Genomic DNA, 110,800 nt, shown 5'->3' with positions numbered 1-110,800 from the left:
TGTAAATGAATAGATTAAATATGTAATCCTGTTTTTCCATAAGCACTCTTCCACCTTTGTTCTTCCCCCTGCTCTTTCTTTCTTTCTTTCTTTCTTTCTTTCTTTCTTTCTTTCTTTCTTTCTTTCTTCTCTTTCTTTCTTTCTTTCTTTCCTTCTTTCTTTCTTTCTTTCTTTCTCCCATCTCACTCTCTCACTCTCTGTAGTGAACCAGAGGACCATCACATCTGACCTGAACGACCTTCACACCACTATCCAGGACATCCGATCTGCCTGCCAGAAAATGCCTGCTACAGCAGATGACCGCTTCGCTGCAGTCATGAGTGTATCTTTCACAACTAACCTGAGAGAGAGAGATTCATTACATCATTCATTACAGGCTTCTATATTCACAGGTGAGAGAGAGAGAGAGAGAGAGAGAGAGAGAGAGAGAGAGAGAGAGAGAGAGAGAGAGAGAGAGAGAGAGAGAGAGAGAGAGAGAGAGAGAGAGAGAGAGAGAGAGAGAGAGAGAGAGAGAGAGAGAGAGAGAGAGAGAGAGAGAGAGAGAGAGAGAGAGAGAGAGAGAGAGAGAGAGATTCATTACATAATTCATTATAGGTTTCTATATTCACAGGTGTGAGAGTATGCATACTGTAAAATAGCCCTTTACATGGGTGTCTCTCACCCCATCCACCACCAATATGTACTGTAGCTCCTACCTCTGGCTGTTGTATCCTTGACTTCCCTATGAGCAGGGCTTCCTGGAGAACATCCACCCAGCACTACAGTCTCTGGAGTCCCTGCAGCAGAGGGCCATGGAGGAGTGGTCCAAGACAGCCTCCTTCTTCGGAGAGGACAGCCAAGCCACCAACACAGAGTCGTTCTTTGGGATATTCACTGAGTTCCTCGCCAAGTTTGAGGTGAACCGCCTAGAGTTTGAAAGAGACCTCTGAAATAGACAAGTATGTAGTGCTATCAAGAAGTGCTATCAAGACGGTAGTAGTAATGGTACTGCATGTTTTTGTCTTGTCTGACAATGTTTTATTGTTGTTTTTCAGAGAGCTCTTAGTGAGAACCAGGCCAATGAGAACCCTCCTAGGAGTCCCAGGAGCCCAAGAATGGCCTCACCCCTGGCCTGGTGATCAGAGAGACAGGAAGAAGGGTTGGCAGGCAGACAGGCAGGCAGGCAGACAGACAGGCAGGCATACACACACTCTCTATCTCTCTCTCACACACACACGGACAGGAGTGCATGCGAAAATCCGCATACATGTACAAACACACACACACAAACACACATACACACAAACGCACTCATAGTATTTCAATTTTTGTAATTCAAGAAATGTATATTGTGGGAATTAGGTTGTCTGCAGAGTTGAGCATACAGGGCTTTAATACGTGACAGTGTAGTTTGAATGTCCAGCTAGTTTAACACCTCAAACTTTGTATATTTCATGGCTATAGAGTGTTCCTCTGGAACAGACACATTAAGCTATACTGGATCAATGGTTTTGCTTTTTATATATTTGTAAATAAAAATGTTATACCATTTATAGAAATGCAAAGATTCATGAAATGGAATAGGAAAGAGACTGACATCAGTAACTATTTGAACCCAGCTGTCTGATATACTGTAAATGAATGTATGATACAATTATAGGCTAGAAAGATGAAGTCTACAGAACATGATCAGCAATGGTAAACAGAATACTGGATCGTTTTGAGAGACATACAGATCTAAACTATTATTGCTAAAACATGTATTTGATACTTCAGCAGTTAAAAGAGATGACTGAATGTCTGTGTCAATGTGTCTGATTTGAGAATGAAATGTGTATTATATATTGTACCACTAAAATATAACTGTAATGATATATGTAATACAGGATATACATATTTAAGTAATCAATTATGAAATGCTTTACAATAATTAACATTTTTTAAATGATTTACCTGTTCCATATTTTTGTAAGCCACCCACCACACTGAATGTATTTACAAGTTATTCATTTTGAATGAAGTGTGTCTTGTATGATATCCAGTGGATACTCATTACTACTAAAGAAAGGAATGTTATGAAAACACATTTGTGCTGTTAACTTTCTGTTCCTCTCCGTCTCTGATTGTGTTGATACTGACCTGCTGTAAACGGGCAGTGTTCTATTATGAACAGTAGGAGGATTTGTTACGTTTTCATGATCATTTCTGCATACTGCACCTTCACTTTAACCTCTAGGATTCAATGAGGGGACACACTAATTTCTTGAAGCACATTACTTAAAGGGATAGTTCACACAAATGTAAAAAATTTTGGTTTCCTTACCCTGTAAGCAGTCTATGGCCAAGGTACGACGGCAATCCAAGCTTTGGTTACGTTTCCCTGGCACTGTTCCCTGGCACTGTTCCCTGGCACTGTTCCCTGGCACACATTCTAATGTTTTAGCATTTGTGGCTCAAATCCCATTCAAGTCATGCGACCGATATTAGCATTTTTCATGCATCATGTCCAAATATCCAAGTATCTTAAATTGATTGTGAAGCTCAACAAAGTCACTTATACAGTAGATGATATGAACATGATGCGTGAAAATTATAACATCAGTCCTGTGACTTGAATGGGATTTGTGCCACAAATGCTAAAATGTTAGTAGTGTCATGGAAACTAAACTAAAGCATGGATTGCTGTCATACCTTGCCCATAGACTGCTTGTAGGGTAAGGAAACCAATATGTCATTTTGTAATATGGCTGAACTATCCCTTAAACAGTAACTCTATGGACTTTAATGTCAGAGGATGTTAATACTTAACTTCATCAAACCTTGTTTTAACATATCTTTGTCATCTGATACGGACTACTTATGGACTGATTGTGTAACTGACACATGGATGTTTTCAACCCAAACATGGAGGACATTTTACACATTCAATTAAAGCTACACTCCAGCTTTTCAGACATTCGTTACATGAGAGAAATAGGACATTCTTTAGAATACAACTAATGTGGATCATTTTAAATGAATAAGATAAGGCAGATGTAAGAAGACGAGCTTATAATGTTATTCAGAACATGTCGATAAGTTATTGCTATCATTTGTTTTCTAACGGTATGATCTTCATTTCTGACTTTGTCGTCTTGGTAGCTATACATATTCTGCAATGCGTTCTGGAAGTTGTTGCTCTCGGATAAGTCTATGTTTTGTATTGTAACAGCCAACGCTGACAAATAAAAAGCCTGGTATAAGAACATTACCCTGAATTACTGTCTTTTTCCTAAATACAGTGATGGGTTCTGATTTCTTGACTGAAATATAATTATTCATGTCACTGAGGGAGAGAGGGTAATGTAAACCGTTTACATTATGTCAGGATATGTCACTGAGGGAGAGAGGGTAATGTATATTGTTTACATTATGTCAGGATATGTCACTGAGGGAGAGAGGGTAATGTATATTGTTTACATTATGTCAGGATATGTCACTGAGGGAGAGAGGGTAATGTATAATGTTTACATTATGTCAGGATATGTCACTGAGGGAGAGAGGGTAATGTATAATGTTTAAATTATGTCCGGATATGTTATTGTTAGACATCAGGGTTTCCAATGGGAGGAGAAGAGACACTGTCTGGTACCAGTCACCATGACAGCTGTGAGTTGGGGAGGAGTGAGCACTTTGGGGCAGAGGTCAGGTCAGATGAAGTGAGGAAGAACAGATATCACTAAGGTTCTGTCTAGCAACAGAGATGCACTGGCTGTTTGGATGTGTAGGAGGAGACTCAGCATAGGAGAAAGGGTTAAATATCAGTGCTTGTGTGAATATGTTTTTGTCTGTGCAGCTGTTCGATCCTTTGGGAAGAATGAACCTGGTTTAAGCTTTCATTGTGTCCATCAAGTTCTTATTCTGATAATTAGAACCCAACAACAGTTTTTAACAACCTGAGATATGCAAGTGATTTAGTAGTGGAAATGTCTGTGTGATCAATCTGTGAGATTGTTGTCTCTTTTGCATTGATAAGAGTGCTATGAAAAATTGATAAGAGTGCTATGAGGAATTGATAAGAGTGCTATGAGGAATTGTGAGCAAAAGGCTAGTACTGTAGAGTCTGAAGAGCTGTGGTCAGTGTAGTGACAGATCTAACTAAACTTATACTGTCACGCACACACACACACGCACACACACGCACACACACACACACACACACACATACACACACACACACACACACACACACACACACACACACACACACACACACACACACACACACACACACACTCTTACTTCACTGGTAATAAAACGTTAACATTTTAACCAGCTAGTGTTGTCTTATATAAGTAGGCAGTGGAGTTTGATCCCCTGGTCAGAAAGGAGACCAACATACACCATGAGAACTGCTATAGGACCGGCCAACTGGAATTAAACCCTGAGTCTGACTACAAGCTGACAGGTAAGTACTGTAGGGTCCAGTACACTTAAATGCAAGGTGACTATTGTCCTTGAGTTAATGTTTGGTGTGAGGATATTATATGAATGGTGTGAGGGAATTAAAACATGGACTGTAGTTAGTTGGTCTTTGGATAACACTTTACACCGTGGAGCTTCTCAGCATACACTGACTATACAAAATATGAACCAAATCTAAATACAAAAATCTCATGTTATTGGTCACATACACATGGTTAGCAGATGTTAATGGTCACATACACATGGTTAGCAGATGTTAATGGTCACATACACATGGTTAGCAGATGTTAATGGTCACATACACATGGTTAGCAGATGTTAATGGTCACATACACATGGTTAGCAGATGTTAATGGTCACATACACATGGTTAGCAGATGTTAATGGTCACATACACATGGTTAGCAGATGTTAATGGTCACATACACATGGTTAGCAGATGTTAATGGTCACATACACATGGTTAGCAGATGTTAATGGTCACATACACATGGTTAGCAGATGTTATTGGTTAGCAGATGTTAATGGTCACATACACATGGTTAGCAGATGTTAATGGTCACATACACATGGTTAGCAGATGTTAATGGTCACATACACATGGTTAGCAGATGTTATTGGTTAGCAGATGTTAATGGTCACATACACATGGTTAGCAGATGTTAATGGTCACATACACATGGTTAGCAGATGTTAATGGTCACATACACATGGTTAGCAGATGTTAATGGTCACATACACATGGTTAGCAGATGTTAATGGTCACATACACATGGTTAGCAGATGTTATTGGTTAGCAGATGTTAATGGTCACATACACATGGTTAGCAGATGTTAATGGTCACATACACATTGTTAGCAGATGTTAATGGTCACATACACATGGTTAGCAGATGTTAATGGTCACATACACATGGTTAGCAGATGTTAATGGTCACATACACATGGTTAGCAGATGTTAATGGTCACATACACATGGTTAGCAGATGTTAATGGTCACATACACATGGTTAGCAGATGTTAATGGTCACATACACATGGTTAGCAGATGTTAATGGTCACATACACATGGTTAGCAGATGTTAATGGTCACATACACATGGTTAGCAGATGTTAATGGTCACATACACATGGTTAGCAGATGTTATTGGTTAGCAGATGTTAATGGTCACATACACATGGTTAGCAGATGTTAATGGTCACATACACATGGTTAGCAGATGTTAATGGTCACATACACATGGTTAGCAGATGTTAATGGTCACATACACATGGTTAGCAGATGTTAATGGTCACATACACATGGTTAGCAGATGTTATTGGTTAGCAGATGTTAATGGTCACATACACATGGTTAGCAGATGTTAATGGTCACATACACATTGTTAGCAGATGTTAATGGTCACATACACATGGTTAGCAGATGTTAATGGTCACATACACATGGTTAGCAGATGTTAATGGTCACATACACATGGTTAGCAGATGTTAATGGTCACATACACATGGTTAGCAGATGTTAATGGTCACATACACATGGTTAGCAGATGTTAATGGTCACATACACATGGTTAGCAGATGTTAATGGTCACATACACATGGTTAGCAGATGTTATTGGTTAGCAGATGTTAATGGTCACATACACATGGTTAGCAGATGTTAATGGTCACATACACATGGTTAGCAGATGTTAATGGTCACATACACATGGTTAGCAGATGTTAATGGTCACATACACATGGTTAGCAGATGTTAATGGTCACATACACATGGTTAGCAGATGTTAATGGTCACATACACATGGTTAGCAGATGTTAATGGTCACATACACATGGTTAGCAGATGTTATTGGTTAGCAGATGTTAATGGTCACATACACATGGTTAGCAGATGTTAATGGTCACATACACATGGTTAGCAGATGTTAATGGTCACATACACATGGTTAGCAGATGTTAATGGTCACATACACATGGTTAGCAGATGTTAATGGTCACATACACATGGTTAGCAGATGTTATTGGTTAGCAGATGTTAATGGTCACATACACATGGTTAGCAGATGTTAATGGTCACATACACATTGTTAGCAGATGTTAATGGTCACATACACATGGTTAGCAGATGTTAATGGTCACATACACATGGTTAGCAGATGTTAATGGTCACATACACATGGTTAGCAGATGTTAATGGTCACATACACATGGTTAGCAGATGTTAATGGTCACATACACATGGTTAGCAGATGTTAATGGTCACATACACATGGTTAGCAGATGTTAATGGTCACATACACATGGTTAGCAGATGTTATTGGTTAGCAGATGTTAATGGTCACATACACATGGTTAGCAGATGTTAATGGTCACATACACATGGTTAGCAGATGTTAATGGTCACATACACATGGTTAGCAGATGTTAAGCAGATGTTAATGGTCACATACACATGGTTAGCAGATGTTAATGGTCACATACACATGGTTAGCAGATGTTAATGGTCACATACACATGGTTAGCAGATGTTAATGGTCACATACACATGGTTAGCAGATGTTAATGGTCACATACACATGGTTAGCAGATGTTATTGGTTAGCAGATGTTAATGGTCACATACACATGGTTAGCAGATGTTAATGGTCACATACACATGGTTAGCAGATGTTAATGGTCACATACACATGGTTAGCAGATGTTAATGGTCACATACACATGGTTAGCAGATGTTAATGGTCACATACACATGGTTAGCAGATGTTAATGGTCACATACACATGGTTAGCAGATGTTAATTGGTTAGCAGATGTTAATGGTCACATACACATGGTTAGCAGATGTTAATGGTCACATACACATGGTTAGCAGATGTTAATGGTCACATACACATGGTTAGCAGATGTTAATGGTCACATACACATGGTTAGCAAATGTTAATGGTCACATACACATGGTTAGCAGATGTTAATGGTCACATACACATGGTTAGCAGATGTTAATGGTCACATACACATGGTTAGCAGATGTTAATGGTCACATACACATGGTTAGCAGATGTTAATGGTCACATACACATGGTTAGCAGATGTTAATGAGTGTAGCAAAATGCTTGTGCTTCTAGTTCCGACAGTGCAATAATATCTAACAAGCAATCTAACTGTTCCCCAACAACTACCTAATATACACAAATCTAAAAGGGGTGAATGAGAATATGACCATATAAATATATGGATGAGCGATGGCTAAGCGGCATAGGCAAGGTGCAATAGATGGTATAAAATACAGTATATACATATGAGTAATGTAGGATATGTAAACATGATTAATGTGGCATTATTTAAAGGGGCATTGTTTAAAGTGACTAGTGATCCATTTGTTCATGTGGCCAGGGATCGGGTCTCCATGTAGGCAGCAGCCTCTCTGAGTCAGTGTTTGCTGTTTAACAGTCTGATGGCCTTGAGCTAGAAGCTGTTCTTCAGTCTCTCGGTCCCAGCTTTGATGCACCTGTACTGACCTGCTCTTTCCATGACATAGACTGACCAGGTGAATCCAGATGAAAGATATGATCCCTTATTGATGTCACTTGTTAAATACACTTCAATCAATGTAGATGAAGGGGAGGAGAGGTTAAATAAGGATTCAAGCCTTGGGACAACTGAGACATGGATTGTGTATGTCTGTCACTCAGAGGGTGAATGGGCAAGACAAAATATTGAAGTGCCATTGAACAGGATATGGTAATAGGTGCCAGGCACACCGGTTTGTGTCAAGAACTGCAACACTGCTGGGTTTCTCACATTCAACAGTTTCCCGTGTGTATCAAGAATGGTCCACCACCATAAGGACATCCAGACAACTTGAAACAACTGTGGGAAGCATTGGAGTCAACATGGGCCAGCATCCCTGTGGAACGCTTTCAACACCGTGTAGAGTCCACGCCCCGACAAATTGAGACTATGAATGAGGATAATGTATAAAATCCGGTCAGGGTCCAGTGAGTATAGCGTAAAATCTGGATAATGTATAAACTCCGATCAGGGTCCAGTGAGTATAGCGTAAAACCTGGATAATGTATAAACTCCAGTAAGGGTCCAGTGAGTATAGCGTAAAACCTGTATATGTATAAACTCCAATCAGGGTCCAGTGAGTATAGCGTAAAACCTGGATAATGTATAAACTCCAGTAAGGGTCCAGTGAGTATAGCGTCAAACCTGTATATGTATAAACTCCGGTCAGGGTCCAGTGAGTATAGCGTAAAATCTGGATAATGTATAAACTCCGATCAGGGTCCAGTGAGTATAGCGTAAAACCTGGATAATGTATAAACTCCAGTAAGGGTCCAGTGAGTATAGCGTAAAACCTGTATATGTATAAACTCCGGTCAGGGTCCAGTGAGTATAGCGTAAAATCTGGATAATGTATAAACTCTGGTCAGGGTCCAGTGAGTATAGCGTAAAATCTGGATAATGTATAAACTCCAATCAGGGTCCAGTGAGTATAGCGTAAAACCTGGATAATGTATAAACTCCGGTCAGGGTCCAGTGAGTATAGCGTAAAATCTGGATAATGTATAAACTCCGGTCAGGGTCCAGTGAGTATAGCGTAAAACCTGGATAATGTATAAACTCCAGTGTGGGAAGCATTGGAGTCAACATGGGCCAGCATCCCTGTGGAACGCTTTCAACACCTTGTAGAGTCCATGGTCCAGTGAGTATAGCGTAAAACCTGTATATGTATAAACTCCGGTCAGGATCCAGTGAGTATAGCGTAAAACCTAGATAATGTATAAACTCCGGTCAGGGTCCAGTGAGTATAGCGTAAAACCTGGATAATGTATAAACTCCGGTCAGGGTCCAGTGAGTATAGCGTAAAACCTGTATATGTATGTGTACAATGCTTTCGGAAAGTATTCAGACCCCTTGACTTACTCTAAAATGTTTTTTCTCACCAATGTACACACAATACCCCATAATGACAAAGCAAAAAAAGGTTTTACTTTTTTTTTGCAACATAAAATAAACTGAAATATTACATTTACATAAGTATTCAGACCCTTTACACAGTATTTTGTTGAAGCACTTTTGGCAGCGATTACAGCAACGAGTCTTCTCAGGTATGAAGCTACAATCTTCGTACACCTGTATTTGGGCAGTTCCTCCCAATCCTCTCACGCTTTATCAGATTGGATGGGGAGTGTCCCTGCACAGCTATTTTCAGGTCTCCCCAGAGATGTTTGAACTGATTCAAGTCCAAGCTCTGGCTGGGCCACTCAAGGACATTCAGAAACTTGTCCTGTAGCCAGTCCTGTGTTGTCTTGGCTCTGTGCTTAGGGTTGTCCTGTTGGAAGGTGAACCTTTACCCCAGGCTGAGGTCCTGAGAGCTCTGGAGCAGGTTTTCATCAAGGATATCTCTATACTTTGCTCCGTTCATCTTTCCCTCGATCCTGACTAGTCTCCCAGTCCCTGCCACTGAAAAACATCACCACAGCATGATGTTGCCATCCCCATGCTTCACCGTAGGGATGGTGCCAGGTTTCATCCAGATGTGACGCTTGGCATTCAGGCCAAAGAGTTCAATCTTGGTTTCATCAGACCAGAGAATCTTGTTTCTCATGGTCTGAGAGTCCTTCAGGTGCCTTTTGGCAAACTCTACTGAGGAGTGGCTTCCGCCTGGCCACTCTACCATAAAGGCCTGATTGGTGGAGTGCTGCAGAGATGGTTGTCCTTTTTGGTGAATCAAGGTGAAAGCTATGATTCTTGGTCACCTGACCAAGGCCCTTCTCCCCCGATTGCTCAGTTTGACCGGGCGGTCAGCTCTAGGAAGAGTCTTGGTGGTTCCAAACTTCTTTCATTTAAGAATGATGGAGGCCACTGTGTTCTTGGGGACCTTCAATGCTGCAGAAATGTTTTTTTACCCTTCCCCAGATCTGTGCCTCGACACAATCCTGCCTCAGAGCTCTAAGGACAATTCCTTCCACCTTATGGCTTGGTTTTTGCTCTGACATGCACTGTCAACTGTGGGACCTTTTATAGACAGGTGTGTGTCTTTCCAAATCATGTCCAATCAATTGAATTGACCACAGGTGTACTCCAATCAAGTTGTAGAAACATCTCAAAGATGATCGATGGATGCAGGATGCACCTGAGCTCAATTTCGAGTCTCATAGCAAAGGGTCTGTATACTTATGTAAATAAGGTAATTCTGTGAATCTAGTGAATCGAGTGTTTGGAGGCTCTATTGTGATTAGAATCAACAATGACTACATTTCCCTCACCAGCAGAATACGCAATCACTCCCTGAGAATTCCAGTGACCTTTGACCCAAGTATGGCTACCACTCAGGGGACCACCGTGCCCCCCTCCCAATCCCCAGGTTTAGGTGTACCCACCCTGGTCACCATAGACATTGTGGTGCTCGTTGTCTACTTCCTCCTTGTACTGGCTGTGGGCCTCTGGGTAAGTAGGAGCAAATTTGGGAAAAGGCACCCTAATGGCATCCAAAATGAAACCCTATTCCTATGTAGCTGGCCAAAAGTAGTGCACTATATAGGGATTAGGATTCCATTTCTAAATGATTTGATTTATTCCAGACACATCAGTAGCTCTGGTGAGATTGACTGAAACATGTCATGTGCTCTATTGGGATTTGTTTGGTTGTTGCTCTACAGTATATTCTTGCATCTCAATCTCAAAGTAGAGTTGTTCTACTTCAGTACACTTCTTCAGCACTCTCCTTTACTCCTTCAGCACACTAATTCAGCACACTCCTTCAGTACACTAATTCAGCACACTCCTTCAGTACACTAATTCAGCACACTCCTTCAGCACACTAATTCAGTACACTACTTCAGCACACTAATTCAGTACACTACTTCAGTACACTAATTCAGTACACACCTTCAGCACACTAATTCAGCACACTCCTTCAGTACACTAATTCAGCACACTCCTTCAGCACACTAATTCAGTACACTACTTCAGTACACTAATTCAGTACACTCCTTCAGTACACTAATTCAGCACACTCCTTCAGCACACTAATTCAGTACACTACTTCAGCACACTAATTCAGTACACTACTTCAGTACACTAATTCAGTACACACCTTCAGCACACTAACTCAGCACACTCCTTCAGTACACTAATTCAGCACACTCCTTCAGCACACTAATTCAGTACACTACTTCAGTACACTAATTCAGTACACACCTTCAGCACACTAATTCAGCACACTACTTCAGCACACTAATTCAGTACACTCCTTCAGTACACTAATTCAGCACACTCCTTCAGTACACTAATTCAGCACACTCCTTCAGTACACTAATTCAGCACACTCCTTCAGTACACTAATTCAGTACACTCCTTCAGTACACTAATTCAGCACTCTCCTTCAGCACACATTAAAGTCTGAATAGAGAATGTGTGTAACAGTCAGTCCTTCCCTTCCAGTCCATGTGGAAAACCAAGCGGAGCACGGTGGATGGATACTTCCTGGCAGGAAAGAGCATGACCTGGTGGCCGGTGAGTGAAAAGAAACAGAGATGTTGCTATGGAAACGACACACAAATGACATCCACTCAGTATGTTGAATGGATTCCAGATGTTTGATGCCAAGAGGAACCAGTGTTGATTTATTCCTCTTGTTCTGAATAGTCAAGGACCAAACCAGATGGAGAAACAAAGCAGTCCTTGTAATGTTATTGGGGGGGAACTGAGATTTTATATGGGGAGATATGAATACTTTACAATGGGGTTGGCTTAAGGTCAGACATTGTTGTATTGTCACTCACACATTCTCTCTCTCTTTATCTCTCTGACACTCTCTCTCTGCAGGTGGGCACCTCTCTGTTTGCCAGTAATGTGGGTAGCGGCCACTTCATGGGCCTGGCAGGCTCAGGAGCTGCAGCGGGCATCAGTGCTGTGGCATATGAGTGGAACGTAAGACTATACATTTGGACATTATAATTAATTATAAACTGGATGTGCATCTCTATTACAGATGCAGGATCTTAATTTGCTCACCCTGTTGCTGGAGAACGTTCCTGCAATGCAGGCAATTTAGGTTTAAAAGGCTTCTGAAGTTTGGAATTTCCACTTAGAAATTTCAGACTTGATTTTTCCATCACGACAAATGTATCAACCTCTACATAAATGTTTATTAATTACATACAATCCACACAATAATTCACATTTCCTGTTGCTACAGGAATAATTAAGACCCTACATCTGCACATGATTTTTGATAGGGCATATGGTTTAATGCAAACTTAAAAATATTACTTTTTTCATACTAAGCTTTGCATAAATCACAAGTATCGATGTCTCTGGTTGGCAGGGGATGCTGATGGTGCTGCTCTTGGGTTGGCTTTTCCTGCCCATCTATATCGCTTCCGGGGTGAGAGGTCAACACACACCTTTCTATCAGTCCACTGTCTGTACTGCTGAAATATCACAAACCCACAAGTAGGCCTACTGAAATTATATGCAACATCGAGCCAAGTATTTCAGCGCTCAAATTACACCATTACAGGTGAGAAGATTTTATTGAATATTCCTCTCTGTTTAATGAGACACGACACTTTCCTCTCTGTGTACTGAGACACAACACTTCCCTCTCTGTGTACTGAGACACAACACTTCCCTCTCTGTGTACTCACACAACACTTCCCTCTCTGTGTACTGAGACACAACACTTCCCTCTCTGTTTACTGAGACACAACACTTCCCTCTCTGTGTACTGAGACACGACACTTTCCTCTCTGTGTACTGAGACACAACACTTCCCTCGCTGTGTACTGACACAACACTTTCCTCTCTGTGTACTGAGACACAACACTTCCCTCTCTGTGTACTGACACAACACTCCCCTCTCTGTGTACTGACACAACAATTTCCTCTCTTGTGTACTGAGACACAACACTTTCCTCTCTGTGTACTGACACAACACTTCCCTCTCTGTGTACTGAGACACAACACTTCCCTCTCTGTGTACTGACACAACACTTCCCTCTCTGTGTACTGAGACACAACACTTTCCTCTCTGTGTACTGAGACACAACACTTCCCTCTCTGTTTACTGAGACACAACACTTCCCTCTCTGTGTACTGAGACAACACTTCCCTCTCTGTGTACTGAGACACAACACTTCCCTCTCTGTGTACTGAGACACAACACTTCCCTCTCTGTGTACTGAGACACAACACTTCCCTCTCTGTGTACTGAGATACTTTAGATCACAGTGGTGATAACTTGTTCAATCATTCATGTTCTGTCTGTTTCCCTGTATCCCTAACATGCAGGTGACAACCATGCCTGAATACTTGCAGAAGCGATTCGGGGGGAAGCGAATACAATTATTCATAGCTATTTTGTATTTATTCATTTACATCTTCACAAAGATATCGGTAAGTAAAGTCAAAACACTTCTATGTATCTCATCAGCTATTTACTTTCTCAATACAACATTGTTTTGGACGTGAATCTATTGAATGAATTGAGACCGCTTGCTCCGCTGCTGTGTGTGCGTCATGCGTGCATGCGTGCGTGTGTGCGTGTGTGTGTGTGTGTGTGTGCAGGTGGATATGTATGCTGGGGCAGTGTTTATTCAACAGGCCCTGCAATGGAACATCTATGTAGCTGTGGTGGTGCTTCTGCTCATCACTGCTCTCTACACTGTAACAGGTACCCTGCTATTCTCTCTCTCTGTCTCTCTCTCTCACTGTCTCTCACTCTGTCTCTCTCTCTCTCTCTCTCTTTCTCTCTCAATTCAATTCAATTCAATTCAAGGGGCTTTATTGGCATGGGAAACATGTGTTAACATTGCCAAAGCAAGTGAGGTAGATAATATACAAAAGTGAAATAAACAATACAAATTAACAGTAAACATTACACATACAGAAGTTTCAAAACGATAAAGACATTACAAATGTCATATTATATACATATATATACAGTGTTGTAACAATGTACAAATAGTTAAAGTCTCTCTCTCTGTCTCTCTCACTCACTCTCTCACTCTTTCTCTCTCTCTCTGTCTCTCTCTCTCTCACTCTGTCTCTCTCTGTGTCTCTCTTTCTGTCTCTCTATCTCACTCTCTCACTCATTTTCTCTCTCTATGTCCCTTTCTCTCTTTCACTCTCTTCCAAAACAATCATATTTTTCCTAAAGTCTACCAGTTCAAACATACAGCCTGGTTCAGTGTTGTGCTGTGTTGTTTCAGGTGGTCTGGCTGCTGTCATGTACACAGACGCTGCCCAGACTGGCATCATGTTGATAGGAGCACTCACCCTCATGGGCTTCAGTAAGTCTCTGCTTTGGTGCTGTGTTGATCGGTGGGTACTGTATACACTGAGTTTACAAAACATTAGGAACACCTCCCTAATATTGAGTTGCCTTAGAACAGCCTCAATTCGTTGGGGTATGGACTCTACAAGGTGTTGAAAGCTTTCCACAGGGATGCTGGCCCATGTTGACTCCAATGCTGCACACAGTTGTGTCAAGTTGTCTGGATGTCCTTTGGGTAGTGGACCATTCTTGATACACACGGGAAACTGTTGAGCGTGAAAAACCCAGCAGCGTTGCAGTTCTTGACACAAAGCAGTGTGCCTGACACCTACTACCATCTACACTGATTGAGGTGGATTTAAGTGCCATCAATAATGGATCATAGCTGTCACGTGGTTAGACTATGTCATGGAAAGAGCAGGTGTCCCTAATGTTTTTTATACTCAGTGTATGATTCAAAGATAAATACTTTGTCTTTAATCAGAAAAACGTTCCAACTAGATTTTAGATTTCCTCAGTTATAGATTTTCATGTTTTTCACTCTCTGTATAGTTTACACTCTGTATAGTACAGTACAGGGCAGTACAGTACAGGGCAGTACAGTACAGGGCAGTACAGTACAGGGCAGTACAGGGCAGTACAGTACAGTACAGGGCAGTACAGTACAGTACAGGGCAGTACAGGGCAGTACAGTACAGTACAGGGCAGTACAGTACAGTACAGGGCAGTACAGGGCAGTACAAGGCAGTACAGTACAGGGCAGTACCGGGCATTACAGTACAGTACAGGGCAGTACAGGGCATTACAGTACAGTACAGGGCAGTACAGGGCAGTACAGGGCAGTACAGTACAGTACAGGGTAGTACAGGGCATTACAGTACAGTACAGTACAGGGCATTACAGTACAGGGCAGTACAGGGCATTACAGTACAGTACAGGGCAGTACAGTACAGTACAGGGCAGTACAGGGTATGACAGTACAGTACAGGGCATTACAGTACAGTACAGGTCAGTACAGTACAGTACAGTGCAGGGCAGTACAGTACAGTACAGGGCAGTACAGGGCAGTACAGTACAGGGCAGTATTCATTGATTTAAATTATTTTTAAATCTATATTTATATTATATATATATTTATATTTCTACAGTACATTACAGGGCAGTACAGGGGAGTACAGTACAGGGCAGTACAGTACAGTACAGAGCAGTACAGGGGAGTACAGTACAGGGCAGTACAGTACAGGGGAGTACAGTACAGGGCAGTACAGTACAGGGCAGTACAGTGCAGTACAGTACAGTACAGTACAGTTAAGTACAGTACAGTACAGGGCAGTACAGTACAGGGCAGTATAGGGCAGTACAGTACAGTACAGGGGAGTACAGTACAGTACAGGGCAGTACAGTACAGTACAGGGCAGTGCAGTACAGTTTGCCTAACTGTCTAACTCTGCCCTACTCCTGTGGAGGTTTCGCTGAGGTGGGGGGCTGGAACGCCCTCCTAGAGGGGTATGCTACGGCCATCCCCTCTGTCCGTGTCCCTAACACCACATGTGGCATCCCCCGGGACGACGCCTTCCACCTGTTCCGTGACCCTGTGACCTCTGACCTGCCCTGGCCGGGCATCCTCCTGGGCATGTCCATACCCTCCATGTGGTACTGGTGCTCAGATCAGGTAACAGTGACACTGCTTAGGGACAGTCACTAGATGGCCAAGAGGAGAAGATCTGAGGTATCAGAATTGATACACCTTAAAGGGGAATGGAAACACTAGGCTTTAGAACACCATCTAACTTGAACTGTAAATCACCGTATTGGCATTGTTGCATCACTGACAGGAGAGTTTTGATTCACCTTAATAATAAAACAGATGGATTGGTTAAGTGCTCTATACACTTGGGAGCCACATTCAGCTGCTCTGTCAACAGTTCCAGTCACTGATTCTGTGTTGTGTTGTATCCAGGTGATAGTGCAGCGCTCCCTGTCTGCTAAGAACCTGCTCCATGCTAAAGGAGGCTCCCTGCTGGCTGCCTACCTCAAGATCCTGCCCTTCTTCATGATGGTCCTGCCCGGCATGATCAGCAGAATACTCTACCCAGGTACAATGTCCTAAGTGCAAGGCTTTGGCAGTAACTCTAGAGAGGATACTGTACCTAGGTAAAACCTGCTGATACCACTATCAAACAAAGGAGAGACAGTATATTTACAGCAGCGTTGTTGTTGCGTCTAGACGAGGTGGCGTGTGGTGACCCTGAGGTGTGTACTGAGGTGTGTGGGAACCCAGTGGGCTGTTCAGACATCGCCTACGCCAAACTGGTCATGAAGCTACTGCCCTCAGGTGAGGAACTTTTCTTCTCTCTGTAACATGTTGTATATCTCCATCTGTCTTTGTCACTTCCTGTACACACAAACACCTTGTGGTATCCCAGGAGGTCTACCCCGGGGGATGGTAATAGAGGGGAGGTGGTGAGACGACGTTGGCTCCCTCTGCTGGGGATAAGGGAGCTGTGCACCCCGACACAGACAGCTCAAAGTGGAGGTAATTAGAGGAAAGTGCCAACCAGCCGTGGAGGCCAAATAAAAGGAGCCCGGGGGCACACCGCGGGGGAGAAGGGGGAGAGACCGACACCAAGCCACAGTAGAGAAGAAGGAACAAGCCAAACCGAAGTGATTTTCTTTGTTCTATTTATTTTCTGTCTTAGTAAAGTTGTTTTTGTGGACTAAAGTCTCCCCGTCTCTCTGTCACTCTCTGCACGCTCAACCCAACACCCCGCGGTTTACCTGCTGTGTGTTTCTTCCACTCTCTAGACCTGCTTCTGTGTTTTTTGTATTTTATCCCCCTTTTCATCTTATCCAATTACGATCTTGTCTCATCGCTGCAGCTCCCCTTGGGGCTCCGGAGAGGCGAAGGTCGAGTCATGTGTCCTCCTAAACATGACCCGCCAAACCACGCATCTTAACACCTGCCAGCTTAACCCAGAAGCCAGCCGCACCAATGTGTCGGAGGAGATACTGTTCAACTGAAGACCGAGGTCAGCCTGCAGGCGCCCGGCCCGCCACAAGGAGTCGCTAGAGCGCGATGAACTAAGTAAAGCCCCCCACCCAAACCCTCCCCTAACGACGCTGGACAATCGTGCACCGCCCTATGGGACTCCCGGTCACGGCCGGTTGTGACACAGCCTGATTAAAAGTTACATTGAGATCTGATTGTAGTCAGATCTTATAAGTGTAAACAAACAATATAAGGACACATGTTAGAGGCAGGTATAAACAGGGCTTCTGTCTCTTTCAAATATACACATATACACTTCATGCGATGCGTACTGCAGAGAACAATGGAAGAGAACAATTATCAGTGAATTATCACAGTGAATTATCACAGTGAATTATCAGTGAATTATCACAGTGAATTATCAGTGAATTATCACAGTGAATTATCACAGTGAATTATCACAGTGAATTATTGTAATATTTGTTTGTGTCAATTAATCCCATAAGGGATGTGTTGCCAACTGATGATTTGACAGGAAAATAAAATGTAACAATGTCATACACACATGTACATTCTCCCTCTTTCACTCTCTCTCCCATTTTCTCTCTCTCTGTGTACTCTTCATACTCCTGTCTCGCTCTGTACTCTCCATACTTCTGTCTTTCTCTCTGTACTCTCCATACTCCTGTCTCTCTCTGTACTCTCCATACTCCTGTCTCTCTCTGTACTCTCCGTACTTCTGTCTTTCTCTCTGTACTCTCCATACTCCTCTCTCTCTCTCTCTCTCTCCCCCATTTTCTCTTACTGTGTACTCTTCATACTCCTGTCTCGCTCTGTACTCTTCATACTCCTGTCTCGCTCTGTACTCTCCATACTTCTGTCTTTCTCTCTGTACTCTCCATACTCCATACTTCTGTCTTTCTCTCTGTACTCTCCATACTCCTGTCTCTCTCTCTCTCTCTCTCTCTCTGTGTACTCTCCATACTCCTGTCTCTCTCTGTACTCTCCATACTCCTCTCTCTCTCTCTCTCTCTCTGTGTACTCTCCATACTCCTGTCTCTCTGTACTCTCCATACTTCTGTCTCTCTCTCTCTCTCTCTCTGTGTACTCTCCATACTCCTGTCTCTCTCTCTGTACTCTCCATACTTCTGTCTCTCTGTACTCTCCATACTCCTCTCTCTCTCTCTCTGTGTACTCTCCATACTCCTGTCTCTCTCTCTCTCTGTACTCCCCATACTCCTGTCTCTCTCTGTGTACTCTCCATACTCCTGTCTCTCTCTCCCTCTGTGTAATCTCCATACTCCTGTCTCTCTCCCTCTGTGTACTCTCCATACTCCTGTCTCTCTCTCCCTCTCTCTCTGTGTACTCTCCATACTCCTGTCTCTCTCTGTGTGTACTCTCCATACTCCTGTATCTCTCTCTCCCTCAGTGTACGCCCCATACTCCTGTCTCTCTCCCTCAGTGTAGTCTCCATACTCCTCTCTCTCCCTCTCTCTCTGTGTACTCTCCATACTCCTGTCTCTCTCTGTGTGTACTCTCCATACTCTTGTCTCTCTCTCTCTCTGTACTCTCCATACTCCTGTCTCTCTCTCTCCCTCAGTGTACTCTCCATACTCCTGTCTCTCTCCCTCTGTGTACTCTCCATACTCCTGTCTCTCTCTCTCCCTCAGTGTACTCTCCATACTCCTGTCTCTCTCCCTCTATGTACTCTCCATACTCCTGTCTCTCTCTCTCCCTCAGTGTACTCTCCATACTCCTGTCTCTCTCTGTGTGTACTCTCCATACTCTTGTCTCTCTCTCTCTCTGTACTCTCTCTCCTGTCTCTCTCTGTGTGCACTCTCCATACTCCTGTCTCTCTCTCTCTCTCTCTCTCTCTCTGTACTCTCCATACTCCTGTTTCTCTTTCTGTGTACTCTCCATACTCCTGTCTCTCTCTTTCTGTGCACTCTCCATACTCCTGTCTCTCTCTCTCTCTCTCTCTCTCTCTCTCAGTGTACTCTCCATACTCCTGTCTCTCTCCCTCTGTGTACTCTCCATACTCCTGTCTCTCTCCCTTCGTGTACTCTCCATACTCCTCTCTCTCTCTCCCTCTCTCTCTGTGTACTCTCCATACTCCTGTCTCTCTCTGTGTGTACTCTCCATACTCCTGTCTCTCTCTCTCTCTGTACTCTCCATACTCCTGTCTCTCTCTGTGTGCACTCTCCATACTCCTGTCTCTCTCTCTCTCTCTCTCTCTCTCTCTGTACTCTCCATACTCCTGTCTCTCTCTGTGTGCACTCTCCATACTCCTGTCTCTCTCTGTGTGCACTCTCCATACTCCTGTCTCTCTCCCTCTCTCTCTCTGTACTCTCCATACTCCTGTCTCTCTCTGTGTGCACTCTCCATACTCCTGTCTCTCTCTCTCTCTCTCTCTCTCTCTGTGTACTCTCCATACTCCTGTTTCTCTTTCTGTGTACTCTCCATACTCCTGTCTCTCTCTTTCTGTGCACTCTCCATACTCCTGTCTCTCTCTCTCTCTCTCTCTCTCTCTCTCTCTCTCTCAGTGTACTCTCCATACTCCTGTCTCTCTCCCTCTGTGTACTCTCCATACTCCTGTCTCTCTCCCTCAGTGTACTCTCCATACTCCTCTCTCTCTCTCCCTCTCTCTCTGTGTACTCTCCATACTCCTGTCTCTCTCTGTGTGTACTCTCCATACTCCTGTCTCTCTCTCTCTCTGTACTCTCCATACTCCTGTCTCTCTCTGTGTGCACTCTCCATACTCCTGTCTCTCTCTCTCTCTCTCTCTGTACTCTCCATACTCCTGTCTCTCTCTGTGTGCACTCTCCATACTCCTGTCTCTCTCTGTGTGCACTCTCCATACTCCTGTCTCTCTCCCTCTCTCTCTGTGTACTCTCCATACTCCTGTCTCTCTCTGTGTGCACTCTCCATACTCCTGTCTCTCTCTCTCTTGCTCTCCAGGTCTGCGTGGTCTGATGATGGCGGTGATGATTGCTGCTCTCATGTCCTCCCTCACCTCCATCTTCAACAGCTCCAGCACCATCTTCACCATGGACCTGTGGAGGCATGTCCGGCCCCGAGCAACCGAGTGGGAACTCATGCTCGTGGGAAGGTATACATACACATGCACTCATACTCATGCATACACATACTCATGCATACACATACTCATGCTCGTGGGAAGGTACACATACACTATCCTCCTCAGGATGTTTGTGCTGGTTCTGGTGGTGGTGTCAGTGCTCTGGATCCCTGTGGTCCAGGCCAGTCAGGGAGGACAGCTGTTCATCTACATCCAGTCCATCAGTACCTATCTCCAGCCCCCTGTTTCCATCGTCTTCCTGACTGGATGCTTCTGGAAGAGGACCAATGAGAAGGTGTGCTTGTGTGTGTGTTGGGGGGGAGAATACAGAGTACAGTATGTGAGGTAGTGAAGGTGTCTGTAGTGAAGGTGTCTGTAGTGAAATGATCTATAGTAAAGGTTTGTAGTGAAGGTGTCTGGTGAAAATGTGTGTAGTGAAGGTATTTGTAGTGGAAGTATGTGCAGTGAAAGTATGTGCAGTGAAGGTATATGCAGTGTGTAGTGAATTTGTGTAGTGAAAGTGTGTGTAGTGAAAATGTGTGTAGTGAAATTATTTGTAGTGGAGGTTTGTATAGTGAAAGTATGTGGAGTGAAGCTGTCTGTAGTGAAGTTTTGTGTAGTGAAATAGTGTGTAGTGAAGGTGTCTGTAGTGAAGTTTTGTGTAGTGAAATTGTGTGTAGTGAACATGTCTGTAGTGAAGGTACAGTACTAGTCAAAGGTTTGGACACAAACTACTCATTCAAGGGGTTTTCTTTCTTTATTTCAATATTGTAGAATGATAGTGAAGACATCAAAACTATGAAATAACACATACGGAATCATGTCGTAACCAAAAAAGTGTTAAACAAATCCAAATCTATTTTATATTTGAGATTCCCACATATGCTAAGCACTTGTTGGCTGCTTGGGTCCAAATCTTCCCAAACAATCTCAATTGGGGTGAGGTCGGGTGATTGTGGAGGCCAGGTCATATGATGCCGCACTCCATCACTCTCCTTCTCGGTCAAATAGCCTTTACAAAGCCGGGAGGTGTGTTGGGTCATTGTCCTGTTGAAAAACAAATTATGGTAGCCATGCTGGTTAAGTGTGCCTTGAATTCTAAATAAATCACTGACAGTGTCACCAGCAAAGCACCCCCACACCATCACACCTCCTCCTCCATGCTTCACAATGGGAACCACACATGCGGAGAGCATCCGTTCACTAATCTGCCTCTCACAAAGACACCAAAAATGGAACCAAAAATCTAACATTTGGACTCAAACCAAAGGACACATTTCCATGGTCGAATGTTTCTTTGCCCAAGCAAGTCTCTTCTTATTATTGGTGTACTTTAGTACTGGTTTCTTTGCAGCAATTCGACCATGAAGGCCTGATTCACACAGTCTCCTCTGAACAGTTGATGTTGAGATGTGTCTGTTATTTGAACTCTTGAAAGCATTTATTTGGGCTGCAATTTCTGAGGCTGGTAACTCTTATGAACTTATCCTCTGCAGCAGAGTTAATTCTGGGTCTTCCTTTCCTTTGTCGGTCCTCATGAGAGACAGTTTCATCTTAGAGCTGGATGGTTTTTGCGACTGCAGAGTTCCGTATTGACTGACCTTCATGCCTTAATGTAATGATGGACTGTCGTTTCTCTTTGCTTATTTGAGCTGTTCTTGCCATAATATGGACTTGGTCTTTTACCAAATAGGGCTATCTTCTGTATACCACCCCTACCTTGTCACAACACAACTGATTGGCTCAAACGCATTAAGGAAAGAAATTCCACAAATTAACTTAACAAGGCACACCTGTTAATTGAAATGCATTCCAGGTGACTACCTCATGAAGCTGATTGAGAGAATGCCAAGAGTGTGCAAAGCTGTCATCAAGGCAAAGGGTGGCTACTTTGAAGAATCTAAAATATAAAATATATTTTGACTTGTTTAACTTTTTTGGTTACTACACGATTCCATGTGTTATTTCATAGTTTATGTCTTCACTATTATTCTACAATGTAAAAAATAGTACAAAGGAAGAAAAACCCTTGAATGAGTAGGTGTGTCCAAACTTTTGGTACTGTATGTGTAGTGAAGGTGTGTCTAGTGAAGGTGTGTCTAGTGAAGGTGTGTGTAGTGAAGGTGTGTGAAGTGAAGGTGTCTAGTGAAGGTGTATGAAGTGAAGGTGTCTGTAGTGAAAGTGTCTGTAGTGAAGGTGTGTGAAGTGAAAGTGTGTGTAGTGAAAGTGTCTGTAGTGAAGGTGTGTGAAGTGAAGGTGTGTGTAGTGAAGGTGTCTGTAGTGAAGGTGTGTGTAGTGAAGGTGTCTGTAGTGAAGGTGTGTGAAGTGAAGGTGTGTGTAGTGAAAGTGTCTGTAGTGAAGGTGTGTGTAGTGAAGGTGTCTGTAGTGAAGGTAAGTGTTTGCATCTGAAAATAGGCTGTACTTGGTTTTTCACCTACAGGAATTAAATGCTACTCAATTTGCAATCAGATTGCAGTAAAAGTCAGATGTATTGAAAGATGATGTAGAGATGAAATGTCCCTCCTTTGTGTTCTGCAGGGGGCTTTCTGGGGCCTGTTCCTGGGCCTACTGGTGGGCGGTGTGAGGATGGCCCTAGACTTTATCTATCCCTCACCACTGTGTTACCAGGAGGACAGCAGGCCTGATGTGGTGAAACATGTCCACTACCTCTACTTCTCCACCATGCTGTCTCTGCTCACCCTGGTGGTGGTGGTGGGAGTCAGCCTGGCCACGGAGAAACCCAGCCCAGAGCAGGTGAGGGGAGGCTGGGGAGTGCTACTAAACCAGAGCTCAAATACAGTATCTTGATAGTGATTATGATGGCAATTGTGTATTTGAACAAATCAACCTATTGATTTCAACGACACTGTGATAAATTAAGAATTTGCATCTACAGTACTGTCTAAATCAAATATAAACTTGAGATAGACAGTGTAATAAATGTATGGCCTATCACTAACCGTTGCTGTGTCTGTGTTGTTGTTGCTACGGAACAGATCAGCCGCCTCACCTGGTTCACCAGATTTGATAAGGTGGAGAAGAGCAGTGGAGCTTTAGAGACAGTAGAGACTGTGACTAGTGCTACAGAGACCGAGGAGAGTGCAGAGCAGGAGATAGAAGACAGAGAGCAGGAGAAGGCTAACGGAGAGACACACCTTCAGAGGAAAGGTGGGTAGTGTTGTCCCTTTTTAAGTAGCAGTAGGTTAAAACTGGTAAGTTGCTTCAACAATACTAAGGACCATGATTCATACAATACTCACAATCCCAGTGCTTGAAGTGGACTGAAATAGGTGCCAGCACTCATTTTGGGTGCCAGTACTGTTTATATTTAGGTGCAGGAATATTTTTAAAACAGCAATATTCTATAAGATGCCGGTACTCATAACTGAGGCGCCAGTACAGGTGTGTTCCAGTCCAAGTCAAACACTGCTCATACGCATATACCCACACTTCTCTCACCCCAGTCTCTTCAGAAGCCAGTGTGAGGAGCCAGTCCAGGCTGAAGGCCGCCCTCTACTGGCTTTGTGGGATGGAGAGGCAAAAGGAGGGTGACAGCGCCCCACAACCCCCTCTTCTTCTCGACCCCGCTAGCTCTCTGGAAGAGGACCCATGCCTTAGCCAGGTGGTCGACGCCAACCTCATCATCTGCCTCTCCATCGCCGTCTTTATCATTGGCTACTGGGCCTAGTGAGGAATTCTCAACAGCCAATGATATTGGAAGGGACAGGTGGTGCTTGGCCATTGCTGCAGCATCATCGGAGAGCTGCTGAAGTGTCACAGCACAGGCTGTTATTTATTATTGTACAATAGCAATGTATAGGTTTTTTTAACCCCTCCACCCCCCCCTCTTCAGAGGACAAATATCTTCATTTAGTTTTTACAGAATTTTTTGTTACATACACATACATTTGACATTTTATATAAAGCAGTCACAAAACAATAATACATTACCACACACTCTTTAATCTCAGCCACTCTCAGCCCAACCCTCAGCCACTCTCAGCCCAACCCTCAGCCACTCTCAGCCCATCCCACCCCTCAGCCCATCCCAACCCTCAGCCACTCTCAGCCCATCCACCCCTCAGCCCATCCCAACCCTCAGCCACTCTCAGCCCAACCCTCAGCCACTCTCAGCCCCTCTCAGCCCAACCCTCAGCCACTCTCAGCCCAACCCTCAGCCACTCTCAGCCCAACCCTCAGCCACTCTCAGCCCATCCCACCCCTCAGCCCATCCCAACCCTCAGCTACTCTCAGCCCATCCCAACCCTCAGCCCATCCCAACCCTCAGCCCATCCCACCCCTCAGCCCATCCCACCCCTCAGCCCATCCCCACCCTCAGCCACTCTCAGCCCATCCCCACCCTCAGCCACTCTCAGCCCATCCCACCCCTCAGCCACTCTCAGCCCATCCCACCCCTCAGCCACTCTCAGCCCATCCCACCCCTCAGCCACTCTCAGCCCATCCCACCCCTCAGCCACTCTCAGCCCATCCCACCCCTCAGCCACTCTCAGCCCATCCCACCACTCAGCCACTCTCAGCCCATCCCACCACTCAGCCACTCTCAGCCCATCCCACCCCTCAGCCACTCTCAGCCCATCCCACCACTCAGCCTCTCTCAGCCCATCCCACCCCTCAGCCACTCTCAGCCCATCCCACCCCTCAGCCACTCTCAGCCACTCTCAGCCCATCCCACCACTCAGCCACTCTCAGCCCATCCCACCCCTCAGCCACTCTCAGCCCATCCCACCACTCAGCCTCTCTCAGCCCATCCCACCACTCAGCCACTCTCAGCCCATCCCACCACTCAGCCACTCTCAGCCCATCCCACCACTCAGCCTCTCTCAGCCCATCCCACCACTCAGCCTCTCTCAGCCCATCCCACCCCTCAGCCACTCTCAGCCCATCCCACCCCTCAGCCACTCTCAGCCACTCTCAGCCCATCCCACCACTCAGCCACTCTCAGCCCATCCCACCACTCAGCCACTCTCAGCCCATCCCACCCCTCAGCCACTCTCAGCCCATCCCAACTATCACCATAGACCACCCTCATTTGGTTTCCATGTGCCATATATTTTATGCTGTGATTTTTTTTCTAATCGTATAGTCTCCACAGATTGTGAGCTAACGATGAAAACCTTTCCTACGAGTATTATATTATTTATTGACTGACTAAGGCTTTCCAAATTACCCAACACTGCTATTTGTAAGGTTCATTTTAAGTGCATGTTGTGATTTTTAACCGTTCCTGAACCTGTGACCAGAAACAAGCTACATAGGGGCAATACCAGAATAAATGATCTATCGATTCTGTCTTTTCGCAACAAAATCTACAGAGTTGAGATTGTTGTATGCCCCATATATATGGTATTCTGTTGGTGGCAAGAATTTTATATAATAATTTAAATTGAAAAACTAAGTGTTGAATCAAGTGTAGTTTTTTGTACCAGTTCATAAACCCTATTCCGTGGAATTGGTACATCGAAAACCTCTATCCATGTTGCACCCTGTATGGCACAGCTGTCAACATTTGTCCTCAGATGAAACTGGTATATTATTCTATTTATGCCAGTTCCTTTCAGCCAATTTGTATCTTTACTATATGGCAGCAATGTATAGTTTTGATTGGCAGTGTTTAAATGGGCATGATGCCTCTCAATATGCTACATTTATTATAGTTCTTACTAAGAGTAGACATTCCATTAGATTAGAATATACAGTATAAATTCGGTATTCAGCTGACATGAATAAACATGGAATATTACTGTTTTAATTCATGTTTTGTTTATTTAGAGTAATAATACCCAAAACAATTTTCCTTTAATATGAACAAACAGTGGAGAATCCATTCACTCATTATCGAAAATCTTTGTTCATTTTCAGGTTGAAAAGACACGGGCAGAAAACAAGCAATGCAAATCACATTCAAAACATGAAATGTAGTGAAAAAAAAGGCAATAATCACAAGCAGAGTGAGAAGCCAGGTTACCCACTAAAGATTGTCAACATAACATCCTAAATTTGAATAGTAATCATAAAATAAAATAAAACCTGGGATGTTGTTCTGTTGCTTGTCCATTTCCTGAGCTAAATTAAATCAAAACGGATATCAAAACAAATCAGTTCTAAAAATACAAATCTGTGGCAGGGAATATCCAATCACTTTTCTTATATAACTTTTCTTTTAAAGGGGAAATCTGTGGCAGGGAATATCCAATCACTTTTCTTATATAACTTTTCTTTTAAAGGGGAAATCTGTGGCAGGGAATATCCAATCACTTTTCTTATATAACTTTTCTTTTAAAGGGGAAATCTGTGGCAGGGAATATCCAATCACTTTTCTTATATAACTTTTCTTTTAAAGGGGAAATCTGTGGCAGGGAATATCCAATCACTTTTCTTATATAACTTTTCTTTTAAAGGGGAAATCTGTGGCAGGGAATATCCAATCACTTTTCTTATATAACTTTTCTTTTAAAGGGGAAATCTGTGGCAGGGAATATCCAATCACTTTTCTTATATAACTTTTCTTTTAAAGGGGAAATCTGTGGCAGGGAATATCCAATCACTTTTCTTATATAACTTTTCTTTTAAAGGGGAAATCTGTGGCAGGGAATATCCAATCACTTTTCTTATATAACTTTTCTTTTAAAGGGGAAATCTGTGGCAGGGAATATCCAATCACTTTTCTTATATAACTTTTCTTTTAAAGGGGAAATCTGTGGCAGGGAATATCCAATCACTTTTCTTATATAACTTTTCTTTTAAAGGGGAAATCTGTGGCAGGGAATATCCAATCACTTTTCTTATATAACTTTTCTTTTAAAGGGGAAATCTGTGGCAGGGAATATCCAATCACTTTTCTTATATAACTTTTCTTTTAAAGGGGAAATCTGTGGCAGGGAATATCCAATCACTTTTCTTATATAACTTTTCTTTTAAAGGGGAAATCTGTGGCAGGGAATATCCAATCACTTTTCTTATATAACTTTTCTTTTAAAGGGGAAATCTGTGGCAGGGAATATCCAATCACTTTTCTTATATAACTTTTCTTTTAAAGGGGAAATCTGTGGCAGGGAATATCCAATCTCTTTTCTTATATAACTTTTCTTTTAAAGGGGAAATCTGTGGCAGGGAATATCCAATCACTTTTCTTATATAACTTTTCTTTTAAAGGGGAAATCTGTGGCAGGGAATATCCAATCACTTTTCTTATATAACTTTTCTTTTAAAGGGGAAATCTGTGGCAGGGAATATCCAATCTCTTTTCTTATATAACTTTTCTTTTAAAGGGGAAATCTGTGGCAGGGAATATCCAATCACTTTTCTTATATAACTTTTCTTTTAAAGGGGAAATCTGTGGCAGGGAATATCCAATCACTTTTCTTATATAACTTTTCTTTTAAAGGGGAAATCTGTGGCAGGGAATATCCAATCACTTTTCTTATATAACTTTTCTTTTAAAGGGGAAATCTGTGGCAGGGAATATCCAATCACTTTTCTTATATAACTTTTCTTTTAAAGGGGAAATCTGTGGCAGGGAATATCCAATCACTTTTCTTATATAACTTTTCTTTTAAAGGGGAAATCTGTGGCAGGGAATATCCAATCACTTTTCTTATATAACTTTTCTTTTAAAGGGGAAATCTGTGGCAGGGAATATCCAATCACTTTTCTTATATAACTTTTCTTTTAAAGGGGAAATCTGTGGCAGGGAATATCCAATCACTTTTCTTATATAACTTTTCTTTTAAAGGGGAAATCTGTGGCAGGGAATATCCAATCTCTTTTCTTATATAACTTTTCTTTTAAAGGGGAAATCTGTGGCAGGGAATATCCAATCACTTTTCTTATATAACTTTTCTTTTAAAGGGGAAATCTGTGGCAGGGAATATCCAATCACTTTTCTTATATAACTTTTCTTTTAAAGGGGAAATCTGTGGCAGGGAATATCCAATCTCTTTTCTTATATAACTTTTCTTTTAAAGGGGAAATCTGTGATTGGTATACACATTTTTGGCAGGGGTGACTGTTTTGTTTGAATTCAGCTCTGTTGAATAAAACACAGTCCTATAGTATATTGCGGTAAGAAAGGTTAAAAACAACAACAAATGAAACAGGGTGAATATTGGGAGTGGAGAAGACACAGTGTGAAACGAATGCAGTTAATTAAATTGCACTCCTCATTGATACTTATTTGGTCCTTGGCAACTATTAAAACATTTATATTACAAACACAAAGCAGCACACTCACCAAATGTACTTATTCATCAACTGGCATCTTTGGTCCTTGAGAGCTCTCATCAAATCAAGTATGGCAATGTATAGGATTCTTTGGGCTCACCATGTGTATTTGCTCATCAATAGCACTTTCTGCATTACATTTGTATTACTTGGACCATTAAAAACCATTAAAGAAAGTTCTCAAATGGGGCAAAATTGCAGTTTTGTAGACCATCTTAGGTAATGCATTGAGGACATACAAATGAGCAATTTCCATTCAAAGAATATTCCTACAACCACCATACAATGTACCACAGGGAGGAAAGTTACATCATACAAGTTCTGAGCTTTTAGGTTTACAAGCTTAGCCTCCCACCCAGCCCCAAATCAATGTCAACATTGTACAATGGGTCCAAAGATGAAACAGTATATTCAGATTTGCATCAGATGCTTCCAGGTACTGGGTCATAACATTACAGCTTCACCAGCATTGGAGTTCAGTGGTTATATATATATATATTGTCCAGTCCCAGTACAGGCTTGGTTGATTTAATAGAAAGCTACAGTGGCATCTCTAGCTGCAGGCCAACTTCCTATCATGTTTAGCAGAACGAAGGTTCAATGAACATGGGGTGATCCTGTGGTCCAGTTCCAATACTGTTGATGGTTTATGGATGGAAGGGTGTTGGTGTTGAGGGTGTTGGGTGGTGGGTGCCAACAGTGTTGAGTTTGGATTATGGAGTAACTACGGCGACTACGGCGATTGGATGAATGGCTAGCATATTGACCAATTGGGCAGAGGCAGAATGTTTTTTGGTGATGTCAGTTGGAGTGATCCCTCCCGCTTTCACAGACTGGTGCTCTCTGATTGGATCTCAGGGTCCAAGGGTGGGGTTGGATAGGGGGAGGGCTCATGACCAGCAGAGCTCTCCCCTTGTATGTCCACCATAATTTCAGGGATAAGGGCTCGGCCAATCCCCTTCAAGTTCAGGCTGGCATCTACAGAAGACATTTAGATTGACAGGTAAGTGATCAATCAGGCAAAACACAGCCTACTAGGGTTAGGATTAATTCCATTTTAATTCAGGCAATTCAGGGGATAAATTTAAATTCCAGTTTAAGAATTGAGAAGTGGTATTTATTAGCCACTTCAGGAGATACATTTAAATCCCAGTTTAAGAACTGAGAAGTGCTATTTATCGTTTTCAATTATGATTTTTCGATTTCAGATCACTTCCCGAATTGATGCAATTGACCTTAACCCTGTAGTACACCACTATCAGTCTGCAGCAAGCTCTCTGGAAGAGGACCCATGCCTTAGCCAGGTGGTCGACGCCAACCTCATCATCTGCCTCTCCATCGCCGTCTTTATCATTGGCTACTGGGCCTAGTGAGGAATTCTCAACAGCCAATGATATTGGAAGGGACAGGTGGTGCTTGGCCATTGCTGCAGCATCATCGGAGAGCTGCTGAAGTGTCACAGCACAGGCTGTTATTTATTATTGTACAATAGCAATGTATAGGTTTTTTTAACCCCTCCACCCCCCCCTCTTCAGAGGACAAATATCTTCATTTAGTTTTTACAGAATTTTTTGTTACATACACATACATTTGACATTTTATATAAAGCAGTCACAAAACAATAATACATTACCACACACTCTTTAATCTCAGCCACTCTCAGCCCAACCCTCAGCCACTCTCAGCCCAACCCTCAGCCACTCTCAGCCCATCCCACCCCTCAGCCCATCCCAACCCTCAGCCACTCTCAGCCCATCCACCCCTCAGCCCATCCCAACCCTCAGCCACTCTCAGCCCAACCCTCAGCCACTCTCAGCCCCTCTCAGCCCAACCCTCAGCCACTCTCAGCCCAACCCTCAGCCACTCTCAGCCCAACCCTCAGCCACTCTCAGCCCATCCCACCCCTCAGCCCATCCCAACCCTCAGCTACTCTCAGCCCATCCCAACCCTCAGCCCATCCCAACCCTCAGCCCATCCCACCCCTCAGCCCATCCCACCCCTTAGCCCATCCCCACCCTCAGCCACTCTCAGCCCATCCCCACCCTCAGCCACTCTCAGCCCATCCCACCCCTCAGCCACTCTCAGCCCATCCCACCCCTCAGCCACTCTCAGCCCATCCCACCCCTCAGCCACTCTCAGCCCATCCCACCCCTCAGCCACTCTCAGCCCATCCCACCCCTCAGCCACTCTCAGCCCATCCCACCACTCAGCCACTCTCAGCCCATCCCACCACTCAGCCACTCTCAGCCCATCCCACCCCTCAGCCACTCTCAGCCCATCCCACCACTCAGCCTCTCTCAGCCCATCCCACCCCTCAGCCACTCTCAGCCCATCCCACCCCTCAGCCACTCTCAGCCACTCTCAGCCCATCCCACCACTCAGCCACTCTCAGCCCATCCCACCCCTCAGCCACTCTCAGCCCATCCCACCACTCAGCCTCTCTCAGCCCATCCCACCACTCAGCCACTCTCAGCCCATCCCACCACTCAGCCACTCTCAGCCCATCCCACCACTCAGCCTCTCTCAGCCCATCCCACCACTCAGCCTCTCTCAGCCCATCCCACCCCTCAGCCACTCTCAGCCCATCCCACCCCTCAGCCACTCTCAGCCACTCTCAGCCCATCCCACCACTCAGCCACTCTCAGCCCATCCCACCACTCAGCCACTCTCAGCCCATCCCACCCCTCAGCCACTCTCAGCCCATCCCAACTATCACCATAGACCACCCTCATTTGGTTTCCATGTGCCATATATTTTATGCTGTGATTTTTTTTCTAATCGTATAGTCTCCACAGATTGTGAGCTAACGATGAAAACCTTTCCTACGAGTATTATATTATTTATTGACTGACTAAGGCTTTCCAAATTACCCAACACTGCTATTTGTAAGGTTCATTTTAAGTGCATGTTGTGATTTTTAACCGTTCCTGAACCTGTGACCAGAAACAAGCTACATAGGGGCAATACCAGAATAAATGATCTATCGATTCTGTCTTTTCGCAACAAAATCTACAGAGTTGAGATTGTTGTATGCCCCATATATATGGTATTCTGTTGGTGGCAAGAATTTGATATAATAATTTAAATTGAAAAACTAAGTGTTGAATCAAGTGTAGTTTTTTGTACCAGTTCATAAACCCTATTCCGTGGAATTGGTACATCGAAAACCTCTATCCATGTTGCACCCTGTATGGCACAGCTGTCAACATTTGTCCTCAGATGAAACTGGTATATTATTCTATTTATGCCAGTTCCTTTCAGCCAATTTGTATCTTTACTATATGGCAGCAATGTATAGTTTTGATTGGCAGTGTTTAAATGGGCATGATGCCTCTCAATATGCTACATTTATTATAGTTCTTACTAAGAGTAGACATTCCATTAGATTAGAATATACAGTATAAATTCGGTATTCAGCTGACATGAATAAACATGGAATATTACTGTTTTAATTCATGTTTTGTTTATTTAGAGTAATAATACCCAAAACAATTTTCCTTTAATATGAACAAACAGTGGAGAATCCATTCACTCATTATCGAAAATCTTTGTTCATTTTCAGGTTGAAAAGACACGGGCAGAAAACAAGCAATGCAAATCACATTCAAAACATGGAATGTTGTGAAAAAAAAGGCAATAATCACAAGCAGAGTGAGAAGCCAGGTTACCCACTAAAGATTGTCAACATAACATCCTAAATTTGAATAGTAATCATAAAATAAAATAAAACCTGGGATGTTGTTCTGTTGCTTGTCCATTTCCTGAGCTAAATTAAATCAAAACGGATATCAAAACAAATCAGTTCTAAAAATACAAATCTGTGGCAGGGAATATCCAATCACTTTTCTTATATAACTTTTCTTTTAAAGGGGAAATCTGTGGCAGGGAATATCCAATCACTTTTCTTATATAACTTTTCTTTTAAAGGGGAAATCTGTGGCAGGGAATATCCAATCACTTTTCTTATATAACTTTTCTTTTAAAGGGGAAATCTGTGGCAGGGAATATCCAATCACTTTTCTTATATAACTTTTCTTTTAAAGGGGAAATCTGTGGCAGGGAATATCCAATCACTTTTCTTATATAACTTTTCTTTTAAAGGGGAAATCTGTGGCAGGGAATATCCAATCACTTTTCTTATATAACTTTTCTTTTAAAGGGGAAATCTGTGGCAGGGAATATCCAATCACTTTTCTTATATAACTTTTCTTTTAAAGGGGAAATCTGTGGCAGGGAATATCCAATCACTTTTCTTATATAACTTTTCTTTTAAAGGGGAAATCTGTGGCAGGGAATATCCAATCACTTTTCTTATATAACTTTTCTTTTAAAGGGGAAATCTGTGGCAGGGAATATCCAATCACTTTTCTTATATAACTTTTCTTTTAAAGGGGAAATCTGTGGCAGGGAATATCCAATCACTTTTCTTATATAACTTTTCTTTTAAAGGGGAAATCTGTGGCAGGGAATATCCAATCACTTTTCTTATATAACTTTTCTTTTAAAGGGGAAATCTGTGGCAGGGAATATCCAATCACTTTTCTTATATAACTTTTCTTTTAAAGGGGAAATCTGTGGCAGGGAATATCCAATCACTTTTCTTATATAACTTTTCTTTTAAAGGGGAAATCTGTGGCAGGGAATATCCAATCACTTTTCTTATATAACTTTTCTTTTAAAGGGGAAATCTGTGGCAGGGAATATCCAATCTCTTTTCTTATATAACTTTTCTTTTAAAGGGGAAATCTGTGGCAGGGAATATCCAATCACTTTTCTTATATAACTTTTCTTTTAAAGGGGAAATCTGTGGCAGGGAATATCCAATCACTTTTCTTATATAACTTTTCTTTTAAAGGGGAAATCTGTGGCAGGGAATATCCAATCTCTTTTCTTATATAACTTTTCTTTTAAAGGGGAAATCTGTGGCAGGGAATATCCAATCACTTTTCTTATATAACTTTTCTTTTAAAGGGGAAATCTGTGGCAGGGAATATCCAATCACTTTTCTTATATAACTTTTCTTTTAAAGGGGAAATCTGTGGCAGGGAATATCCAATCACTTTTCTTATATAACTTTTCTTTTAAAGGGGAAATCTGTGGCAGGGAATATCCAATCACTTTTCTTATATAACTTTTCTTTTAAAGGGGAAATCTGTGGCAGGGAATATCCAATCACTTTTCTTATATAACTTTTCTTTTAAAGGGGAAATCTGTGGCAGGGAATATCCAATCACTTTTCTTATATAACTTTTCTTTTAAAGGGGAAATCTGTGGCAGGGAATATCCAATCACTTTTCTTATATAACTTTTCTTTTAAAGGGGAAATCTGTGGCAGGGAATATCCAATCACTTTTCTTATATAACTTTTCTTTTAAAGGGGAAATCTGTGGCAGGGAATATCCAATCTCTTTTCTTATATAACTTTTCTTTTAAAGGGGAAATCTGTGATTGGTATACACATTTTTGGCAGGGGTGACTGTTTTGTTTGAATTCAGCTCTGTTGAATAAAACACAGTCCTATAGTATATTGCGGTAAGAAAGGTTAAAAACAACAACAAATGAAACAGGGTGAATATTGGGAGTGGAGAAGACACAGTGTGAAACGAATGCAGTTAATTAAATTGCACTCCTCATTGATACTTATTTGGTCCTTGGCAACTATTAAAACATTTATATTACAAACACAAAGCAGCACACTCACCAAATGTACTTATTCATCAACTGGCATCTTTGGTCCTTGAGAGCTCTCATCAAATCAAGTATGGCAATGTATAGGATTCTTTGGGCTCACCATGTGTATTTGCTCATCAATAGCACTTTCTGCATTACATTTGTATTACTTGGACCATTAAAAACCATTAAAGAAAGTTCTCAAATGGGGCAAAATTGCAGTTTTGTAGACCATCTTAGGTAATGCATTGAGGACATACAAATGAGCAATTTCCATTCAAAGAATATTCCTACAACCACCATACAATGTACCACAGGGAGGAAAGTTACATCATACAAGTTCTGAGCTTTTAGGTTTACAAGCTTAGCCTCCCACCCAGCCCCAAATCAATGTCAACATTGTACAATGGGTCCAAAGATGAAACAGTATATTCAGATTTGCATCAGATGCTTCCAGGTACTGGGTCATAACATTACAGCTTCACCAGCATTGGAGTTCAGTGGTTATATATATATATATTGTCCAGTCCCAGTACAGGCTTGGTTGATTTAATAGAAAGCTACAGTGGCATCTCTAGCTGCAGGCCAACTTCCTATCATGTTTAGCAGAACGAAGGTTCAATGAACATGGGGTGATCCTGTGGTCCAGTTCCAATACTGTTGATGGTTTATGGATGGAAGGGTGTTGGTGTTGAGGGTGTTGGGTGGTGGGTGCCAACAGTGTTGAGTTTGGATTATGGAGTAACTACGGCGACTACGGCGATTGGATGAATGGCTAGCATATTGACCAATTGGGCAGAGGCAGAATGTTTTTTGGTGATGTCAGTTGGAGTGATCCCTCCCGCTTTCACAGACTGGTGCTCTCTGATTGGATCTCAGGGTCCAAGGGTGGGGTTGGATAGGGGGAGGGCTCATGACCAGCAGAGCTCTCCCCTTGTATGTCCACCATAATTTCAGGGATAAGGGCTCGGCCAATCCCCTTCAAGTTCAGGCTGGCATCTACAGAAGACATTTAGATTGACAGGTAAGTGATCAATCAGGCAAAACACAGCCTACTAGGGTTAGGATTAATTCCATTTTAATTCAGGCAATTCAGGGGATAAATTTAAATTCCAGTTTAAGAATTGAGAAGTGGTATTTATTAGCCACTTCAGGAGATACATTTAAATCCCAGTTTAAGAACTGAGAAGTGCTATTTATCGTTTTCAATTATGATTTTTCGATTTCAGATCACTTCCCGAATTGATGCAATTGACCTTAACCCTGTAGTACACCACTATCAGTCTGCAGCAAGAAGCCCTACAGAACAGACAGAGGCTCACACATCAGTCCCCGAACAGACCATATCCACACCTCAAACCTAAGGAAAGCACACAAACTCTGCATACTGGAGAAAAGACACCAAGGATTTGTCATATTGTAAAATATATATATAATAAAAAAGGAAATACATGTGACTATGACGGGGAAGTTGAATGCCACGTTCTAGTCACAGTTCGTACATTTTCCCATGTGGGAAATGTGATTTCAATAACAGAGTGACTTGGAGAGTATTGTTGATATGTTACTCTGAAATGCTAGAAGTGCATCACCTGGGTTCTGGAGTGCTTCAAAGAAATGAAGCCAAATACAGTCATTTAGATGGTCTGGACATGAATTTTCAAATATCCCACAACTCTTTGCTTTTATGCAGATTCATTCTAAAGTTAATGTCCAGGCCTTCTATTACACTGCTCAAAAAAATAAAGGGAACACTTAAACAACACAATGTAACTCCAAGTCAATCACACTTCTGTGAAATCAAACTGTCCACTTCAGAAGTAACACTGATTGACAATAAATTTCACATGCTGTTGTGCAAATGGAATAGACAACAGGTGGAAATTATAGGCAATTAGCAAGACCCCCCAATAAAGGAGTGGTTCTGCAGGTGGTGACCACAGACCACTTCTCAGTTCCTATGCTTCCTGGCTGGTGTTTTGGTCACTTTTGAATGCTGGCGGTGCTTTCACTCTAGTGGTAGAATGAGACGGAGTCTACAACCCACACAAGTGGCTCAGGTAGTGCAGCTCATCCAGGATGGCACATCAATGCGAGCTGTGGCAAGAAGGTTTGCTGTGTCTGTCAGGGTAGTGTCCAGAGCATGGAGGCGCTACCAGGAGACAGGCCAGTACATCAGGAGACGTGGAGGAGGCCGTAGGAGGGCAACAACCCAGCAGCAGGACCGCTACCTCCGCCTTTGTGCAAGGAGGAGCAGGAGGAGCACTGCCAGAGCCCTGCAAAATGACCTCCAGCAGGCCACAAATGTGCATGTGTCTGCTCAAATGGTCAGAAACAGACTCCATGAGGGTGGTATGAGGGCCCGATGTCCACAGGTGGGGGTTGTGCTTACAGCCCAACACCGTGCAGGACGTTTGGCATTTGCCAGAGAACACCAAGATTGGTGTCAGTCATGGTGTGGGGTGGCATTTCTTTGGGGGGCCGCACAGCCCTCCATGTGCTCACCAGAGGTAGCCTGACTGCCATTAGGTACCGAGATGAGATCCTCAGACCCCTTGTGAGACCATATGCTGGTGCGGTTGATCCTGGGTTCCTCCTAATGCAAGACAATGCTAGACCTCATGTGGCTGGAGTGTGTCAGCAGTTCCTGCAAGAGGAAGGCATTGATGCTATGGACTGGCCCGCCCGTTCCCCAGACCTGAATCCAATTGAGCACATCTGGGACATCATGTCTCGCTCCATCCACCAACGCCACGTTGCACCACAGACTGTCCAGGAGTTGGCGGATGCTTTAGTCCAGGTCTGGGAGGAGATCCCTCAGGAGACCATCCGCCACCTCATCAGGAGCATGCCCAGGCGTTGTAGGGAGGTCATACAAGCACGTGGAGGCCACACACACTACTGAGCCTCATTTTGACTTGTTTTAAGGACATTACATCAAAGTTGGATCAGCCTGTAGTGTGGTTTTCCACTTTAATTTTGAGTGTGACTCCAAATCCAGACCTCCATGGGTTGATACATTTGATTTCCATTGATCATTTTTGTGTGATTTTGTTGTCAGCACATTCAACTATGTAAATAAAAAAGTATTTAATAAGAATATTTCATTCATTCTGATCTAGGATGTGTTATTTTAGTGTTCCCTTTATTTTTTTGAGCAGTGTATTTGACTTAGATAAGAAATAGGAAGTAGAGTACCGACTGCACCGTCAGTATCAGACTGGACCATCTCTTGGACTATCCCAGGGGTGTTAAGAGTGGTTAGTTAACAAGGGTAGCTGTAAGTAGCCTTCAACCACAGCCATGGCACAACGGGGTGGGAATCACACGCATGTTATTTACTATTGGCAGGCAGGGTTAATGCATTGGGCTCAACCACACACACACAACACACAGGCAGACACGCACACACATGCAGACAAACACACGAGCACGTTCGCACACACACGGAGAGCAAGGGGCTGCAACTCAGAGCGTCAGCCAATCATATCCTTACCATTACCTGCCTCTCAATCTCAGCTCACAGGCAGGGCGGCAGCTCACACATCTGCAATATTCCAATATTTACCCATCATGCATTTTAAATTAAATCACCACAATTACAGTGTATGGTGTGCGTGAGGCAATACTAAAGGCAGTGAGACCAGAATCCAAGTGAACAAACACCTTTCATGGTTACATTTCTCTCTCTGTGAGAGTCCTGATGAAATCACACAATGCTCGATTAGCTAGCATTGTCAGCAGCATATGATTTCATTGGCAGTTGGACAGTTAACTGTGTTAATACAGTGGGAAGACTTCCTGTTGTGTTTGCTTTGTGTCACTGTTTAATATCTAATACATTTGTTCATACACTTTTTATGTAGTGCTTTTTATGTGTAACTATGTCTGAAACAGACTTAGCCAGAGCTTGGAAAAAAAAGATTCTCAAAATGTCCTTCGACTAAAGAAAGAATGCCAGAGACAGTATCGTACACCGAGACAAATTCCTGGCTACATTGCTGTTCAACAAAGTTTTTTTCTGATTTAGATTCTGAGCATATAATGGAACGTTTGGCAAACAAGGAAATTTCCATTAGTTTTGTGTGTGTGTTTGTGTTTGTGTTTGTGTGTGTGTGTGTGTGGAAATAGGGCCAACAATACATCAGTATGTGCTACTGCAATACCGTGTCTGAGTCAGCCAGGGAGCCTCCTGCTCTGCTTGAAACCTTGAGAGTTCCTACCAGGAAAACTGCCACCCCCACCCACACACACCCACACACTCCTCTGTTGAGATTAGTTTCCAGCTCTGAGTATTATGTGAAGCTAATGAAGGAGCTGATTGGTGAATAATAGACTGAAACTCTATCCTTCTTTTAGTCATCCCTCCATCCTTCCTTTCTCTGGCTGCATTTTAGACTGTGTGTCATACCTTCTAGAGACGTCCTTTCTCACCAGAGTATGTTTCCTTCTTTACCACACGATGTATCATATCTCTGATAAGTAATAGAGTCACAGCCCATATCCTATGACTCACACAGCACATATTGAGAGCTGGATGGAGTCCTCTGTTGTATGGTATACTGGCCAACTAGCGTACCCAAGTAGGTTTGTGTCATGACAGTTTAATATCCGTTATAGTCATGAGTAGTTTGGATTGGGAAAGGATGGACTGTAACTTTACCGGTGATGACCTTGGAGGCAGAGCCGCTGGGCCCGTTGCTGTCGTCATTGGTGGGCGGCTGACGGGGCGGGGGAACTGTAGGTCGGGAGCGTGGCTTCGGAGCCGGCCTGGTGGGGCGAGGGAGGGAGCCAGAGTGGAAGGAGGATAGAGGGGTGAAGGGGGTGGAGGTTGGACCATCGTGAGGAGGGGTGCTAGGGGGTGTGGGGGTGTGGGGCGGAGAGGGGTCTGACTCCCCCTGAGACTGAGGGGGCTGTGGGGGCGGGTGGCTGGGGGCGTGGATGGGGGTTTCTTTACCAGAGTGGCGTCGTGGAGCGATGAGGGGGTAGGGGTTATTAGGCGCGGGACTGTGGCCAAGGGTAGAGACATTAGCTACAAAGGGGTTGGCCTGTTTGGGTGGGGCAGGGGCTTGCTTCTTAGTACCTGGGGAAGACCAAATAAAACCATGGCTTTAAACTATGAAATCACACTGATCAAAGCACTGATAAGTACGTGAGTTAAAAAGGTCTGAGCTTTCTGTCTGATTTGATTGATGCTATTGTGGTCCTCTGTAGCTCACTTGGTGCTTGCAACGCCAGGAAAGTTGGTTCGATTCCCGGCACCACCCATGTATGCATGCATGACTGGGTAAGTCGTTGTGGATGAACGTGTCTGCTAAATGGGATATACTATTTGTAGTACGTTGTGTCAGTCTCTTAAGTGTAAACTACCAGAGGGTGTAGAGAGGTGTGGTTGGGTGGTCAGAGTGTGTTCTTTCACCTCTGCGTCCAATGTGGGGGCTAGGACCCCTGCATCCCGCCTGGGAGTGGGGCGTCCCCACGGTGAGCTGGGAGCCCCCGTTCCTCAGGGGAGCGGGGGTGGTGGTGGGGTCATGGCCAGGGCTGTAGAGATAGAGGACAAACCCACTGTCACCTGTCAGTCTACAAGCCAGGTCTCAATGCAAAGTGATGACATGCAAAAACTGCATCACAGGTCAGGGTTAGTCACTTCCTTGGCAATCATGTATAAAGAACAATTACAGTGACAATTAGCCAGTTACATGAGTCAAATCATAACATGGAAAGATTAAAGACAATTACGTCTCTCAAATCACAGTGTGTTTCCAACTGGCACAAAACAGATGCAAAAACACTACAGGAAACACAGGAAGTTCATTCAAGGAAGGTAATTACAGTTGCACATGCATTGAGGATAACCAGAGCAGGAGTACCAAGCCTGCTTGGGATGATACCAGCATGGTAAACCCTAGGGCTGTGAGTCAAGAGTTTGGGACAATCACAAAGCAAACATTAGACAACTACATGAAATGCCAAAGCAGACAGGTATGCATGCTTGGGGGGAGGGCTGACCAACAGACAGCCACATGAACGGTCCGGACAGACAAATATTTAGAAAGACTGGTAGGAAGGCAGACACTTGAGGGAGCAGGACCAGCACCCTGTCTGGGAAGGGATAGGACAATAGACAAGCACCAATCACAAAGCTGCTTCCTGGATCACTAGGAGATGCCTTTCAACAAACAGCTAAATCATTGGCTTTGGGACATCGGTTTGATTTACAGCATACTTGGGACAAGCAAACACAAAGGTCAATGACAGAGTGAGTAGCTGTAGGTTGATCAATCAGGATCGACAGCAGGGCGGCGCGTAACCTTCTGGTTTCTGTTTGGCTGATTGGTGACGGGAGGGAAGGGACTCAGTTTCTGCTTCCTCCTTACCTATTCTCCTCAGCGCTGTGCTGGGTAAGAGGCAGAGGCTGCTGCCCTGTGGCCACCTGGACCTCTGGTGCCACACCCTGACCCCCACCCCCACCACCCCCAGCCAGGCCAGGCTGGCCAGCCTCCGTACTCCCACACAGAGTTTGCTCCTGGGTCTGGGGCTCAGCCACAGGCTGGGTCTGGGTGACTCCTCCAGCCTCTGGCGGTGGTAGAGGGGGCTGGAAGGCGGGCGAAGAAGCATGATGGTGCTGTTTTCTATTTAGAGTGGCAGTTCTACGTGGGGTGGGGGTGGGGTCGCCCAGTTTGTTAGGAGCGGGGCTATACAGAGGGGAGAGGGGAGAGAGTGAGGGGTGAAGACACACCGATGACAACATCAGAGAGGTGAGAGACAGAGACAGAGAGAAAGAGGAGAGAGACACACACAGAGACAGAGAGGAGAGACAGAGAGAGACAGAGAGGAGAGACAGACACAGAGACAGATACAGAGAGAGACAGAATGACAGAGACAGACAAAGAGACAGGGACTGACAGAAAGACAGTTAAAAGAGAGACCACTCCAGAGAGAGAGAGAGAGAGAGAGAGAGAGAGAAGAATGAGGTATTAACCAAAGGCCTTTACCGAAGCAGAGATCACATGATTCTAGTTCAAGTGAGCTTTGAACTAGTGAACTTTGAGCTCCTTCCATTTCTTACAGCTTGACAACAGAATAGAGTGACAAAACACACAACCAGTAACCTAAAACCTAGGCTTTAATAGAGGTGGCATATAAGGGGTTCAAAGTGTTAAACATTGTTTCCTATTTCAGAATGGTGACACGGCTTGATAAAAGTGTGATTCAATTCAAGACAAGTGAGGGTTAATCCTTATATCTCCTGAAACAATGTGTTAAATTTAAGAACAATTCTTAGGTGAATTAAAGTGTGCTTATTCATCACGTTCACCGCTGGCCTCGGTTTAAAGACACATTTTATTGGTTTGTTTCTACAATCATCTTACATATCGGTAATACTGTAGTGTTAAAACACACACAAACACATTGGAATGGACTTTCACAAACTGGGATTCTGGATTCACAAACTGTCTCCTAGGGTATAGCTTGGATTTTATTAAGAAGGCAGTGGCATTGGCTGTTCCTGCTCCCCAGCGGGCGTTTCCTTGACTGTGATGGACTCGTCAGCCACTACATAGAGGGCTGAGACGGCCGCTGCCCCCCTGGACTCCTGCCTGGTCAGTGTCCGGGCATGGATGCTGAAACCTGGGCTGGGACGGGGGCTGCTACGGGGGTAGGACAGGTACCTGTCTTTGCGGGGAGTGTCACCGTCCACCAGGCTTCCGGGGCGTCGCCTCTCGAAAGGGCCTGGGTCAGGTTCAGGGGTCATGGCCACGAACATGCCCGACACGTTAAAGTCCACGTCTGGTGAGAAGTGAAACACAGAGGTCAGCAAACAAGACAACGGGCATTTCCTGTTCTATGTCGAGTGAGGAGTAACTTAGGAGTAACATAGTCACTTAGATAAAGACTTTCTGTAACACAATCCCTCCCAGGTTCAAGTAGAGGTCTCTTACCATCTGGGAAGAACCAGTCAGCGTGCTGGATGATGGGTTCTATGATGGCCACCACATGGACCGAGGTAGCAGCAGCCATCTCTGCCAGAGTCCTGAGGACAGAGGGGGAGAGACAGACATCAAGATCAATGAAACATCAAGCTAAATTAACTACTGTACAACACTACCAATGCTAATTGTTTATGTCAAATGAAGGGATGGATTTGTAGAAACAAGAAGACAGGGAAGCACAGCTAAGGTACACAATGGTTGTTTTTTGTAGACAGAAGGTACTCTTTGGTAAAAGGGGTAAATGGGTCCTCAAAAAGAAAGGAGGACCAAGACACTTGGAAACAAAGATTTGAAATGTGTTATCTTTGTTTCCATTGAACATGCCATACAAATAAAGGAAGTGTTATGAATGATATGAAGAGTGCCTTGGTCCTTCCTTTTTGATGCATGGGATGGATGTGTATTGCTCACCCCTCAGTCTTGGACCAGAGCAGGTTGGGTCCCAGCACTATGGCGATGTTACTGGGAGTCATCTTATTCACCTCACTGTCCTGGGCCAGCTTGGCTAGGAACTTTACCAGATACCTGCAAACAAAATCCCAATGGGATATTGAACCATAGACCTTGTGTGCATCTCATAAATAAATCACTTTTGGGAGCATATAATTCCAATGGTGGACGATTATGTTTCCAACATTGACACTCACCTGAAGTTGGCCTTGTGGTTCTTTGGCAAACCGTCACATGCCACCCACAAAGCCTGAAGCCTCCTGTCTGGGTCAGACACACTGTACAACACAACATTACATACCCAAATAAGACGGTACAATGTTTCACAGTCTCTATAATAAACACTTGTTGGGTTTGGGTCGTATTCATTAGGGCACACCATAGCAAAACACTTTGCAACGGAAAACGCAAAAAATGATTTATTATTTGCCAAATCCGCGTTTCGGTTTGTTTTCTTCTGTTTTGTGCCTAGTGAATGGTCTTGAAAAGTGTTTCACTGCAGAGTGTGATGAGTATATTCTCCAGTGTATTTGTGGACAGTGAATCATTGCGTACAGGTGGATATGTAGTATTCTTACTTGGAGGCTTGTGTCCACTCATCATACAGTGAGAAGGTCAAAAGGGGTTCAGGCAGCTCTCTGAGGTAGGACTTCAGGGCTCCTGGACAGAGACAACACAACCACAAATATGGTTCATTGTAGTACATGAACTGAATGGGGTTCAGGCAGCTCTCTGAGGTAGGACTTCAGGGCTCCTAGACAGAGACAACACAACCACAAATATGGTTCATTATAGTACATGAACTGAATGGGGTTCAATTGTGCTTTTGGAAGTAGTGGGACTGTCCTCCTAAAATCAAATCAAAGTGTATTTGTCACGTGCGCCAAATACAACAGGAGAGTAGACCTTACAGTGAAATGCTTACAGGCCCTAACCAACAGTACAATTTTAAAGTAAACAAGAGGAAATAATTGAACAATAGATAAGGAAATAAAAACCAACAGTAAAAAGACAGTGAATAATAACAGTAGTGAGGCTATATACAGACACTGGTTAGTCGGGCTAATTGAGGTAGCATGTACATGTAGGTATGATTAAAGTGACTATGCATATATGATAAACAGAGTAGCAGCAGTGTAAAGAGGGGTTGGGACACACACACACACAATGCAAATAGTCCGGGTAGCCATTTGAATACCTGTTCAGGAGTCTTATGGCTTGGGAGTAAAAGCTGTTGATAAGGCTTTTTGTCCTAGACTTGGCAGTACGGTACCGCTTGCCTTGCTGTAGTAGAGAGAACAGTCTATGACTGGGCTGGGGTCTTTGACAATTTTTAGGGCCTTCCTCTGACACTGCCTGCTATAGAGATCCTGGATGGCAGGAAGCTTGGCCCCAGTGATGTACTGGGTCGTACCCTCTTTACGACTGTCTTGGTGTGCTTGGACAACTCTATAGTTTGTTGGTGAAGTGGACACCAAGGAATTTGAAGCTTTCAACCTGCTCCACTACAGCCCCGTCGATGAGAATGGGGGCGTGCTCGGTCCTCCTATTCCTGTAGTCCACAATCATCTCCTTAGTCTTGGTTACGTTGAGGGATAGGTTATTATTCTGGCACCACCCAGTCAGGTCTCTAACCTCCTTCCTATAGGCTGTCTCATCGTTGTCGGTGATCAGGCCTACCACTGTTGTGTCGTCTGCAAACTTAATGATGGTGTTGGAGTCGTACCTGGCCACGCAGTCGTGGGTGAACAGGGAGTACAGGAGGGGACTGAGCACGCACCCCTGAGGGACTCCATTGTTGAGGATCAGCGTGGCAGATGTGTTGCTACCTACCCTCACCACCTGTGGGCGGCCCGTGAGGAAGTCCAGGATCCAGTTGCAGAGGGAGGTGTTTAGTCCCAGGATCCTTAGCTTAGTGATGAGCTTTGAGAGTACTATGGTGTTGAATCCTGAGCTGTAGTCAATGAATAGCATTCTCACGTAAGTATTCCTTTTGTCCAGGTGGGAAAGGGCAGTGTGGAGTGCAATAGAGATTGCATCATCTGTGGATCTGTTTGGGTGGTATGCAAATTGGAGTGGGTCTAGGGTTTCTGGGATAATGGTGTTGATGTGAGCCATTACCAGCCTTTCATGGCTACAGACGTGAGTGCTACGGGTCTGTAGTCATTTAGGCAGGTTGCCTTTGTTTTCTTGGGCACAGAGACTATGGTGGTCTGCTTGAAACATGTTGGTATTACAGACTCAATCAGGGGCATGTTGAAAATGACACCTGCCAGTTGGTCAGCACATGCCCGGAGTACACATCCTGGTAATCCGTCTGGCCCTGCAGCCTTGTGAATGTTGACCTGTTTAAGGGTCTTACTCATGTCGGCTACGGATAGCGTGATCACACAGTTGTCCGGAACAGCTGATGCTCTCATGCATGCCTCAGTATTGCTTGCCTCGAAGCGAGAATAGAAGTGATTTCGCTCGTCTGGTAGGCTCATGTCACTGGGCAGCTAGCGGCTGTGCTTCCCTTTGTAGTCTGTAATAGTTTGCAAGCCCTGCCACATAAGACGAGTGTCGGAGCCGGTGTAGTATGATTCAATCTTAGCCCGATGTTGGCACTTTGCCTGTTTGATGGCTCGTCGGAGGGCATAGCAGGATACATGATCATTTTCAACTCAAATATACACCATTCCCACTGGACTGAATACGGTCTCAAATCCAAAGATTGCCGTTTGTATTGTCTTCTACTCTGCACCCCCAAATTCAACCCTTGCATAGACTATTGAGAGTAAAGGGGAACGAAAACAACTTTAATGAGTTATGTAAGGGAAATGGGTCATACCAGCTACAGCATGGGGGTCGGAGTAAAACTCCTCTAACTGGGAGGTGGAACAGTCCAGCGCTGCCTTCAGCTTCTTTAGTTTGGAGGCCCCAGCAGCGATTCGGAACAGACCCTGAGAAGAGAGAGATACAGTTTTAAAGTCTTAAAGTTTACAAATGTTTTTTTCTTCATAGAAAATTAGAACTGGTTCAACAAACTAACCACGGTTAGATACAAATATAAATGAGGAAAAATGCCAACTCAAGCTCTTTGAGGGGGAAATGGATGTCTACTTTCTGTTCTAAAATTAGAGAAGGCTGTCTGGTTTGGGTATGACTGAGACAAGGAAGGAGGGAGAAAATAGATACCATCATATCACATCTAGAGATACGAGTCTTTGAGGTTGAGCGAAAGATATTTGCAACTTCAGTTCTGACTGTATAAAAAGAAACGAAAGCGTTACAGTTGAAAACTTCCCTCCAAGGCACGAGGCTGGTTAACCAACCAAAGAACCAGACCACAGATGTCATCAGTACCAGACCGTAGGCTCTTACTCAGCATGTGTGTGAAATGGCAATTGCCTAGTCTTCTGTCTGTAACAAGTTGGTCTTGATCATAAAGGAGTGGGTAGTTTGCTACACATTAGATATGGATAGGGTGGCTTACCCTCAATAACTAGTAGTGAAATGAGACCTAGTGAGAAGCACTATAAAAACACTAGCCCTGGGTTACCCAACTGGCGGCCCGCGGTCCAAATGATTTGAATTGTCCCCCCAAGTTTTTTGTTGGACCTGAAAGACTGTAGAAACACCAGCAAATCAGCTCCAAGTGTTTTTCATTTTGGAAATCTGTTCGAAAGTATTCCCACACATAATGTAGAGATATACTACCATTGATCCTATACAAATGTAAGCAAGGTTTGAAATTATTATGTTTTAGTCCAATATTATATATGTTTGGGCTTCTTGCAGTCAATTTGCAGTCTACAAATGATTTGTAATTCTATTCTGGCCCCCTGACCATCCACTCAAGAAAATATCTAGTTGATCCCTGCGCTAGTCCATTCTTTTCCTCATCATCGTCATGGTGATGGTTACCTCCTCCTTCATGCCAGTCTCCAGCAGCATCATGACACAGGCCTCTAAGGGCAGGGCGATCTCACGGTTACTCCTCTTCAGGTGCTCTTCCAGAGCCGTGCCGTACGCAGGCTTCTCCATCCATGAGTCTGTACACAGGGCACAACATGGCCGCCAGCGTAGGTCAGTTTCATTATCATGAACCGTATGTGAGGAAACAAAGATTCTGTTCTGACTGCTAGGTTATTCCTGTCATTTTAGAGCACGACTAACAGATTAACCGATTGCTCACTAATAACCAACTGCATCTTAGCACATGTCATTAATTGATCTGTTCCAGAGTGAGACCAGGGCCTCTATTCAAAAAGCGCTCAGAGTAGGACTGCTGATCTAGGATCAGTTTAGCCTTTCAGTTCATAATGAAACAGCTTTATACAGACAGGGGGATACCGGCCCAGATGTGACTGTAGATGTTTTTAAGACAATAGAGCCATTTTCACTCAAATCTAATTTAACCTGATTCAATCTAAGTCCTATTTCATTAAGTCAGAGAAAAACTGCTCATTAGCACCTCTTTGTTTTATTGCTAAGGAAATGAAGAGCCAAGACTTAACAAACCGACACCAGTAAAGTCACTTGAGATTTTCTCTTTTTATAACAAACCTTTATCAGACTCGGTATCCTACTTAACATGACATGAACAGTTGGCTGTGCTTTGTGAATAGTGGCTTTGAAATTAAAGAGACTACTGGTTAGAGGTAACACATATCTGACCAAGGTGATGCAGTCAGAACATTCATTGCATGAAGTGAGAAAGCATTTTGAATCAACATTCAGCTAAATTTAGTCTTGCAGGTGAAAAACATGAATGTTTTGTATTTTATCAAGAAAATTGTTAACAGGTTTTGATTCATTAAGGTTTCCTTTACCGTTCTGTGCCTGTATGGTCGGCAGGACTCCTTCCAGAGCAGCCAGAGACCTCCTGTGGTAGTCAGCCTGGGCCTCTACCAACTGATACACGTTCACATGACATCACACACATTCACATGGCATCACACACATTCACATGACATCACACACATTCACATGGCATCGCACACATTCACATGACATCACACACATTCACATGACATCGCACACATTCACATGGCATCACACACATTCACATGGCATCACACACATTCACATTGCATCACACACATTCACATGGCATCACACATGGCATCACACACATTCACATGGCATCACACACATTCACATGACATCACACACATTCACATGGCATCACACACATTCACATGGCATCAAACACATTCACATGACATCGAACACATTCACATGGCATCACACACATTCACATGACATCACACATGGCATCACACATTCACATGGCATCACACACATTCACATGACATCGCACACATTCACATGACATCACACACATTCACATGGCATCAAACACATTCACATGACATCGCACACATTCACATGACATCACACATTCACATGACATCACACACATTCACATGGCATCACACACATTCACATGGCATCACACACATTCACATGGCATCACACACATTCACATGGCATCACACACATTCACATGGCATCACACACATTCACATGGCATCACACACACATTCACATGGCATCACACACATTCACATGGCATCACACACACATTCACATGGCATCACACACATTCACATGACATCACACACATTCACATGACATCACACACATTCACATGGCATCACACACATTCACATGGCATCACACACATTTATATTGTATCGCATTCAATTTATTCCAAATGCCACACCTTAAATTCCCTGGGGGTCAAGAAAGTTTTCAATCCAATACTACCCTACTGTAAATGAACATTTCAAATGATGAGCTAATGTGGGTCAAATGTGACCTGAAGGAAATGATGATGTTGTGATATAGTCAGGATGAAGGATACTCACAATAACATAGTATCGGGCGTAGTCGCCCTCCTTGGAGGAGAAGTTATACATGTCAGCAGACAGCTGGTCCTGAGGAAGGAAGACGTGAACATCAGCATCTTGTCCCTCCAAATGTGGTGTAAACCCACTTCTGATTGGGTCTACACCACAGAGATTGGTTGTTCATCCTAGACACAGAAGGGGGGAGTCTGTTTGGGAAAGGGGGCCTAGAAGGAGGTTATAGATATATGTACTTGTGACGTTGTATCTTGTCTTGAAGCTGCAACACCCATTGTGGTTAATAAATCTAGCCTTTCTTTGATATCCCTCTGGATCATTGAACCTGAACATTGATCCTGACAATGTGAATAGCATGTATAGGTAACTGACAGCACAGTCACGGCCCTTTAATAACATAGCCCTAATAACATGTATGTCAGGTTCTGTTCATACCTGTCACAATAAACTTCTGGTCATACCCCTGTCACAATAACCTTCTTTTCAAACCCGTCACAATAACCTTCTGTTCATACCCCTGTCACAATAACCCCCTGTTCATACCCCCGTCACAATAACCCCCCGTTCATACCCCTGTCACAATAACCTTCTGTTCATACCCCTGTCACAATAACCCCCTGTTCATACCCCTGTCACAATAACCTTCTGTTCATACCCCTGTCACAATAACCCCCTGTTCATACCCCTGTCACAATAACCCCCTGTTCATACCCCTGTCACAATAACCCCCTGTTCATACCCGTCACAATAACCCTCTGTTCATACCCGTCACAATAACCTTCTGTCCATACCCCTGTCACAATAACCTTCTGTTCATACCCCTGTCACAATAACCCTCTGTTCATACCCCTCACAATAACCCCCTGTTCATACCCCCGTCACAATAACCCCCTGTTCATACCCCTGTCACAATAACCTTCTGTTCATACCCCTGTCACAATAACCCTCTGTTCATACCCCTGTCACAATAACCCCCTGTTCATACCCCTGTCACAATAACCCCCTGTTCATACCCGTCACAATAACCCTCTGTTCATACCCCTGTCACAATAACCTTCTGTTCATACCCCTGTCACAATAACCCCCTGTTCATACCCCTGTCACAATAACCCCCTGTTCATACCCCTGTCACAATAACCCCCTGTTCATACCCCTGTCACAATAACCTTCTGTTCATACCCCTGTCACAATAACCCTCTGTTCATAACCCTGTCACAATAACCCTCTGTTCATTCCCCTGTCACAATAACCTTCTGTTCATACCCCTGTCACAATAACCCCCTGTTCATACCCCTGTCACAATAACCTTCTGTTCATACCCCTGTCACAATAACCCCCTGTTCATACCCCTGTCACAATAACCCCCTGTTCATACCCCTGTCACAATAACCCTCTGTTCATACCCCCGTCACAATAACCCTCTGTTCATACCCCTGTCACAATAACCCCCTGTTCATACCCCTGTCACAATAACCCCCTGTTCATACCCCTGTCACAATAACCCTCTGTTCATACCCCTGTCACAATAACCCTCTGTTCATACCCCTGTCACAATAACCTTCTGTTCATACCCCCGTCACAATAACCCCCTGTTCATACCCCTGTCACAATAACCCCCTGTTCATACCCCTGTCACAATAACCCCCTGTTCATACCCCTGTCACAATAACCCCCTGTTCATACCCCTGTCACAATAACCTTCTGTTCATACCCCTGTCACAATAACCTTCTGTTCATACCCCTGTCACAATAACGTTCTGTTCATGCCCCTGTCACAATAACCCCCTGTTCATACCCCCGTCACAATAACCCCCTGTTCATACCCATCACAATAACCCCCTGTTCATACCCCCGTCACAATAACCCTCTGTTCATACCCCTGTCACAATAACCCTCTGTTCATACCCCTGTCACAATAACCCCCTGTTCATACCCCCGTCACAATAACCCCCTGTTCATACCCGTCACAATAACCCCCTGTTCATACCCGTCACAATAACCCCCTGTTCATACCCCTGTCACAATAACCCTCTGTTCATACCCAACTCACAATAACCCCCTGTTCATACCCGTCACAATAACCCCCTGTTCATACCCCTGTCACAATAACCTTCTGGTCATACCCCTGTCACAATAACCCCCTGTTCATACCCCTGTCACAATAACCCCCTGTTCATACCCCTGTCACAATAACCCCCTGTTCATACCCCCGTCACAATAACCCCCTGTTCATACCCGTCACAATAACCCCCTGTTCATACCCCCGTCACAATAACCCTCTGTTCATACCCAACTCACAATAACCCCCTGTTCATACCCGTCACAATAACCCCCTGTTCATACCCCTGTCACAATAACCTTCTGGTCATACCCCTGTCACAATAACCCCCTGTTCATACCCCTGTCACAATAACCCCCTGTTCATACCCCTGTCACAATAACCCCCTGTTCATACCCCTGTCACAATAACCCTCTGTTCATACCCCTGTCACAATAACCCCCTGTTCATACCCCTGTCACAATAACCTTCTGTTCATACCCCTGTCACAATAACCTTCTGTTCATACCCCTGTCACAATAACCCTCTGTTCATACCCCTGTCACAATAACCCCCTGTTCATACCCCTGTCACAATAACCCCCTGTTCATACCTGTCACAATAACCTTCTGTTCATACCCCTGTCACAATAACCCCCTGTTCATACCCCCGTCACAATAACCCCATGTTCATACCCCTGTCACAATAACCCCCTGTTCATACCCCTGTCACAATAAACTTCTGTTCATACCCCCGTCACAATAACCCCCTGTTCATACCTGCCACAATAACCCCCTGTTCATACCCCTGTCACAATAACCCCCTGTTCATACCCGTCACAATAACCCCCTGTTCATACCCCTGTCACAATAACCCTCTGTTCAGCCAGGTCATCAGATATGATCCTGTCATGATTAAGAAGCCTTAGCTGGAATATGCCGCCATCTTTTCAACTTTACCTCCAGTCATTAGAGCAGGAAGGTATTCCCAATTTCCCAAGGTCATCTAGGAATACTGGGAATATCAGGAGTGTGTGCTCTCATGCTGCCCTGTATTGTCCCTAGACTTTCCTTTATACAGAGTTTTTCATAGTGCTGGAAACCTGCAACATTCCCTGGAAACCTACTTCTACCACTTTGTCCTCCCATTACATCCTCTGCTGTATGTGTACCACTTTGTCCACCCATTACATCCTCTGCTGTATGTGTACCACTTTGTCCACCCATTACATCCTCTGCTGTATGTGTACCACTTTGTCCACCCATTACATCCTCTGCTGTATGTGTACCACTTTGTCCACCCATTACATCCTCTGCTGTATGTGTACCACTTTGTCCTCCCATTACATCCTCTGCTGTATGTGTACCACTTTGTCCTCCCATTACATCCTCTGCTGTATGTGTACCACTTTGTCCACCCATTACATCCTCTGCTGTATGTGTACCACTTTGTCCACCCATTACATCCTCTGCTGTATGTGTACCACTTTGTCCACCCATTACATCCTCTGCTGTATGTGTACCACTTTGTCCACCCATTACATCCTCTGCTGTATGTGTACCACTTTGCCCTCCCATTACATCCTCTGCTGTATTACATCCTCTGCTGTATGTGTACCACTTTGCCCTCCCATTACATTACATCCTCTGCTGTATGTGTACCACTTTGTCCACCCATTACATCCTCTGCTGTATGTGTACCACTTTGTCCACCCATTACATCCTCTGCTGTATGTGTACCACTTTGTCCACCCATTACATCCTCTGCTGTATGTGTACCACTTTGTCCACCCATTACATCCTCTGCTGTATGTGTACCACTTTGTCCTCCCATTACATCCTCTGCTGTATGTGTACCACTTTGTCCATTACATCCTCTGCTGTATGTGTACCACTTTGTCCTCCCATTACATCCTCTGCTGTATGTGTACCACTTTGTCCTCCCATTACATCCTCTGCTGTATGTGTACCACTTTGTCCTCCCATTACATCCTCTGCTGTATGTGTACCACTTTGTCCACCCATTACATCCTCTGCTGTATGTGTACCACTTTGTCCACCCATTACATCCTCTGCTGTATGTATACCACTTTGTCCTCCCATTACATCCTCTGCTGTATGTGTACCACTTTGTCCTCCCATTACATCCTCTGCTGTATGTGTACCACTTTGTCCACCCATTACATCCTCTGCTGTATGTGTACCACTTTGTCCTCCCATTACATCCTCTGCTGTATGTGTACCACTTTGTCCACCACCCATTACATCCTCTGCTGTATGTATACCACTTTGTCCTCCCATTACATCCTCTGCTGTATGTGTACCACTTTGTCCTCCCATTACATCCTCTGCTGTATGTGTACCACTTTGTCCTCCCATTACATCCTCTGCTGTATGTGTACCACTTTGTCCACCCATTACATCCTCTGCTGTATGTGTACCACTTTGTCCTCCCATTACATCCTCTGCTGTATGTGTACCACTTTGTCCTCCCATTACATCCTCTGCTGTATGTGTACCACTTTGTCCACCCATTACATCCTCTGCTGTATGTGTACCACTTTGTCCACCCATTACATCCTCTGCTGTATGTGTACCACCCATTACATCCTCTGCTGTATGTGTACCACTTTGTCCACCCATTACATCCTCTGCTGTATGTGTACCACTTTGTCCACCCATTACATCCTCTGCTGTATGTGTACCACTCCTCTGCTGTATGTGTACCACTTTGTCCACCCATTACATCCTCTGCTGTATGTGTACCACTTTGTCCTCCCATTACATCCTCTGCTGTATGTGTACCACTTTGTCCACCCATTACATCCTCTGCTGTATGTGTACCACTTTGTCCTCCCATTACATCCTCTGCTGTATGTGTACCACTTTGTCCTCCCATTACATCCTCTGCTGTATGTGTACCACTTTGTCCACCCATTACATCCTCTGCTGTATGTGTACCACTTTGTCCACCCATTACATCCTCTGCTGTATGTGTACCACTTTGTCCACCCATTACATCCTCTGCTGTATGTGTACCACTTTGTCCTCCCATTACATCCTCTGCTGTATGTGTACCACTTTGTCCACCCATTACATCCTCTGCTGTATGTGTACCACTTTGTCCACCCATTACATCCTCTGCTGTATGTGTACCACTTTGTCCACCCATTACATCCTCTGCTGTATGTGTACCACTTTGTCCACCCATTACATCCTCTGCTGTATGTGTACCACTTTGTCCACCCATTACATCCTCTGCTGTATGTGTACCACTTTGTCCACCCATTACATCCTCTGCTGTATGTGTACCACTTTGTCCACCCATTACATCCTCTGCTGTATGTGTACCACTTTGTCCACCCATTACATCCTCTGCTGTATGTGTACCACTTTGTCCACCCATTACATCCTCTGCTGTATGTGTACCACTTTGTCCACCCATTACATCCTCTGCTGTATGTGTACCACTTTGTCCACCCATTACATCCTCTGCTGTATGTGTACCACTTTGTCCACCCATTACATCCTCTGCTGTATGTGTACCACTTTGTCCACCCATTACATCCTCTGCTGTATGTGTACCACTTTGTCCACCCATTACATCCTCTGCTGTATGTGTACCACTTTGTCCACCCATTACATCCTCTGCTGTATGTGTACCACTTTGTCCACCCATTACATCCTCTGCTGTATGTGTACCACTTTGTCCTCCCATTACATCCTCTGCTGTATGTGTACCACTTTGTCCTCCCATTACATCCTCTGCTGTATGTGTACCACTTTGTCCACCCATTACATCCTCTGCTGTATGTGTACCACTTTGTCCTCCCATTACATCCTCTGCTGTATGTGTACCACTTTGTCCACCCATTACATCCTCTGCTGTATGTGTACCACTTTGTCCACCCATTACATCCTCTGCTGTATGTGTACCACTTTGTCCACCCATTACATCCTCTGCTGTATGTGTACCACTTTGTCCACCCATTACATCCTCTGCTGTATGTGTACCACTTTGTCCACCCATTACATCCTCTGCTGTATGTGTACCACTTTGTCCACCCATTACATCCTCTGCTGTATGTGTACCACTTTGTCCACCCATTACATCCTCTGCTGTATGTGTACCACTTTGTCCACCCATTACATCCTCTGCTGTATGTGTACCACTTTGTCCACCCATTACATCCTCTGCTGTATGTGTACCACTTTGTCCACCCATTACATCCTCTGCTGTATGTGTACCACTTTGTCCACCCATTACATCCTCTGCTGTATGTGTACCACTTTGTCCTCCCATTACATCCTCTGCTGTATGTGTACCACTTTGTCCACCCATTACATCCTCTGCTGTATGTGTACCACTTTGTCCTCCCATTACATCCTCTGCTGTATGTGTACCACTTTGTCCACCCATTACATCCTCTGCTGTATGTGTACCACTTTGTCCTCCCATTACATCCTCTGCTGTATGTGTACCACTTTGTCCTCCCATTACATCCTCTGCTGTATGTGTACCACTTTGTCCACCCATTACATCCTCTGCTGTATGTGTACCACTTTGTCCTCCCATTACATCCTCTGCTGTATGTGTACCACTTTGTCCACCCATTACATCCTCTGCTGTATGTGTACCACTTTGTCCTCCCATTACATCCTCTGCTGTATGTGTACCACTTTGTCCTCCCATTACATCCTCTGCTGTATGTGTACCACTTTGTCCACCCACCCATTACATCCTCTGCTGTATGTGTACCACTTTGTCCTCCCATTACATCCTCTGCTGTATGTGTACCACTTTGTCCTCCCATTACATCCTCTGCTGTATGTGTACCACTTTGTCCACCCATTACATCCTCTGCTGTATGTGTACCACTTTGTCCTCCCATTACATCCTCTGCTGTATGTGTACCACTTTGTCCACCCATTACATCCTCTGCTGTATGTGTACCACTTTGTCCTCCCATTACATCCTCTGCTGTATGTGTACCACTTTGTCCACCCATTACATCCTCTGCTGTATGTGTACCACTTTGTCCTCCCATTACATCCTCTGCTGTATGTGTACCACTTTGTCCTCCCATTACATCCTCTGCTGTATGTGTACCACTTTGTCCACCCATTACATCCTCTGCTGTATGTGTACCACTTTGTCCACCCATTACATCCTCTGCTGTATGTGTACCACTTTGTCCTCCCATTACATCCTCTGCTGTATGTGTACCACTTTGTCCACCCATTACATCCTCTGCTGTATGTGTACCACTTTGCCCTCCCATTACATCCTCTGCTGTATGTGTACCACTTTGTCCACCCATTACATCCTCTGCTGTATGTGTACCACTTTGTCCTCCCATTACATCCTCTGCTGTATGTGTACCACTTTGTCCACCCATTACATCCTCTGCTGTATGTGTACCACTTTGTCCACCCATTACATCCTCTGCTGTATGTGTACCACTTTGTCCACCCATTACATCCTCTGCTGTATGTGTACCACTTTGTCCACCCATTACATCCTCTGCTGTATGTGTACCACTTTGTCCTCCCATTACATCCTCTGCTGTATGTGTACCACTTTGTCCTCCCATTACATCCTCTGCTGTATGTGTACCACTTTGTCCACCCATTACATCCTCTGCTGTATGTGTACCACTTTGTCCACCCATTACATCCTCTGCTGTATGTGTACCACTTTGTCCACCCATTACATCCTCTGCTGTATGTGTACCACTTTGTCCACCCATTACATCCTCTGCTGTATGTGTACCACTTTGTCCTCCCATTACATCCTCTGCTGTATGTGTACCACTTTGTCCACCCATTACATCCTCTGCTGTATGTGTACCACTTTGTCCACCACCCATTACATCCTCTGCTGTATGTGTACCACTTTGTCCACCCATTACATCCTCTGCTGTATGTGTACCACTTTGTCCTCCCATTACATCCTCTGCTGTATGTGTACCACTTTGTCCACCCATTACATCCTCTGCTGTATGTGTACCACTTTGTCCACCCATTACATCCTCTGCTGTATGTGTACCACTTTGTCCTCCCATTACATCCTCTGCTGTATGTGTACCACTTTGTCCTCCCATTACATCCTCTGCTGTATGTGTACCACTTTGTCCTCCCATTACATCCTCTGCTGTATGTGTACCACTTTGTCCACCCATTACATCCTCTGCTGTATGTGTACCACTTTGTCCTCCCATTACATCCTCTGCTGTATGTGTACCACTTTGTCCTCCCATTACATCCTCTGCTGTATGTGTACCACTTTGTCCACCCATTACATCCTCTGCTGTATGTGTACCACTTTGTCCACCCATTACATCCTCTGCTGTATGTGTACCACTTTGTCCACCCATTACATCCTCTGCTGTATGTGTACCACTTTGTCCACCCATTACATCCTCTGCTGTATGTGTACCACTTTGTCCACCCATTACATCCTCTGCTGTATGTGTACCACTTTGTCCTCCCATTACATCCTCTGCTGTATGTGTACCACTTTGTCCACCCATTACATCCTCTGCTGTATGTGTACCACTTTGTCCACCCATTACATCCTCTGCTGTATGTGTACCACTTTGTCCACCCATTACATCCTCTGCTGTATGTGTACCACTTTGTCCACCCATTACATCCTCTGCTGTATGTGTACCACTTTGTCCACCCATTACATCCTCTGCTGTATGTGTACCACTTTGTCCACCCATTACATCCTCTGCTGTATGTGTACCACTTTGTCCACCCATTACATCCTCTGCTGTATGTGTACCACTTTGTCCACCCATTACATCCTCTGCTGTATGTGTACCACTTTGTCCTCCCATTACATCCTCTGCTGTATGTGTACCACTTTGTCCTCCCATTACATCCTCTGCTGTATGTGTACCACTTTGTCCACCCATTACATCCTCTGCTGTATGTGTACCACTTTGTCCACCCATTACATCCTCTGCTGTATGTGTACCACTTTGTCCACCCATTACATCCTCTGCTGTATGTGTACCACTTTGTCCACCCATTACATCCTCTGCTGTATGTGTACCACTTTGTCCACCCATTACATCCTCTGCTGTATGTGTACCACTTTGTCCACCCATTACATCCTCTGCTGTATGTGTACCACTTTGTCCACCCATTACATCCTCTGCTGTATGTGTACCACTTTGTCCACCCATTACATCCTCTGCTGTATGTGTACCACTTTGTCCACCCATCCTCTGCTGTATGTGTACCACTTTGTCATTACATCCTCTGCTGTATGTGTACCACTTTGTCCACCCATTACATCCTCTGCTGTATGTGTACCACTTTGTCCACCCATTACATCCTCTGCTGTATGTGTACCACTTTGTCCACCCATTACATCCTCTGCTGTATGTGTACCACTTTGTCCACCCATTACATCCTCTGCTGTATGTGTACCACTTTGTCCACCCATTACATCCTCTGCTGTATGTGTACCACTTTGTCCACCCATTACATCCTCTGCTGTATGTGTACCACTTTGTCCACCCATTACATCCTCTGCTGTATGTGTACCACTTTGTCCACCCATTACATCCTCTGCTGTATGTGTACCACTTTGTCCACCCATTACATCCTCTGCTGTATGTGTACCACTTTGTCCACCCATTACATCCTCTGCTGTATGTGTACCACTTTGTCCTCCCATTACATCCTCTGCTGTATGTGTACCACTTTGTCCACCCATTACATCCTCTGCTGTATGTGTACCACTTTGTCCACCCATTACATCCTCTGCTGTATGTGTACCACTTTGTCCACCCATTACATCCTCTGCTGTATGTGTACCACTTTGTCCACCCATTACATCCTCTGCTGTATGTGTACCACTTTGTCCACCCATTACATCCTCTGCTGTATGTGTACCACTTTGTCCACCCATTACATCCTCTGCTGTATGTGTACCACTTTGTCCACCCATTACATCCTCTGCTGTATGTGTACCACTTTGTCCACCCCCATTACATCCTCTGCTGTATGTGTACCACTTTGTCCACCCATTACATCCTCTGCTGTATGTGTACCACTTTGTCCTCCCATTACATCCTCTGCTGTATGTGTACCACTTTGTCCACCCATTACATCCTCTGCTGTATGTGTACCACTTTGTCCTCCCATTACATCCTCTGCTGTATGTGTACCACTTTGTCCTCCCATTACATCCTCTGCTGTATGTGTACCACTTTGTCCACCCATTACATCCTCTGCTGTATGTGTACCACTTTGTCCACCCATTACATCCTCTGCTGTATGTGTACCACTTTGTCCACCCATTACATCCTCTGCTGTATGTGTACCACTTTGTCCTCCCATTACATCCTCTGCTGTATGTGTACCACTTTGTCCTCCCATTACGTCCTCTGCTGTATGTGTACCACTTTGTCCACCACCCATTACATCCTCTGCTGTATGTATACCACTTTGTCCTCCCATTACATCCTCTGCTGTATGTGTACCACTTTGTCCTCCCATTACATCCTCTGCTGTATGTGTACCACTTTGTCCTCCCATTACATCCTCTGCTGTATGTGTACCACTTTGTCCACCCATTACATCCTCTGCTGTATGTGTACCACTTTGTCCTCCCATTACATCCTCTGCTGTATGTGTACCACTTTGTCCTCCCATTACATCCTCTGCTGTATGTGTACCACTTTGTCCACCCATTACATCCTCTGCTGTATGTGTACCACTTTGTCCACCCATTACATCCTCTGCTGTATGTGTACCACTTTGTCCACCCATTACATCCTCTGCTGTATGTGTACCACTTTGTCCACCCATTACATCCTCTGCTGTATGTGTACCACTTTGTCCTCCCATTACATCCTCTGCTGTATGTATACCACTTTGTCCACCCATTACATCCTCTGCTGTATGTGTACCACTTTGTCCACCACCCATTACATCCTCTGCTGTATGTGTACCACTTTGTCCACCCATTACATCCTCTGCTGTATGTGTACCACTTTGTCCTCCCATTACATCCTCTGCTGTATGTGTACCACTTTGTCCACCCATTACATCCTCTGCTGTATGTGTACCACTTTGTCCTCCCATTACATCCTCTGCTGTATGTGTACCACTTTGTCCACCCATTACATCCTCTGCTGTATGTGTACCACTTTGTCCACCCATTACATCCTCTGCTGTATGTGTACCACTTTGTCCACCCATTACATCCTCTGCTGTATGTGTACCACTTTGTCCACCCATTACATCCTCTGCTGTATGTGTACCACTTTGCCCTCCCATTACATCCTCTGCTGTATGTGTACCACTTTGTCCTCCCATTACATCCTCTGCTGTATGTGTACCACTTTGTCCACCCATTACATCCTCTGCTGTATGTGTACCACTTTGTCCACCCATTACATCCTCTGCTGTATGTGTACCACTTTGTCCACCCATTACATCCTCTGCTGTATGTGTACCACTTTGTCCACCACCCATTACATCCTCTGCTGTATGTGTACCACTTTGTCCACCCATTACATCCTCTGCTGTATGTGTACCATCCTCCCATTACATCCTCTGCTGTATGTGTACCACTTTGTCCACCCATTACATCCTCTGCTGTATGTGTACCACTTTGTCCTCCCATTACATCCTCTGCTGTATGTGTACCACTTTGTCCACCCATTACATCCTCTGCTGTATGTGTACCACTTTGTCCACCCATTACATCCTCTGCTGTATGTGTACCACTTTGTCCTCCCATTACATCCTCTGCTGTATGTGTACCACTTTGTCCACCCATTACATCCTCTGCTGTATGTGTACCACTTTGCCCTCCCATTACATCCTCTGCTGTATGTGTACCACTTTGTCCACCCATTACATCCTCTGCTGTATGTGTACCACTTTGTCCTCCCATTACATCCTCTGCTGTATGTGTACCACTTTGTCCACCCATTACATCCTCTGCTGTATGTGTACCACTTTGTCCACCCATTACATCCTCTGCTGTATGTGTACCACTTTGTCCACCCATTACATCCTCTGCTGTATGTGTACCACTTTGTCCACCCATTACATCCTCTGCTGTATGTGTACCACTTTGTCCACCCATTACATCCTCTGCTGTATGTGTACCACTTTGTCCACCCATTACATCCTCTGCTGTATGTGTACCACTTTGTCCTCCCATTACATCCTCTGCTGTATGTATACCACTTTGTCCACCCATTACATCCTCTGCTGTATGTGTACCACTTTGTCCACCACCCATTACATCCTCTGCTGTATGTGTACCACTTTGTCCACCCATTACATCCTCTGCTGTATGTGTACCACTTTGTCCTCCCATTACATCCTCTGCTGTATGTGTACCACTTTGTCCACCCATTACATCCTCTGCTGTATGTGTACCACTTTGTCCACCACCCATTACATCCTCTGCTGTATGTGTACCACTTTGTCCACCCATTACATCCTCTGCTGTATGTGTACCACTTTGTCCTCCCATTACATCCTCTGCTGTATGTGTACCACTTTGTCCACCCATTACATCCTCTGCTGTATGTGTACCACTTTGTCCACCCATTACATCCTCTGCTGTATGTGTACCACTTTGTCCACCCATTACATCCTCTGCTGTATGTGTACCACTTTGTCCACCCATTACATCCTCTGCTGTATGTGTACCACTTTGTCCACCCATTACATCCTCTGCTGTATGTGCACATTTGGTGCCAATAGATCTCCCTTAAATGATAAATGATATCAGTTCAATACACTATGAAAGTAAAAACATGTTGACATGATTTCAGTGGAGACACTTGATATGGTGAATCAATCTGTAAAAAACAGCTGTTCTGTTTTTATCCCAAATCAATCTATAAAACAACAGTGTTTCTCCAGTCTTGTTACTACAGTATGTTGCTAGCGAGTGACCAGTTCCTTTTCATTGAAAAATTCTAACTAGACTTATGAATACTACCTACAGTACCTTACACATCTCCACTTTGTTCAGGGCCTCGTCCATCTCGTCTTTGAGAGTCTCAACCTTGGCGGCCGTGGCCTGGTAGTTGGTGGAAAAGTGAATAGACTTGCTTGCCTGCAACCACCTGGAACAAAAAGAAAATATAATGGAGATGTGGAACTTTGTCTCATCTATGTGTGAACATAGATCTTTACTTGAGAAATGCACATGCAACTTATGCAAAATAAAAACATGTATTTGGCATAGCTTTATTTTGGGGGTTCTAGTCCAGTAGCTGGCTCTGTGGTTCTAGTCCAGTAGCTGGCTTTGGGGTTCTAGTCCAGTAGCTGGCTCTGGGGTTCTAGTCCAGGAGCTGGCTCTGGGGTTCTAGTCCAGGAGCTGGCTCTGGGGTTCTAGTCCAGTAGCTGGCTCTGGGGTTCTAGTCCAGTAGCTGGCTCTGGGGTTCTAGTCCAGGAGCTGGCTCTGGGGTTCTAGTCCAGTAGCTGGCTCTGGGGTTCTAGTCCAGAAGCTGGCTCTGGGGTTCTAATCCAGTAGCTGGCTCTGGGGTTCTAATCCAGTAGCTGGCTCTGGGGTTCTAGTCCAGTAGCTGGCTCTGGGGTTCTAGTCCAGTAGCTGGCTCTGGGGTTCTAGTCCAGTAGCTGGCTAGGGGGTTCTAGTCCAGTAGCTGGCTAGGGGGTTCTAGTCCAGTAGCTGGCTCTGTGGTTCTAGTCCAGTAGCTGGCTTTGGGGTTCTAGTCCAGTAGCTGGCTCTGGGGTTCTAGTCCAGTAGCTGGCTCTGGGGTTCTAGTCCAGTAGCTGGCTCTGGGGTTCTAGTCCAGTAGCTAGCTCTGGGGTTCTAGTCCAGTAGCTGGCTAGGGGGTTCTAGTCCAGTAGCTGGCTAGGGGGTTCTAGTCCAGTAGCTGGCTCTGGGGTTTTAGTCCAGGAGCTGGCTCTGGGGTTCTAGTCCAGAAGCTGGCTCTGGGGTTCTAGTCCAGTAGCTGGCTCTGGGGTTCTAGTCCAGTAGCTGGCTCTGGGGTTCTAGTCCAGTAGCTGGCTCTGAGGTTCTAATCCAGAAGCTGGCTCTGAGGTTCTAATCCAGAAGCTGGCTCTGGGGTTCTAGTCCAGTACCTGGCTCTGGGGTTCTAGTCCAGTACCTGGCTCTGGGGTTCTAGTACAGTACCTAGCTCTGGGGTTCTAATACAGTACCTGGCTCTGGGGTTCTAATACAGTACCTGGCTCAGGGGTTCTAGTCCAGTACCTGGCTCTGGGTTTCTAGTCTAGTAACTGGCTCTGGCGTTCTAGTCCAGTAACTGGCTCTGGGGTTATAGTCCAGTAACTGGCTCCGAGGTTCTAGTCCAGTATCTGGCTCTGGGGGTTCTAATACAGTACCTGGCTCTGGGGTTCTAGTCCAGTAACTGGCTCTGGGGTTCTAGTACAGTACCTGGCTCTGGCTGAGTCATAGTCTAGGACTAGCTTAGCCAGCTGTTTCCTCTGTCTCAGGATGTTGGGAATGTCCACCTGGGTAGGTAAAGGAGAGATCATAAATGGTGTCATTATCATTAGTATGACCATTGGCATGCTCAGTGTTATCAATGCCAGGGTAAGATATGGAGAGTGTTGGTGGTCACCTCTGCTAGCTGGTTGAGAGGTTCCAGGATGTCTCTCTCTAGCTGGACCTCGTGTTGCATCAGCTCAGACGCTAGTCTGCTCTCTGCCTCCCCACACACATCCATCATCTTACTGCCACACACACACACACACACACACGTAAAGACACATATACACAGATAAACAGAGAGAAAGAGGAGAGAGAGAGACTGTTATCAACGTGAAGCTCTGAGTAATAGGTATTGTATGAATACCACAAACATATTTGGGGCCTTTTAAACAACCATATCCATCCCTGTATAACTAACTCTCACTAGTTTAGTCCTGGGATCTCATCATGTTCTGTGCTTATGGACTAACTTCCCTAACTGAATCTTTCTGAATCTGCATGTTGAACATGTAGAAACCATGTTCAAACCATAGATATCATTGTCTGGTTTTCCAAACACAGATGTAGCCTGTTCTTGGAATAAGAAGCATTGAGAATCTCCATTGTACCTGGGAAACCGGCCCCATACATGTCTGCTGTCATTGCTCCACACTCACCCAATCAGTGACTCCTCCCCCAGTTGGCTTCCTCCATCCTGCATGGCCTGGGACAGCGCTGTCAGAGGGAGCTTTTTCTGTGGCAGGAAATACAAGGCATCATGGGATTTGTAGTTATATTGCTCAACACAAGACATGTTACTGTATCATCTTTCATCTCGGACACCCAGAACTAAAATGTTGTATTATGCGTCAGATGCTCTAAGTTCTGGGGGGAGACGTGTTAGAAAATATACTAATGAGACTAGCGAAGTGTCCACCCCTCGAAACACAAACTCTCAGCCAGTTCTGGGCAAGTCTATTCGGAATTATAAAGGTCCATGTATCGAACACGAGATAAGGAGACAATTCTGCAGTGAAAGTAATGACAGTAATGCCAGTCATATCAGTAATGTTGCATCACTGGGGCGGGTCTGGCTAACAGACGATTGGAAAGATAGTGGAGGGTTTGGAGAGGCCTACTCCACATATCTGTCCACTGAGTCTATCCTCTATTTACTGAGACATGCTGTGTAGTGATTGCAGAGGAGAGAGAACATTGAGATGACGGCGAACTTGGGGAACTTCTCTAGCGCTCAAACCCTAACATGAAATAACTAAAAATGACAGTAATTGCACATCTTTCATTGACATTAGTATGTGGTTAATGTGGATGTCTGAGTTCGAGGTAAGAGCTGTTCACAACACTTCTCCCTGAGAAGGAGAGATACAAGAGGAGAGGTAAAGAAGGAAAGATAGAAGAGGAGAGGGTGAGAAGGAGAGGTAGAGAAGGAAAGATAGAAGAGGGGAGGGTGAGAAGGAGAGGTAGAGAAGGAAAGATAGAAGAGGAGAGGCTGAGAAGGAGAGGTAGAGAAGGAGAGATAGAAGAGGAGAGGGTGAGAAGGAGAGAGAAGAGGAGAGGGGGATGAGAGGTAGAGAAGGAGAGAGAAGGGGAGAGGGTGAGAAGGAGAGGTAGAGAAGGAGAGATAGAAGAGGAGAGGGGGAGAAGGAGAGAGAAGAGAAGGAGAGGAAGAGAAGGAGAGATAGAAGAGGAGAGGGTGAGAAGGAGAGGTAGAGAAGGAGAGATAGAAGAGGAGAGGGTGAGAAGGAGAGGTAGAGAAGGAAGAGGAGAGGGTGAGAAGGAGAGAGAAGAGGAGAGGGTGAGAAGGAGAGGTAGAGAAGGAAGAGGAGAGGGTGAGAAGGAGAGAGAAGAGGAGAGGGTGAGAAGGAGAGGTAGAGAAGGAGAGATAGAAGAGGTAGAGAAGGAGAGAAAGAAGAGGAGAGGGTGAGAAGGAGAGGTAGAGAAGGAAAGATAGAAGAGGGGAGGGTGAGAAGGAGAGGTAGAGAAGGAAAGATAGAAGAGGAGAGGGTGAGAAGGAGAGGTAGAGAAGGAAAGATAGAAGAGGGGAGGGTGAGAAGGAGAGGTAGAGAAGGAGAGATATAAGAGGGGAGGGTGAGAAGGAGAGGTAGAGAAGGAGAGATAGAAGAGGAGAGGGTGAGAAGGAGAGGTAGAGAAGGAGAGAGAAGAGGGGAGGGTGAGAAGGAGAGGTAGAGAAGGATAGATAGAAGAGGAGAGGGTGAGAAGGAGAGATATAAAAAGGACAGATAGAAGAGGAGAGGGTGAGAAGGAGAGATAGAAGAGGAGAGGTGTGATAATATTGGATGAGAAGGAGGTAGAGAAGGAGAGATAGAAGAGGAGAGGTGTGATAATATTGGATGAGAAGGAGGTAGAGAAGGAGAGATAGAAGAGGAGAGGTGTGATAATATTGGATGAGAAGGAGGTAGAGAAGGACAGATAGAAGAGGAGAGGTGTGATAATATTGGATGAGAAGGAGGTAGAGAAGGAGAGATAGAAGAGGAGAGGTGTGATAATATTGGATGAGAAGGAGGTAGAGAAGGAGAGATAGAAGAGGAGAGGTGTGATAATATTGGATGAGAAGGAGGTAGCGAAGGAGATTGTCCTTACGTGTCTCTTTTCTGCCTCCGTTCCGATGTGACCCTGTAGACAGGTGACCAGTCTCTTGTGTGCGTTGTGGGACACCAGACGGACCAGCTCCATGCGCCTCTCGATCTGCAATCACACATTCACGCTCATGATCATCAGAAGAAACTAGGTCAGAAGAAACACAAATGATCACAAGCACACACACTGTCACAAAACACACAATAGAATGGTACCGCAATATAGTCTTTCTCTATATCAGTGCTCTCCGACCCTGTTCCTGTAGGGGTACCCTCCTGTAGGTTTTAACTACAACCCTGTTCCTGGAGAGGTACCCTCCTGTAGGTTTTAACACCAACCCTGTTCCTGGAGAGGTACCCTCCTGTAGGTTTTAACTACAACCCTGTTCCTGTAGGGGTACCCTCCTGTAGGTTTTAACTACAACCCTGTTCCTGGAGAGGTACCCTCCTGTAGGTTTTAACACCAACACTGTTCCAGTAGAGGTACCCTCCTGTAGGTTTTATCCAACCCTGTTCGAGGAGAGCTACCCTCCTGTAGGTTTTAACTCCAACCCTGTTCCTGGAGAGGTACCCTCCTGTAGGTTTTAACACCAACCCTGTTCCTGGAGAGGTACCCTCCTGTAGGTTTTAACACCAACACTGTTCCAGTAGAGGTACCCTCCTGTAGGTTTTAACTCCAACCCTGTTCCTAGAGAGCTACCCTCCCGTAGGTTTTAACTACAACCCTGTTCCTGGAGAGCTACCCTCCTGTAGGTTTTAACTCCAACCCTGTTCCTAGAGAGCTACCCTCCCGTAGGTTTTAACTACAACCCTGTTCCTGGAGAGCTACCCTCCTGTAGGTTTTAACTCCAACCCTGTTCCTAGAGAGGTACCCTGCTGACAACCCTGATCTATACCGTTGTTGTACCAATGTTTTGCATTTCTGTTTCATTCAAATAGATACACTGTATGTCCATTGCATAATGGTTATAGACCTAGTTCTGTGAAAGGATTGAGTGGAATAAGCTGTTTTGACTGGCTGGTTCCTCCTGGTTGCTGCCTAGTAACGGTTATTCACATCCCTACATAATGTGTCTTAACAGTCAGCTGACAGACAGATGGGGGGCTGTTGAGGAAGAACCAGCAGGATTGATACAGATAGTGCTCTCTGCAGGGAGCAGAACTAGGCTACATTAGATTATCTTAATATTAATGCAAGACAGGTAGAGAGATATGCGTATGAAGAACAGATGAATCTATGGGAATTTGAGAAGGGATATATTGCTCTCTATGGGTGTTATGATCAGTGAACAGTTAATACAAGGACCCTATCAATGCAAAGCAGAAGAATGATGTATTACATTTACAGCAAACACACCCACTATCACCTTCCATAGCCCACTATCACCTTCCATAGCCCACTATCACCTTCCATAGCCCACTAATAGCCCACTATCTCCTTCCATAGCCCACTATCCCCTTCCATAGCCCACTATCTCCTTCCATAGCCCACTATCCCCTTCAACAGCACAATATCACACCCACAAACTTTAAAAAGGGGAAGTGATCCAATGATGGTGTTGTTGATGGGAAGAATGGAGATATGGATATAGGGTCCACACCCTCACTCCACTGTGCTCTATTTCAGTCTACTTCTGGTATGGGGCTGTGATCAAATAGTCATATCAAACTGTTCCAGTCCACAACCTCGAAAAGGAAACACAATGAGGGGATCTTAGTACAGACTAAAGATGTGCCTGTGTGCTCCATCCCCTATAGCAGGGCTATTTAACTCTCCCTCTACGAGGTCCGGGGCCTGATGCTTTTCACTTGTAGCTGATAATTCATTCCACACACCTGGTGTCCCAGGTCTAAATCACTACATGGTTAGAGGGGAACAATGAAAAGGTGCTGTGGAACTGGCTTCCAGGTCCAGAGTTGACTTTGAATGCCCTAAATTATGTTGTTTTAGTATGAGCCTGTAAATAAATCATCATATTCAACAAACTATTAGAGTCTACAAACTAAACTACTGTATAAAAAGGAAGTGAAGCAGGGGGTTTTAACTTGAACATGTGTTTATGAGGTCCACACACAGTGGCCTTCTTAGTGTACTTCCTGTATGGGACTATGAGCAAAAGTATTACAGTCAGCAAACTATCTTATTCCAAGCAAATGAAATCCCAACGCCATGTGTGTAACTAAAGGAGGGGGTTCTGGAGGATGGTGATTTGCCTATACAGTCCACAGTAGTCTGATAAACTTTCAGTATGAGTGTGTTGTTCTCTGTTGTTAAGTGTCTTCTTCCTCTTCTGTTTCACTGTAACCACCCAGCTGGTTCTGCAGCCACGGTATTGGCTGGGAGAGCTCTCTCACACACTCTCTCTCTCGCTCTCTGTCTCTCTTGATCTCACGATCACGCTCTCTGGCTCTCTCGCTTGCGCACTCTCTCTCTCTCTCTCTCTGGTGCACTCTCTCTCTCTCTGGCACTCTCCACCACACACTCTCAATCCCATGCATTTCCCTCCAGCTGCTTCTCCATGCCAGCTGGGGTGAAGCGCTCTCTCTCTGGATCCAATTGATTCAGTGTAACAGTGATCCTGGGCAGTGATTCATGTCTGCTAGTAATAACTGTAATGTGTATCCAGACCCTCATCACTGGGTGCCAGGGTGCCGGAGTAGGGTTGCGTCCCAAATGGCACCCCCATACCAGTAGTGTACTACTCTGTCCAGGGCCCATAGGGTTCTGGTCAAAATTAGTACACTATACAGAGAATAAGGTGCCATTTGGGACACAGCCTTGAGTTTTGACAGAAGGTGGTGGTCAAAAGAGAAGGAGTTCAATAACAGCAATGGAGAAGTGACTTCTGAAAACAAGCCCTGGTCTCATTCAGCACTACTGATGGGAAAAAATGGACAGACAGATAAACATAATAATATATAGTATTACACCCTGCCCTGGAGACTGGCCTGGAGACTGGCCTGAAGGCTGGCGAGAGATGAAATAAGGAGTACATACACACAGACCCCACCCTCACCTTCCTGCCTCCATTATGTGTAATGATGTTTAAAGGTTTACAGGCCTATTATTGAGGATGTCTTTTTCCAGCAGACAGCCCAGATCAGTAGCCAGTAAAAACAGTCAGTGGAATGAGCAGCCAGTTGACCCCTGACCCTGGCTCAAAGGAAATATGGAACATCCAGTGCAGTGAGTCAGAGCAGTGCTGACGTGGGGTTTAGGCTTTGTCCTCTGAGACAGCTTCTCTCTCTCTCTCCCTTTCTCTTGGTGTCTCTCTCTCCCCTTCCCCCACCCATCTCTCTCAAACAAAATAAAATGTTATTGGTCACATACACATATTTAACAGATGTTATGTTATTGTGGGTGTAATGAAATGCTTGTGTTCCTAGCTCCAACAGTGCAGTAGTATCTAACAATTCACATCAATCTAAAAGTTAAATAATGGCATTAAGAAATATATAAATATTAGGATGAGCAATGTCAGAGTGGCATTGATTAAAATACAGTAGAATAGAATACAGTATATACATATGAGATGAGTAAAGCAGTATGTAAACATTATTACAGTGACTAGTATTCCATTATTACACACACACTGTATATAGATTTGTTTCTATTGTGTTATTGACTGTACGTTTGTTTACTCCATGTGTAACTCTGTGTTGTTTGTATCGCACTGCTGTGCTTTATCTTGGTCGCGTCGCAGTTGTAAATGAGAACTTGTTCTCAACTGGCCTACCTGGTTAAATAAAGGTGAAATCAAAAAGTGAAGTGACCAGTGATTCCATGTCTAGGGCAGCAGCCTCTAAGCTGCAGGGTTGAGTAACCGGGTGATAGCCAGCTAGTGATGGCTATTTAACAGTCTGATGGCCTTGAGATGGAATCTGTTTTTCAGTCCCTCGGTCCCTGCTTTGATGCACCTGTACTGACCTCGCCTCCCCCAACATCTTTTTCCCAGGTGTCAGTCCAGTCCAACAGACACGGGCCGGTCTGACAACGCCAGCTCCTCTCCTGTTACTGATGCAAACATGTCCAAACAACATGACCACTTAGCCATTTAAATACACAGAGGCCCTGCATAACTAAAGTGCCACATTTCAACAGGCTAAACTAACATTCAGTGCATGTTGAGGAAAGTTGCTGATGTATCATGTTATTGAACGTGATCTGCACACTAATATCTACTACCCCTTGGAGATAAATAAAGTGGATTAAACAAAATTGAGCTGTGCCTTGTTAGACCATAATAGAACAAGGAAACTGTGACTGTGTCTATAGACTAAACCCTATGGTGTAGGGAGGGCTATCCTTTCTGGAGTTGGGTAATAAAACACATTGCAAGCAGACACACCTGTCAAGATGGATAAGGATAACATTATGAATGAATCATCTGTGGTAAACTAGAGGTTTACAAGATGTCTGCATGCCATTTGCTACAATACCTAGTCTCTCTTGACACATTGAGCTACAGTACCTGGTCTCTCTTGACACATTGAGCTACAGTACCTGGTCTCTCTTGACATATTGAGCTACAGTACCTGGTCTCTCTTGACATATTGAGCTACAGTACCTGGTCTCTCTTGACACATTGAGCTACAGTACCTGGTCTCTCTTGACACATTGAGCTACAGTACCTGGTCTCTCTTGACATATTGAGCTACAGTACCTGGTCTCTCTTGACACATTGAGCTACAGTACCTGGTCTTTCTTGACACATTGAGCTACAGTACCTGGTCTCTCTTGACACATTGAGTAGTAGTACCTGGTCTCTCTTGACATATTGAGCTACAGTACCTGGTCTCTCTTGACACATTGAGCTACAGTACCTGGCCTCTCTTGACACATTGAGCTACAGTACCAAGTCTCTCTTGACATATTGAGCTACAGTACCTGGTCTCTCTTGACATATTGAGCTACAGTACCTGGTCTCTCTTGACATATTGAGCTACAGTACCTGGTCTCTCTTGACATATTGAGTAGTAGTACCTAGTCTCTCTTGACATATTGAGTTAAAGTACCTGGTCTCTCTTGACATATTGAGATACAGTACCTGGTCTCTCTTGACATATTGAGCTACAGTACCTGGTCTCTCTTGACATATTGAGCTACAGTACCTGGTCTCTCTTGATATATTGAGCTACAGTACCTGGTCTCTCTTGATATATTTAGCTACAGTACCTGGTCTCTCTTGATATATTGAGTTACAGTATCTGGTCTCTCTTGACATATTGAGCTATCCACCCGCAAACAGCAAACTGTGGGTTATATCTGTATATTATAGTGTATCTGTTGACATTAATTGAATGTGTCTGCCATCTGTCTCTGTCTGTTTGTTTACGGTGTCATTGTTTATGTGTATGCCTGTGTTTGTATATGCAGGCATATGTGTATAGACATGCCTGCATACACTGAGTGTACAAAACATTAAGAACACCTGCTCTTCCCATGACACAGACTGACCAGGTGAAATAGAGTAAAAGCTATGATACCTTATTGATGTCACTTGTTAAATTCACTTCAATCAGTGTAGATGAAGAGGAGAAGACGGGTTAAAGAAGGATTTTTAAGCCTTGAGACAATTCGACATGGATTGTGTATGTGTGTCATTCAGAGGGTGAATGGGCAAGACAAAAATCCCCAAAAGTTTCCACAAGGATAGTGAAACGAGGAAAATTCTACCTTGTGGGGACATTTCCCACAACCCCATGAGGACAAAGGTTATTTAAGCTTAGGGGTTAGGTTAAGGGTTCGGAGTTAGGTTTAGGGTTAGGTTAAGGGTTCGGAGTTAGGTTTAGGGTTAGGTTAAGGGTTCGGAGTTAGGTTTAGGGTTAGGTTAAGGGTTCGGAGTTAGGTTTAGGGTTCGGTTAAGGGTTCGGAGTTAGGTTAAGGGTTCGGAGTTAGGTTTAGGGTTAGTGTTACAGATTAGGGTTAGGTTAAGGGTTCGGAGTTAGGTTTAGTGTTACAGGTTAGGGTTAGTGTTACAGGTTAGGGTTAGGTTAAGGGTTCGGAGTTAGGTTTAGGGTTAGTGCTACAGGTTAGGGTTAGTGTTACAGGTTAGGGTTAGGTTAAGGGTTCGGAGTTAGGTTTAGGGTTAGTGTTACAGGTTAGGGTTAGTGTTACAGGTTAGGGTTAGGTTAAGGGTTCGGAGTTAGGTTTAGGGTTAGTGTTACAGGTTAGGGTTAGGTTAAGGGTTCGGAGTTAGGTTTAGGGTTAGTGTTACAGGTTAGGGTTAGGTTAAGGGTTCGGAGTTAGGTTTAGGGTTAGTGCTACAGGTTAGGGTTAGTGTTACAGGTTAGGGTTAGTGTTACAGGTTAGGTTAAGGGTTCGGAGTTAGGTTTAGGGTTAGTGCTACAGGTTAGGGTTAGGTTAAGGGTTCGGAGTTAGGTTTAGGGTTAGGTTAAGGGTTCGGAGTTAGGTTTAGGGTTAGTGTTACAGGTTAGGGTTAGTGTTACAGGTTAGGGTTAGGTTAAGGGTTCGGAGTTAGGTTTAGGGTTAGTGTTACAGGTTAGGGTTAGGTTAAGGGTTCGGAGTTAGGTTTAGGGTTAGTGTTACAGGTTAGGGTTAGGTTAAGGGTTCGGAGTTAGGTTTAGGGTTAGTGTTACAGGTTAGGGTTAGGTTAAGGGTTCGGAGTTAGGTTTAGGGTTAGGTTAAGGGTTCGGAGTTAGGTTTAGGGTTAGTGTTACAGGTTAGGGTTAGTGTTACAGGTTAGGGTTAGGTTAAGGGTTCGGAGTTAGGTTTAGGGTTATGTTAAGGGTTCGGAGTTAGGTTTAGGGTTAGTGCTACAGGTTAGGGTTATGGTAAGGGCTAGGTCCCCACGAGGGTAGAAGAGCATAATGTGTGTGTTTGTGTGTACATGTATGCATACTTGCGTTTGTATATGCAGGCATTACCCTTCAAGGGTGAAAATGCCTGTATAAAACCCGCCAGGCTCCAGAAAGGAACCATAGCCCTGACTTGGACTGCCCTCACACTCAGAGAGACATTAGCATTCAACTAGTGAAGCACATTCCAGTGAGCAGGGGAAATAGATAGTAGGAGTGTCTTGGGCAGCACAAAGCACTTCTGCAGGAGCAAAGTTTAGCTGAGGGAGAAGTTGTGGGAGGGAATCCCTATCTCCTGAATTCTTCCCAGGGGAGAGTCTTGAGGGAGTTAAAGGCTGTGTCTCAATACATGTAAACAGCTTCTTACTGCATTCTCAACAAGGAAGAGTCAGTCAGTATAGCAGGGAGTTAGGATGTGTCTCAATACATGTAAACAGCTTCTTACTGCATTCTCACCAAGGAAGAGTCAGTCAGTATAGCAGGGAGTTAGGATGTGTTTTAATACATGTAAACAGCTTCTTACTGCATTCTCACCAAGGAAGAGTCAGTCAGTATAGCTCAGTATAGCAGGGAGTTAGGATGTGTCTCAATACATGTAAACAGCTTCTTACTGCATTCTCACCAAGGAAGAGTCAGTCAGTATAGCAGGGAGTTAGGATGTGTCTCAATACATGTAAACAGCTTCTTACTGCATTCTCACCAAGGAAGAGTCAGTCAGTATAGCAGGGAGTTAGGATGTGTCTCAATAGATGTAAACAGCTTCTTACTGCATTCTCACCAAGGAAGAGTCAGTCAGTATAGCTCAGTATAGCAGGGAGTTAGGATGTGTCTCAATACATGTAAACAGCTTCTTACTGCATTCTCACCAAGGAAGAGTCAGTCAGTATAGCAGGGAGTTAGGATGTGTCTCAATAGATGTAAACAGCTTCTTACTGCATTCTCACCAAGGAAGAGTCAGTCAGCATAGCAGGGAGTTAGGATGTGTTTCAATATTTGTAATCAGTTTCCTCGGCCTCAATTTACAGTAAGTACCTCCATCATGGTCATTCATATGTGAAAGATTGGATTTCACTTTCCTTTCCATATCACTTTTACCTGTTATGTTATTTCAGTTTGTGATTATGAAGATAAGAGCAGAGGAGTGGAGGAAAGGAAGCCATTCCTGACTATTGAGATGCAGTCTCTTATTTATAGTCAAGACCTTCAACTCAGCCTAAAGTCAGCCTAAAATCCCATAGTGCATTGTGATAATAACCAGTAAGTACAGATTCTATACATTGTTCACTGTCTATGTAGTTTCAGCATCCCTATCCATTCCTGTTCTGTTTGTCTATTCAGTCCTAGAAACTGTCACTGTTAACCAGGTGCTTATGCTGTGTGAATATTAAGACAAGCTTAGGTTCACAGTTCACTAAGGCAGGTCCTAAAAGTGTGACTCAAGTCATTTTTATGAAGAGTTGAGAGAGGTGTCTAGAGTTGTCTGGCACTCACACTCCCACTTTCACTTCCTCTGCTCCACTTTTAACACACTCCTTCTCTCTCTTAAAGACAATATCTATTCAATAGAGCATGGAGACTCACTTTCTTTCACTCTCTCTCCTCCTCTCAGTTAACATTCTCTCTCCTCCTCCTCTCAGTTAACATACTCTCTCTCCTCCTCTCAGTTAACATACTCTCTCTCCTCCTCTCAGTTAACATACACTCTCTCTCCTACTCTCAGTTAACATTCTCTCTCTCCTCCTCTCAGTTAACATACTCTCTCTCCTCCTCTCAGTTAACATACTCTCTCTCCTCCTCCTCTCAGTTAACATACTCTCTCTCCTCCTCTCAGTTAACACACTCTCTCTCCTCCTCTCAATTAACATACACTCTCTCTCCTCCTCTCAGTTAACATACACTCTCTCTCCTCCTCTCAGTTAACATACACTCTCTCTCTCCTCCTCTCAGTTAACATACTCTCTCTCTCCTCCTCTCAGTTAACATACACTCTCTCTCCTCCTCTCAGTTAACATTCTCTCTCTCCTCCTCTCAGTTAACATACTCTCTCTCCTCCTCTCAGTTAACATACTCTCTCTCCTCCTCCTCTCAGTTAACATACTCTCTCTCCTCCTCTCAGTTAACACACTCTCTCTCTCCTCCTCTCAGTTAACATACTCTCTCTCCTCCTCTCAGTTAACATACTCTCTTTCTCCTCCTCTCAGTTAACATACACTCTCTCTCCTCCTCTCAGTTAACATACACTCTCTCTCCTCCTCTCAGTTAACATACACTCTCTCTCTCCTCCTCTCAGTTAACATACTCTCTCTCTCCTCCTCTCAGTTAACATACACTCTCTCTCCTCCTCTCAGTTAACATACACTCTCTCTCCTCCTCTCAGTTAACATACTCTCTCTCTCCTCCTCTCAGTTAACATACACTCTCTCTCTCCTCCTCTCAGTTAACATACACTCTCTCTCTCCTCCTCTCAGTTAACATACACTCAGCCACTTTATTCAGCTGCCATGTTGTTCTCCCTGGCACATCATGGACACAGTATGTGTTCTGGAGTAAAACAAGCTGCCAAGGTCTGTTCTGATTGGAAAAACATGGTAACCGTCTTTCTCACACATCGCACCTGGCAGCGCATCACTGAAAACCAGACACAACAACAAACCCTTGCCAACAGCCTTGTTTCAAGACCAGAGTCAAGATTTCTTACCAAAAATAGACAGGATGTGTTTCTGTGTGTGTACATTGACTAAATCCCTCATCACTAAATGACTCATGTTGCATCTCTCTCTGCTAGGAGGGGTTATGAAGATGGAGGTAGACTGTGAACTTGATAACACGGCTTGAAACAAACGATCTGCTTTAGCCAACTTGTCTTGCCAAGTTTACAAGGCAATGCATTATGTAATTCAGAAACAATCACAGGTTCACTAAATTAAATTACTCCTGTTACTCCCATAACATGTTCCATCTAGTCAACACATGTTCCATCTAGTCACCACAAGTCATCACATGTTCCATCCAGTCAACACAAGTCATCACATGTTCCTTCCAGTCAAAACAAGTCATCACGTTACACCCAGTCAACACAAGTCATCACATGTTCCATCTAGTCAACACAAGTCATCACATGTTCCATCTAGTCAACACAAGTCATCACATGTTCCATCTAGTCAACACAAGTCATCATATGTTCCATCTAGTCAACACAAGTCATCACATGTTCCATCTAGTCAACACAAGTCATCACATGTTCCATCTAGTCAACACAAGTCATCACATGTTCCATCTAGTCAACACAAGTCATAACATGTTCCATCTAGTCAACACAAGTCATCACATGTTCCTTCCAGTCAACACAAGTCATCACGTTATACCCAGTCAACACAAGTCATCACATGTTCCATCTAGTCAACACAAGTCATCACATGTTCCATCTAGTCAACACAAGTCATCACATGTTCCATCCAGTCAACACAAGTCATCACGTTACACCCAGTCAACAAGTCATCACATGTTCCATCCAGTCAACACAAGTCATCACGTTACACCCAGTCAACACAAGTCATCACATGTTCCATCCAGTCAACACAAGTCATCACATGTTCCATCCAGTCAACACAAGTCATCACATGTTCCATCCAGTCAACACAAGTCATCACATGTTCCATCCAGTCAACACAAGTCATCACGTTACACCCAGTCAACACAAGTCATCACATGTTCCATCCAGTCAACACAAGTCATCACGTTACACCCAGTCAACACAAGTCATCACATGTTCCATCTAGTCAACACAAGTCATCACATGTTCCATCCAGTCAACACAAGTCATCACATGTTCCATCCAGTCAACACAAGTCATCACATGTTCCATCCAGTCAACACAAGTCATCACGTTACACCCAGTCAACACAAGTCATCACATGTTCCATCCAGTCAACACAAGTCATCACATGTTCCATCCAGTCAACACAAGTCATCACATGTTCCATCTAGTCAACACAAGTCATCACATGTTCCATCTAGTCAACACAAGTCATCACATGTTCCATCCAGTCAACACAAGTCATCACATGTTCCATCCAGTCAACACAAGTCATCACGTTACACCCAGTCAACACAAGTCATCACATGTTCCATCTAGTCAACACAAGTCATCACATGTTCCATCCAGTCAACACAAGTCATCACATGTTCCATCCAGTCAACACAAGTCATCACGTTACACCCAGTCAACACAAGTCATCACATGTTCCATCTAGTCAACACAAGTCATCACATGTTCCATCCAGTCAACACAAGTCATCACATGTTCCATCCAGTCAACACAAGTCATCACGTTACACCCAGTCAACACAAGTCATCACATGTTCCATCCAGTCAACACAAGTCATCACATGTTCCATCCAGTCAACACAAGTCATCACATGTTCCATCTAGTCAACACAAGTCATCACATGTTCCATCTAGTCAACACAAGTCATCACATGTTCCATCCAGTCAACACAAGTCATCACATGTTCCATCCAGTCAACACAAGTCATCACGTTACACCCAGTCAACACAAGTCATCACGTTACACCCAGTCAACACAAGTCATCACATGTTCCATCCAGTCAACACAAGTCATCACATGTTCCTTCCAGTCAACACAAGTCATCACGTTACACCCAGTCAACACAAGTCATCACGTTACACCCAGTCAACACAAGTCATACTGTATGTTAATGGTTGCATTTGACTTGACAGTGTCTAAGGCTGCTGTGACTGAATATAAAGTGGAAGCAGGAGACAGAATACTAATATTCACCTGTAGAAGGTCATCACTCAGCACTTCAGTCTTCTCGGCTCTGTGGAGGAAAACACATAAGAGGTCAAAGGTCAGATAGGCAGACATAATGGGGCGTATTCATTACAGAGAGTTCCAATATAAGTGCAGTGTGTAGATCAGAAATGCTAGCCTGGTTAAACCTGACTGAACTGTGCGCTCACCAGAAACAATGGTGAGTGCAGCGTTCAGTCTGGTTCAACCAGGCTACAGAAACACTTCTCAGTTGTAAAGAATAGAAAATGGTGTCAGTTCTATACAGTTCTATGTATTTCTACCTGCAACATGGTGGTATTTAAGATATCGTATGGTATGGAAAGGCCAACTGAGCCTAACTGTAGTGCAGGGCCTGTGTCAGAGTTGTGCCAGATCACACTCTCTCACAGTTTATAAGACTTCTCTACTGATTAAAACAACTATGCAATTCCAGGAGTGACTGAAAGACTTAATACGTGAACTATTGTGGTACTGTAGTGGTGCTGTAAGCCTGCAACTCCACTTTATTTCAACTTAGCAAGAGTAAAGTTGCAGTGGAAAGAGAATGAACAGAGATTGGCCGAGTAAATAGTGTCTCTCTCTACTTCTCCATCTCTGAGCCAATACTACGACAGGTAATGAAGACTAGCCTGTCTTACTGATTAGGGGCAAGTCATAGGTAACGTCATAGCTAACATTGCACTTTATTTCTCTAGACAACGCAGCCGGCAGCCCTACAGCAACAAAATACTTTCTGCTATGCTATGAGTGGTCTGGGCCTGGGTCGACGAGAGAAAGAAAGCTTTCAGGAAACTCACCCTGGACTACCCTGCACAACAAACATCACAAGTAGACCTAACTCACTCATACACACCGACACTCCACACCTCTGCCTGTGGCTGTTTCCAGGGAAAGGGCCTGTTAGATCCTACCCCTGTTAGAACACACACTTCCTGTTTCCTGAATTCCAGCCTTTGTTATGGCAACAGCAGGAGGTGAGAGGTCTGTTGATGTCTCAAACATGTAATACCCACCAGTCAACTAGTATGTTGGAGGAGAGAGAGGAGTAGAGAGTTTACTGACATTATTCCAAAACCAAAATGCACTATCCCATACAGCTGTGGTTTCAAGGGTTTTCTTGGCACTGTGACAGACTTAAAGCCATTCAAATGTTCTTGAGACCCAATAAGCGAAAACTGTTCGTCGACGCAATCTAGCATTCAGCAACAACGAATCAGGTGCAAGAGAAACCCATATTGATCTTCCTGATCCACCTTTTGGGAAACACAGCCTACCAATCGTAACACCATCATTCACTGTGGAAAGAAATAACAGCCAATATTCTCCATAGACCTATCCCTACATCTGTAATAACACACAGTTCCCTTAAATCCAGTGGAGTGGTGGTCCCGGCACTAGATTTTCCCAGCACTTAACAAAAGACAGACCTAGAGTGTGTTGGGAAGTGAAGTGATCATTAGCTCACCATTTAGAGGGTTGTGATAGTGAAGTGATCATTAGCTCACCATTTAGAGGGTTGTGATAGTGAAGTGATCATTAGTTCACCATTTAGAGGGTTCTGATAGTGACGTGATCATTAGCTCACCATTTATAGGGTTCTGATAGTGAAGTGATCATTAGCTCACCATTTATAGGGTTCTGATAGTGAAGTGATCATTAGCTCACCAATTATAGGGTTCTGATAGTGAAGTGATCATTAGCTCACCATTTAGAGGGTTGTGATAGTGAAGTGATCATTAGCTCACCATTTAGAGGGATTTGATAGTGACGTGATCATTAGCTCACCATTTAGAGGGTTGTGATAGTGAAGTGATCATTAGCTCACCATTTAGAGGGTTGTGATAGTGAAGTGATTATTAGCTCACCATTTAGAGGGATCTGATAGTGACGTGATCATTAGCTCACCATTTAGAGGGTTGTGATAGTGAAGTGATCATTAGCTCACCATTTAGAGGGTTGTGATAGTGAAGTGATCATTAGCTCACCATTTAGAGGGTTGTGATAGTGAAGTGATCATTAGCTCACCATTTAGAGGGATTTGATAGTGACGTGATCATTAGCTCACCATTTAGAGGGTTGTGATAGTGAAGTGATCATTAGCTCACCATTTAGAGGGTTGTGATAGTGAAGTGATCATTAGCTCACCATTTAGAGGGTTGTGATAGTGAAGTGATCATTAGCTCACCATTTAGAGGGTTCTGATAGTGAAGTGATCATTAGCTCACCATTTAGAGGGTTCTGATACTGCTGAGCCGGCAGGATGGCTACAGAAACTTAGGTCCTCCCCACTCACACGTGTGCACGTACAGGCACACACACACACACACCATCTTCCCCAGAGGGCCCTCTCCTCTTAATGGAGTCTGGGCCAACAACCTACAGTAATGCTCATTGGGATCAATTAACCCCCTCACACACACACAACATCTATTACCTAATACTGTTGTAACCCACTGAAATAATACCTTACTATACCCTGCACATTACTGTACCAAGCCCCTGCTTTACTGTAAATGGTACCGCTGGTATACAGTACACCAAATAGAAACTGTGTCTATGATCTATCCCACTGAAAGTAGCAGAATTGTATAAAATGGATAGTTCAGCGATTTTACGTATTTACATGTTTGCTCCTTTACCTTGAAAGCAGTCTATGGACAAGGAGTGACTGAAATCTACACTTAGTTTTTTGTTAAATCGCTGAACCATCCCTTTAATTGGTGAAGTTTAAAATCAACCAGAGAGACAAGGGATGGATATATCTTAATCTGTAAAGGCCACATAAATCAAGCCCTGATATCATCTAGACCAGACAAATGACAGCTCAAACCAGAATATCCACACAGACCATGCAGTAAAGTATCTCGTTACTGAGAAGACATGGCCATTGGTTGGCCTGGGGAGGTAGGAGGCTAAGAGCGGAGCAAAACAATCTATAATGAATTAGCATTGATTTGAGCTAGAATAACTGCATTGAGCTAGCAGGCATTATTCTAAGAATAGACATCTTGATTGCATTGCTACAGTCAGGACCCTGGGAGAAGAGAGACTATAACACTGAATAAGAAATGAAACATATGTAGAAAGATCAGACCAATCGACTCATCAGAGTCACAACCACCCCATACATCCACTTCTTAGGTCATTCAATTTAGCTTCATATCAGCTTACCATCTTAATATGCTGAGTAATGGTTACATATAGACTTGGGTTAGAAAGACATCTCTTCCTCTTTATTTACCTTATCCACGTATTGAGCCCCACGGCTTTGTTACAGAGACTCTCTGTCAAGCTTCTAAACAGGAACCCCTTGCTCTCTGTCTATCAGGTTGGTTATCTATCTATCCAGTCACTGGAACATGTTAGCCAGTGTCTGCTGAAGAGACTCTGTTCTGGGGGTAAGTTTCAAAGCCTCAGGGCAACATGGTTATGGATAAACTGAGGGGTTGTGGGCTTGGTGGTGCAGCAGTCATGCACCAGCAAAGACCTAATCAAGCCTAGTCATCTCATAGGAGAGACATACCATCCTATTTATCTCTTGTGGTTCAACAACTCTTTACACTGTGGTCTACATATTCAACAACTTTACACTGTGGTCTACATATTCAACAACTGTACACTGTGGTCTACATATAAAACTACTATTTACACTGTGGTCTACATATTCAACAACTTTACACTGTTGTCTACATATTCAACAACTTTTTACACTGTTGTCTACATATTCAACAACTCTACACTGTTGTCTACATATTCAACTACTCTTTACACTGTGGTCTACATATTCAACTACTCTTTACACTGTGGTCTACATATTCAACAACTTTACACTGTTGTCTACATATTCAACAACTTTACACTGTTGTCTACATATTCAACTACTCTTTACACTGTTGTCTACATATTCAACAACTTTACACTGTTGTCTACATATTCAACAACTTTACACTGTTGTCTACATATTCAACAACTTTACACTGTGGTCTACATATTCAACAACTTTACACTGTTGTCTACATATTCAACTACTCTTTACACTGTTGTCTACATATTCAACAACTTTACACTGTGGTCTACATATTCAACAACTTTACACTGTTGTCTACATATTCAACAACTTTACACTGTTGTCTACATATTCAACTACTCTTTACACTGTTGTCTACATATTCAACTACTCTTTACACTGTTGTCTACATATTCAACAACTTTACACTGTGGTCTACATATTCAACAACTTTACACTGTTGTCTACATATTCAACAACTTTTTACACTGTTGTCTACATATTCAACAACTTTACACTGTTGTCTACATATTCAACTACTCTTTACACTGTGGTCTACATATTCAACAACTCTTTACACTGTGGTCTACATATTCAACAACTTTACACTGTTGTCTACATATTCAACTACTCTTTACACTGTGGTCTACATATTCAACAACTTTACACTGTTGTCTACATATTCAACAACTTTACACTGTGGTCTACATATTCAACTACTCTTTACACTGTGGTCTACATATTCAACTACTCTTTACACTGTGGTCTACATATTCAACAACTTTACACTGTGGTCTACATATTCAACAACTTTACACTGTGGTCTACATATTCAACAACTTTACACTGTTGTCTACATATTCAACTACTTTACACTGTTGTCTACATATTCAACAACTTTACACTGTTGTCTACATATTCAACAACTTTACACTGTTGTCTACATATTCAACAACTTTACACTGTTGTCTACATATTCAACAACTTTACACTGTGGTCTACATATTCAACAACTTTACACTGTTGTCTACATATTCAACTACTTTACACTGTTGTCTACATATTCAACAACTTTACACTGTGGTCTACATATTCAACTACTCTTTACACTGTTGTCTACATATTCAACTACTCTTTACACTGTTGTCTACATATTCAACTACTTTACACTGTGGCCTACATATTCAACTACTCTTTACACTGTTGTCTACATATTCAACTACTCTTTACACTGTTGTCTACATATTCAACAACTTTACACTGTGGTCTACATATTCAACAACTTTACACTGTGGTCTACATATTCAACTACTCTTTACACTGTTGTCTACATATTCAACAACTTTACACTGTGGTCTACATATTCAACAACTTTACACTGTTGTCTACATATTCATATTCATGAGCCTATATGTGTTACAGGTTAGCATAGTGATAAGAGCATCAGCAGTTATTTCCTACACTTGTCAAATTGCAGCAGTATGTTACTGGCTAATGTGGTCAGTCTGTTTTGCATTCCTTTCCTCCATATCTTAATTTCTGTTACTAAGCTTAAAGTATGTGTAGTATACTGCAATAATAACACTGTTGCTATGTATTATCTCTGAGGACAAAGCAGCTCTGAGAGACAGTACTGCATCACCAAATATGTAGACCACAGTGTACAGTTGTTGAATATGTAGATCACAGTGTAAAGAGGTCTACATATTGGTATGGTATGTCCCTCCTATGAGATGAATAGGCTTGATTAGGTCTTTGCTGGTGCATGTGTAAAGTTGTTGAATATGTAGACAACAGTGTAAAGTTGTTGAATATGTAGACAACAGTGTAAAGTTGTTGAATATGTAGACCACAGCATAAAGTAGTTGAATATGTAGACCACAGTGTAAAGAGTAGTTGAATATGTAGACCACAGTGTAAAGAGTAGTTGAATATGTAGACAACAGTGTAAAGTTGTTGAATATGTAGACAACAGTGTAAAGTTGTTGAATATGTAGACAACAGTGTAAAGTTGTTGAATATGTAGACAACAGTGTAAACTTGTTGAATATGTAGACCACAGTGTAAAGTTGTTGAATATGTAGACAACAGTGTAAAGTTGTTGAATATGTAGACCACAGTGTAAAGTTGTTGAATATGTAGACCACAGTGTAAAGTTGTTGAATATGTAGACAACAGTGTAAAGTTGTTGAATATGTAGACAACAGTGTAAAGTTGTTGAATATGTAGACCACAGTGTAAAGAGTAGTTGAATATGTAGACAACAGTGTAAAGAGTAGTTGAATATGTAGACAACAGTGTAAAGTTGTTGAATATGTAGACCACAGTGTAAAGTTGTTGAATATGTAGACCACAGTGTAAAGAGTAGTTGAATATGTAGACAACAGTGTAAAGAGTAGTTGAATATGTAGACAACAGTGTAAAGAGTAGTTGAATATGTAGACAACAGTGTAAAGAGTAGTTGAATATGTAGACAACAGTGTAAAGTTGTTGAATATGTAGACAACAGTGTAAAGTTGTTGAATATGTAGACAACAGTGTAAAGAGTAGTTGAATATGTAGACAACAGTGTAAAGTTGTTGAATATGTAGACCACAGTGTAAAGTTGTTGAATATGTAGACAACAGTGTAAAGTTGTTGAATATGTAGACAACAGTGTAAAGTTGTTGAATATGTAGACAACAGTGTAAAGAGTAGTTGAATATGTAGACAACAGTGTAAAGAGTAGTTGAATATGTAGACAACAGTGTAAAGTTGTTGAATATGTAGACAACAGTGTAAAGAGTAGTTGAATATGTAGACAACAGTGTAAAGTTGTTGAATATGTAGACCACAGTGTAAAGTTGTTGAATATGTAGACCACAGTGTAAAGAGTAGTTGAATATGTAGACAACAGTGTAAAGAGTAGTTGAATATGTAGACAACAGTGTAAAGAGTAGTTGAATATGTAGACAACAGTGTAAAGAGTAGTTGAATATGTAGACAACAGTGTAAAGTTGTTGAATATGTAGACAACAGTGTAAAGTTGTTGAATATGTAGACAACAGTGTAAAGAGTAGTTGAATATGTAGACAACAGTGTAAAGTTGTTGAATATGTAGACCACAGTGTAAAGTTGTTGAATATGTAGACAACAGTGTAAAGTTGTTGAATATGTAGACAACAGTGTAAAGTTGTTGAATATGTAGACAACAGTGTAAAGAGTAGTTGAATATGTAGACAACAGTGTAAAAAGTAGTTGAATATGTAGACAACAGTGTAAAGTTGTTGAATATGTAGACAACAGTGTAAAGAGTAGTTGAATATGTAGACAACAGTGTAAAGTTGTTGAATATGTAGACCACAGTGTAAAGTTGTTGAATATGTAGACCACAGTGTAAAGAGTTGTTGAATATGTAGACCACAGTGTAAAGAGTAGTTGAATATGTAGACCACAGTGTAAAGAGTTGTTGAATATGTAGACCACAGTGTAAAGAGTAGTTGAATATGTAGACAACAGTGTAAGGTTGTTGAATATGTAGACAACAGTGTAAAGTTGTTGAATATGTAGACCACAGTGTAAAGTTGTTGAATATGTAGACAACAGTGTAAAGTTGTTGAATATGTAGACAACAGTGTAAAGTTGTTGAATATGTAGACAACAGTGTAAAGTTGTTGAATATGTAGACCACAGTGTAAAGAGTAGTTGAATATGTAGACAACAGTGTAAAGAGTAGTTGAATATGTAGACAACAGTGTAAAGTTGTTGAATATGTAGACCACAGTGTAAAGTTGTTGAATATGTAGACCACAGTGTAAAGAGTAGTTGAATATGTAGACAACAGTGTAAAGAGTAGTTGAATATGTAGACAACAGTGTAAAGAGTAGTTGAATATGTAGACAACAGTGTAAAGAGTAGTTGAATATGTAGACAACAGTGTAAAGTTGTTGAATATGTAGACAACAGTGTAAAGTTGTTGAATATGTAGACAACAGTGTAAAGAGTAGTTGAATATGTAGACAACAGTGTAAAGTTGTTGAATATGTAGACCACAGTGTAAAGTTGTTGAATATGTAGACAACAGTGTAAAGAGTAGTTGAATATGTAGACAACAGTGTAAAGTTGTTGAATATGTAGACCACAGTGTAAAGTTGTTGAATATGTAGAGACAACAGTGTAAAGTTGTTGAATATGTAGACAACAGTGTAAAGTTGTTGAATATGTAGACAACAGTGTAAAGAGTAGTTGAATATGTAGACAACAGTGTAAAGAGTACTTGAATATGTAGACAACAGTGTAAAGTTGTTGAATATGTAGACAACAGTGTAAAGAGTAGTTGAATATGTAGACAACAGTGTAAAGTTGTTGAATATGTAGACCACAGTGTAAAGTTGTTGAATATGTAGACCACAGTGTAAAGAGTTGTTGAATATGTAGACCACAGTGTAAAGAGTAGTTGAATATGTAGACCACAGTGTAAAGAGTTGTTGAATATGTAGACCACAGTGTAAAGAGTAGTTGAATATGTAGACAACAGTGTAAGGTTGTTGAATATGTAGACAACAGTGTAAAGTTGTTGAATATGTAGACAACAGTGTAAAGTTGTTGAATATGTAGACAACAGTGTAAAGTTGTTGAATATGTAGACAACAGTGTAAAGTTGTTGAATATGTAGACCACAGTGTAAAGAGTAGTTGAATATGTAGACAACAGTGTAAAGAGTAGTTGAATATGTAGACAACAGTGTAAAGTTGTTGAATATGTAGACCACAGTGTAAAGTTGTTGAATATGTAGACCACAGTGTAAAGAGTAGTTGAATATGTAGACAACAGTGTAAAGAGTAGTTGAATATGTAGACAACAGTGTAAAGAGTAGTTGAATATGTAGACAACAGTGTAAAGAGTAGTTGAATATGTAGACAACAGTGTAAAGTTGTTGAATATGTAGACAACAGTGTAAAGTTGTTGAATATGTAGACAACAGTGTAAAGAGTAGTTGAATATGTAGACAACAGTGTAAAGTTGTTGAATATGTAGACCACAGTGTAAAGTTGTTGAATATGTAGACAACAGTGTAAAGTTGTTGAATATGTAGACAACAGTGTAAAGTTGTTGAATATGTAGACAACAGTGTAAAGAGTAGTTGAATATGTAGACAACAGTGTAAAGAGTAGTTGAATATGTAGACAACAGTGTAAAGTTGTTGAATATGTAGACAACAGTGTAAAGAGTAGTTGAATATGTAGACAACAGTGTAAAGTTGTTGAATATGTAGACCACAGTGTAAAGTTGTTGAATATGTAGACCACAGTGTAAAGAGTAGTTGAATATGTAGACAACAGTGTAAAGAGTAGTTGAATATGTAGACAACAGTGTAAAGAGTAGTTGAATATGTAGACAACAGTGTAAAGAGTAGTTGAATATGTAGACAACAGTGTAAAGTTGTTGAATATGTAGACAACAGTGTAAAGTTGTTGAATATGTAGACAACAGTGTAAAGAGTAGTTGAATATGTAGACAACAGTGTAAAGTTGTTGAATATGTAGACCACAGTGTAAAGTTGTTGAATATGTAGACAACAGTGTAAAGTTGTTGAATATGTAGACAACAGTGTAAAGTTGTTGAATATGTAGACAACAGTGTAAAGAGTAGTTGAATATGTAGACAACAGTGTAAAAAGTAGTTGAATATGTAGACAACAGTGTAAAGTTGTTGAATATGTAGACAACAGTGTAAAGAGTAGTTGAATATGTAGACAACAGTGTAAAGTTGTTGAATATGTAGACCACAGTGTAAAGTTGTTGAATATGTAGACCACAGTGTAAAGAGTTGTTGAATATGTAGACCACAGTGTAAAGAGTAGTTGAATATGTAGACCACAGTGTAAAGAGTTGTTGAATATGTAGACCACAGTGTAAAGAGTAGTTGAATATGTAGACAACAGTGTAAGGTTGTTGAATATGTAGACAACAGTGTAAAGTTGTTGAATATGTAGACCACAGTGTAAAGTTGTTGAATATGTAGACAACAGTGTAAAGTTGTTGAATATGTAGACAACAGTGTAAAGTTGTTGAATATGTAGACAACAGTGTAAAGTTGTTGAATATGTAGACCACAGTGTAAAGAGTAGTTGAATATGTAGACAACAGTGTAAAGAGTAGTTGAATATGTAGACAACAGTGTAAAGTTGTTGAATATGTAGACCACAGTGTAAAGTTGTTGAATATGTAGACCACAGTGTAAAGAGTAGTTGAATATGTAGACAACAGTGTAAAGAGTAGTTGAATATGTAGACAACAGTGTAAAGAGTAGTTGAATATGTAGACAACAGTGTAAAGAGTAGTTGAATATGTAGACAACAGTGTAAAGTTGTTGAATATGTAGACAACAGTGTAAAGTTGTTGAATATGTAGACAACAGTGTAAAGAGTAGTTGAATATGTAGACAACAGTGTAAAGTTGTTGAATATGTAGACCACAGTGTAAAGTTGTTGAATATGTAGACAACAGTGTAAAGAGTAGTTGAATATGTAGACAACAGTGTAAAGTTGTTGAATATGTAGACCACAGTGTAAAGTTGTTGAATATGTAGAGACAACAGTGTAAAGTTGTTGAATATGTAGACAACAGTGTAAAGTTGTTGAATATGTAGACAACAGTGTAAAGAGTAGTTGAATATGTAGACAACAGTGTAAAGAGTACTTGAATATGTAGACAACAGTGTAAAGTTGTTGAATATGTAGACAACAGTGTAAAGAGTAGTTGAATATGTAGACAACAGTGTAAAGTTGTTGAATATGTAGACCACAGTGTAAAGTTGTTGAATATGTAGACCACAGTGTAAAGAGTTGTTGAATATGTAGACCACAGTGTAAAGAGTAGTTGAATATGTAGACCACAGTGTAAAGAGTTGTTGAATATGTAGACCACAGTGTAAAGAGTAGTTGAATATGTAGACAACAGTGTAAGGTTGTTGAATATGTAGACAACAGTGTAAAGTTGTTGAATATGTAGACAACAGTGTAAAGTTGTTGAATATGTAGACAACAGTGTAAAGTTGTTGAATATGTAGACCACAGTGTAAAGAGTAGTTGAATATGTAGACAACAGTGTAAAGAGTAGTTGAATATGTAGACAACAGTGTAAAGTTGTTGAATATGTAGACCACAGTGTAAAGTTGTTGAATATGTAGACAACAGTGTAAAGAGTAGTTGAATATGTAGACAACAGTGTAAAGTTGTTGAATATGTAGACCACAGTGTAAAGAGTAGTTGAATATGTAGACAACAGTGTAAAGAGTAGTTGAATATGTAGACAACAGTGTAAAGTTGTTGAATATGTAGACAACAGTGTAAAGTTGTTGAATATGTAGACAACAGTGTAAAGAGTAGTTGAATATGTAGACAACAGTGTAAAGTTGTTGAATATGTAGACCACAGTGTAAAGTTGTTGAATATGTAGACAACAGTGTAAAGTTGTTGAATATGTAGACAACAGTGTAAAGTTGTTGAATATGTAGACAACAGTGTAAAGAGTAGTTGAATATGTAGACAACAGTGTAAAGAGTAGTTGAATATGTAGACAACAGTGTAAAGTTGTTGAATATGTAGACAACAGTGTAAAGAGTAGTTGAATATGTAGACAACAGTGTAAAGTTGTTGAATATGTAGACCACAGTGTAAAGTTGTTGAATATGTAGACCACAGTGTAAAGAGTTGTTGAATATGTAGACCACAGTGTAAAGAGTAGTTGAATATGTAGACCACAGTGTAAAGAGTTGTTGAATATGTAGACCACAGTGTAAAGAGTAGTTGAATATGTAGACAACAGTGTAAGGTTGTTGAATATGTAGACAACAGTGTAAAGTTGTTGAATATGTAGACAACAGTGTAAAGTTGTTGAATATGTAGACAACAGTGTAAAGTTGTTGAATATGTAGACAACAGTGTAAAGTTGTTGAATATGTAGACAACAGTGTAAAGTTGTTGAATATGTAGACAACAGTGTAAAGTTGTTGAATATGTAGACAACAGTGTAAAGAGTAGTTGAATATGTAGACAACAGTGTAAAGTTGTTGAATATGTAGACCACAGTGTAAAGTTGTTGAATATGTAGACCACAGTGTAAAGAGTTGTTGAATATGTAGACCACAGTGTAAAGTTGTTCAACAACTTTACACTGTGGTCTACATATTCAACAACTTTACACTGTTGTCTACATATTCAACTACTCTTTACACTGTTGTCTACATATTCAACAACTTTACACTGTTGTCTACATATTCAACAACTTTACACTGTTGTCTACATATTCAACAACTTTACACATGCACCAGCAAAGACCTAATCAAGCCTATTCATCTCATAGGAGGGACATACCATACCAATATGTAGACCTCTTTACACTGTGATCTACATATTCAACAACTGTACACTGTGGTCTACATATTTGGTGATGCAGTACTGTCTCTCAGAGCTGCTTTGTCCTCAGAGATAATACATAGCAACAGTGTTATTATTGCAGTATACTACACATACTTTAAGCTTAGTAACAGAAATTAAGATATGGAGGAAAGGAATGCAAAACAGACTGACCACATTAGCCAGTAACATACTGCTGCAATTTGACAAGTGTAGGAAATAACTGCTGATGCTCTTATCACTATGCTAACCTGTAACACATATAGGCTCACCACATACACAGATACATATAAACAGACATGCACTGGTGTACAAACACACACACAAACATAGGCTACTCACACACATACACAAGTACACCCCCCCCCCCCCCTCCACACACACACACACACGTGTAGGCCAATCCCACGCATACACACAAATATATATTAAATAAACACATGTGTGCTCAAATACACACACAAAATACACACACAAAAACACACACTTGTAAGCTACTCACACGCACACACAAAACACATACACCCCCTTCACACAAGCACACACACACACACACACAGTGACCTCCCATTGACTCAGGTCTGCAAACTACATTACAATCTCTGATTTACTGTATCACAGACATGATGAGTATTCCAGCAGTCTTTCACCAGACCATAGGCACAGTGAGGGAGGTGTTCTACAGCTTTACCACTCTGGTGAAATACAAAGACCCTAATTCATTCACTGGAAACGACACTTTAAAAGTCTTCGTTCAGTGTTCTGTGAACATATCTACAGTAAAACTAATCAAGCCTAAATTAATACTGGTATACTCATCTATGGGACGATTCTTTTAACAATAATTTCATACCTTGAATTACATTGAGACCCAATCACATATGTCTCTTAGGAACTTAATTCCTAAATTAAACTAATATTAAGCTGAATTCTTGGTGGTTTTACAGTCTTTTTATACTCAAAAATAAAATAAAATAAACTGAATCCCTCGCAGGCCAGTTTTGGCCCGCGGGCTACCTGTTGCCGACCCCGACAGCAATGGACTTCTGGTGTGTTGAGTTTTAAACCCATCCTCCAACCCCCCCACCCCAGAATGACTAGCTTTATAACTACAGCACCAGAATGCCTAACTTTATAACTACAGTACCAGAATGACTAGCTTTATAAACTACAGTAGCAGAACAGAATAACTAGCTATATAACTACAGTACCAGAACACAATGACTAGCTATATAACTACAGTACCAGAACAGAATGACTAGCTATATAAACTACAGTACCAGAACAGAATGACTAGCTATATAACTACAGTAGCAGAATGACTAGCTATATAACTACAGTACCAGAATGACTAGCTTTATAAACTACAGTAGCAGAACAGAATGACTAGCTTTATAACTACAGTACCAGAATGACTAGCTTTATAACTACAGTAGCAGAACAGAATGACTAACTTTATAACCACAGTACCAGAATGACTAGCTTTATAACTACAGTACCAGAACAGAATGACTAGCTATATAACTACAGTACCAGGACAGATTGACTAGCTATATAAACTACAGTACCAGAACAGAATGACTAGCTACAGTGGGGCAAAAAAGTATTTAGTCAGCCACCAATTGTGCAAGTTCTCCCACTTATAAAGATGAGAGAGGCCTGTAATTTTCATCATAGGTACCCTTCAACTATGTCAGACAAAATTGTTAAAGAATTCCAGAAAATCACATTGTAGGATTTTTTTATGAATTTATTTGCAAATTATGGTGGAAAATAAGTATTTGGTCAATAACAAAAGTTTATCTCAATACTTTGTTATATACCCTTTGTTGGCAATGACAGAGGTCAAACGGTTTCTGTAAGTCTTCACAAGGTTTTCACACACTGTTGCTGGTATTTTGGCCCATTCCTCCATGCAGATCTCCTCTAGAGCAGTGATGTTTTGGGGCTGTTGCTGGGCAACACAGAACTTGAACAATTGGTGGCTGACTAAATACTTTTTTGCCCCACTGTATATAACTACAGAAGCAGAATGACTAGCTATATAACTACAGTACCAGAATGAGTAGCTTCATAATTACAGTAACAGAACAGAATGGCTAGCTTTATAACTACAGTACCAGAACAGAATGACCAGCTTTATAACTAGAGTACCAGGACAGAATGACTAGCTATATAACTACAATACCAGAACAGAATGACTAGCTATATAACTACAGTACCATAATGACTAGCTTTATAACTACAGTACCAGAACAGAATGAGTAGCTTTATAACTACAGTAGCAGAACAGAATACCTAGCTTTATAACTACAGTACCAGAACAGAATGACTAGCTATATAACTACAGTACCATAATGACTAGCTATATAACTACAGTACCAGAATGAGTAGCTTCATAACTACAGTAACAGAACAGAATGACTAGCTTTATAACTACAGTACCAGAACAGAATGACCAGCTTTATAACTAGAGTACCAGGACAGAATGACTAGCTATATAACTACAATACCAGAACAGAATGACTAGCTATATAACTACAGTAGCAGAACAGAATGACTAGCTTTATAACTACAGTAGCAGAACAGAATGACTAGCTATATAACTACAGTAGCAGAACAGAATGACTAGCTATATAACTACAGTAGCAGAACAGAATGACTAGCTATATAACTACAGTAGCAGAACAGAATGACTAGCTATATACAGTGCCTTGCGAAAGTATTCGGCCCCCTTGAACTTTGCGACATTTTGCCACATTTCAGGCTTCAAACATAAATATATAAAACTGTATTTTTTTGTGAAGAATCAACAACAAGTGGGACACAATCATGAAGTGGAACGACATTTATTGGATAGGTTCAAACTTTTTTAACAAATCAAAAACTGAAAAATTGGGCGTGCAAAATTATTCAGCCCCCTTAAGTTAATACTTTGTAGCGCCACCTTTTGCTGCGATTACAGCTGTAAGTCGCTTGGGGTATGTCTCTATCAGTTTTGCACATCGAGAGACTGAATTTTTTTCCCATTCCTCCTTGCAAAACAGCTCGAGCTCAGTGAGGTTGGATGGAGAGCATTTGTGAACAGCAGTTTTCAGTTCTTTCCACAGATTCTCGATTGGATTCAGGTCTGGACTTTGACTTGGCCATTCTAACACCTGGATATGTTTATTTTTTTAACCATTCCATTGTAGATTTTGCTTTATGTTTTGGATCATTGTCTTGTTGGAAGACAAATCTCCGTCCCAGTCTCAGGTCTTTTGCAGACTCCATCAGGTTTTCTTCCAGAATGGTCCTGTATTTGGCTCCATCCATCTTCCCATCAATTTTAACCATCTTCCCTGTCCCTGCTGAAGAAAAGCAGGCCCAAACCATGATGCTGCCACCACCATGTTTGACAGTGGGGATGGTGTGTTCAGCTTTTACGCCAAACATAACGTTTTGCATTGTTGCCAAAAAGTTCAATTTTGGTTTCATCTGACCAGAGCACCTTCTTCCACATGTTTGGTGTGTCTCCCAGGTGGCTTGTGGCAAACTTTAAACAACACTTTTTATGGATATCTTTAAGAAATGGCTTTCTTCTTGCCACGCTTCCATAAAGGCCAGATTTGTGCAATATACAACTGATTGTTGTCCTATGAACAGAGTCTCCCACCTCAGCTGTAGATCTCTGCAGTTCATCAAGAGTGATCATGGGCCTCTTGGCTGCATCTCTGATCAGTCTTCTCCTTGTATGAGCTGAAAGTTTAGAGGGACGGCCAGGTCTTGGTAGATTTGCAGTGGTCTGATACTCCTTCCATTTCAATATTATCGCTTGCACAGCGCTCCTTGGGATGTTTAAAGCTTGGGAAATCTTTTTGTATCCAAATCCGGCTTTAAACTTCTTCACAACAGTATCTCGGACCTGCCTGGTGTGTTCCTTGTTCTTCATGATGCTCTCTGCGCTTTTAACGGACCTCTGAGACTATCACAGTGCAGGTGCATTTATACGGAGACTTGATTACATACAGGTGGATTGTATTTATCATCATTAGTCATTTAGGTCAACATTGGATCATTCAGAGATCCTCACTGAACTTCTGGAGAGAGTTTGCTGCACTGAAAGTAAAGGGGCTGAATCATTTTGCACGCCCAAGTTTTCAGTTTTTGATTTGTTTAAAAAGTTTGAAATATCCAATAAATGTCGTTCCACTTCATGATTGTGTCCCACTTGTTGTTGATTCTTCACAAAAAAATACAGTTTTATATCTTTATGTTTGAAGACTGAAATGTGGCAAAAGGTCGCAAAGTTCAAGGGGGCTGAATACTTTCGCAAGGCACTGTAACTACAGTACCAGAACAGAATGACTAGCTTCTCTTGTAAGGCTTATAGCACTACTATAAAGACACAGGGTTGGAAGTGAGTCTACAGTATGAATCATTATACAACCGGTGGATCTAATCCGGGATGCTGATTGGAGAAAACCCCATTCCTGCAGGTGTCATTCCTGCAGGTGTCCACAAATTACCATCGGATAAACTATGACGTTGAAATGCTCCTTTACTCTGTTCCATCTCACTGCGCAATCCACTTTCTCATCAGACCATCCAGGCACTTTATAAACTTGATTTCCACTATTAAAAGCATCTAGATATTATCTCACATTTCTTTTAGACTAGCATTTGGTTTTCAACAGCGGAGATTTGTATAAACCTTGTTGTCTCTCTCTCCGACATTTGCAACATTATTTCAATAATGAAATTTGATCTCCAGCTGTCCCATAGTAATGAACGTGTTGGAAGTCGGGACGAGACAGACAGGCAGACAGCTTTCCTCAGCCATTCCAAATTATGAATCAGCTGGCATCATTTTTATGGCTATATACAAAGAAATGTCAAAAGGATACAGATAAACAGACTAAATGCACCTAGTTTGCAATTGTGTTAGCTGTGTTGTTGGCTAGCTCCTCTGAACAACAGTGTCCTGATGAGAGAGCACATTTTCTATGCCAGGCGAAATCGTGTATCAAATCAGCTGTGTAAAAATAAAGGGGGGGGGCATTTGATTACTTGTTCAGCAGTCTTATAGCTTGGGGGTAGAAGCTGTTAAGGAGCATTTTGGACCTAGATTAGCTCATTGTTATGGACGTATCCTAATAAATGTCACTAGAAAACAGTGTAAACAAATGGAAATGCAGCTACTTTGCTGTTATTCTGGCTGCCCTGTTCGCTGTGACTGTAAATTAGCCGTAGTTGGTTAGCTAGCAATCAAGGGATAAGAACGTTTGCATTTGGAACATTTAGAATGAGCGACTGGGTCGCGTACACAGATACAGTACAAAAAGACTTGGCGACTGGGTCGTGTCTCTGGCAACCAAACTGATAGAACGAACAACCAGCAAACTTAGTTTGTGTCGGGACTATATCTCGTGGAAGGATGAAATAGTATGAATAAATTCCCCAAAAATATTTTGGGGAAATGAAAATATGTCCATAATTATTTGAATACGTTGGTAACCCATTGTATAGAAGTGATAATGCCCTCAATGCCGGTGTTTGGAGGATATATTGGCACGGTTTGCTAACGTGCCAATATATCACCCAAACACCGACTAAACCCAAACAGTGGTTCCTTCCTCCTTTTTTATTTACGCCAGTGTAGCTCAGTGACGTCCACAACACCATGCTGTCTCCTGGCTGACCAAGCATGGAAATGCTTACTCAATAAAACCCCCCCGTGCCCCAGCCTGGCCCGCCTGTCCTTTCCGGAGACAGACAGAGAGGCCCTCATCACCAGGGTGGTGGCATACAGAGGGAAGATTGATATGAATCATTACACCATTAGTACACCACCCTCCACATTGTCCCCATCGACTCCGGAAAAATCTTTTTTGTTTTGTGCAAAAAGATAGGGTTAAAAGTTAGGGGTAAAAGTTAGGGGTAAAAGTTAGGGGTAAAATGTATTAGTATTATTTTGAGTTTTGTTTCCCTGGTCACTATATTACATGTAGGTATGCGTAATACATACTTTTTTGCATTGATCAAACGGTTTCTCTTCACCACTCTCATCAAAACTACTTTTAGTTTGAGATGTTCATTCTTTTAGTTTGTGATACTCATAGATTCACAACAAACTTCTGCATAAATCACACCTCATGCAACTCCTGTGTTCAGCCAACTGTTTTTGTGAAAAGTCTTTTGTTTGGTAGGCCTACCAGGCAGTCCCACTGGCAGCAGGCCCACAGGAATGTGAGAGTAGAGTAGTTCTGCCAAAAGTGGGTGGCAGCATGCACGTCGGTCTACACTGTGTGTATCCCAAATAACAGCCTATTCACTTTATGTCTTTTCCAACAGTCTTGAAGGAGTTCCCACATACGCTGAGCACTTGTTGGCTGTTTTTCCTTCACACAGTGGTCCGACTCATCCAAAACCATCTCAATTGGGTTGAGGTCGGGGGATTGTGGATGCCAGGTCATCTGATGCAGCACTACATCACTCTCCTTCTTGGTCAAATAGATCTTACACAGCCTGGAGGTGTGTTGGGTCCTGTTGAAAAACAAATGATAGTCCCACTAAATGCAAACCAGATGGGATGGTGTATCGCTGCAGAATGCTGTGGTAGCCATGCTGGTTAAGTGTGGCTTGAATTCTAAATAAATCACTGACATTGTCACCAGCAAAGCACCCCCACACCATCACACCTCCTCCTCCATGCTTTACAATGGGAAATACACATGCAGAGATCATCTGTTCACCCACACTGTGTCTCACAAAGACATGGAGGTTGGAACCAAAAATCTCAAATCTGGACTCCAGACTAAAGGACAAATTTCCACCGGTCTAATGTCCATTGCTTGTGTTTCTTGGCCCAACCAAGTCTCTTCTTCTTATTGGTGTCCTTTAGTAGTGGTTTCTTTTCAGCAATTTGACCATGGAGGCCTGATTCACACAGTCTCCTCTGAACAGTTGATGTTGAGATGTGTCTGTTGAACTCTGTGAAGCATTTATTTGGGCTGCAATTTCTGAGGCTGGTAACTCTAATGAACTTATCCTCTGCAGCAGAGATAACTCTGGGTCTTCCTTTCCTGTGGTGGTCCTCATGAGAGACTGTTTCATCATAGCGCTTGATGGTTTTTGTGACTGCATTTGAAGAAACTTTCAAAGTTCTTGAAATGTTCCTCTTCCTCTGTTGTTTCTCTTTGCTTATTTGAGCTGTTCTTGCCATAATATGGACTTGGTCTTTTACCAAATAGGGTTATCTTCTGTATACCACAACACAACACAACTGATTGGCTCAAATGCATTCAGGAAAGAATCTCAAATATGAAATATATTTTGATTTGTTTAACACTTTTTTTGGTTACTACATGATTCCATATGTGTTAATTCATAGTTTTGATATCTTCACTATTATTCTACAATGTAGAAAATAGTACAAATAAAGAAAAATCATTGAATGAGTAGGTGTTCTAAAACTTTTGACCAGTAGTGTGTGTATATGTATGAATGTATATACCTGTGTATGTATGCATGTATGTGTGAATGTATATATGTATATACCTGTGAATGTATGCGTCTCTTTCGGAGGGGTTGGGTTAAAGGCGGAGGTCAAGTTTCGGTTGGACCGTGTGGTTAATTGACCAATGAGAGCCCTATGGGGCCTGGTCAAACAGGCACTTTAAATGGAATAGGATGCCATTTGGAACGCATCCTCTCTAGCTGTCAGCCTGCCCAGCTGTGTTTACAGCTATGTCCCAATATATGGAAAAGACTGGATAGGCAATCAAGGCCTCTTACTTAAACTCTAATAACTATTACAGACAGGGTAAAGTTATTCTATTCCTAATGATAATAAACAGACTTAATGATAATGGATTGTATTTATATACCACTTTACATTATGAGGGGGAATGTAAACCCCATCATCCACTATAGCAGGGGTGTCAAACTCATTCCATGGAGGGCCTAGTCTCTGCTGGTTGTTGTTTTTCCTTTCAATTAAGCCCTAGATAACCAGGTCAGGCGATTGTCTTACTAACCAGGACCTTAATTCTTCAATCCAGACACTCGGCCCTTCGTGCAATGAGTTTTACACATGTACACTGAAGGCTACCAGTGAGAAGTACTCATCCAGTAGAGCTTCAATAGTTATTCCAGAGGATCTACTACTGGAGGATCTACTACTGGAGGATCTACTACTGGAGGATCTACTACTGGAGGATCTACTACTGGAGGATCTACTACTGGAGGATCTACTACTGGAGGATCTACTACTGGATGATCTACTACTGGATGATCTAGTGTGTAGTACTTATGGTCCATATAATATCCTAATGTGATAATACTGTTGCTCAGTGGACATCAGCAGAGACTGAGGGACAACAGTGGTGTTAGCTCAGTGGACATCAGCAGAGACTGAGGGACAACAGTGGTGTTAGCTCAGTGGACATCAGCAGAGACTGAGGGACAACAGTGGTGTTAGCTCAGTGGACATCAACAGAGACTGAGGGACAACAGTGGTGTTGAGCGCCTGAGGACAACCCCTGTAGGTTCAGAGGGAGAACAGTGGTGTTGAGCGCCTGAGGACAACCCCTGTAGGTTCAGAGGGAGAACGGTGGTGTTGAGCGCCTGAGGACAACCCCTGTAGGTTCAGAGGGACAACAGTGGTGTTGAGCGCCGGAGGGCAACCCCCGTAGGTTCAGAGGGAGAACGGTGGTGTTGAGCGCCTGAGGACAACCCCTGTAGGTTCAGAGGGAGAACAGTGGTGTTGAGCGCCTGAGGACAACCCCTGTAGGTTCAGAGGGAGAACAGTGGTGTTGAGCGCCTGAGGACAACCCCTGTAGGTTCAGAGGGAGAACAGTGGTGTTGAGCGCCTGAGGACAACCCCTGTAGGTTCAGAGGGAGAACAGTGGTGTTGAGCGCCTGAGGACAACCCCTGTAGGTTCAGAGGGAGAACAGTGGTGTTGAGCGCCTGAGGACAACCCCTGTAGGTTCAGAGGGAGAACAGTGGTGTTGAGCGCCTGAGGACAACCCCTGTAGGGTCAGAGGGAGAACAGTGGTGTTGAGCGCCTAAGGACAACCCCTGTAGGTTCAGAGGGAGAACAGTGGTGTTGAGCGCCTGAGGACAACCCCTGTAGGGTCAGAGGGAGAACAGTGGTGTTGAGCGCCGGAGGACAACCCCTGTAGGGTCAGAGGGAGAACAGTGGTGTTGAGCGCCGGAGGACAACCCCTGTAGGTTCAGAGGGAGAACAGTGGTGTTGAGCGCCTGAGGACAACCCCTGTAGGTTCAGAGGGAGAACAGTGGTGTTGAGCGCCGGAGGACAACCCCTGTAGGTTCAGAGGGAGAACAGTGGTGTTGAGCGCCGGAGGACAACCCCTGTAGGTTCAGAGGGAGAACAGTGGTGTTGAGCGCCTGAGGACAACCCCTGTAGGTTCAGAGGGAGAACAGTGGTGTTGAGCGCCTGAGGACAACCCCTGTAGGTTCAGAGGGAGAACAGTGGTGTTGAGCGCCTGAGGACAACCCCTGTAGGTTCAGAGGGAAAACAGTGGTGTTGAGCGCCGGAGGACAACCCCTGTAGGTTCAGAGGGAGAACAGTGGTGTTGAGCGCCGGAGGACAACCCCTGTAGGTTCAGAGGGAGAACAGTGGTGTTGAGCGCCTGAGGACAACCCCTGTAGGGTCAGAGGGAGAACAGTGGTGTTGAGCACCGGAGGACAACCCCTGTAGGTTCAGAGGGAGAACAGTGGTGTTGAGCGCCGGAGGACAACCCCTGTAGGGTCAGAGGGAGAACAGTGGTGTTGAGCGCCTGAGGACAACCCCTGTAGGTTCAGAGGGAGAACAGTGGTGTTGAGCGCCGGAGGACAACCCCTGTAGGTTCAGAGGGAGAACAGTGGTGTTGAGCGCCTGAGGACAACCCCTGTAGGTTCAGAGGGAGAACAGTGGTGTTGAGCGCCGGAGGACAACCCCTGTAGGTTCAGAGGGAGAACAGTGGTGTTGAGCGCCGGAGGACAACCCCTGTAGGTTCAGAGGGAGAACAGTGGTGTTGAGCGCCTGAGGACAACCCCTGTAGGTTCAGAGGGAGAACAGTGGTGTTGAGCGCCGGAGGACAACCCCTGTAGGTTCAGAGGGAGAACAGTGGTGTTGAGCGCCTGAGGACAACCCCTGTAGGTTCAGAGGGAGAACAGTGGTGTTGAGCGCCGGAGGACAACCCCTGTAGGGTCAGAGGGAGAACAGTGGTGTTGAGCGCCGGAGGACAACCCCTGTAGGTTCAGAGGGAGAACAGTGGTGTTGAGCGCCGGAGGACAACCCCTGTAGGGTCAGAGGGAGAACAGTGGTGTTGAGCGCCGGAGGACAACCCCTGTAGGTTCAGAGGGAGAACAGTGGTGTTGAGCGCCGGAGGACAACCCCTGTAGGGTCAGAGGGAGAACAGTGGTGTTGAGCGCCTGAGGACAACCCCTGTAGGGTCAGAGGGAGAACAGTGGTGTTGAGCGCCGGAGGACAACCCCTGTAGGGTCAGAGGGAGAACAGTGGTGTTGAGCGCCGGAGGACAACCCCTGTAGGTTCAGAGGGAGAACAGTGGTGTTGAGCGCCGGAGGACAACCCCTGTAGGGTCAGAGGGAGAACAGTGGTGTTGAGCGCCGGAGGACAACCCCTGTAGGTTCAGAGGGAGAACAGTGGTGTTGAGCGCCGGAGGACAACCCCTGTAGGGTCAGAGGGAGAACAGTGGTGTTGAGCGCCGGAGGACAACCCCTGTAGGGTCAGAGGGAGAACAGTGGTGTTGAGCGCCGGAGGACAACCCCTGTAGGTTCAGAGGGAGAACAGTGGTGTTGAGCGCCGGAGGACAACCCCTGTAGGGTCAGAGGGAGAACAGTGGTGTTGAGCGCCGGAGGACAACCCCTGTAGGGTCAGAGGGAGAGGGGGCACCATGAGGAAGCAGTGTGGGATGGGGGCTGCACAGTGCCTGGTTGGATGGATAGGGATTCCCCCTTTACATGGGAGTTGGCTATAAACATATAACAGTCAGTGTTTTCCATCATAGCACACTAGCTATATACAAATCAAATCTAAATGTATTGATCACATACACATGGTTAGCAGATGTTAATGAGTGTAGCGAAATGCTTGTGCTTCTAGTTCCGACAGTGCAGTAATATCTAACAATTCCACAACAACTACCCAATACACACAAATCCCAGTAAAGTAATGGAATAAGAATATGTACATTTTAATATTTGGATGAACAATGACAGAGCCGCATAGGCAAGATACAATAGATGGTATAAAATACAGTATATACATTTGAGATGAGTAATGCAAGATAAGTAAACATTATTAAAGTGACATTATTAAAGTGACTAGTGATCCATTTATTAAAGTGGCCACTGATTTCAAATCTGTATGTAGGCAGTTAGTGATGGCTGTTTAACAATCTGATGGTCTTGAGATAGAAGCTGTTTTTCAGTCTCTCGGTCCCAGCTTTGATGCACCTGTACTGACCTCGCCTTCTGGGTGGTAGCGGGGTGAACAGGCAGTGGCTCGGATGGTTGTTGTCTTTGATGATCTTTTTGGCCTTCCTGTGACATCAGGTGCTGTATGTGTCCTGGAGAACAGGTAGTTCGCCCCTAGTGGTGCGTTGTGCAGACCGCACCACCTTCTGGAGAGCCTTGCGGTTGTGGGCGGTGCAGTTGCCGTACCAGGCAGTGATACAGCCCGACAGGATGCTCTCAATTGTGCATCTGTAAAAGTGTGGTTTAGAGGGTTTAGGTGACAAGCCACATGTCTTTAGCCTCCTGAAGTTGAAGAGGCGCTGTTGCGGCTAATCAATCCCACTACTGTCGTCTGCAAACTTGATGATTGAGTTGTAGGCGTGCATGGCCACACAGTCATTGGTTAACAGCGAGTACAGGAGAGGGCTGAGCACGCACCCTTGTGGGGCCCCAGTGTTGAGGATCAGCGGTGGAGATGTTGTTTCCTACCTTTACCACCTGGGGGGGGCGGCCCGTCAGGAAGTCCAGAACCCAATTGCACAGGGCGGGGTTGTCCACAATACACTAATTACATCATGGTTAGACCACCATTTGGTTAGACCACTAGTTAGACCACCATGTTTACTTTCTTCCCACACCACGTGCAGGCCTAACAAATCAATCCATATAGGACGCATGTAGCCTACCATTAACAAATTAACATTTGTCAGGCAAACTATTCAGACATCATATCCACATCAGGTTGTCACTATAAGCTTTTTAATTACACGTTCATGTATTCATTATAAAAGTTATTAATTGTAAAAGTTCTTATGTTAGGCATATCTTTCTTATATTATCACATTTAATTGGTATCAATCCATTCTTGAGCACTCATATGTGGCCCAACACTTCTGACACAGCCCACTGAGATGAGATAAAACTCACAGAGGCTGGCTATGGTCAGGAGAACGATTTGTGATAGGGAGATATGTATCATAACATGGTTAGTGACAGTTTGGTCATGCCATCACAATTACAACTGCCAACCTGTCTCAGCGGCTACACTGTAACTACAAAGTTACAATGTAACTACAATGTAGCCTAACTACAATGCAACCTTGCGGACAAAATAAATGACAGCAATGACTGCAACACTGCAAAAGAAAATGCCGCCTGAGCCCACTAAATAATAGTAGGCTACACTTTTATTTATCCAAAATACTTTGCCTACCTTCCAACTGTTTGGTTGGCGAGCTGTTTCATGCGATTAAACTGTTTCTTCATGTTTGCGTCCTTGCTCCACCGTATCCAACAAGTTTCAAAAAGTTGCAAGGCCCCCTCTTTGATCCTTTTAGAAAGCAAGTCCAGAAGTTGACCTAGGTCGCTGCCATTGTATTTCTGAAAATGTTACGTTGACTCTGCTGCTCGTCGCTGAATAGGTGTTGTTGGAGCGTTCTAATAAGAATCGATTGTCATTCCCCGCAATGTTTTTTCCTCTTACAAAGTGAATAGGCAATTACAGGACACAGCCCCGTTCAGTTTTCGCTCTTTCCATTTTCACTTTGTGGGCTACTCCTATAACCCAAATGCTGTGCTGAACAGTGGTGTGTAAAAGGAGGAAGTGCAATTCACTTCCCTACTGTAGGCTAGCCTACATGGCCCGCTAGTGAGTGACATGTGATACCTTGGTAAAACAACCCTGTCGAAGTGACACACTTATAATGGGCAATTATGAGTACGAAAAAAACGGACAAAACAATGTGTAAAGCGAATGGTTTGAGATGCATTAACGGCTTTCTAACTGTCACGCGGTTTACTATAGGTTTAAAAGGGCTTATCCACCTATGTGATTCAACAGCAGCACACAATAGGCTTGCAATACCTTAGCTACAGTCAGTGAAACTATTTCTCTATGGACATTTTTGCTTTTTGAAATTGGTAATGCCATTATGTCCACCCAGGGATGTGCTCAACATGATGTAAACAATGTTTCTAATCAGTGACTAGGAAGTCAGGCTTACAAAATCATACTCTCAAGTCATTAAATAAAGAGCACTATGACCATACAATATGTTATTACAATGTTCTTATAATGATTTTAAAATGTTATGTTACAACAAATGTGTTATTACAGTGCAGTGATATGAATGCCACATGGTGACTGAACTTTAATTACTGTTAATAGTATGTATGTATAAGTCTAAAAGACCTCTTGATGTGAACTTCATGAGGTGTTTCATATGGCCATGGATGGAATCAATGGAAATTGCCACCCTGTCATTCATCAGTTGTATGGATTGAGGTAGGTATGGTGAGCTGATACTGGATCTATGCTTGGGGGGTAATACCTGGAGCCTTCAATGTCTGCTGTCATTTCCAGTGTTCTGCTGCTCCCTTGTGGCTATTTGCATGACATGCATAACATGCCTTCTCACAGAATGAGTGTTGAATGTGCATATGTCTTCATTGACTTTGACAAGAAACAAAGCATGCCCATATGCAGACATTTGTATTTTAAAAGCATTGCAATAGACAGAAAATTATATGAATCATGTATTTTCACATTGTGGGGGACGTAGCCCCTTAGGACACTGTCACTAGCCAGCCACCACCAGGTACTCAACCCTGCACCTGAGAGCTGCCCTATACCCGTAGAGTCATTGAACACTGGTCACTTTAATAATGTTTACAAGCTGTTAAGGAGCCTTTTGGTCCTAGATTGGAGCTCTGGTGTCACTTGCCGTGCGGTAGCAGAGAAAACTGTCTATGACTTGGTGACTGGAGTCTGACAATATTTTAGGCTTTCCTCTGACACCGCCTAGTATATAGGTCCTGGATAGCAAGAAGCTTGGCACCAGTGATGTACTGGGACGTACGCACTACCCTGCCTTACAGTCAGATGCCAAGCAATTGTCATACCAGGCGTTGATGCAACCGGTCAGGATGCTCTTGATGGTGCAGCTGTAGAACTTTTGGGGGATCTGGGGACCCATGCCAACTCTTTTCAGTCTCCTGAGGGGGAAAAGATGTTGTCGTGCCCTCTCAACGACTGTCTTGGTGTGTTTGGACTATGATAGTTTGTTGGTAATATGGACACCAAGGAACTTGAAACTCTCGACCCGCTCCACATCGGCCCCGTTGATGTTAATGGGGGCCTGTTCGGCCCGCCTTTTCCTGTAGTCCACGATCAGCGCCTTTGTCTTGCTCACAATGAGGGAGAGGTTGTTGTCCTGGCACCACACTACCAGGTCTCTGACTCCCTCCCTGTAGGCTGTCTCATCGTTGTCGGTGATCAGGCCTACCACTGTTGTGTCGTCAGCAAACTTAATGATGGTGTTGAAGTCGTGTTAGGCCACACTGTCGTGGGTGAACAGGCAGTACAGGAGGGAACTAAGTACACAGCCCTGAGTGGCCCCAGTGTTGAGGATTAGCGTGACAGACGTGTTGTTGCCTACCCTTACCACCTGGGTGCGGCCCTTCAGGAAGTCCAGGATCCAGTTGCAGAGGGAGATGTTTAGTTCCAGGGTCCTTAACTAATGGTAACAGCCATCATTCTATTGATATACCAACAATTTTTAACACTTACATTTGTATTACATGATCTATTAAATACTTTAATTGTCTTATTAAATTGACTTAAATTCTGTTAGTTGTCGGTAATCTGCCACTGTGGTCGTGGTCACTGAGTTCAGGTCCATTCTGACGTTCAAGGTATTTATTATAACGGACCCTATGTGGTCCTCCCCCCACTCCTCTCTTCATGATGTGGTGTGGGCGTATGGCGTATCTCATCCACAACCTTATCTAGTGAAACAACCTACAGATTGAAACGGCTAGCACGGATAATCCACTGACAGTCCATCATCTATTTGATTTGCATTCCCTTTCAAGATTGTTTGATCAAAATCAGATGTGTAACTGTCTGGTTTAGTCTGACACATGATTGCTGTTTTTGCCTCAGCTCTATAATTAGATGGTCATTTGATGTGTAAGCCTGGGCCTACTTGGCTGATGAAACCCATATAGAAAACAGAAACAGTAGTTTAGGTTGATGCATAAAAAACTATTAACAGTTCAGTCAATGAAGAGGGGGGTTCGCACATAAGACAAACTCGGAAATATGATGTGGTACTTGGCTCAAATAAAGAGGGTATAGCCTACTAAAAGCTCTAGTCTAAGACTACAGAACAGAGCGCCACCCTTTGGTGGTGTTGAAGGACAGCTAGTGGTACAGTTGGCTTCTTGGTCTTCTAGGCAACCGTCGGTCTACTTCAGATTGACAAAAAATACCTAGAAATGTCCAGAGAAATACAAAACATCACTCTTCTTTACTGTTTGGATATGGCTTTTCATTCGCTCAATTACGTGATAACGCCATAATAACAGAGCTAGACTATTCATTTCCAATGGAGCCCAAAGTGCCAGTTTAACTATCAACATTCCCCTGTCAGACAGGATCGTGTTGTTTCTGAGCAGGGGTCATGTCCAAGTGGTGGGGCTCTTCAGCCTTTTAGTAGTCGATAAGTACTGTTACTATACAAGAGGCACACTCCACAGGTGCTGCTCGGGTAAAGCTATAACAACCACATTTATATCAATCAACTTACCTGTCAACTTTATTAAAGATTAACTGTCAGATAAATCAATGAAACTGGTCATTTAAGTATGAATCAGAAAATTCAACTCTGGTTCAAAAAGTGAAGAGTTTGAAGGTATTTACTTATTTGTAATTGAATGTCTTCCTTCAATGGGATAGTTTATTTTAAAAGAGAAAGTTCAGCGATGTTACATAATGATATTTGTTTACATACCTTTGTTTTTTGAGTTGTTGAAATGGATCTTTGAAGACGTGCCCACAGTTTCATAGAAATTTGGTTGAATAATGTGACTTTTAAATTAAATGCTATTTTTTTAATTAAAGCTGTTTCCATTCTTACAGTCTTATTGGAGGACAAAATATACTTCAGGAATGAAAAGACTCAGACTCAAGTCACATTCTTGATGTGTGGTGGAAAGCGTTCATCCTATCACGTGAAATTCTCCCTTCTAGGAAGTGAAATATTTGTGCCTAAGATTACATATTTCGTCATTACATTCAATACACTATAACTCCCCCACCAAGACGGAAAGACAAACAAGTATCAGGAAAGATCAACAAGTTATGAGGTTAATATCAATGTCAAATGATTAGACCATTTAACATTGAGCCAACACTACATCCATTGTTTTGGTCCTTGCTGTTTCCCAGAAAATTATGTTTCTATTAAAGCATAATATTATCATTTATGGTATGTGGTGGTATAATTTAGAGGTTTATATTTTCTGACCTTGTATTCAAAAGCAGGATGAACATTATTTGATGGCATATGAACAGGGCCAGGAGTTTTTCCTAACCCGGTGACATGACCAGGAAAACCTCCAGATTCTATTTATACATAAGGTGGTCAGGAAAACTCATAGCTCTATATGAAACCTATAACCTTAAAGTACAGTGGCTTACGAAAGTATTCACCCCTCTTGGCATTTTTCTTATTTTGTTGCCTTACAACCTGGAATTAAAATAGATTTTTGCAGGGTTTGTATCATTTGATTTACACAACAACTATCACTTTGAAGATGTATAATATTTTTTATTGTGAAACAAACAAGAAATAAGGCAACAAAAAAAAAACAGAAAACTTGAGCGTGCATAACTATTCACCCCCCCAAGTCAATAATTTGTAGAGTCACCTTTTGCAGCAATTACAGCTGCAAGTCTCTTGGGGTATGTCTCTAGAAGCTTGCCACATCTAGCCACTGGGATGTTTGCCCATTCTTCAAGGCAAACCTGCTCCAGCTCCTTCAAGTTAGATGGGTTCCACTGGTGTACAGCAATGTTTAAGTCATACCACAGATTCTCAATTGGATTAAGGTCTGGACTTTGACTAGGCCTTTCCAAGACATTTAAAACTTTCCCTGTAAACCACTCGAGTGTTGCTTTAGCAGTATGCTTAGTGTCATTGACCTGCTGGAAGGTGAACCTCCATCCCAGTCTCAAATCTCTGGAAGACTGAAACAGGTTTTCCTCAAGATTTTCCCTGTATTTAGTACCATCCATCATTCATTCAATTCAGACCAGTTTCCCAGTCCCTGCCAATGAAAAACATTCCCACAGCATGATGCTGCCACCACCATGCTTCACTGTGGGGATGGTGTTCTTGGGGTGATGCGAGGTGTTGGGTTTGTGCCAGACTGTCACGACTTCCACCGAAGTCGGCTCCTCTCCTTGTTCGGGCAGCGTTCGGCGATCGATGTCACCGGCTTTCTAGCCACCGCCGCTCCATTTTTCATCTTTCCATTTGTTTTGTCTTGTTCCTTACACACCTGGTTTTCATTCCCTAATCATACTGAATGTATTTAGTCCTCTGTTCCCCTACTTGTCTTTGTGTGTAATTGTTTATTGTTAGATGGTGTTTTGTCTGGCGCTATACTTTATTACTGTTTCCGTGTTATTTTGGCACGTTGATTTTTCATGTATGTTATTTGTGGAACTGAATTCAAATGCGACTATTTATTTCACTCTGCCTCCCTTATACACACCTTACACAGACATAGCATTTTCCTTGATGGCCAAAAAGCGCAATTTTAGTCTCTTTTTCATTTCACTTCACCAATTTGAACTGTTTTGTGTATGTCCATTACATGACATCCAAATAAAAATACATTTTTAACAACAAAATAGGAAAAACGCCAAGGGGGATGAATGCTTTTGCAAGGCACTGTATATGTAAAAGATTGTTATCGTAATATGTTATTCTAATTATTATGTAGATATGTTTCAGTCACATTACATATACAACACAGGAGGTTGGTGGTACCTTAATTGGGGAGGATGGGCTCGTGGTAATGGATGGAGCGGAATAAGTGGAATTGTATGAAACACATCAAACACATGGTTGCCATGTGTTTGGTGCCATTCCATTTGCGCCATTCCAACCATTATTATGAGCCGTCCCCCCCTCAGCAGCCTACACTGATATACAAGTGGATTGATGGTAATTCAGTAGTTATGTAGAATGACAACTTATATAGACAGTCATATAATGAGGCGGCTTGTCCATGTGTTCTATAACACACTCATCATTTTGGTATTTTATTAGGATCCCCATTAGCTGTTGCCATAGCAGCAGCTACACTTCCTGGGGTCCACACAAAACATGAAACATGACATAATACAGAACATGAATAGACAAGAACAGCACAAGGACAGAACTACATACATTTAAGACGTGACACAGAGCCTCTATGCTGTACTTCTATTGTATTTTAGGCAATAGCTCTATCTGCAGAAGCAGGGTTTCTGTCCCTGTATTCTAACTGCATAATGTATATTTAAATGTAAGCTATTCATTTCACAACTAGTATTCATAATACTATTCATAATAACAGTCATGGGGAAATCATTTTGATTGATTAATTTATCCATACAAAGTCCTGACAAGTATGTTTGAAGTTAAATCAAAAGTATTGCATTTAACGGTAATCACTTAAGCGAACAATATCTGAACATTTCTTGCATTTTGTCTCAATGTTTGATGATCTGGTAGCATTTTTCTGCCCAGCTATCTGGACCATTCTTATCAACTTCCCCCTCCGCTATCTTCACCCCACCTCCGCCCCTCACCTCCACTTCCCTCCTTGTCTTCGGTCCTCCACCTCCTCCTCCCATTCCTCCACCTCCCTCCTCCTCATCCACCTCACCCCTCCTCCTCCCTTCTTATTCCTTATCAGCACTCTTGCGTAACCTCTAGACTTAAGAGCACTAACAACCCATGGGCTGTTTCCAGCCTTACACAGTCTAACCCAACACCATGGCTCTCTATGAGTCTAAGACCGAGCTCTGGGACCTGGACATCAATGTGATCCAGCCAGAAGGGAAAGGTCCAGATCCAGCCACAGATGGAAACAGCAGTACCGAGTCGTTCAGGGATGCGTTCCAACGTTATATCCAGCCCTGTCTGGCAGAGCTGCTGGGTTCATCTCTGTTTATCTTTGTGGGGTGTCTGTCTGTGATCGAGAACACAGAGGGCACCGGAAGGCTGCAGCCGGCCCTGGCACACGGCCTGGCCCTGGGCATCGTTATCGCCGTGCTGGGGGAGATCAGGTAAGGCTGGGGGCCCCTCTGGGGGTGGGTGGTGAGAGGCTGGAAGGTGATAACCTGGTCCTAGATCTGTTTGTGCTGGCTGTATAGCCAACTTTTCTGGCCATGACATGGTATAGGTTTTGGGACTAGGCTGGGAAGTTGATGCTCAGGTTTTCAAATGTTAGCAGAGCAACAGAAGAGTCTGTTCCTAGGCTTTCAACATGCAGCATGTTGATGCATAACAGATTGTGTAAAAGCATTGCAAAAATGAAGACTTGTAATGGATCTGTTGATCAGCATTGACTTGAAGTTTTATGACTGTGCTTTCAAAGTAGCCTACAATAGATCATTACAATGCACAACAGGATTTTAAAATCACACTTGTATCATTTTGATGAGGCAATCTACATTAGCATTTTTTCTTAATATGGTTTTATTGTTGCTACTTGCCTCTATATTTAAAATAGTTTGTTTTGTTTTCTAAATGATGTGCCTCATATAAAAAACTATTGTGAACTGTTTAAAATAAAACAACTTAATTAAAATGTATTAGGGTAATTCAATTGTTCCATGTCTCTCTCTGCAGTGGGGGCCACTTCAACCCAGCAGTGTCTGTGTCTGTGTTTCTGATCGGGGGTCTCAACATCATACTGCTGGTCCCCTACATACTGGCTCAGATGTGTGGAGGGATGATAGGGGCAGGACTAGCCAAGGTGGGTACTCTGTAGCCTACTAAAAGGTTTGTTGCACTTCTACTCGTACTAACTTGGTATTTAATAGGATCTTAATTATAATTGTTCTTATTTATTGACATTGAAGACATGTACATTTATTTAACTTCATTATTTGGTAACAATATGTACTTTCTAGTACAAACATTCAAGAATTCAATATACAGTATTTGGTAACTACCTGGCACCAAATGGGTAGGCCTACTGTCACTAAAGACTATGTAAACATCAGGAAAATATCAGCTAGATCTTTCACACTTTCAGAGGGTTGATCGTCCCATAATACACAACACTTGTACAATCTGCACTTATCCTAACAGTATGATCATCCTCATTCTGTCAACACTTCAGATATGGATCATGACAATAATCTCTTTCTGCACCTACCCTGCTCTTCTCTTGGCTGCTATCAGGACAGTAAAACGATAAAGCAATTGACGTCCATGAGGGTTGAGTGACCAGGCAGTCACCCACTCTACTCTATTGGCAGTCATGTACATGTACAGTACAGTGTCCTTAGAGATGAACAAGATTAGTTGAGTCTGTGTTTCACCACCTTGTAAAGTCAAGAGCT

The 110,800-nt window shown here is 43.1% G+C and overlaps 5 protein-coding genes across 5 annotated transcripts in view; 3 read left to right on the top strand and 2 right to left on the bottom strand.

Moving 5' to 3' along the window:
- The window catches only part of LOC139423585 (delphilin-like), a 3,826-nt gene extending 1,569 nt beyond the window's left edge, over window positions 1-2,257 (top strand). The window contains exons 2-4 of the mRNA XM_071175174.1: window positions 204-322; window positions 732-896; window positions 1,035-2,257. Of these exons, the coding sequence (XP_071031275.1) occupies window positions 204-322; window positions 732-896; window positions 1,035-1,118 (368 nt within the window). The 3' untranslated portion in view covers window positions 1,119-2,257. The remainder of the gene's footprint in view (window positions 1-203; window positions 323-731; window positions 897-1,034) is intronic.
- An 8,301-nt stretch (window positions 2,258-10,558) lies between these two features.
- LOC139365090 (sodium/myo-inositol cotransporter 2-like) lies at window positions 10,559-24,721 on the top strand. The gene is made up of 17 exons (XM_071102466.1): window positions 10,559-10,617; window positions 10,726-10,900; window positions 11,897-11,968; window positions 12,281-12,385; window positions 12,783-12,842; window positions 13,748-13,852; window positions 14,024-14,129; window positions 14,668-14,748; window positions 16,199-16,404; window positions 16,693-16,828; window positions 16,960-17,067; window positions 20,680-20,830; window positions 20,927-21,095; window positions 23,339-23,554; window positions 23,797-23,968; window positions 24,170-24,175; window positions 24,265-24,721. The coding sequence occupies exons 1-17, from the start codon at window positions 10,574-10,576 to the stop codon at window positions 24,486-24,488; spliced, it is 2,136 nt and encodes a 711-aa protein (XP_070958567.1). The 5' UTR covers window positions 10,559-10,573; the 3' UTR covers window positions 24,489-24,721.
- A 10,626-nt stretch (window positions 24,722-35,347) lies between these two features.
- On the bottom strand, window positions 35,348-41,628 carry LOC139365089 (rho GTPase-activating protein 17-like). The gene is made up of 4 exons (XM_071102465.1): window positions 41,089-41,628; window positions 40,131-40,252; window positions 39,375-39,794; window positions 35,348-35,710 (listed from the first exon to the last, which is right to left on the bottom strand). The coding sequence occupies exons 1-4, from the start codon at window positions 41,460-41,462 to the stop codon at window positions 35,559-35,561; spliced, it is 1,068 nt and encodes a 355-aa protein (XP_070958566.1). The 5' UTR covers window positions 41,463-41,628; the 3' UTR covers window positions 35,348-35,558.
- A 408-nt stretch (window positions 41,629-42,036) lies between these two features.
- Window positions 42,037-102,996, bottom strand: LOC139365088 (rho GTPase-activating protein 17-like). The gene is made up of 16 exons (XM_071102463.1): window positions 102,605-102,996; window positions 77,728-77,767; window positions 66,112-66,216; window positions 64,167-64,243; window positions 63,641-63,752; window positions 63,454-63,530; window positions 62,041-62,158; window positions 49,011-49,079; window positions 47,970-48,051; window positions 47,062-47,189; window positions 45,986-46,097; window positions 43,734-43,815; window positions 43,353-43,433; window positions 43,117-43,230; window positions 42,655-42,746; window positions 42,037-42,502 (listed from the first exon to the last, which is right to left on the bottom strand). The coding sequence occupies exons 1-16, from the start codon at window positions 102,655-102,657 to the stop codon at window positions 42,195-42,197; spliced, it is 1,650 nt and encodes a 549-aa protein (XP_070958564.1). The 5' UTR covers window positions 102,658-102,996; the 3' UTR covers window positions 42,037-42,194.
- A 6,227-nt stretch (window positions 102,997-109,223) lies between these two features.
- On the top strand, window positions 109,224-110,223 carry LOC139423584 (aquaporin-8-like). The gene is made up of 2 exons (XM_071175173.1): window positions 109,224-109,516; window positions 110,082-110,223. The coding sequence occupies exons 1-2, from the start codon at window positions 109,224-109,226 to the stop codon at window positions 110,221-110,223; spliced, it is 435 nt and encodes a 144-aa protein (XP_071031274.1).
- Window positions 110,224-110,800: the final 577 nt, after the last annotated feature.

The sequence above is a fragment of the Oncorhynchus clarkii genome, chromosome 13, assembly GCF_045791955.1.
Source record: "Oncorhynchus clarkii lewisi isolate Uvic-CL-2024 chromosome 13, UVic_Ocla_1.0, whole genome shotgun sequence".
NCBI classification, from domain to species: Eukaryota; Metazoa; Chordata; class Actinopteri; order Salmoniformes; family Salmonidae; genus Oncorhynchus; species Oncorhynchus clarkii.
The sequence above is the reverse complement of the archived record's forward strand: the minus strand, read 5'-3'. Positions and strand labels throughout refer to the sequence as shown.

Excerpts from the sequence above, each read along its gene's own strand:
- LOC139365090 (XM_071102466.1), top strand. The coding sequence starts at position 10,574 with ATGCAGGATGCACCTGAGCTCAATTTCGAGTCTCATAGCAAAGG. Across the intron at positions 10,618-10,725 it reads TTCGAGTCTCATAGCAAAGG|AATACGCAATCACTCCCTGA; the intron begins GTCTGTATACTT and ends CCTCACCAGCAG. Across the intron at positions 12,386-12,782 it reads CTGTGGCATATGAGTGGAAC|GGGATGCTGATGGTGCTGCT; the intron begins GTAAGACTATAC and ends TCTGGTTGGCAG.
- LOC139365089 (XM_071102465.1), bottom strand. The coding sequence starts at position 41,462 with ATGTTGTCATCGGTGTGTCTTCACCCCTCACTCTCTCCCCTCTCCCCT. Across the intron at positions 39,795-40,130 it reads CCCCCACATTGGACGCAGAG|GTACTAAGAAGCAAGCCCCT; the intron begins GTGAAAGAACAC and ends GGTCTTCCCCAG. Across the intron at positions 35,711-39,374 it reads TGCCTCCAAGGTCATCACCG|ATGCCAGCCTGAACTTGAAG; the intron begins GTAAAGTTACAG and ends TGTCTTCTGTAG.
- LOC139365088 (XM_071102463.1), bottom strand. The coding sequence starts at position 102,657 with ATGAAGAAACAGTTTAATCGCATGAAACAGCTCGCCAACCAAACAGTT. Across the intron at positions 66,217-77,727 it reads TGAGTGATGACCTTCTACAG|ATCGAGAGGCGCATGGAGCT; the intron begins GTGAATATTAGT and ends GTGTGATTGCAG. Across the intron at positions 42,747-43,116 it reads CTCTGGTCCAAGACTGAGGG|GACTCTGGCAGAGATGGCTG; the intron begins GTGAGCAATACA and ends CTCTGTCCTCAG.
- LOC139423584 (XM_071175173.1), top strand. The coding sequence starts at position 109,224 with ATGGCTCTCTATGAGTCTAAGACCGAGCTCTGGGACCTGGACATCAAT. Across the intron at positions 109,517-110,081 it reads GCCGTGCTGGGGGAGATCAG|TGGGGGCCACTTCAACCCAG; the intron begins GTAAGGCTGGGG and ends CTCTCTCTGCAG.